We start from the raw sequence: 144,179 nt of genomic DNA on the forward strand, positions 1-144,179 counted from the left end.
TCTGTGAATAAAATGTGAGTTAACATTTCACACTCATCAGCTCCCACTCTCCAAAAAAATGAGAGATTAAAAAGCTATAGAAAAAGCTAAACATTTTCCTTCCATTTCATTCAGTGAGCCTATGCCCCAGAGTGAGAATAAGATGAGAGAGGTGAATATGTGCCCTCCCTAGCTGATGTCACTTCTCATACAGCTCTCACAGTGTGAGCATCTAGCTGTAGAAAGTATGATTATAATGTCTAAAGACATTGGTAAAATAAGGACTATGAATGTAGTCTATATACTTTAGCTGGTACTAACCTAGGGAAAGTTTCAATGACAGAGCAAAAACTGGTTGTATTAGACTTCCTAAGAGAGGATGTGTCCATCTCCAATGTGGGAATTTCCAAGAAATTGTCTTTTTTTTAAAAAAAAATATTTATTCATCAGAGACACAGAGACATAGGCAGAGACATAGGCAGAGGGAGAAGCAGGCTTCCTACAGGAAGCCTGATGCAGGACTTGATCCCAGAACTCCAGGATCATGATGGAAGCCAAAGGCAGACACTCAACCACTGAGCCACCCAGGTGCTCCTCCAAGAAATTTTCAAGGTGAATTTGACTCTATGTAGTTTTGGTTATCAATGAAGTGAGAAGGAAGAGCATCAGCCAAAAGTGAGAAGGAGAAAGGGCTTTGACATTTCGAGTGGAGAGGAGGGAAAAATGTGAAATGGGAGAGAAAGAGAGTACATAAATTAGGGATATGTTATAGGGTTGTCCAGCAATGGTAAAAATCTGCTATGCATTTGTGGTTTTGACTTTATAGTGTGACAAATTAGTCTATGGCCATACCACCTGAACGTGCCCAGTCGTGTCTGATTTTGGAACCTTAGCAGGATCTGGCCTGGTTAGTACTAGGATGGGAAACTGCCTGGGAAGACCAGGTGCTGTAGGCTTTAAACCAAATAGTGTGATAAATAAACATGACTATGCTTTTTCTCCCCAGTACATTTAGCTGCTCAAGTACAGAGGAAGAAATAGGTAGAAGGTTGTGACTACTAGGAGAAGGGGTATTACTATGTAAACTCTTCAGAGGGAGTCGAGGAAAGAAAGGAAATGTGAGTATATGCAAGAGGATTATTTTAATGCTAAGCATGGAGTCTGAGCTGGATTAAAAGAAAGTGAGGACATGGATTGGGTGAATGAATAATGCAAAAAGTGGGAGGGTCAATATCTTGAAAGTTCTGATGTAGTCAAATAATCTTGGATTAACCATAAATTTGCTATGCTTGGTCATTCTTTTTTTCTTTCTCTATAAATGGTGCCATCTTCTTCCCATTCTCTGAAACAAGAATCCTAGGCCTAATAATACTCTATTTCCACATATTACTTAACCCCTTCCACCTCATGGTATTCACTCAATAACCAAAAATTGTAGCTTCCATATTCTGATGTTTCATATCTATATTATCTAGAATACTCATAGCTTATCTCTTTGCCTTGTGTAAGCCATTGCTGCCCTATCCCTTTCTACCACCTGCATTATTTCCAGGATGGCTTGGTAACAGGAAAATTATGCCATGGTTTCCAACAGATTTTGGGATTAAGAGAACATAAAGGCCTTCATGATCTGGACTTTGTCTACCACTTCATTGCTATCTCCTCATTCCCTCTCCCAACTATATTGCCACACACCCTTTAGTTGTTCCAGTCATACTTGCAGTTTCCACAATCAGTCCATAATTTGTTCTGTTTCACTTTGGCCTTTTCGATGAAAATACATCTAAACAACTTCAGTCTCCAGTAAATGTCTACTAGGATGAATTCCCTGCACAATACTTTTGAAACTTAATTATTTGTTAATAATCTTCCATTTCAAAAGTTGACAAATGATTTTCTAGTCTCTTAAAATCGATTATAAGGATCCTGAGATAGGGATTGTATATTATATTTAATTTTCCATTCCCTATCGCACCTAATGTGGTTTTAAACACATAGGAGACACTATAAAATGCTTGTTGGAAAAAATATATAAATAATTGAATACATGAATAAATGAAAAAACTTCCTTTGAAGAAAACCTCTACTTTTATGATTTGTTAGTGATTATTTCCCTCTGATGACTGAGTTTAAAAATCTGAATTGTGGCTGAGCAGAAGAGCATTTTAAATATCTTGTGAAAACTGGTCAGAGTGGCTAAAATTAACAAGTCAGAAAACAACAGATGGGGGATCCCTGGGTGGCTCAGTGGTTTGGGGCCCACCTTTGGCCCAGGGTGTGATCCTGTAGTACCAGGATTGAGTACCACATTGGGCTCCCTGCATGGAGCCTGCTTCTCCCTCTGCCTGTGTCTCTGCCTCTCTCTCTCTCTCTCTCTCTCTCTCTCATGAATAAATAAATAAATCTTTAAAAAAAAGAAGAAAAGGAAAGAAAACAACAGATGTTGGCAAGGATGCAGAGAAAGGAGAACCCTCTTAAACTGTTGGTGGAAATGCAAGCTGATGCAGCCACTCTGGAAAACAGTATGGAGGTTCCTCAAAAAGTTGAATATAGAGCTACCCTGGGATCCCTGGGTGGCGCAGCGTTTTGGCGCCTGCCTTTGGCCCAGGGCGCGATCCTGGAGACCCAGGATCGAATCCCACGTCGGGCTCCCGGTGCATGGAGCCTGCTTCTCCCTCTGCCTATGTCTCTGCCTCTCTCTCTCTCTCTTTCTCTGTGTGACTATCATAAATAAATAAATATTAAAAAAAAAAAAGAAAATAGAGCTACCCTATGACCTAGCAATTTCACTACTAGGTATTTACCCCAAAGATACAAGTGTAGTGATCCGAAGGGCCACCTGCATCCCAATGTTTATAGTGGCAATTCCACAATAGCCAAACTGTGGCAAGAGCCCAAATGTCCATCGACAGATGAATAGATAAAGAAGATGTGGTGTACATATATATATATATATATATATATATATATATATATATATATATAATGGAATATGACTCAGCCATTGAAAAAAGAAATCTTGCCATTTGCAATTATGTAGATGGAACTAGAGGGTATTATGCTAAGTGAAATAAGTCAATCAGAGAAAGATAATTATCATATGATCTCACTGATATGTGGAATTGAAGAAACAAAACAGAAGATCATAGGAGAAGGGAGGGAAAAATAAAACAAGATGAAATCAGAAGAGGGAGGAGACAACCATAAGAGACTCTTAATCATAGGAAACAAATAGGCTTGGTGGAGGGGAGAGGGGTAGGGGGATGGGGTAACTGGGTGATGGACACTAAGGAGGGCATGACATATAATGAGCACTGGGTATTATGTAAGATTGATGAATCACTGACCTCTACCTCTGAAACTAATAATACACTATGTGTTAATTAATTTAATTTAAATATTTTAAAAAGTTAAAAAAATATCTTGTGAGAGTGAATGATTTTTCACCATAAATATCCCTGACATAAAGTCTTTTTAAAACACTTGAAAAGCTAGAGATTTAGAAGCTCAGAGTCACTTCAAAAATTTGGTGTTTTTGGATATTATTTCATCAATGCTGGAGAGCATGACTTTGTCAATTCATTCATAAAATGTTATTGAATACTAATAATAGACTAGACACGTGGGAAGTCCTGAAGATCACAATGGTTAGATTACAATGGTTACAACAAACACAGTCCGTGTTCCAATGAAATGTACGATCTTGTGGAGAAGACAAGTTTAATATCTAACTAATCACACAAATAAATGCAAGTTGTAAAAGCTATAACCCTATGAAGGAGGAACATGGTCCTATGATTCATGACCAACTCATGAAAGAGTTGACTTTGGGTGGTTCTAGAGGGAGTGGTTCTTTTTTTTTTTTTTCAATTTTCTTTTTTAATTTATTTATGATAGTCATACAGAGAGAGACAGAGAGGCAGAGACACAGGCAGAGGGAGAAGCAGGCTCCATGCACCGGGAGCCTGATGTGGGATTCGATCCCGGGTCTCCAGGAATGCGCCCTGGGCCAAAGGCAGGCACCAAACCGCTGCGCCACCCAGGGATCCCAGAGGGAGTGGTTCTTGAACAGAGATGCTCTTTGCCTCTCTGAAACCTCAGTTTCTTCATTGCTACAGTGGAAATAAAACTTATGTTTAATTCTATAGATAACTACTGTGAAGTTTCAATAAAATAATACCTAGGAAAGAAAGAGCTCTGCAACTAAACATTATTATTTCCACTGGATTTATACCTCCTCCATATGTCACGTTTTCTTCTCTTCCAAAAAAGCGGAGGGCTATGTCGTAAGCAAAAGTTACAAAGCCTCAGAAAGTTTTTGTTCTGTTCATTGAATTGTTTTATCTTTATTTTTTGAAGCAAAATAAATATATGTCCAATGCTGTGCAAGTATTCAGTTTTTTTTTTTTTAACCACCCACTTCAAGTTTTGCAGAGATCAGTCTCAGGTCATTATTGAATATATTTTGATCAAGTCAATCAGCAGAAATAGATAGCAAATCAATGGATACAATAAATATTGGCATATACTGCCTCATCTTAGATAATGCCTATTTTTGGACAAGGAGATGGTTATGTCGGGCCTCTATGTCAGTGCCACACCTCACAATGGGGGCTTCTTGGGCATCTTGCTCTGTCTCTATGTAGTCTCCCTCAGAGTCTCTCTGACATGGTGGCCTGGCTAGCTTGGCTCTTACATGGCAGCTCAGAGCTGCAAGACTTCATGTCCTGAGAGAAAGAGAAAGCCAGGCAGAAGCTTTTCATAGTCTAGCCTTGAAAGTCATTTAGTGTTCTATTTATCAGAATTTTAAAAAAATTGACTATGCATTCCAATGTTGGTAAATACTATATAAGTATAATTCTTGCTGTTATTTTTTCCTCAACCCAAATTATTTTAGAGTTATTACTAATAGAAGGAACAGCTTGATTTCCTTAATTCTAGCTAGGGGCATATGGATTACAAACAACATTTTCTCCTTAATTATATTTTCACATATAGTATCCTACAAAGAAATAGCAAATTACTTACATTTAACACTATATTTCATAATTTATCTTTTTTGAAAGAACACTTGAAATTTGGATGCTTTAGCTAATCACACCAATAGATTCCACTGCAAATCACAACTACAGGAGGAAGAAAATACTCAAGATATGAGCAGACACAGTTAAATTGATTGAATAGTATAAGAGCCTCAGAATAAATCTTAAAATCTCAAAGTAATTCCTTTCTACCTCTAAGGAAAAATTTTAAAACTTCATGGGAAAATACAAATTGTCTTCCAAAATATTATTTAATGATCAAATGTAGAAAATAGGACTGTTCAGAAGAATTGGGGCATTTTAGTTTGTTATAAGTTCACAAAAACCTAATTGTGATCCCAGAAAATGCCAATAAATGATGAGTTTTGGTGGAAATTAGTATTAGTTATACATAGAAATATCAATTCTTCCCTTTTTACTTAGTGACAGAAACTCCAATTTTAAACTCGAAATAATTTTTACATTTCTTGGACTTGTTTACAGCTAGGCATGGACATGTGACAAAGTAAAACATGCAACTTTAGGGAAACTTGACTAATGGAAGAAGAGGAAATGCTTTTCTTCCTTCTTCTACTCCCAAAGAACACTTAGAATATGGACTTGGTGGGGTGTACGTGAGCAGCCACCCTGGTGCATGTGGCACGATATCACCGTGGGCAGGGCAATATGACTGAATGAATGAGTGTTGTCAAGGGGCACCTGGGTGGCTCAGTGGTTGAGCATCTGCCTTTGGCTCAAGGCATGATCCCGGGGTCCTGGGACTGAGTCTCACATCAGGCTTCCTGCAGGGAGGCTGCTTCTCTCTCTCTGCCTATGTCTCTGCCTCTCTCTATGTGTCTCTCATGAATAAATAAATAAATAATCTTCAAAAAAAGAATTACAGTTGCTGATGGTTGTGATCCTCCCAATACTAGAGCTGTCCTGCCTGCTTAAGCTTTTATATGTGAGAGAAATAAATACTACTTTGTTTAAGCCACTGTTATTTTCATTTTTTTTGGTTATCTTCAGCAAAAACCTAATCCTAAGAATAAAGGGTTTTAAAATATTTTTAAGCACATGTTCTTTCTCTCCTCCCTGCTTCTTAAGTGGACTCTCCTCTCCATCTTTACCTTCACCTTCTTATTGATCTCATCTCTTTTTTCTTTTGCCTATTTTCCTTACTTCCCTTAAATAGCAGTAAGAGTGGTAAATGTACTTTGGTTGTTGTTGAATCATCCCATGACAATAACAGTTAAAAGATACAGGTTTTATGTTTTCTGTCCTTACTATCTATACTTACTATCTATATTACTATATATATATATATATATATATATATATATATACATACACATATACATCCAAATGTGTATATATATATATATTCCGAGGGGAATGTACGACATATATATATAGATATATATAGATATATAGATATATATATAGATATATATATATAAAAGATTTTATTTATGTATTTATTTGAGATATATATATATTTTAAAGATTTTATTTATGTATTTATTTGAGAGAGAAAGTACATGCAAGCAAGGGGAGAGAGGCAGAGAGGAAGACAGAGAATCTCAAGCAGACCCCATGCTGAGAAGGAAGCTGGACGTGGGGCTCTATCTCATGACCCTGAGATCATGACCAGAGCTGAAACCCAGTCGGATGCTCCAACTGACTGATCCACGCAGGCGCCCCTGGATATATAATATTTTATATTTCTTTCTCCTAAAAACAAACACAAAAATACCATCACATAAAATTTTTCTCTTGGCCATGATACGCTACTGAAGGTTTTTACCTTCCAGTGAGTCAATGTTTCAAGATTGACCGATGTTTTCCCATTCTGGCTAAGGTCACACAAAGGCTATATTTAATGCCTTCAAAAGTTTCAACAAATCTATGTTTCCTTAAGTTTATGATTTAAAACTCCCTGCCTCGAGGGTCTGCTCTGGAGTGAGAAGCTCTTAAATGTGAGTCATGGCTTGGGAGTGAAAGTCTGTTAAAAACAAACATAAAACTCTTCACAGCTAGGAGTTGCCCTTTCATTTTTAGAAATTCATTCTTGTTTCCATAATGTAATAAAGACTTAGCCTCTGATCTCTGGTCATATCTCACAGGTTTTTGCTAAGAAGTGGCTGGCATAAAATCCACTCTTTATAATTTCAGTTACATTAAATTGTCATTTTAAGGTATTCAAAATGCAATAAACAGAATGTAATAAACCAGAGTACTTAACATCCATCCCTATTGAACACTTAGCCATTATCCTAGAACTAGCCCAGATTCCTGTTTTGCATCTCTATTAAAACTACTTTAGCCACACAGTCAGGTAATGTACTAAACCTAATTGTACAGGGACCTCTTCATAGAACAGGATTTTATGCTCTCTCAATTTTCTAAAATTTGATTTTTTTCTCTTTCTTCAATAATTAATTTGATGTAAAGTCTCATTTAACATTATTTTGAAGACGTGAATGAAACTCTTGCCATATCTTTAGAGAAGATAAAAGCACTGTATGCTTCACTTTCCTGGGCTTATTTTAAAATGGCTGTGGATTTTAGTTTGTAATGACTCTGGCTATAACTAAGAAATTTGTTTAATTATATAAAAACAGGGGTTCATTCAATGAAATGACTCTGAGATTCTGCTTTCTAATATATATGTGTGTGTGTATATATACACATATATATTTGCAAATATACATACACAAATATATATATATACACATGCATGTTTGCAAAGATATGTGTGTATATATTATATACATATAATATATATATAATATATACACTTTTTTCTTTTGCCTATTTTCTTTTGCCTGTATATATATATATATATATATATATGTTTATTCACTCAATCACTTAATCCTGGAACATAGCTACTATACAAAATTTTATACTAGTTCTTTCCTTATTTTGGGGTGTTGATGGACAAATTAGCTTTAATTGCTGGACCTGTTAAATGGGAGCTTTAAAAAAAGTATATGCTGTTCTGAAAGTTAGATAAAATACAATACACTATGAAATACTGTGTAAGCTCCTGGAAGGCTTATCCCTATCTCCTCCACCTCCAGTGTCCACATGATACCTGAGATATTGGGACATGTCAGATAACTCCACCCCAAATATTTGCTATAGGAAAAGCATAGACGAGTGTGCCCTGTAAATATTGAAAACCCAATATAAATCTATTTTCTTTAGGCTTCCTTTGTATTATTGTGACTCTTTCCTTCTGCTGCCTTTTCTGGTCCTGCAGTCTTTGTTAGTTTTGTTTAAAGACAATGTTAGTGATAATGGGAAAATTAGAATTATGGGTCCTTGGTATTTTTCACTGCTCAGATGAGTAAGAAGTGGAATGCAAAAAAAAAGCAGACAAAAACAAACAAACAAAACAAAACAAAAACAAACTAAAAACACCCATGAGATAAAGTTCTTAGAAGATCACAATCCAGTTGTCAAGCAAATCTCCACTGAATCAATTAACAGAATTTGCATAGCTGGCATCTGGGTGATAAGGAAGTATCACCCACTCAATTACAGCCCCAGGATCTGATGGAGCATGAGTTTCTTCGTAATTTTTCTCTTGGCTTGCTCCTAGGAGCAAAGAGGTAGAAGAAGGAAAAGACACAGGGAAGTATGGAACTCTTGAATTTTCTTTTCTATACTCTCTCTCTAGGTGACAGCATTTATTACCATGGCTTTAAAAGTCGTGTACGTGCCATTGACTCCAAAATGTATATCTTTACTGATCATATTTGAACCTCAGGTTTAGTTATCCAATGAATCACATGGCATCTAAGAGGAGATTGATTGATCGATTGATTGATTGATTGGACAGAGGGCATGTGCAAGCAGGGGGAATGGCAGGCAGAGGGCAAAGCAGACTCCCTACTGAGCAGGGACCCTGGGATCATTATCTGACCTGAAGGCAGACACTTAACCGACTGAGCCACCCCGGTGCCCCTCCTCTTAGATGGTTTATAGACATGCCAATATTAGGATCCCCCCAATAAAACCTATCACCATTTTCCTACTCTATTCCCACAATTCCCTTAATCTTCTGATCAAGTTAAACATCATAATCGCTTAGATGTTTATGTGCCAAAAACCCGAGAACCATATTTAGACACCCTACCTTCTTACCCTATATTCATTCTGCTCCCATGATATATCAATTCTACCTTCAAAATACATCCAGAATCTGGCCCCCCATTTGCCAACTTTCCAGACATCATCTCTGTCTCAGCCATTATTCTTTCTCATGTGGACTGCCGCAACAGTCTCTTATCTGTGTCTTCTGTTGCCCACCTTTCCTTTCTCAACACACACAGTGTTGTCTATACATGGAAGCCAAACTGGTATTTTAAAAATGCAAATTGATTACGCCTCTGCTCTGTTTAAACTCTCCCCATGCCCAGGTCTTCAACTTAATGCTACACTACTTTTACTCTAGCTCATTATATTTCTGCCATCCTAGTCTTTTATAGTCTCCAAAGGCATCAAGTGCTCTCCTACTTTGGGATCTCTATTCTCTGCCTGGAATGTTCTCCATTGCCCACTCTTCACCTGGCTGGCTGACTTTACCCTTCTAGTCTGCTTACATGTTGTTTCTTCAGAGACACTTCTACTAACTATCCTGTTATTTTCTCTCATGGCAGCCTTTACTTTCTTTAAAAGATTTACAAAATTTTAGAGCCAAGATCATGAGCGTTAGATGCGATGTCACCTCATTTGTGAGCTTGCTAATTCCAAGATACCCTTATCTCTTTGCCTCTTCTTTTCTCTGCTGGGACAGAAGTAGGATGTCTTTTACAGTTCTTCCTGTGTCAACCTATGCACCAAGATATCTCTATGAACTTACTTAATTTTATTTGAGAATGTTCTTCAATTAGGTATAAAATCTATTCTGTTGTCTAATGAATGTTTCTTCCCTAGTGATCCTTTTTGAATGCTCCAAGCAAATGCCCTTAGGTACTTGCTTTTTCTAAGACACTACATCTATTTCTCAAGTTTAAGACAAGTGGACACTTTAAAAAAGAAACCAAACTCTTGCATTACTGGAATCAAAGTGGTTGCCTGTGAGACGAGCATTTTGACCCTATTTATTCAAATCTATTTGTCTATCCTCCACATCATTCAATGTAAGATTTTTTAAAAAAGATTTTATTTATTTATTCATGAGAGACACACAGAGAGAGGCAGAGACATAGGCAGAGGGAGAAGCAGGCTCCCTACGGGGAGCCTGATATAGGACTCAATCCCAGGGCCCCGGGATCACGACCTGAGCCTAAGGCAGACACTCAACCACTGAGCCACCCAGGCACCCTCAATGAAAAATTTAAAACAGACTACATCAATAACGAACTCTATAAAATTATAATAAAATAGAAAAAAAAATCATAGGAGTGGGACAGAAAAGACAAATATGCCTATAATAATGACCCAAATATTTTATATAGTTGTATTCCAAGTTGGGCTCTGAGATTTCAGGCAGAAAAGATGAAAGGAGAGACTAGATATGTTACACATTTCTTATGATCAGAGGGAGAAAACCAAAATTATGTGGTTCCTTAGAATAACCAAAGCTTTTCCCTGCACTAATTTCATGTTGTTGTTTCTTATAATGACCTTATTTCTGAGAGAGCAACATAAAATACAAACAACAAAAAACTATAACCATAAAACAACAATAACAACAACAATAACAGAAATAAAACCAATGCAGGGGCATTGATTCTCTATAGAATGCTAAGGTAATAAGTTTTAAAAATATAAACTGCTGAAAATGATTCATTTCTCCAGGTCACACACAAAGACATATTCAAGTATTGCATTCGGTGGTAGTAAACTTTTGACCAACTCTCAGCAATCCATGATGTGTGCAATGGGAGTGCTTAATAAATGCTGAGCGAAGCTTCCAGAGCACCTAGGCTCCTCCTGGATTGTAAGTATCACACTTTAAAGACGGCTTTCTAATAATCTGGTACTTCATTGTGCTTTGTCTGATTCAGTATTGATTATGTTCTCAGTCTTTCTGAGTTCACCACTCTTTTCTGTCAGTTGAAGATGATTGCTTCCATTTCTGTGCCTTTTCCTGGGAAATGTATCCCTTTCAAAGTGCTGCCTGAACCAATTTCTTAGCATTGGAAGGCAGAGCAAAGGTATGCTATAATGAAAAAGGGATCATCTACAACACAATTTCTTTGACTCAAACAAGAACCTGTGGATTTATAGATTTTAGATGGAGAAAAACCAATAAGTGAAATTTGCCATGGAAAAATTATACCTGAAGCCATAAAGAAAATTTAGTTGCTGTTATGATCCATGATCAGAAATGGCATAAATCTCTGTACTCAGCTTCTTGCCTCTTACATTGAAATAGGGAAAAGGACAAAGCAACTACATTATTTTCGTTCTAGTTGGAGGGTCACTGGACTTGAAATTGGTACACTCAGATTTTAGAAGCATCAGTTTCTCTAAACAGCTGTGGGTTCTCATGTAAATACATTCAAGTTTTTCACTGTGAACCTAATTTATGCAAAAAACAACCAGGGATTGGACTAGATCATTGGTTCTCAGTTCTACCCAGGCCAACATCCCCTTTTATAACAAATATTTCTAATGCCCTCTTTGTTATCCTGAAGTGAAATTCATATGTAATATAATCTACCATAGAAAAATTACCACCAAAATAGGTATCACACTCTAACTATACATAAAGATGAACTGAAGTGAAAGTAATTCATAATAAAATAATATGTATATTTCAGAAGGACTTTACAGAAGGACATGTTGAAGTGGTCAGAAAATTATATTCCTTACAAGGAACGTTTGGATTTATTGGATACCAGGTGATCAGAAACCATTCCATAGGAGAAGCATAGGAAAATAAGAGACACAAGAGTGCACATTGAAGTAAGAAAAATAGTGTTAGAGTTAATTAAAAAAAGATCAGACTTACCTGTATATTGTAGGAAAAGGAGAGAAATAATGGTAGCTAAAAACAAGTTAACATGACAATCATTAGAGATGGAGAAGTAGATACAATGAGGGAATATATTATCATTACAAATAAAACACATCCTATTTTTAAGTGTAATATCTAAATAATTACTCTATGACATGGAAAAGGTAGGTGTAGGAAAAAATATGCCCTATCTTGAAATCCTTCTATTGGTCTATAATATCTGAAAGGACCTTAGATCTTATCTTTTGACATGTGATGGGGAATAGAAGGTGGACTGGAAAAGTAAACAGCAATGAAGAGGATGTAGAGAAGATGTGTAATAGATCTCTGAGAACAATATTAGAGTAAGACTGAAGGGCACCTGGGTGGCTCAGTGGGTTAAGCATCTGCCTTCGGCTAAGGTCATGATCCCAGGGTGCTGGGATAGAGCTCCATGTTAGGCTCACTGCTCAGCAGGGAGTCTGCTTCTCCCTCTACCCTCTGCCCCTTCCCTCCCACTTGTATTCTCTCTTTCTATCATGTAAATAAAGAAATCTTAAAAACAAAACAAAACAAAAAAAGAATAAGATTGAAAATCAACTAGCATACTCAACACGAATGATTTCAGTATGTAATTTTTACATCTGTGTGTTATAATAGATTGGCTATTTGACATCTGCGCTGCCCTAGGGTGTTTATAAATATTTTGAAATAACATATTAATGAAATATTGGAGAAATATCTGATTTTCATATCTCTTTACTGTTTTAATATTTAGTTGTAGGTTTTTTAAAAGAAGTTTCAAATCTCTGTTACATATTTAGATGCAAAAGCTATAAATATAGGCAGACAGAGGTAGGTGGTGCTGGTGCTGGCCTGGCATTGATGATGACTAATTCTGGGTGAAAGGACTTTCTGAATTGTTAAATAACTCTTGTTAAAGCCTAAACACAACAAAATTCAAATCTCTTAAATTATATGGTATTATATTACTAAAATATTCAGTGTATATTAAAACCATGCAAAAATAGCTTTTTATATGTAAAGTGGATCTAGTTTTTTGACCCAGAGCTATAAACAGTCTCCCACCTACATGACTACCTATCTAGAGCTATAGGTCTCAAAATGTGGGCCCTGAACCAGAAGCATCAGCATCACCTAGGAACTTGGTAGAAATGCAAATTCGCTGGCCCCATCCTAGGCACAGTGAATCAAAAACTGGGAGTAGGGACCACCTGTCTGTGCTTTAACAAGCCTTCCAGGAGATTCTGAAACAGGCTAAGGTTTGAGAACCACTGATCTTCGAGGGATACTTGCAAATTACCTAGGATGTAAGATAAATCTTCATTGTGGGTAGCTGTCCCACACATTACGGGGCATCTCTGACTCCCACTCGCTAAACACCAGTCAGATCCCCAAAAATTGCAACATCCAAAAATGCACCCACAAATTTCTCAAATGTTTCCTGGAATGTGAGACTATTCCTGTTGAGAACCACCAGGTTAGATAATGGCTGTAGATCTGGTCTTTATTACTTTCATGGAGTCAGCAGGAACTTAAAAGGCAATGAAATTCAGAGCTAGTATGTTTAAAACTCAAAACAGCGAGATTACTATAGGACATCTGTCCATCAGCTGGACTGGTGCTCAGCTGTAGGTATTGCTGAGTCTCATTCTTCAGAGGTTATTTTAAATTGTAACTTAGCAGACAAAAGTAGAAAGGCATAAAATCAAGTGGAAATAAATTCTCCCTCTAAATGTCCTAGGTTATTGGTTCTTCTACTTCAGGCTTTTCCTGAAGGCCCTGGTTCACACTATTGGTTAGTTACAATTGAGTAGACCATCAATTTGCATGATAGGGATTTGGGGGGTTAGGGAAGGAGGATCTGTTAACCCTTATTCCTTTGTCAGTTTTCTGTAACCCCAATCTACAAAATACCTCAATTCTGCCTAATACAAGAACTTCAGAGAGGTTTTTAGTTAGACCATGGCAAGTACTGAAAGACCCAATCAAGATCTGGTAAGCATTCCATTATTAGCAGAAATTTAAGCTAGTGATTATCACAAATAGAGTTTAAAATAGCTAAAAGTACTATATATTGAGAATCAGAACTATGCCCGAGACTATGATTCTTATATTAGTCAGGGTATAGACTTAGAGTCTTGAGGTATAATATTAATGAAAGCCCAATCTGAATTCTTGATAAATAACAGAAATAAATGACATTTGGAGTTTCAATGATTAGTCCATAATTTGTCTCTTTACACAATTTCTTCTTCATTTGAGCTAATTTCCTCCCCTCTGGAAAATTAACAAAGGAAAAACAATTCAAATGAAACACAGTCTTGTGACTTTAATGCTCATCAAACAATTTGCTGGTAAGAGGATTCTAGTTCTAAGATAAATCGCTGGTGTGACAGCTCTCTAATTGATCAGTTGACCTCTTGACAGAATCCAAGGAAGAAATATATCCTCCCTCAAATATACGTTCAGAGTTTCCATGGCATTATCGGAGGATTTCATTTTATGAATGTTCAATAAATTTGTGTGCAAATCCTGAAATCAATGCCAGTTTTCCTTTTCTTTTGTCTCCTCATTTTAGTGTTTATCAATATTGACAATTCCCATTTCAAGTGTAAACTTCTCAATTAACCAAAAATCTTGTTTTGCATATGTGATCTAAAATCAGGGTCCTGTCTATTTTCTATGCCCTAAACAAACAAATTACTAGCTGATTGGGGGTAATCTCAATGGTAGTGGTTGATGATACGAAGATACATAGGACACAGCAAGATTAGAAATAAGACAAGCCACCAGTGTAATGAAATCTAAGTGCAGAGCGTAGATGAAGCACAAAAGAGGATGATTTTGATTCATTTTGGCTGATAATCAGTGAAGAGGGGCCTTTTATATATGGATGAAAAACAAACACACTTTACCCAAACAAGAAAGGAATAAATATACTAAAACTGAAAAAGGAGAACATATTATATGTTTAACTTTCTATATCATTGTCAGATTAATATATACTGAGTGTTTTTTTTCCACTGTTAAATATTTTTTGAAATTCTGACTCTTAGTAACTGACACTAATTCACACTATATCTTCATTTACTTGATTATTCTATATTTAAGTGTTTAAGATATTTCCAATTATCCATTTTAGAAAATCTACTGTATATGGCTTTGTTAAAGTTCTGTTTGCAATTATCTCACCTTGGAAAGTGAGAAAAAGAAAACAGGTCTGTGTAAAGAACTGCATATAGAATATTATGTATTATCTTTACACCTTAGAAAAGAGGTAAAATCATACAGAAAATGTGTTGTTAGAGAATATACAGAGACCAAGTTATTTTCTGTACACTATTAAAGTTTATAGCTGGGTAAGGCTATTTATAAATGTATTTGGCTTATTACAACTAATTTACTTTTTGTTGTATAGAAATGCAATTATGAAGTCCACAGACTTTCGATAACAAAATAGGAAAATTAGATGTCATGTCTATAATTAAATTTAATCTATGTTTTAAGCTACTGTTTAACCTGGTGTCAGAGAAACTTAATTTGGGCAATTCTAGGTAAAACCAGTAAATTCAAGTTTGCTTGAATTGCTTCACTGCAATTCCCTCAAATCGATATTTCCTCCCTTGCACTTCTTCCTGTAATTGCATCTCCGCGCAGGGAGAATGTTGGGTGTAGGGTAAGGTGACCACATGGCGACAAGATAACACAGAAAGTTAATACGGAACACAGACCCACATCCATGAAATGCAGAGTCCTGACTGGCCTTTGGCCATTATCATTCCTTCATGCTGATGTGTTCATGTTTGCATTTGGGAGGAATACTCTGGGGAAAGCTCTAGCATAGGATAAAGGGTCTATGGCTGTCTATTCCCAGTTAATCTCCTTGTTAATCTCAGAGGATGGGAAGAAGTGAGGCCTCCCCGGGGCCATGGGAAATTAGTGGGGCTGCTTCAGCAGTTTAGGTACCTGAAACCCTAGGCAACCAGCTCTACTGCAGTCATCTTATGGTGGCATGGGAAACTCTTGCTATGGTTTACCAGGGTCCCAGCTTTATTATAATTACTGCTTTTTCTTTTTAAAAGATTTTATTTATTTGTTCATGAGAGACACAGAGAGAGAGAGAGGCAGAGACATAGGCAGAGGGAGAAGCAGGCTTCCTGCGGGAAGGAGCCTGATGTGGCACTTCATCCTGGGACCCTGGGATCGCGACCTGAGCCCAAAGGCAGCTGCTCAACCACTGAGCCACCCAGGTGCCCCGGATTACTGCTATTTTTGAGGGAGACTATATAGCTCTCCTCTATTATTGGGTCGCCACACATGTTATGGGTCTCCTACCACCCTCTCTCTTAACGCTATGAGTTCAGAATTCTGTTTTAGAGACTTCCTTCAGTGCCAGCGCTCTGGCTGCTCTTCAGCTCATCCTCTACCCACAGCCCAGAGGAACTCTCATTTTTCAAATTTTCTTCTTTGGTAAGAAATATAGTTCAACAACCACCCTCTCATTTCAGTCTTTACCTTGATCATAGCTACAAAGATTCTATTTCCAAATAGGTTACATTTTGAGGTTATGGGTGTACATTAATTTTATTTTTAGAGAACACTATTCAACCCACCACAGCTGATGTAGAGAAGAGAATTACAATGCATAGAAAAAGGAGATGAAAAAAAAAAAAAGAAAAAGGAGATGAAAAGGAAACTCACTATCACAACTTTCAGAGTCCAAATGTATGTATTATGTATCATATAAAGAAAATATCTTTTCCTAAAAAACATCTGTTGGCTCAATCAAGGTATGGATTTGACTTATTAGATATTATAAACAACCAAAAAACTCATGGAAGGGGAGAGATAGGGCACAGGATGTAAGTGGGATTAGTAGGCATCACATCTATTTTTTAAAAATATTTTATTTATTTATTTTTGAGAGACAGAGAGAGCATGAGCAGGTGGAGGGGGGAGAGAGAGGGAGAAAGAAGCAGGCTCCCCGCAGAGCACAGGGCAAGACATGGGGCTCAATCCCAGGACCCTGAGATCATGACCTGAGCTGAAGTCAGATGCTTAAACAAATGAGCCACCCAAGCACCTCTAGGCATCACATCTTACTTATGTTCATAATATATATGCATCTGCCTTAGATAACTGGCATTTGTACATTTTATTTGTCCCTTTTCATGTTTGTATGCAACTCAAGGGAAAAGACCCCACCTCATTCATCTTTGCCCTAGAATAAAATTTTGCACTCTTGAAGTACTCAGAAAACTATGCCTTTGAAATGTGTACTAACAAGTCCAGAATATACTAGAACACATGCAATAGAGCCTCAAATTTATGTTAAGAGAGAGAAGGTACATACATTGATGATTTCAGCTATAGAGAAATTCACTTCAATCAGCTTAATTAGAAATGCCATCATTATTGTTTTCTTAATTCCCGTTACAGAAAGCAGAGAGGTAGAACAAGCTTTGACATTGAGTGATACAAAGGCTCAATGATTTCATTAAGGGTTTCTGTTCTCTCTGCTCTGTTATCTGCAGGGCAACTGCAACTTAAGGCTGATTACCCTTGTGGTGGGCTGATAACTGCCAGGAGCAATTGATAAAAGTTTCTCAGGAGCTTCCTCAGCCTTTTCTTACAGGTGAGGGAACTTGTCCCCAAAGAAATTAGCTATCTGGCTTAGAGTAACAATGACACAAAGCTGCTCATGGAAAGTAACCATTCTACCCATGATAATTTGGCAGGAAAAACAAGCTTATTCACCACTGAATCATCACATGACTGACCTAAGTCCTCCACCAAACCAAACAAAAACAACCAACAGGTTTTCAGGCAACAAACCTGAAGGAGCAACAAGTTGCTTTGTTGTTTTGTTTGTTTTCACAGCAACCTCTGTTCATCTATGCAAATCTATGGTCCTATATGAGTGCTTCATTTTTTTTTCTTTAATGAAGAAAGTACCATAAAGAAGTGAAGAGAAATAGAACAGAAATCAATCTTTTTTTTTTTTTTTTAAGAGACAAGTTTTAATCTCAGTGAGGCCAACTTCTATGTGTGTGACATTGGGCAAGTAAGGCAGATGTTGAATGTGACCCCATATGTCCCCTGTTTCCTACTTCATTTTTCCTCATGTCACTTTTCCTTTGGTTTACCTTTGAGCCAGCTCACTTGTCTCTCATCCGTTCTTGGAAAGAGTTAACTTCTTTCCCACCGAAAGCCTTCCTAAAGCTTTGCCTAGCCCACTCTTTCTTGTACTTTTTGCCCGGGTGACTCCCAATAATTTCTGTGGTGTCAGCTTCAGTGTCCCTTCTTCAGAGAAGCCTTCCCTGACCTTCCCTTCTAAACTAAACCATCTTGTTATACTCTCTGATCATACCCTTTTATTTTCTTCATAGTTACTAATATAACATATTTAAACCCTGTCTCCTCTACTAGATTTAAGACTCATGGGGTCAGAATCTATGTCCATTTTACTGATAGCTAAACCCTTAATACCTCTCCTATCCAACACCCAGGAAATACTCAATAAGAATTGATAAATAAACTCTCAAGTCTTGATTCCCTCTTCTATAAATCCTGAATAATAATCATAGGATTATTATAATCAATGTGAATTAATATATATTTTGCCAATAGTAAACCAGCATAAAGTATTATTTAAATAAAACTAGTTTCCATTACTAACAAATGAGTGTGCCTCAACATAAACATTTACAGAAGACTTCTTATAAACATGCTTCTTAACCATCATAAATACATTTTAAAAATAGGCTGGACAACGTTTGATTCAAAACTTTGGATTTGAAGGAGCGTGCTAAAATATGCGAATTTCCTGGGGGAATATTATCAGTCTTCCAGTTGTGGTCCTGACTGAGAATGCTGCACTTGGGTTTATAATAACAGGAGAATGTTAGTTGAACTGTGACGGGTGGACTTATCATGTGGGGCAGGAACCAAGGTTATCTGCGTCCAGGAAACAGATGGCGTTCCAATTCAACAATGCAAACCCATGGGCTGCTTATGAAAGAAATGAATTCAGGAGATTATAAAGTCAAACCATTTACTTTTGAGGAGAAATTATTGGCTGAGTTTCCAATAATTTGGCTTGTCATCCCCAACATCTGTTGTCTTTGCTGTTATACCACTTTGCTCCTGATGACAAATTGAACAAGATCAGAGTAGTGCATGATAACTAATAAACATCTTCATGGCTAAAATCAGTCAATATTAAATGCAGGGCAGTGGCATCACAGAATGCAGCTTCCTAGTGGAAGCCTCTCCACTTTTACCATCCTGCATAATTCTTGTACTCTTCAGGGATTCCTCATTTCATCCATGCCTCCTGGAAAAGAACTTACTAGTAATATCTTACTTGTGAAAGTAGCCCTAAAAGTAACACATGTGTATAATTGCAAGAATATCTGATGCATGTCTTCTGATGAAGAATTATCTATCACAGTCCTATCTGTAATGAAACTGAAAAAAAACCTATATTGAAAAGAATATAAAATGATTTTGTTCTGCCTTCTGCTTGGCCCATCTGCTGTTATTTTTTCCCCCTATCGGCAAAATGTTAGACAATATTTCAACTTAACATCTCATAGGCTCATAGGCACTTGCACAACAGAATAGATATACTATATTAATGTTTCATTTATTTTTTAACTCTGTATACTTTTTTGTTTTCCCCTTAGTTAATAGTAAGGCTAAGTAGATCATCATGCTTTATTTGATAGAGATTCTTTTATCTCCTACTACAAATCACATTACATATGTAGCTTTCCTTTGTGCCATATAGTGGATAAATAGTAGTTCACTGATACTACTGCTCCATGGCTGAAAAAAAATACATAGTGTTATAAAAGGCTTGCAGTTGATTCTAGGTGAGGACAAAGGCTCAGGAATCAAACCTACACAATGTGCCAGCCACTGAATTAAGCTTTTAAAATAATGAACTCTTATTGGAAACAGACCTTCAATGACATGAGTTCATCATTTCTTATAAAGGATAGGCCTGGTACTGAAAATAAAACCTGCATTTTGGTAATAGTGAAAAAACTCTGACCTCCATCACATCAAGCACTTATTGTTCACTCATTCATTAAATCTTTTATGTAACCTGAATGACCTTAGACCTTACCAGCTTTGGTTAAGTGTCAGGTTGCATGAACTTTAACACTAAATTTCTCATGACTCCTCATTCTAATCAGGTTGACTGAGGTCAACCCTGAGGTTGATTGCAGAACCTCAGTCTGCTTAATTCTTTGGGAATAAATACAACTATATCTGGGAATCCCCAAAAGGGAGTTTATATGAGCTCGGAATAAATTTTTTCATGTTCTTCTGCTCTGATGTATTTGCCAAAGTTCTAATGCCCAAAAACTTGTGGGAAGGCCCTCTGCCTCTGTATGACCACTGAAGCTTTCTAGAAGAGTGAAACTTTTTGCTGAGTGCCAATAATCTCCCCTATTACTTGGTCATAACAGAGATTTTTTTTCATGGGTCACTGCTCCAAACATTCTCATACTACAGACTGTGATAGGGTAGGGCAATTACTTTGCACCCACTTCTGTGAAATTCTTCCGTTGGGACTCAAAAATAGCACTTCTTTTCTAAAGTTTTACAACATTACATTTTATAATCCCTTCAGCTCCTTCCTGCTGTTGCTCTTTCTATCCAGGTCAGATCTAGCTCTCAGGCTGGATCAGAACAGGCATATTTTGTCTTCCATTTTCTTGTTTTATCTCTCCAAACATTAGAGAAAAAAAAAAAGTAAATGTAAGAAACTATTCTTTCTTTCTCTTTTTTTCTTTTTATCAATATTCCCCAAACAAAATTGAAAATACATACTAGTAAGTTGTTTCCCTGGTGTCACTAATCCACTGTTCAGCAAAGAGCCAAGTCTAAGTCCCAATTTTACTCAGAATGAAAAGCTGAGTCATGAGCCAGGGCTAGATTAAGCACTAGATCAGAAATAGATTAAGCACTAGATAGGAAATAAAATAAGAATGAGACTCAGTTCCTGCCTTCTTCAATGAGCTTGTAGTTTGGGAAATAGCATACGATGATAAGCAAGTAGTAGAAAAGAATGTCATAGATGCCATAATAAAAAACTAGGAATTGTTGGGGACAGACATGGAAATGAATAATTTGGTATGGTACAGCATTTGGAGAAGAGATACCTGGTGGAATGGACAAAGTGAATTTCATATACTTGGTGGGTGTATGAAAAGGCTGACCTGAATTCCACCGGTAAAGAAAAAAAATTAAGGATACTCAGCAATACAACGAGTAAAGTCAAAGCATCTTCAACTGCTCCGAGATCTCACTGGGAAATTACGCAAAGTTCCGTGTGGCTGGGATGTAAGGTATATAAAAGGGGATTGGAAGAAGTTTGCAGTAAGATTTTGAAGGGATTTTGATTGCCAGGTTGAAGTGTATGGACTATCTGGTTAGATGATGAGTGGTTGTGATATAGGAGGGCTAGGTTCTTGTCTCAGGGAATCGAAGAATGAATCCAGAGGACAATGGAGAGTGAGTAAAGGGACAGAAGTTTATTAAGCAAAGATACAGAGAAAGCTCTCAGAAGCTAGACGGGGTCCTGACAGGGTTATGACTGAGGGCTTGTAGAGTTGGTATTTTATTGAGAACCTAACTAGAAAGTTTATGGCCTTGAGATTTTTTGTGCTGTCTTGAGTGAATGACATATGGCTGTTTTTGGGTATGGTGAGTTTCTGTGATTTCTCCATCAGTAGCCACCAAAGGAAGATACTCTCTAACATTTTGGAGCTGGGGGACAGATTTATTTTTTATTTTATTTTCTCTGTTTTTGCTGCCTTATCTCTGTTTCCTTGGCATGGGTAGGAGCCTGACTCTGGGCCTTTCAGTGTCCCTGGGATTTATGGGAGCCTACAGATTTCTGGGACCCTCACTCTGGGTTTTTCCCTTATCTTTCTCTGCCTAGCTCCATCTGTCCCTAACTCAGTTGTGGCCTTAAGAAAAGAGTCTGACACATAATTGTGTGTTAATTATGGAAGAACTTTGCAAAATGGTTGGAGCACAGAGAAATTGTTGCATGAGGTTGAGTTTGGATGCCTTTGAAATAATCCAGGCAAAAAGTTAAAAGAGCCTGAATTAAGAATGCAAATGGGATAGAGAAGGGAAATTTGGGAGATGTTTTAGAGTTTGGATGTGAGAAAGAATGAGAGGGAGGATTTACAACTAGTTTTGAAGTTTCCGCATGGGAGGTCAGGAGAAACATGCTATAGGTAAACATAAAGAGAGGAATGGGGTTTCACTCAGTTTTGAAAATTCCAGATAAAGAAAAATAATTAAGACCTGTTTGGTAGATAGAAAAATGACCCCTCGAAGATGCTCCAATCCTAATCCCTAGAAACTATAAATATGTTACATGGTAAACATGCAACATATTGACTCTGGTGATGTCATTAAATTAAGCATTTTGAGATGAGATTATCCTGGATTACTCAGGTAGGTTCAATGTAATAACAACTGTCCTTATAACAGGGAAGCAACATAACCAAGGTCAGAGAGAGGGAGTGTGATGATGGAAGTAGAGTCAGAATGATGTGCTTTGGAGGTGGAAGAAGAGACGATAAGGACGATAAGATGAGCATGGCAGATGGCCCCTAGAAACTAGGAAAGGTAAGAAGACAGATTATCCCTGAGAGCCTCAGAGGGAATGCAGCTCTACAGATACCTTGATTGTAGGCCAGTGAGACCCATATCTGACTTTTGACTTTTAGAACCATAAGACAAAAAAAAAAAAAAAATAGAACCATAAATTCATTTGTGTTGTTTTAAGCCATAAAGATTATGGACAATCTGATATGTCCAGATGATCTCTGTGCACATTATTGGGAGAACTTCAATATTTTTCCCTAATGAAACAGATAAAACATTTAGCATCATTAATATTTTTATTTATATCTCAGATCCATTGAAAAAGAGATGGAAGTGTTCCAGGTAGAGTAAACCACCTGTGCAAAGGTCCATATTCTAAATGCCCAAGAAGGAATCTCTGCTGAGGGTCCCCCTTACTTGCTTTCTACAAGTAATAAATCTTTTTAAAAAACTCATATCAATTTTAAGATGTTGGTGTTAATGTCACCCTTTCATGCATGATTAACTGATTACCATGATTAACATTATTGGTATTCATCATGTCCATTCACTAGTTCTACCAGAATGATAGATATTAAAGCACCATTGTAGGCAATGGCTGCTGCTTATGTTCCCGTGTCATTTGGTTCTAATTCCTGTATCTTTTCTTTAATTCTTGCTCTAATGGCCCATTCTGGATCCCCTTTTTCTTTTCTTTTTTTAGAAAATATTTTATTTATTTATTTGACAGAGAGAGAGAGAGAGAATGTATAAGTAGAGGGAGGAACATAGGGAGAGGGAGAAGCAGACTCCCTGCTTAGCAGGGAAGCCTGATGTGGGGCTCAATCCCAGAACCCTGGGATCATGACCTGAGCCGAAGGCAGATGCTTAACCGACTGAGTCACTCAAGTGTCCCTAGATCCCCTTTTCCTGAAAGTATACCCTAGCAATATTGATTTTGTTGCTTGCAAGCTGTATGAATTTGATCAGTACATACGTCTTTATACAGTGTCAGAGGGTCAGTTACTTATACATAAAATAGGAGTAATGAGGACAACCTCACTAGGTCAGGATTTGAGATTGCCTTTTGGCTTCTTCTTTTTTTTTTTTTTTTAAGATTTTATTTATTTATTCATGAGAGACACAGGCAGAGGGAGAAACAGGCTCCATGCAGGGAGCCTGATGTGGGACTCGATCCCGGGACTCCAGAATCTCGCCCTGGGTGGAAGGCAGGTGTTAAACTGCTGAGCCACCCAGGGATCCCATATATAAATATATATATATATATATATATATATATGTATGTATATATATATATATATATGCCTTTGGCTTTTTGAAGCAAGGTAGTAATAGGCAAAAAGATACCCAACCTCAGGATACCAAGCTTCTCCTAACCTCCTTGCCAAAGGGATGCAGTGAACAGGGCTTCTTCTCATTATTTGCTCTCCTCACAGGGCTTCACATCTGACTGGAGGATGAGACTCATATTTCTTCCAGATGCATGAGTAGGCGGACAGGACAGTAAGGGGGTGAAGTGAGTTTCCATTACAAAGCTTTGGGTATAGTTGGTGTTTGAAAGACTTCCTAAGGACGGGTTGTATCATCAATCACTGCTAATTACAGGGGCTGAAATAGATAGCACTAGAGTTCAAAGCCTCTATATTTTCTGATGTTTCTATTCACTTGTGGGTGGGTGCAAATTTTCTGAATACACTCTTTTTACCTTCCTGTTTACTTCCTCTTCTTATGTCAACCTCCCCCTCACTTGAAGATCTAAGTAGGTGGATGATGTGGTTTGTACAGAATAAAAGAATTTGTTCTCCCCACTTCAAATTAATGACATACTGGCAATACATAATTAAGGAACATGTTGACATAGAGAAAATAACATCTATTGAGTACTTGATATATGACAGACACTGTGCTATATATAGAGTACTTGATATATTGAGTACTTGATACTATTGAGTACTTGATATATGATAGACACTGTGATATATATATATATATATATTCTTATTTAAAACTCATATCAACTTTAAGGGGCGTGTGGGTGGTACAGTTGACTATCTGACCCTTGGTTTTGGCCCAGGTCATGATCTCAGGGTCTTGAGATCTAGCCTGAGTCAGGCCCTGTACTCAGCTCAGAGTCTGCTTAGGGTTTCACTCTCCCTCTGTCCCTCCCTCTGCTCTCTCAAATAAATAAATCTTAAAAAAAAAAACCTATCAATTTTAAGATTAATCAATATTAATTTTATGGATGATTAGCTGATAATCTGATACTTAAGGAGACTTGTATATTGCCACGGTGCACACAGCTACCAAGTGATAGTGTTGAGTTTAGAATTTAGGTCTATTTAAAATACAGTATGATATCACTAATATGTGGAATCTAAAAAAAAATCAAAAGCAGAACTCGACTTACAAATATAAGAACAAATTGATAATTGCCAGAGGAGGGGGGTAGGGAGATGGTCAAAATGTGTGAAAGGGAGTGGGAGATATAAAATGAGTAAGTCATGGGAATAAAAGGCACAGCATAGAGAATATAATCAATGATATTCTAATAGCGTTGTATGACGACAGATGGTAGCTACACTTGTGATGAGCAGAGCATAAGATAAAGCAAAGTTCAATCACCTGGAACTAAAGTAACACTGTATATCAACTCAAATAAAAATAATTTTTTAAAAAGAATTTGGGTCTCTTTAATTCCAAAGTCAATTTTCTTCTCTTTGCCCCATGCAGAGATTTAATAGCCCTGGGAATTATTTTACGAGGCAGAAATTTTAGAATTAGAAATGGATCTTGATGGACTAGTTATGTGTGGACTAGCTATGTGACTTTGGATGAACTACTTTTTAACCTCTTTGACACTCATTACTACTGGTGGCATCACACATGTGATGGTGAGTGGAGGTAGTGCTTCACTAAAAAACAGGTATTTCCAGTTTGGGTTTCAGCTCTGCAATTAGCTGTGTGGTTTGGAGTATTTCACTTAGCTGATCTAAATTTTAGTTTTCATTTGTTTTGTTTTTTTTTTTGTTGTTGTTGTTTTTCAGTCTCTAAAATGAGAGGGATATGGAAGGCTTATTCCTTTTAAATTTGAAAATTTACTACACTAAGGGTTTCAATTTCAATAATAATAGTCTCACCCAGGCTAGTGGTAGCAATTCTAACAGTTCACTACACACACAAACTTCTTTGAGCAATGAAATACTATCCTGGCCAGTCTGGGCTCCAGCCAGATATATTTGCAGAACATCCCTTAGCTTGAAATAGAAATGTATTGCTCAACCATCTGTTACAATTAAGAAAAGGTTTGAAAATGTTTTCTATGTGTTTGACTAATCATGTTTTAGGGCCCTGAGGGTACTTTACAAATTACATGCCTTCCCTTCTTTTTGGCATCATTAAAAATCTGGAATCTGTTTCCAAAATTTACCAGCTCTCTCTCTCTCTCTCTCTCTTATTATTTTCTCTCTTCTATTTTTTCTAAGAAACTTGTTCAGTCTCAAGTGGAACAAAGTAAGCAAATAGGCTTCAAGATGAAGTTAATCTGTAGCAAAGGGAGTATTCGTAATTTCCATTCATTGGAAAATGACCTGACTGGTATCAGCCATGAGGAGCTAAGCCATAGAGATCCATCTACTAAGTGGAATGTCTGGTTTCCCCCACTAAGAAAATAATACTATAATATGATGCCGTTTGGCCCTTCATTACAGATGACCTACCCACGTGGCCAGTACTCAGGAAGAAAGTACAGCTGACCCTTGAAAAACACAGGTTCGAATAGTGCACGTCTATTTATACATACTGATTTTTTTTCAATAAATATAGTACTGTTAAGTGTGTTTTCTCTTTCTTATGGTTTTAATAACATTTTCTTTTTTCTAGATTACTTTTTCAAAAGAATATGGTATATAAAGCATATAACATACAAAATATGTGTTAATCAACTATTTCTGTTATCAGTAAGGCTTCCAGTCAACAATAAGCTATTAATTGAGCTTTTGGGGAGTCAAAAGTTATACACAGATTTTTTACTGTTGTGGGGGTGGTCATTGTCCCTAAACCCTGGTTGGTTGAATGGTCAACTGTATTGCATGGAGCAGGGGGAAGCTATGGAATCTTCTTGCCTCATCCTATCATTCTACATCTTCTCAGCTGTATCTCTTTGTCTCTTTCATCCCATACTTTCAGGGATGTAAGACGTTGGAATTAATATTTGGACTCTGTTCCATTATACTTCATAATTTGCCCCATTCTCTTTTCTAGTCAAGGGAATGTTCCTTTCTTTCTGTAGTGGGAGAGATGAATTTCTCTCAGCAGGTGCTACTCTTAGAAACATTTTCAATTGCTTCCATCAGATTTATTACAGTGGGATGGTGAGGTTCTTCTTACTTCTATCTCTATGTGCTTATTTCCTGTGTCCACAATTTCTGTACTTGTAACAGGGAAGCTTACATATTTCCTACGAGACAGGCTATCTATTAATAATGATCTGAGGATGGTGGTAGGGGATCCTGCTCACAGACAGCTTATTCTCTGGGTTCCTTCCACTGTGCTTCCTCTCTAGGGCAGCCTTTCTCAATCCTCCTTCCGTGGAGGAACTACTGAGATAATTGTGGGCTCTCAGGGAACCTCTCCATAAAAATTATTACAGCAATAGTTCAGGATGCCTTAGGACTATTGGCACATAGACGAAATGATCTTATAATAATTGGCAATGTCCTTTTGAGTACAGAATGATATTTTCCTGTGGATTTATTTGGCCAAATTATTACTCTATGTTTATAGCTCTCCTGCTCCACACAGGAAATAAACTTTATGGAAGTCAGTAATATTGATAAACAAAAGTTCAAGTGTTCCCTTTCTTAAATTTCTCATTTGAATTTTAAGAATTTTATCCTTTGACCTAAAGGTCTTTGCACATATTTTTATTATTCAAGCTGTTAATCAGGCCTTTCTCCATTTAAACCAAGAATGACTTTATAGCCAAACATGTTGGGGAAAAACAAAACAGAACAACCAGATTGTTAAGCCTAGCTTAGCTTTTTTCTTAACTTCATAAAGATATAAAGACTCACAAGGTAACCATAATAAATTTCTGTTAGATAAGGGCCAACAACCTCTTCCTGTAAAGGACCAGATAATAAGTATTCTAGGCTTTGGAAGTCCTATGGTTTCTGTTGCAATTATTCAATTCAGCTGTTGTAAAGCAAAAGCAGCCATGGAAAATACATAAGGGAATGGACATGGCTGTGTTCCAATAAAACTTTATTAGTGAAAACATGCTTTAATATAGGCCAACTTTGGGCAGCCCTGGTGGCTCAGGGGTTTAGCGCTGCCTTCAGCCCAGGGCCTGGAGACCTGGGATCGAGTCCCTGCCTGGGAGCCTGCTTCTCCCTCTGCCTGTGTCTCTGCCTCTCTCTCTCTCTCTCTCTGTGTCTCGCATGAATAAATAAATAAAATCTTAAAAAAAAAATATATATATAGGCCAACTTTAGCCTATGGGCTATAGTTTGCCTCTGTTAAATAAGTTGCTTAAGTCAAAATAGGATTTAGTTCCTTTAAAGGTAGGCTCAGGAAATTTAATTTAAATAAAGATAATATGTTAATATAAGTAATGTGTGTTACACTAAGATTTGTTGACTATGATGAATATAGTAAATTTACTAAAACCATAAGATAAGATATATATCCTGAAACACATTGCATGCAAGCCTTTAATAATTTCTTTAACTGGGTGACATATGATCGTGTCAACTTTAATCCTAGCTCTATTTTAATTCTAGAAGTTGCAAAATTATTATACACGTGTGTTGGTTTCTTATTCTTGTATAGACCTGTATACACATAAAAGGGTTATTTCTGAAACTTGAAATAAAGAAATCCTTTACCTTTTAATGTAGAATCTATGTTTCATTTTCACTGCACAAATTCTTAATTCTGGATGAAGCTTGAGGTAAGCACACACAGATTTTATGTTCAACAGAAATAGAGTTTCTGTCTTCGCTCTTGATGATTGCTAAATGAATAAGCTTGCTCACACATGTCAAAGTTTGAAAATTTCAGGTCAGTGTTCATTGCTTTCCAATGAATGCAGGGTACTCTATTCACAGAAACCTAGAACTTCTCTAAGGCAAGTGAATAAATATCATCTTGAGTATTAAATCAGTGTGCAGCTCAGAAGATTCTTTTCTTCACTCAAAGTTCTCAGGCAAGGCAGAAGGTACAGAGAAAGCGCCCAGTCATACATAGGTGTTCAAGAGAGAAGAAAAGAAAAACTTTTTTTTTTTTTTTTTTTTTTTTTGCAGTTTTCCTAAGTGGTTTTCAGTATAACTTGATTCCCTCCCCCTATTCTCAAGCTCTGGCAGCAATGGAAACTTAAAAGATTTTCTTTTGCAACATGAAATTTTTCCTCCCAAAATTCTGTTTCCTTTTAAGGCCAAGAATCTTTCCATTTTGTCCAACCAGTTCACGTGAAGAACAATCTCTCTTCAGTAGCTAGTTTCTGTAGCACTCTTCTTCTTCAAACCACTCAGCAAAATCCAGCTACTATTTTTTTTTTTAAATCCTAGTACTCCTATAATATATATTTTAGTTCCAATACCGTATTGAGAACTCTTCTCTGCTAAGCTGCCAGATTTCTGCATTTAGAAGAAATTTATAAGCTCTTTGTTCAGGTTTTTAAACCATTTTCAAGTAAACTGGTCTTTCCTTAATAAAGCTAATTACTTTTGTAGCATCAACAAGAATGTAATTTATTTCATCTTTACCTCTTGCAAAAAAATCAGTGTGTGGATACAATGTTAGAATTTTATTTTTTAACAATTAGAGAGAGAAACCTTCTCACAGAGCCAACCATTGATGGGGCACCATCAGGACAGATGCCAGTGTAATTCCTCTAAGACACGTCTTTATTTTTTTCCAAGTAGAAAGAAAAAAAAACATTAAATATAGCTTTACCTCTGTTCTGGGCAATGTATGACAGCAGTGAAATCTTTCTTAAATTTCTCCATCATTTACAAATCTTACAAATCCTATAACATGACATTATTGGCGACATCTGTTTCTTCATCAACCTGGATAGAAAACCTCATTTTTCAGTTTATTATACAAAATTCCATTGGATATTAAGTGACATGTCATCCCCGTATTGACATTTTTTCACGAGAAATCTTTTCAATTTCTCCTGCTGAGTCTTAATTTACTTACTATACTGGCAGTTTTTTTCACCAATTGTGTAACTTTTTTTCTTCTAGGCAACGTTTTGTTGCTCAGTAACTTGATTTTGAGACTTTTCAATGAGTATGACCTTTTCTTGACAAAAGCTTTACTCTATTTTGAAATTCCAATAGATGCTTAAAATAATCATCATCTTTCTTTGTCAACTGGATGTAATTTGTAGTTAAGTGTCTTTCCAAGATTTCTGGAGGCAGTGCAGCATTTTAACTTGCCTACCACAGGGGTGCCTGGATGATTCAGTCAGTGGAGCATAAGACTCTTGATCTTGGGGTTGTGGGTTCAAGCCCCATGTTGAGTGTAGATATTATTTTTAAAATGTTTTAAAAAATAAAAAAATCTTTAACTTGTCTGCCACAAACAACATGCAACAGGTCAAAACAACTTGGATTACCAGCCCATGTAAAAATCCATGGAAAAATAGCTTCCCTGGTAAGAGAAGAATTTATTCTTTGTCTCGCGTGATACACTAGTGCAATGAAACCACCAAGATTGTAATTCGTTATCACTAACTGTATGGGAATTGTTCATAGGCCTAACTCTAGAATCTTCCTTTTCCATCTCATGTCTGCAAAGATGCTTCATACTGGACCATCTGACTTGCTGAAAAACACAAATATTAATAAAATATAAAACAAAAGGGCATAATAAATAATGAACAAGACAGTTCAAAAATGTCTTCTAACTTACTTGATCAGTGGCTTGCAATATTTCTGAAAACAGCAAAGCAACAGGACATTTAAGTTGTGGCTCATAAAAATTCCCTTTCTATGACAAAAAATTCCCTCTGATTGTCTGTTACATCAGGAGACTTGTTACACACTTGTTGGAGGCACGCATGGTCAACAGTGTATGAAATGATTAAAAGACTCACAGGGGAGTGGACATGCTGGAACAGAAGATCCATCAGAGGCTTAGCGGGAAACTTTAGGAAACACATCACTTACTAAGGCCTTCAAGAATGCACTGGAGAGATGGACACCATCATCGCTGGTCGATGGGCACAAGCTTGGCTTATTAATATAATAATACGGGGGATCCCTGGGTGGCTCAGTGGTTTAGCACCTGCCTTCAGCCCAGAGTATGATCCTAGAGCCTGGGATCGAGTCCCATGTTGGGCTTCCTGCATGGAGCCTGCTTCTCCCTCTGCCTGTGTCTCTGTCCCTGTCTCTCCCTCTCTCTCTCTCTCTCTCTCTCTCTTTCTCTGTGTCTCTCATGAATAAATAAAATATTTTTAAAAAATAATATAATAATACAGATAATGAGGTCCCAAAGTTGCAGGAAGGAGACTGCAATTAATGTAATGACTGACAAGTCAGAGAGGAAGCAGAGGAGGCTTGGAGATTATTAATAGACTACACTATCATGGTAACATAGATAAACAGCCAACAAGAGTGTTGCTTAATATAGGCAATCAAAAGAAGGTAAGCATGAATATTCAAGAGACTGTGGATGGACCACTTCAATTGGAAATTATGATCTTTTGCTGAATTTCTCAACTTGAGTCAGTTTTCAGACCCAGAACCTTATGACTAAACAGGTAATTAGATCCTGAGGAGGGAGGCCCATGCAACACCCTGGCAGATTTAGACTGTGGTGTTCTCAGTCGCCTAGTCATTTACTCAGATCACTGTGTTTCAGGAATAGAATAATATCTAGACTTTTTGAAGGCTACTGGACACAGGGTCTAAGTTGACATTGATACTTGCAGCCTCAAAGTATTATCAAGGATCTTGTTGGAGTGGGAGCCTATAGGAAGCAGGTAACAAATACAGTCCTGCCAAAGGTATATTTACAGCAGAACTACTGGTTCTGTGAGTCTATCCAATATTGCTGGTCCTGTAAAGGGACACCAAGTGATGATGCATCCAGAACTCTTCATTTTGAGTTGGACTCTGTCACACTTACCAGGTCAATAAAGTCAGGTAGGCCCAGTAACATCATCGTAAATGGAAATGGTCACTTAGCAGGTCCTTGACTATATAATTGGAATTGACATATTCAGGGGTTGATGGAAGCCCTACCATAGATCATGGTCCCGTGGAATCAGAGTGATCAGAAGCCTTTTGAAAGTGGTCCCCTCCTCTCCCAAAATATAACTAATTAATACAATATGGTATTCCAGGGGGATGGTGGAGATTAGCTCTATTCTTAAGGATGTAAGGGTGGTAGTCATTATTATATTGCCACTAAATTCTGAAGTCCATCCCTGCAGAAAACACATGTACTCTGGAGAGTGACTTTGTACTACTGCAAACTTACCCAAGTGATAGCCCTGATTGTAGCTGTTGTAGCAGATGTGGTACCTTGGTTGGAGTAGATTACAAGGGCCTAAGGCACATAGTATGCAGCCACTGATTTGTCACATGCATTATTTTCTCTTGCAAATAGTTTGTATTCACACAGAATGGACAACAAAATACATTTACGGTGTTGTTCCACACTAAATTTACTTTCCTGCTCTCTGTCATAATATAACCAGAAGAGATGTGGACTGTTTGGACATACTACAAAATATCACATTGATTCATTTTGTTGATGCCATCATGTCTATCAGGTAAGGTTAGCAAGAGGTGGCTAGCATGCTGGAGGCGTTAGGTAAGATTTATACACTATAGAAAAGGACAGATGAAATTTATAATGATTCAAGGTCCTGCCACTTGAGTAAATTTTTAGATTCAGGTTCTGGTTTTTGTGAAAAGACACATTTCTGCTTTTTTTGCATTCCCTCCTACTGAAAAATAAACACAATGCTCAGTAGACTTCTTTGGTTTCTGGAGGCAACGTATTCCACACTGAGGAATAATGCTTTTGTCCATATTTTAGGTGTCATGGTAGGTTCCTAGCTCTGAATGGGACTAGAGCAGGAGAGGGCTCTATAGCAGGCCTACACTGTGGTGCGAGAAACTCTTTTATTTGAGTCCTATAATCCAGAAGAACCTATGGTAACAAAGGTGTCCCTGAGAGGATTGTAGGCTTTGGCAAGTCCCTGTGGGAGAATCATGACACAGGCCCCTGGGAATCTAGAATAAAAACACACCCCTTTCACCAGAGAATGATACACCTTTTGAGAAACAACTCCTGGCAATGTGGTTTGTCTTGCAGAGATGGGACACTTGACTACGAGCAACCAAGTGACCATGTGTTCAGAACACTACACTGAGTTGGATCCTATCAGACCTACCAGGTCAGTGTAGTCAGGTAGGCTCAACAACGGTCCACAGTAAGACAGAAGTGGTACATTTGTGTTCAAGCTCAACTAGGAGGAGCAAGGCCCTCATGTCACCCAACAGTTTGTCCTTCCCTCAGCTCATAGCTGGGACCATACAGAAGAAGGAGAAAGAAGCTTGAGTGAGAGCCCAGCTTGATTTGTGGGTAGAAGCCCAAAATGGGCAGTAGTTGCCATCAGCCACATTTGGAGTCAGCCTGGTAATACAGTTGTAAGGAAAAATTCCCGATGAGCACAGCAGCCACCCATTCCATATGAAAGGAGAGATGGCCTTAGGTGAGAAGATGTACAGATGTACAGAACTGTGAGCAATAGCAAATGGCCTGGCCAGGTGCCCAGGGACCTGACAGGAAAAGGACAAGAAGATCAAAGCAAGGAGGTTGAGTGGAGATGTAAGTAGACAAGCACATGGAAATAGGCACTAAACATGAAAATTATTTAAACAGTGGGGGTGGGAAAAATACCTGCTGGATAATCTGGATAATCCTGCTTGGGTGCTTTTCAGTAGTCCTTTGACTGTGGCCACGGAGGGGACAATGAAGCAACTCTGGTCTGGGGAGGATATGGTTCCTTTGGGAATGTGGATTCGTCACACTTTCATCTCTGTCACCAACACAAGCAGAGGATGGATATTTGGAATGGACAGTGGAGGATGGATACCAACTACTCTACTTTTGTCCCATTAATCTCCTGCTCCTGAGTTCCTCCACAAAAAGAGAGGTCAGCTGGAACCCTGAGGATCTGTAAGTCGAACATGTATGGAGAAGTGGATTCATGCGGTGCACAAGGTGAAATGTGGCAGGTGTGCAGCTCAGGTTGCCTTTCAAGAGGGAATTTGCTGGTGAGTTGCGAAGATGCTGCACTGCAGTGTTTGAACCGAAGCCATGTTCTTCCCAGGCAGCCCATAATGAATGAAAGATGTGGCTGGGTAACAGGGTCTGCTATTCATGTCCAGTGAGAGATTCCTTTATGGGGCATCTTTGTACACCAGCAACCTGTTGGCTGCCTGACTCTTGCAACAAAGCGCTGTCATCTAAAGATCTTCCAACCTGACTTTCCTTTCTTTCCTTCCCCTTTCACAGATGTCAGATCAGCATTCCAGTCTGGAGGCTTCTCCTATCTGCTTCTGTTCCTTCTCTTTTGTAGGAAATTCCCCAAATACATCTCTTTCTCTTCTAACTCTGTCTTTGAGTCTACACCTGGAGGATCCAGCCAACACAGCTTCAAGGAAGGTTGGTTTTAGAAGGAAGAAGCCTGTCATCGGCTCCTCAATACAAAACCATGCTCATCAGTGATCACCACCATCCTTTATCTCATGTTAGCAAATGAGAATGGAATCAATTAAGTGCACGCAATCCTGCATGCTGCCATTTGGGGCTAAAAGACATCTGAAGAAATCACAAGCAAGGTGGCATGATGACTGTCTACCACTCTAAGTGCTGGCATTCCACAGAGCACAAAGTTCCAAAAACCATGCATAATTTATTTTTCTAAGTCAATCTCTCAAGGAACCCCTAGCAGCATCTAGTGGAATCCTAGGATTCTGGAGAACCCTGCTTAAGAAACTCTGCTCTACACCAGCTGTCATATAAGCCTGATGATGAATCCCTGAACCCTACGTTGGAGACTAATAATATGCTACATACTAATTAATTGAATTTAAATAGAAAAAGAAAAAAAAGGAAAAACAGAAAGAAACTCTGCTCTAGAGGTTTTGCCTTCATCTTCCTACCCTCTTTCCCTCGACCCCTCCATATGAATCTCTCATCTGCTCTTTAAGTTGCCACTTTTCTTCCATGCTGCTGTCTCTCAGTCCTATCCTCACATGGTTTCTCTGAGCGAGGTGGGAGGCGGGTATCAACCTGAGAAGTAAGCCTATGAGCTTTTAATCTTTATTTCTGTTTTGGAGTGTGCTGAAAGAGAGAAAATGACACCTTGTGTTCTATTAAGAAGAGGAGAAACAAACAAAAATACCCCATAATATCAATCAACATTGTGGTATATAATCCTGTCACATGTCATTTTAGCAAAGAACTTTGGAGGCCTAGAAACATTAAGAGAGCCCTCAATTAAAACATCGAATTTTATGAGGCACCTGGTTGGTTCAGTAAGTTAAGAATCTGACTCTTGATTTTGGCTCAGGTCATGAACTCAGGGTCCTGAGAGATCGAGCCCTGCTTTGGGCTTCATGCTGGGCATGGAGTCTGCTTGAGATTCCCTCTCTCCCTCTCCCTCTGCCCCTTCCCACCACTCATGTATACACTTTCTCTCTAAACAAAAACAAAACAAAAAACATTGGATTTTAAAGTAAACGTGTCTGTATGACGCTCCGAGACTTTTAGCAACTTCCTCTCTCTCCAAGTTCACACGAATCTGCCTTATTTTTTCCCTCACAGGTAGGTGATGTTTTATCTTATAGAAAAAGAACCATGACTGTTTATTTGGTTGATTCTTCCACTGCCCTTGATTCCTAGTTTGCTGATTTAATGTAAGTTATAGTTCTAGTCTACAGTGTTTTCCCACTTGTTTTATACCAATAAGATTTAAATTGTTATAAACTATAAAATATCTATCAGTGAGTTGAGAAAAGGCAAAAAGCACACCCGAGCAAACAAACAGATAAATATTTGATGACAGCAATAGATTCTAGGGGAAATGGAGTCTTGTAATTAGAAGACTGTCGGTTCACAATTACTCAACAGGCTCACATATTTCTCAAGAGCTTCAAAATATTTCTATGTCGGAATGGTGACCATGCAGATCTGAGTATCAAAGCCCTGAAGTGAGAGTATTAGAAATCTTCTTTCATTATTCTTGTTCCTATTTAACTGGTATATCACAGAATTAGGTGTTTAGCAAAACTTATCTCCACTAAATGTAATGATCCTTTCCAAAGACAGTTAAAAACTTTTGAATTTATTTTTAGTGGAAATATATCAAAACAGTGGACATATATCAATACACATTTGCTGGCTTTCTCAACTATTTGCACTTGAATGTTTAAACTTTTTGTAAGATGACTTGGGAGTTCTTATCGATTGTGTTAACACCTTATTATCCTACATCATGTTCTCTACACTCAAGTCCCTGAAACACAACTGGGAAGGGAGGTTTCTACTTCAAGTATATCTTTAATTTATGGACAGACGTTTCACTCTGAGTTTCTGGCTTTTTCTACACCGTGGTGGGCTAGGATAAAGAACATAAAAGAATCACCAAATCCTACTTTCTGCCTCTTCTGAAGTCAATTTCTGAGGTCTGCAGAACTGGAAAGCTTTCTTCTGTTTGAACTTTCTCTTTTCTCAGGATGAGATTCCCTAAAGAAATCTCAGTCTCTAGACATTTGCCTCTTCTGAGATTTTCCTAAGGAAATATCCACCCCTCATCTAAACATCTTAGTCCCAACCTTTCAGATCTACAGCCAGGAAGGAATCTGTCTGAATTCCAGGTTGAAATAGCTAGGCTACATACACGATTCTTGACGTAAGTACATTCATAAATAAAAAGCCTCAAAGACATTTGTTTTCACTTACATTCTTTTTCCCCTCATACTATATATGCACTATGCATATGAATAGTTTTCAAAATAAATGGTATGTTCCTTGGGCAGCTAGAACAAAATAACTTGGAGAGCTCATGGCAGCAAGGACAGTCATGTAGATTTTGGGAACACCACAGAGGTATTTCTGCCATATTTGGTCTTTCTTCACCCCAGTTGAGAATCATTGCATGGGCATTGGAAGCATACTTTGTTGCAATACTAGGCTGAATACACCAAGTCTTTCGGAAGACGTGTGGTTCTGCTGCTCATTAGCTTTATGACCAGGGCTAATTATTTTACATTTATTATCCTCAAGTTTCTTACCTGTAAGAGACATTAAGGTTTAACATCCCAATTTTGTTGAAGATTACATGATACCGAAGATTATATGATATAATGTACGTGGAATTTTGATTATTACAGATTGCTATAAAAATTTAAAGTTGTCTTACCAGTATAGAGAAGGGGTATAAAGACTTATAGCAAAGGTGGCTGGAAGAAATACACATGGTCATTTTGTCTAGCTGTCTTTCTAGATAAAAAAGACAGGGGATGGGCAGCCCGGGTGGCTCAGTGGTTTAGCGCTGCCTTCAGCCCAGGGCCTGATCCTGGAGACCTGGGATCGAGTCTCACATCGGGCTCCCTGCATGGAGCCTGCTTATCGCTCTGCCTGCTTTTCTGCCTCTCTCTCTCTCTCTCTCTCTCTCTCTCTGTATCTCTCATGGATAAATAAATAAAATCTTAAAAAAAAAAAAAAAAGACGGGATGCTAACCTGGTAAAAGCCTGAGACATTCACTGGAACTCATTTTACAGGAGTGTGGGGTTATTATATATAAAATACAGAATCTCAATTACTACATATTTTTTTTTTTAATTTCCTGAACTTATTTGGGTAGTGTTCCCAGCAAGGCTTACCACAGCAGGACCAGCTGTCACCTGGTTATCTATCTGTGTTCTGTGACTAACGTAGAAAAAGCGGGTATTATCCTCATACACAATTATAGTCACTTCAGATTCAGAGAAGTGGAGCAAAGGGAGTGCTATACACTCTTCAAGGCCTAATCCTTTCATATCAGCATAGCTTACCAGTGAATCCCTAGATTTAGAAGAATAAAAAATCAACTTGTGTCCAGAAAGCTTATTCTTCAGCACCCATTATGCCATTGCTACTTTTGGATATTCACTCTCATAGTAGAAAATGCCTGAAGGAAGAATGAGTATTTGTATTCCAGCACCAAAACAACATCCCAAACTTCTAACACTAGGTGAGGGGTATATAGTAATGAACTCCAGGAGATCAACTTTTAGCATGGGAGATATACCACATAAATGGTTACAACGTCACTAACATAAAGTGCAAATGGTATTTTCCTGCAACCAGGTCTAGAAAGCTCAGGAAGGATTCCAGGATGGTGTGATGCCTGAGCAAAGTCTTAGAAAATAAGCATCAGCTAGGGGGAGAGAATTAGTTGTTCTAGGTAGAGGGGGACGTGTGAGTAGATAGGGTTGTGAGAGTAAAAAAATCTGTTAGTAGCTTGAAATTGTTGGAGGCAACAGTGCAAAGTAGGAAGTAATAAGAGGCGCGGCTTGAACACAAGGCAGAGGATGCATAATAAAGGCTTTATGCCACCTTAGGAACTGGAATTTTTAGCCTGGCATCAAAATGAAACTACTGAAGAGTTCTTGGTAGGTACTGTGGCATAATTGTATTTGCATTGTTGAAAACAAATTTTGGCAGTCACACACTTCGTAAGTTTGAAGGGAATGTGACTGGAAACCTGTTAAGGAGCTTTTTCAGTAATAATTTGTGTCAAACATTGAGTTTGGGAATTCAGCATTATATACATATAATATACAAAAATGTCCGTAACATATATATTGTATATAAATACAATAATAATTCTTATATATTATCATGGGTATAATAATTATTATATAATCACATATCATACTATATATTTATGTTATACTATAATATGCACTATATTAAATGTATTGTATAATACATAAGATAATATATATCCTGTATGTTTATGATATTGTATTATATATTATAATATATTCTATAATATGAATTCTGTAATATAATTACAGAATATAGTATGTATTTTATATAATATTACATGATTATAGAATATTACATAGTGTATGACATAATACATCATAATATCTAAATATATATATAAATTATATATACATTTTAAAGATTTTATTTATTCATGACAGACACAGAGAGAGAGAGAGAGGCAGAGATACAGGTAGAGGGAGAAGCAGGCTCCATGCAGGGAGCCCGACGTGGGACTTCATCCCAGGTCTCCAGGATCACGTCCCAGGCTGAAGGCGGCACTAAACTGCTGGGCCACTGGGGCTGTCCTATGTATAACTTATATTTATATAATTTTTAAGCAGACTTATTTTCTCCTGTTTTATATATACATTGTGCATATATGGAGTGTTTTCAAAATAGAGGCGTATCTGAGTTCCTTGGAAAGTTGGATCAAGATATCTGGATCAACTAAAAAATGGCTGGAGGGATAGTCATATTCGGGAACACCACACAGGTATTTCTAACATATTTAGCCATTCTGTCACCCACTTGAAAATCATTCATGCACAGGCACTTGAAGTATGCTTGGTTGCAAATTGCTAGGTTGAAAATACCGTAGGAGTTTATACCAAAAATCTATCTCACTGTTATTGACATCTTGGAATATGATGAGTTTTTATTATGATGATAAATAACAGTTTACTTTTCTTCTTCTAGAGAAAATGAATTGAAACCTGCAGGACAGCATTAGCATGAGCTTTGTTTGTAGGTTTCTCTGAAGTGAATTCTTCAATTAAATGATTAATAATTTCAATTGCTAGTCATCTGAGAAACATCATGCTTGACTACACTTTTAGGATAATATAATCATTACTTATGACTAAGGCTTTCTCCTTCACCAAATAAAATTTATGATATTTACTCAGGTGTACTCCAGCATGTAGGTAAAGTCAGAGAAGATGCCAAAGGTAAGTGAGAAAGTAGACGCTGTCTTCGAAGTGTCCCTCTGGGAAACCTGATACATATTCCTTGAGTTGTAACATTTCACATTTTGCTTGTAAGTGGTAACCTCAAGCTGCCTCCATACTTTTCTATATGTCATTGCATCATATTAACTGAAAAAAAAATTGAATAAGATTGTAAAAAGGAAAACACAAGTGTCATATCTTCAGAATAGATGGGTATTAAAAACTAATTCTGGGAATGTTTTACTGGAGAAACATGATGCTATACTGATCTGGAATCAACTCCTGGCTCAACTGCTTCTCTGCGATGTGACCTAGGGCAAGGGTTTAGCCCACAAGCACCTTGATTTTCTCTTACAAACTGTGAGTAATAAAACTTACCTTGGAGAATTATTTATTTTGATAACCAGTTGGAAGTTATTTAAAGTGCCTCACTTGGCAAATAGCAGGCTTTCTATAATTATTACTATATTTTTATTCTTTGCTGTCACTTTCTGATAATTGGTATTTTTTTCCTCTTCACCACTAACTACTCTTCCTCAATTTTCCTTGTCACCTCTCTCTTGCTAACTGTTGGGAGTTCTAGAAGGATGTGATCTGGGATGTCCTTTGTTTTCTTGGGATGTCCTTTGTTTTCTATCTATAGTGCTAGATGGCCTTATGCAGTTCTAGGAACATTCTGTGTGCTCATGGCTCCCAAATCTTTATCTCCAGCCATGACCTTCTCCAGTAGCTTTGGATTGCCTACTTGAAATCACTCTGTAGACGCCTGATAGGCATTGTGCATAGTAAATAAATATCATGTTATTATTACTGTAAATGTTATTACTATAATTATAGATGTTGAAGATACATCAATAGGAAAAATAAATGGGAAAAAAAAGAAAAACAAATGGAATTCCTTCTCCATATGTTTATGCTCTGCAAATGATATTATACTATAATCAAAATAAATAAATTATATGACAGTAATAAGTGCAATGGAGAAAAATAAAGCAGGCAAAATAGATATTTATTACGACTTAACAAATTATCCCAAATGTAGTAGCTTAGAACAATGCATATTTAATATTTCCCAGTTTCTGAAACTCAAGAGTACAGGCATTGTTTAGCTGGGCAGTTCTGGCTTAGGGTCATCTATGAGATTTCAGTGGAGATATTTATCAGGCCTGTAGTCATCCAAAGACTTGTTTCAAAGGACTAGAGGATCTGCTTCCAAGATGGTTTTTTCATGTGGCTACTGACAGAAGATTCTACTCCTAGATATCCTACTCCAAGAAACTGGGAACTTCCAAATCATAATACATACACACGAATGTCCAGAACAACATTCTTCATAATATCCAACTGTTCATCACAGTAAAATGGCGTATTAGTCAGGGTTCTTCAGGGATATGATATGCATATGTGTTATATGTATATGTATGAGAAGATTTATTATAGGAATTGGCTTATGCAATAATGGAGCCTAAGAAGTCCCACCATCTGCCATTGGCAAGCTGGAGAACCAGGAAAGCTGCTAGCATGTTTCAAGTCCAAGTCCAGAGGCCCCAGAATCAGGGACACTGATGTTGAGGACAGAAGATGGATGTCCCAGCTCAAATAAAGAACAAATTCTCCCTTCATCTGCCTTTTTTTTCTAGTCTGCCCCTCAATGGATTGGATGATATCATCCAATCTCACTGCATTGGTGAGAGCAATCTTTACTCAGTCTACCTGTTCAAATGCTAATCACTTCCAAAAGCATCCTTACAGATATACCCAGAAGTAATCTTTTACTTGCTATCTGAGCATCCCTTAGACCAATCAAGTTGACATAAAATTAGCCATCACAAGTGGATAAGTAAATTATGGCATATTCATAAATAGGATTCTTTAAAGAAGTGAAAAATGAGCCAACTATAGCTACGTACAGCAACATAGATGAGTCTCACACTTGGGTTGAAAGAAGCAAAAATGTAAAAATACATACAGTATTGATTTATATTTAGTTCAAAAACAGGCAAACAATCTACATTTTTAGGGCTGCATTCATGGATGATAAAACTTTGAAGAAAAATCAAGGTTATGACTAACCCCAAAATCAGGATGATGATCACCTGGATAATCAGAGGCTACCAGTCGGAGAGTGAGAATTGTAATCAAGAATGAGCACATTTGGGAAGGCCAGTAGTTTTATAACAATCTAGATGATGATCAGACAGGTGTATGCTTAACAATTTTTATTATGCTCTACATGTTTGTCACTTACCTTATGTACTTTATGTTTTACAAAGGGAAAAAAAAGATTGCGTGTTCACAGTAGGCCACTGGAGGTCAGTGACATGCAAAAGAGACATGGAAAAAGGTGTAAAGGAGAGAGTTCTCTTCAAAAAAAGAAAGGAGGAGGGGGAAAAAATGATGCAATGGATTTGTTTGGTACTTTTAAAGGGGAATATTTATCCCATTCTCCTGATGTTTCCTTCTATGTGGAGGGACTTTCATTAGCTGGCAAGTATTTACTCTCCATTATCCTTCCCCCGAGGGGGCAGTTGGAGGGATGGAGTAGGCAATGACATACCTAATTGATGAGTTTTGGAGAAAAACTAGACCTTTAAGAGCTCTGGCGTTTTCCTCTCTCTCTCTCTCTCTCTCTCTCTCTCTCTCTTTTTCTTTCATGAGTGAGTTAATTGCAGAGAATGCATGTGCATTTCTGCTCCTCTAAATATAGGTGAGTGAATCTAACCATAAATGAGTGGATAAACCCATTCGGGAGTTAAGTATGAGGAAGCTTACTTGCTCACAAAAGAAGCTACATTCTCAAATTCTGCCTTGTAAATAGCAATTCTTTAGCCATCTGCTGACTTCTGGCCTTACTCTTTTGATTGATTCAAAACCTAAGTGGCGAAAAAAATCCTTATTTCACTCCCTGTCCCCCTTCTACAGTCTTGGGTAACATAGCCACTGGCCGCTCATTTTGGTGAAGACTCTTTTGAGCTCCTAACTTGCCCTGCACTAGCACTGTGAATGGCATTAGGGCACTCCCTGTGACCTAGAGGTTGAAAAGTTAATTTTATCTTCCTTCCTGCTTTCCAGATCAGTACTAAAATAGAGCTTTCATGATCAACGTACAGTTAAATGGGCACATTTTGGAAGCTGGCCCTCAAGATTTCATGGCAATGAGCCAAGCAAAAGCAAAGCTAACTCAAGGATGTACATGTGGGCAAATAATCTGGGAGTAAGGAATGATAACACACAAAAAAACATGCAACAAAGCCGCATAAACATAAGCTAATGTATAAACTAATAAATGTCTCCCTCTTGATATGCCTTTGCCGCATGAAAATAAGATTAGAACACAGATGTCTTCAATTTCACAAGAGGCATATTGTGTCTATTCTCCAGCTTAGGCTAGGACAAAGAGCATGTACGGTACAATGAAGACTCTAACAGCTCAATAAAATAATTATTGTTTATAATAAAAATATTATTAACAGCAATATTTGTAAGTGCTCTACGAATTGGTAGCTGTTACTGCTTGCTATTAAGAGTACTGTCGGTGTCAGGAATCAAAGTGACAGAGGAGGATTAAGAAAAAAAAAAAAAAACAAAGAAAAGTGTAATATCTATTTGTTTCCATATGTATCTTCCTCATTGCCTCATCCTCCTTCCAGACTGCTTGCCTCCTTCATGTCTGCTCAGCTATGAAAGGAATTTGTGGTCTGCAGGGACAATAAAGACTATTTCCTTACAGTTAGGTCTATGACTGCTCTTTGCTAAAGTGACATTGTAGTAATAACAGATAAATAAAATAGAGAAAGGGGGAGTCTCTCTGCAGCTGTGAAATAAAGCGGTCCCTGAGGTGCAGTGACAACTCTAAGCTCAGATGTTGAGGGATCAACAGCACATTCGAAATTCAAATTGAAGCCTAGCCAGGGTGGGGTTCACGGTGTCACCAGAAAAAGATGACTTAAATGTTCTTCATCAGGCTGTACTAGGTGCCATTATCCTAGTGCATTTGTCAAGGTCCAGGCTACGATCAACAGCTTTGCAGTCTTAGACATTTGTAAGTTTTTTTTTTTTCCAACACAAGTAGAATCACAGTAATTAAGTTCATCAAGCTGATGTATAAAAACAGAATGTTAATATATTAATTTAAAAAAGAGAGTTAAACTTCTACATAAAGTAGCACTCTCCTACTGGCATCTCTAGAATGTGTTTACTAGGTCAGCAGGCAAGTAAGAGTCTGAAGAATGCGTGCTGAGTCCAGAAGCAGAACAAGGCCACCATCATCCCTCACATTTGTGGCTTCAGGGAACTTCAGATCTGATCTGGGTTCATGGATACTCTTCCTCCCTCTATCAGGGAGAAGCTATCGTGGACTTGATTTTTAAAATGCAACACAGTATGGTTTTGTCTCTATATAAAATTCTTCAACTGCTGGCCATCACAGGCAGAAACCCTAAACTCTTTGTACTGCCTGAAAGTCTCTGTATATCATGACCCCAGTTTACCCTCAGAGAATTTAATCAGAGATGCTTAAGTTTTAGAGCAATATTTTCAGATTTCAAAACACAATTACTAAGGGGTGCCCAGGTCGCTTGGTTGGTTAAGCGCCTGACTCGTCAATTTGGCTCAGGTCATGATCTTAGAGTATTGAGATCCAGTTCCATGATGGGCTCCCTGTTGGGCATGGAACCTACTTACTATTCTCTTTCCCTTTTCCTTCCCCCTTCACCACTGCACACTCTTTCTCTATAAATACATATACTACACACACACACACACGATTACTAAAATTCGTGTCAGAAAAAAAATTTTTTTGAAAGATTTATTTATTTGAGAGAAACAAAGAGAGCACAAATGGGAAGAGTGGAGGGAAAGGGAGAGAGAATCTCAAGCAGACCCACACTGAGTGCAGAGCCCAATGCTGGCCTCCATCTCACAACCCTGAGATCACAACCTGAGCCAAAACCAAGAGTCTGATTTACCCTTCCTGCTGCCACCCAGGTGCCCCTCAGAATTTTTATGGTTACTTTGAAACTACATACCTCATATTCCTCTTTTCCTCATAGAGGTTTGTTTTTATAACTTATTTTTAATAATGTAGCATTACATTAAACAAGGAAGCCATGAGACTGATGTGGCTCTAATGCCATGGCTGCCTATGTAAGCAAATCAAAATCTAAGCATGTAAATGCCTCATGGTTATGAAAGCAACCCGCCAAGGCCAACCAATCACCAACAGCCAAGTAGGCTTTAAGTTATAGCCAGTCGGGGTCCCTGGGTGGCTCAGTGGTTGCGAGTCTGCTTTCCGACCGCCCAGGGCGTGATCCTGGAGACCCGGGGTCAAGTCCCACGTCGGGCTCCCTGCATGGAGCCTACTTCTCCCTCTGCCTGTGTCTCTGCCTCTCTCTCTCTTTCTCTCTCTCTGTGTCTCTCATGAAAAAATAAATAAAATCTTTTTTTAAAAAAAATTATAGCCAAATACTTTCCTGTCTTTCCTTCTGCACTTATTTTGTGTAGGTGTTTTCCCAAGGCTCCTGGCAGGGGTGAGGTGGGGCAGCAAGCCCCCAACCACTTCATTTTAGCACTGTCTGATCAGAACTGATAAATTCTCAAATGAACTCTTAAAAATTTTTAAGATGCCTCAGTTTATCTTTTAACAATAGCTTTACTTCTACTGGAACAACTTATTTTGGAAATCAATTGTTACCAAAATAGGCAGGATCTCTATTAGTGATCTATTACAACATCTAATTTTAGGCACAGAGATTTAGAGTCAGAGGACCTTACTTGCTTATTCTTCTATGATTTATTAAGTACCCTCTAAATATCAAGCACTGTCTTAGCCATGGAGCGGAAAGCAATAACAAAACAGATTTCCTGCTTTTTCATGAGGCTTAATATTAGATGGAGGAGGAGGAGTCAGGACAGATCTATCTATCTGTCCCACACACATACACAGACCCAAGATGCATGCAGCAACTTAAAAGAGAATAGAGGGATACAGGGGATACAGAAAGATTATATTGTAAGGATTGGAAGAGAAACCTTAGACAGTATAACTGGGCAAATAGAATCCAAAAGGAGATCTATATATCTATATCTACATCTATATATCTACATATATATATTTAACATTTGAAAAATTCCCTGTGGCTTAGAGGAGGTTAGAGGAGGATTTAATAATTTATATGCAAAAATATTACTAGGAGCAAGGGCTCCATTTATCTAAATGCTGATATGTTACATTTGGATGGGACCTCTGATTTTATATTGCCAGACAGGATTCCAAGTGGACTCCTTTGCATATTGAAAAAAGACTCATAAGGGGGATCAAGCTGGTTCAGATAAGTGTACACATTTTAAGGTGCTTTAAATTATTGAGAACCCTCAAGAATGCTTGAACGTGGTTTATAGGAACAAATACTTGCTGTTAAATACTTCAGTGGATCTGATTATTTTCTTACCAAATGGTTTTGCTACCCCCAGCCAGCTGTTTCACCAGATAAACTTAGGATTGCTAAAAGGCCAAGGCGAGTATTTCTGAGAGTATAGTTAACGTGACGATAACTCTTTTACGAGGATACATTAAAACTTGTACCTGAACTATTAAGAAATGCCAAGCTACTTAGGTGATGAAAGGAGATGTTCAGAAGAGATCATTTCAGTTTAATCTTTTCTGAAATTTGATTTGGGTAGGCCAAGGTGAGCCAGAGCCAACGGAGTGATCATTTCGTAGAAAAATGAAGTATGACAGTAGATACTGACCATGAAAAACATTGTTGAACAGCTTCATTGACCAGTCTTGATTTCCAGAAAATCTATTTGTAATGAGTTTATTTTATCTCTTAAAGCAATTAGAGAGAGAAACCAGCAAGACAAAATTTTCAACATTTAGATGAAGAAAGTAAGAAAGAGGTAGGACTTTGGAAATTTGGTCTGTAATAAAATTTACTTGAGTGTTATATTTGGATAACTTATAAAATAATAGTACCTTTAAAAAGTTCAGAATTAGAAATATCAAATACTGGCAGTGTTTAGATGTCTTCAGATGGCAGAAGGAGTTATTTTTAATGGTTTTGGAAAGGGAATTAGCTATATGATCAAAAAACTATGTTTACATTTTTATTTCTGTATATTTAGTGCCTCTATATCCTTGGTAAGTTATTTTATCACTTTTTTTCTACCTTTCTATCTTTCTCTGTCTCTCTGTGTATATATTATACATATGTATACATACATACACGTACGATAACCTTAGCTAATATATACTGAAATTTACTATGTGCTATCTTATTTCATCTTTATGGTAATAAGCCAATGATACAGATAGTAGCAATATTCACATTTTGCAGACCAGGAAACTGATAATTACAGCAGCTATGAATCTTCCCTTAGGTCATGCATCAACAAATGGAGGAGCCAGTATTTGAAATTAAGAATGTTTATGTAAGGTGGTTTCTGTTTTCTTTGGTTTGTTTGATTTTTCAAAGTAGAGATACCTTAACTGCAAACAGTTAGATGGCTGTCTGACTTCTCTCTATTTTTATGATCTGGCCAAAGGGAAATTAAGTTCACTATTAACATTGTTAGATGTTCTAATATTATGGTGATTATAGGAAAAATTTATTTTTATTAAAGTTGTATACTATTTGTAGGTAAAAGGACACAAAATTCCTCCTGAAAGTTAAAAAAGAGGATACAATAAAAGAAAAACTAACATAGTATCTGTAACTGCTAAAGCTGAGTGATGAATATACGGAAATTCATGATATTGTTCCCTTTATTTTTGTGTATGTGCAGCTCCAAAGTAGAGTTTAAAATTCCAGAGCCCAGGATAAACCTGGGTATGACTTTTAATGTGTTTATGCATTTTCCACATAACTGAGTAGGTTATTTCATGTGTAGTTTCTAGGTATTTTTATTCACTTTTTCTCCAGAAGTTCTTAAATTGTGTCTTGGTTTTGTTCTTGCTATTGATCTTACTGTGTTTTCACAAGGAACACATTTAATTCATAGGTTGGATCTGTAATTCTGCTCAAAATGTTTATTGTATTGTCTTGTATTGATCTCTCTTTTTACCCTTTATTCTTAGAATTTCTCAAGTTTGGGGATCCCTGGGTGGCGCAGCAGTTTGGCGCCTGCCTTTGGCCCAGGGCGTGATCCAGGAGACCCAGGATCGAATCCCACGTCAGGCTCCCGGTGCATGGAGTCTGTTTCTCCCTCTGCCTATGTCTCTGCCTCTCTCTCTCTGTGTGTGTGACTATCATAAATAAAAAAATAATAATAATAATTTCTCAAGTTTATCTGCCATATTATTGATTTTATTTTCTCTAAGTTGAGTGTATTACTTATCATACCCCATTGCAGAATTAAATCTTCTTGATTTTGGAGTTGCTTGTCTTGTTAATTTTAATTAATTTAATGAATTCAACTTGCTTGTTATTCTATACTTCTCTCTATTGACTCTTACCTTCTAGCTCTCCATCCCTCTTTCATGAGGCAACTTTTAAAAGAAGTCAGACAACTTATTGTCTCTTTATTTTAGAAGCTGAAAGAGGTGTGTATGAAATAATCCTTTTCCTTATGCTTCAATAGCTCTTCAGAGGCTTTGTGGGTGCATTGATGTATTATGCATATCCAAGAGGAGGAAATGGTTCCCAAATATTTAACTTTTTTCACCCATTGTGCAGTGATCTCAAAAAATCTCTGGTAACATTATTCTATAGAATCTCAATTTGTAAAATGTTGGCTAAATTTTTTGAAATTGTTCTTTTCTGCCCATAATCAGCAAGAGGAGAGCAAATTCATGCCTTGGATCTTGTACATGTCTTCACCACTACCCAGTTCAGTAGAATATTACTTTACAACTATAAAGGACCGAGCCCTGTGTGGATCTGCAGATATAGAGACAAATATTTCTTCCCACTCAAAGAGGACTCTGGGATAATAAACACATAGACATAGGTGTTCTGGTGACAGAAAGGAAGGTGTATCTAACTCTCACTAATAGCAGTGAACTAAAGGCTACAAAAAAAAAAAATCCATTAACAGAAAGAAGCCTTCCAGGAGTAGTAGTTCAATTACTAAGTGGTTTGTTTTTTAAAAATAAAGGCCATGTATTCTCTTTATAAGCTAAGGGTTTTGGTATTTTGGGTAACCCCGAGGAAAAGGAAAATGAATTCTATTTTGCTAAAATGTTTCAAAATCTTTTATTATGTATTAAGGTGAATGGTTTCTGAGTTTCAAAAAAAAAAAAGAGGTTATTCTGGTTCAATACTAAACCTCTTTAAGATTTACTGAGAGGGTGTTTAATATTAGAACAATTGTTTTGGTTCATTAAATTTTTTAAGAGGTTCTAAACTTTAATCAGTGAGAACTCACTCAAGCTTCTAACTGCAAAAGCAGGCTCTTTTTAAGTCATGGGACAACTTTAAAATTTTACAATTTTAAAGCTCTTTTTGCAGAATTTGACATAGGTGCCCCAGAAGTTTCAGGTTTTGTTAGTGTGATAATGCTCATAAATAGGAGGCTACAAACTCTATAGGGCATAAGGAGACTAATACAAATGAGTTTTCTAAGTCTGAATCTGGTTTATAGTTAGGATTTCAGAGGTTATTTTAAAATGTTACCAAAAAAGCTACTATTTGTTAAGACCTTTATGGCTTAGTGTTTTCTTTTGTTCTGTATTTTTTTAAAGATTTATTTATTTATTTTAGAGAGAGAAAGAGAAAGAGTTGGGGGCAGGGGAGGGCAGAAAGAGAGGAGGAGAAAGAATCTCAAATAGGCTTAGCCCCAAACCTACTAACACAATGTGGAGCTCAATGTGGGGCTCAATCTCATGACCATGAGATCGTGACCTGAGCAGAAATCAAGAGTCAGATACTCAATTGACTGAGCCTCCCACGTGCCCCTCTTCTGTTTTATAATCATTCTTTGGTTAGGATCTCCAACAAAGAAATGATTAGAAAATCTATCATCATGTCAATATCCCTAATATGTAACCCTTACCCATTGGCAAGGAAATGTGAAGTGGTCTTACAGAAAAATGGATACAAGAAATGTAGAGGAAATACACAGACATATAGTACAAATCATTGTAAACAGAGAAGCTCAAGCCTCAGCAGTAGAAACAACAACAAAACATCTATAAAGGAAAAAACAAGAATTAAAGAAAGCATGAAACTGGTGAATCATTTTAGAAATAATGATAACCTTTCTGGTAAGAGAAAACATTAATTCAGGTACTGTGTTACTGAACTGAAAACTGGCACAGCCTTTCTGGGAAGGAGAGAGGTAAAATGTACCCCCAAAAACTTGAAAAGCATTTATCATCTCTGAGTCATCAGCATCATCAATTCTGGGAATTGATTCTCAGGAAAATTGACTCATGGTGCTTGAGCATCATGTCTTTGTATAACCCTTATTATAGTTTGGTTTTATGTCACTCATTATTCCCATATTCCAAGTGGGAAGGCCAAAACTCAGAGAGGATTACACCCAAACTCCCACAATAAGTCAGTGACAGCCTGGATCAGATCTGTTCAATCTCAACTTCATAATTATTGTTCAGGCTAAAAATATTTAGTTCAATTTTGGGGGTACTTTTTCCAGGCTGCATTCAATGTTTGGTTCTGGATGTACAACATAAGATCTATCAAGAATTTACTAAGCACTAAGTTTTTTATATGTGGATCACCTCCTCTTATTCTTGGAACAAACCAAGAATGGTGTCCTGTTTTTTCAGTGAGGAAGCTAACTCCCTAAGGTATCAAATAGTGGACTTGACAAACCAGCCCAAGCAGTATTATCCCGGGTTCTCTCTCTCTTCACTATTACATTGATCTCTCTCCCCAAGATAGACACCACCACCCACAGATCCTGTCCTCAAAGAACTCAGAGTGTAGGTGCAGGAAGACAGATTTGTTATGGTTCAGAACACATGACAAAAATACTATGCGGACAGAAGAAGAGACTAACATAACTATGCTTTGGTCCTCATGGTGCTGATGGTGGTGTGTAGGTGGGTCCTCAATATTAATTGTCATTTGAAGATCAATTTATATTTATATTTGCATCTTGCATATCCACTGAGAAGGCTTTGTAACACGAGATAAATATTTTTACTTATTGATTGATTAAAAATTCTACATGTGTTTTCAATCCTATAGAAAAGAGTAAAATCATGAAAACTCATAGAAAAATAGTGGAATTAAATGTATTAAAACGTTAACAGGGTCTCTCACTAACAAAAGGATTGTTTTATTTTCTTTTTCATATCTCTCTGTAGTTTCTTTGCTTTTATAGTCAGACAAATGCTATACATATAGGTTTTTAATTTATATATGAAATGAATGATATGATATGAGTATCAGTGTTGAATACTTAATTCACAACCTCTTGGGGGGTTATACATATAATACAGCAGATATTTTCTATGGTTGTTCAGAGGCAGAGGGCAGCTCATATGAGCTTTCAGTGATTTTCTAAATTCCAGCCTAGCTTCTAACCTTATGCATTGGGTAAATGTGGGTGCTCTCATACTGGCCTTCCTGGGAAGACTTAAAACTGAAGAGTCTAGGGGCACCTGGTTGGGGCAGTCAGTTAAGTGTCTGAATCTTGGTTTAGGCTCAAGTCATGATCTCTTGGTGGTGGGAGGGAGCCCAGTGTTGGGATGCATGCTCATTGAGGAATCTGCTTGAGTTTCTCTCTCCTTCTCCTTCTATCCTTCCCCACCACATGTGCATGCTCTCTCTCTCTCTCTCTCTCTCTCTCTCTCCCTCTCAAATAAATAAATGAATCTTAAAAAAAAAAAAAGCCCAAAACCAAAAGACCACTTGAGTCCAGTGTTGGGACTGGCCACAGAAACAGCATGGTAGTCATGAAGCTAAAGTGTTGGTTGCCAGACCAAATGAAAAAATGCATACAATTGCATTTGAAAACATGTAACTGTTATATAAATACAAGATATATTTTCAAGGTTTTAAAGTATGAAAATGAGTCTTATTAACAGTAAAACCACCAAAGAAATAATGCTATCCAGAGTGTTCCTGGTGTTGATCCTAGTCACAGTATAAACATGGTCAGCCAGTCATTAGTAGATGTTCTCTTGAAGGTAAATTTTAGATGAAGTAATTTTCAAGCTCTAATACAAAGAGCAATCATTGGCCAAATGTCCTTTATACCAAGTACTTTAAAGCAGTAGTCATTTGAGCCTCACAACAAATTTTTGTCATCACTACAAATGTGGGATCAGGGCAGCCCTGGTGGTGCAGCAGTTTGGTGCCGCCTTCATCCCAGGGCCTGATCCTGGAGACCTCAAATCAAGTCCCATGTTGGGCTTCCTGTGTGGAGCCTGCTTCTCCCTCTGCCTGTGTCTCTGCCTTTCTCTCTCTCTCTCTCTCTCTCTCTCTCTCTCTCTGTGTGTGTGTGTGTGCATGTCTATGAATAAATAAATAAATAAAATCTTTAAAAAAATGTGGGGTCAGTAATTTGTTCAGGGTCACACTTCTGCGAGCTATAAAGCCAGGAATTAAACCCAAGAAGCAACTGGGTCCTTACTTATTAATGGATGATCTATTGCATTGAAGAAATAGAATATTAAATATTGAGAATTTGATAACTACTTGTCCCATGTTTTCTGCATCTACTTCTGCTCACCCTAAAACAACTCCTCCAATAACCTTTATAACACATTTTTAAAATGCCAATTAATATATGTTTTCTAGTTACTTAAATATTACGAGGTAACTTGACAGAATTAAACACATCCATCAGTCCTGAAAAATTAGAATTAAGATTCTCTGGAATGGATAAAAGAGATAGACTAGCAAATAATACATTCTTTTGTCTCCTCTCTGTTATACAGCATTTTGAATAGCCATAAGTGATTTTGCAGTTTTCTCAAATATGTCCCCAAATACAGTGGTTCACAAGTTCTGCTCCCCTCTAGTCTTCCACTTCCAACTCAGAAAATTTGGTAATTCCCACTCCATATTGTCTCTTGAATCTAAATGTGTCTACTACAATTTTAAAGAAAATAATGCTGAACTATTTTGAAAGTGTTCCCTACTCCAGGAGTAGGGTAGGTTGAAGAGAACAAAGCACATTTTATAATTCTGGTTATCCCGCTAATTATTAATATGAGTATGTAATTAAGGCACAGAGTCATGAGGAGAACCTTTGGTAAGTGGTTAGAAAATTTACAGAATAGTACAAAGGTAGAAGAATCTCCTAGAAGTCATGGGTGTCCCTACTGGAAGTACAAGACCAATTTAAAGAAACTAGTGGTGGTGCGCCTGCGTGGCTCAGTCGGTTACACATCTAACTCTTGATTTCCACTCAGGTCATGATTTCAGGGTCCTGAGATTGAGCCCCACCTCTGGCTCTGTGCTCAGCACAGAGACTGCTTGAAGATTCTCTCTCTCCCTCTCTCTCTCTGCCCCCATCTCAAATAAATAAATAAGTCTTTTTAAGAAGAAGAAATAACTGGGTAGAAAGATAAAAAGAGGAATTCAGAGGGAAAACGATGAGCAACATGGAATGGTGGAAATACTGGAGAATTTGTAGTTCAAAGGACAGGTTAAAGGTCCACCCACCTCTGTTGTGTATAAGCTATATAGTACCTTGGGAAATTAAATAAAGTTGGTTTTCTCACCTAATCCCACAGGGATGTTTTAAAGATTAAATGAGTTTGTGCAGAAGGCTAGCACATGCTAGAACACAGTAGGCAGCAAATATATAATAGTTTTTATAGCACTCTTAGATTACTAATTTGGGGATAACGCTATTTACCACACAGGGTGATCACGAGGATTAGATGAGTTTCTCCACAGATGGAGCTTACCTTTCTGTACCAGTCAAGCTCCTGGATGGATCCCTTTGTTCTTGGTTAAGCCTTCGTGGAAACATTAATTCATTTATAAGATCCTGCTTGCAGAATTTATGCCTCCCCATAAGGCGTTCTATCTATCTGCTCCAATGCACTTTCTGTATCATTTGTAATAAACAAGTTTTATTTTTATAATCTGACCCAAATAATAATAAATGTTGCTTGGAGGGAAAAAGAAATCCCACTTCTTGGGAAATTCGGCCACAAGGGGGAAGTAGAAGAATTTGTTCAGGAAATCTAGCAGTTTTTCTTTGTTTAATTTCTCCTCCCTTTCTCCCCTTATTTCCTCAGTTCTGTTTGGCATCTTGTACTTATCTTACAGGCTTCCTGATTCTAAAAATATCTTCAGAGGCCCTATACTTGGAAAGTTTATCAAAGTCAACCACCTTTTGATATCAGAGTGATGTTTGCAGGACGAGCGAGGTAAATGGTGCCTTGCTGGCAATGATGCCTTCGATTCCCGGTCTGTCCTTATGGATTGTAAAGCAATAAGTGCTCACTGCAGCACTGTCCTAGTGCAGTTAATCACTGAGAGGAATTATCTATGGTCACAGTAAGATGGCTGTGTCAGAGCCAGTACAACATCACCTACATGGGAAGAGGTGCTTTGCAGGTCCTGCTCTCTCGGGGAATTACTCATTTAGATTGCCTGCTGTTAGCTTATAGGATTTCTCTGGAATCTACCTGCTTTGTTGCTCTTTCTTTCCAATAACTAGGGGCTCTTTTTTTTTTTTTTAAATGCATTCTCTTTGTCTGTACTTGATTAAAATTCAAGCTTTAGGCTATGCAGATTTAATCAATTGTTTTCAAGGTTACTTATGTTGTTTAATAAGTATGTGTTGTGGCCAGGTATATCACATAGTCTTGAAGGTGCTGGTTATGGCACCGAATAAGGCAAGGGCTCTGCTCCTAAGGAAACTACAGTGTGATAGGTCATTCTTTTCCTGCTAATATTCAAGTTGTATGGATATCTTTATATTCTAAAACCTTTTGGTTCTCATTTCATACAGAATTAAGTCCTAATCTCACACAATGTAAAGCTGTATAGCTTAGATGCCTTGTAGGAAGAGGGTGCAACCACTTACAAATTTACAAGGAATGAATGTGTGTGCGGGAAGGCTAAAGAGAAATTCAAAATTGATGGCAAAACTTAGCTTAGCCTCTGTCCCTGAACTGGGAAAGAGCAGCAGCCTCAGGAGAGGGTCACCCCCATAGAGGATGAGCACTTTGGTAGTTAAATGACTGGGATTCAGCTGCAAAGTGGGGAGCTAAGAAAACAAATGTCCCAATATATGCCTTATAATCTCCCTCTGGGGCATCCACTAGTAAAATTCAAAAGGAAGTCAGATGCTTAGAGAACATGGTACATGTGGACCCCAAAGTTCAGACTCCTGGAACCCAGAACAGGGTGGACTCAGGAGGAAAACACATCAAGAATATCCAGCATGAATGCCCCTCCCAATCTAACCCAAATTAACTTGCCATTTATTATGGTTCTATCCTTACATTTCTATCTGCTACTATCCCAATCCCTATAAATAATAGATAATTTTGGAAATAAAATTCTCTTTAATATAAAGAATTCAACACTAAATTAATAAATATTTTTGGAGGGCATATTATGTACCAGACATATTTCTAGCAGCTAGATGTGGCTTCTACCCTTCAGGAGTTTATATTTGAGTGACATCATCACAAAGAAGGTACAATATAGTGTGTAATCGGAGAAAGACACATTAGGGGTAAGTAACATGTAATTAGGGGGATTCAGGGAGGTTTTCCAAATATAATGATGGCTAAATTTATTTGTGGAAGATGACAAAAGAGAAAAGAGACTGGAAAAGTATGATCCAGACAGAAACTGTGAGCAAGGACCTGGACATAAGAGCAAAACAGCCCATTTTGTGGAACTGCAGACAGTGCATACTGGTAATGTGCTAAAGGGACAGGCGCTGTGTGCAAGGTAAGCAGAGGCAGAGCACAAAGCCCTGGAATACATGCTGGAAATGTTCAGAGTTAGCTGGACAGTTAGGTAGTCAGGGTCAGGGTCCCCAGCAAGAAAATATGGAGTCAGGACAGCTAAGATAAAACAGCACTAATATACTATTTTGCAGCTTAGACAGGACCACACTGGCATTCTGTTTTGCAGCCTTTGCAGAAATGGCTTCTGCAAAACGTCCTAAAATAAGACAATTAACCACAAAGCATTTGTTCCTATCATGGGCAAGGAGCAGTTAAGACATAAGCCCCCAGATGTCAGCCCCAAAAGACCATCCGCATGTTGACATTAACCTAATAGGTAGACAGATACATGACCAAAGCCCTGATTACTTAAGATAGTTCTGCAAAAGACCCCATAAAACCCTCTAAACTTAGAAACTCTGAAGGCAACTCTCTTGGATCCCCTCCCTCTCTGGGAGCTTTGTACTAGGCTCACTCAACTTTGCTGCCTTGCTGCCCACCACTCTTTGTCTGGTCTATCTCTTTATTCTTTGAAGTGGTTTGACCAAGAGCCTTGGGCACTAAAGGAATAAAAATCCTGCAACAGAGAGTCAAGGCTTTTGGGTAATTGGAAAGAACTGAATGTACTCTGCTTTCTGCAAAAATCCTGCCACAAATTATCCGAGAATGTTTCCTAAGAAAGGAGGCTATTGGAGGAAAAACCAAAATTTCTCCAATCTGCCCATGATCTGAAGTCCTCTGATCTATGCTGGCTCACTGGGTGGTTCCATTACCAGTTCACCGGGACTGAAGCAACTGGGATTAAAATTGGTCCAAATGCTATCTTGGTGCTTTTTGCCATTACCAGTAGGTCACTGCTAATTGAGCATCACTGAAATTTAATTCCTGTGCCAAGAAAGACCTCCTCGGTGTATGGCACTGCCTTGGGCAGCAGCTATCAGAGCATCACAGGTGGAGGTGAAGTCTCCTTTCTCCTACCCACCACCTCCTACTGCCCCCTTCCCCTACCCCAGAGCTGAAATCAGACTGCCTACATTTACGTTTGGGCTCTGACTTAAACTAGTTTTACATTTCTTCCAATTTCCTTGAAGCTCATTTCCCTCCACTGTGAAATCTCGAGAATTTTAATTTGTGGATTGAAAATTCACTACCGGTTCTTTAAAGACAAAGCGAGACAATTAAAAAATAAAAAATAAAAAGTTTTATGACTTGTAAGTGCATTGCTGCCTGAAGCTCCTGCGGTCTGACTTCGAAGCAGGTGCCTCTGGTTCTTAGTACAAGGATAGAAAGAGCCTTTCTGGGCTGATGTCCAGAGTATTGGGAGGAGGTTGGGAGGTTGGCAGGGAGGGAAGTAAGACAACTTAAGGTGCTGATTAAGTAGCAGGGGTAAAACCCTGGGGGACCAGCCCTGGGTCAAATGCAGCTGTTGTATTATGCGATGGTTCTACCCCCTTGAGAAACACTGCAACTCCCTGCTTTTTAGTATTGTAGCCGATGGGACTGTCGTGGTTTCCAGGTTATAGGAGAATAGCACCTACATGGGTTGTTTCTCTCATGGATATTGACCCACATCCGGAAGTCCATGCTTCTGTTTCTGCAGAGGAAAGTTGATTAGGTTGCACCCCCTCCTGGGACTCTCAGGAGGTCTAAGCACAGATGCCACTGGGATCCTTGTTTCCCTCTTTGGTGCCGAAGCTGAGAGGGCTGACAGCTAGGTTCAGTGCCAGGATAATATGGCACTTAGCATGATCTTAGACCCCAGACTGATCTTGAATATGCTAAACCTGGTCCTAATGACAGTCTGGGATGCCAGCATCTCCAGAGAAAGTCTGATGACTTTTCTGAGTTGGAAGCAAGAGGATTAATATCAGTTCAGAACTGGGTTTGAGGCTGGGGAAGGGGGTGACAAGAGCAGGTAAATGGGTAGGTGAAGAATGGAAGAACCGGGGCCCTAATGATGCACACGACTGGGAAGCCATGGCCACAGGCAGGCCAAGCAAGCACACGGGAAAGTGGTCCAGGTGAAAGCCAGACTGGAATGCTGTTCCCCTCCCACATACCTTTCATAAGGTCTCTGGGAACCGAAGGCCACGCAGGCTGGCACATTTCACATGACTACAGTCGGGATCCATGCTTGAATCTTGGCTCTGTTGGGTGAGCAAGTAATTTCACTTCTTTAACACTCATTTTCCCGACCAGTAAATACAACAATATCTAAAATGCAGCTGCCTCTAAAGGTTTTATGAAGTTCAAATAGTATCTATCTACTAATAATTTTTATTGAATGTATGATGTTATAAGAATCTAGCACATGTATGTAGAAACTATATATACACCAAATATATGCTTGCCAATTTTAATTTTTAAAGACGATTCATTAACTGAAAAGCGCAATAATAACATTATAAGATAAAGCTTGTTTTGGTCATTTTTTTCCTATTTAAAAAAACCGTAGAATCCACCCAATGTTCACTTGTATCATAATTCCAGATAAGGGAGCCTAAATTTTCCTTTTTCATTTTGTGGTTTTATTATTGCACAGATCTGGTCTCCTTATAATGCATCCTGAAAATGTTCGATTTTCCTTCACCATGTTGAAATCCAAACAGCAGGGGAAGTGAGGCAGTAAAGCTCAGGTCCATGTGAAACATGACAGATTTTTTAAATTCTGGCTGTAGAAAATATAGTTTTTTATTTCTGATTAATTCTGACCGTCTTCTTCATCTGCCAGTGCATAAACCTGAAATTGGTTTCTACAGATATTCCAGAGGCAGGTTTTTGCTCATTCATTCTTTCACTTACTCATTACATAGGAATCTACTAACTTTACCCCTTAGGAATCTACTAACTTTACCCCTTATGAGTGAGGCACTGAGCTGGTTGCTGGTAATACAACAACTACACATGGTTTCTGGACACAAAGAGCCCAGGTTCCAGCAGAAGAGATCTCAACAAGGAAGAAGGAAGTTGTGATGCAGAACGATATCAGAAATGGAAGCTCAGGGCAATCTGAGAGCAGAGTTTCTCACTCTCATTAAATTTTTTTGACAGCAAAACTGTGACAATTTGACTGCATTTGAAAATTTCTCAAAGAACTCCAAAATGTGCCTGATAGAGAAAGAAATGCCTTATATATACAAGGAACTATGTATACAGAAATATAAAAGTCCTTAATATCAGAAGTCAAGACAGAAAAAAAAAAGTCAAGACAGAATTGACAATTTGTTTCAACACCGTACTGCCGATATATTTTCTTGAGTCATAATTAGGGGCTTCGTTTGTTTATTCCTTATTTCCATGAAATTTCTTTCTTCCCACCCCCACCCTTCCCCAGTAATATCTTTGGGGTTTTCATTTTCTGAGTCATTTAGAAATAACATTCACAATTTACTTTTTGGGATGATTTCATAGAAGACAAAATTTGATGTAACCACCGGGACAAAACAGTGTCCTTGGTATTCGTTGTAAAGTGCCTTATAATAACTAATTTGTATATCTAAGAACTTTCTTAAATATACCATTAAATCAGTAATATTTTAGATATTTCCTTTATTAATTTTTCCATTTCATTTATTCATTCATCAAGATTTATTGGCACAGCCACTCTGTGTGAGACTTCTGCTAGGAAAATAAAATATACATACATACATATATATATATACGTCTTCAAGTAATTTATAGTCTTGTGGCATAAACAGACATATTCACTAAAAATAACATTTATAGATTGTTACTGTTGGCCCTGGCATCCTTACTTACAGATATTTTTAAAAAATAACTCCTCATCCAACTATTTTTGAGAATTTTTGGCTTAGACTAGGAGAGGAAACTTTACCTTTGCCGAGTGCTAAATGAACTAAATGGCTCATTAAAAAATAGTAATAATAATGAGAGAAGATCCGGAACTCCAGAAATAAATATTAGTCAAATGAATTTGTCAAAAACTACACTCAGTATATGATAATCAGGTATTACATACGAGCAGGAAATACTTCTGCTTTAGGAAATGGAAGATTAAAAAAACTGTCACCAGGGAAGTTAACTTACAACTTTTCTCTGTCGAGGCACTGATACTCAGGCTTTCCTAGCTTGTAACAGAAATCAAGAAATAAGGTTTTTTTTGTGTGTTTTTTTAAATATATATATATATATATATATATATATATATACACAATATCTCACAGTCTTGTTTCTTTCTGGGTTGTTTGTTTTTTTTTTTTTATTTTTTTTTTATTTTTAAGGTTTTTTATTTATTTATTTACGATAGTCACAGAGAGAGAGAGAGGCAGAGACACAGGCAGAGGGAGAAGCAGGCTCCATGCACCGGGAGCCCGATGTGGGATTCGATCCCGGGTCTCCAGGATCGCGCCCCGGGCCAAAGGCAGGAGCCAAACCGCTGCGCCACCCAGGGATCCCTGGGTTGTTAATTACATAAATTATTTCTTGAAATGGAATTGCCCAAACCCTGAGGTACCACGTTCTTCTAGTTTCAATTTTTTGGTATAGCTTTATAGTTAAGAAAGGGGCTATGTGGCAGATGGCCAAAAAGTCACTGGGGCCTGCAAAGTTCAATTGCTTGAGAGTCCCCTGGCACAGCAGCTTAAAAGAGGAAAATAGGCTTATACTGAAAATAAAAGAAACTGATAGAAATACCACATCCCTAGTGTTCCAAAATAGGTGCCTACCTAACTCCATATCATGTGCAAGTCCTCTGAGACCTGTCAAAGTTGAGCTTCTTCACTTTACTTTAAGACTCCTTAAATATTTCTAAACACTATATAGGTTAAAGCACAGCACCTAAACAAAACAAAACACCCAGATGACCACATATATTTCTCATAATATGTGTTCTGTCCTAAGTCCTGGCTCATATAGCCCTTGGGATTTCCTGTGATAAGAGTAATAAAAGTGTCTTTTATTATGTTAAAAAATGAGTTTTGGAAAGCCCTTCCGTGACTTCTGCATAAGGATGCTCGTTGTCAGGGGAACCAACTACAAGATTAGAGAATCTGACCCTTCAGGAACCTGACCCCCACATCCATTCCCAGTCTCCTCCAGGGAAGAGAGAGAAGTGACTGAGTTAAATTGCCAATGGCCAATGATTTACTCAATCATGCCTTTATAACGAATCCTTCATAGAACCCCCAAATGACAAGGTTTTAGAGAGCTTCCAGGCTGGTGGACAGGTGGAGGTGTGGGTACAGGGGCTCCCTCAGAGATAGCATGGAAGTTTCCTGCTTCCAGTAAACAGATTTTCTGAGCTCTGTCAGCCATTCTGCCAAATCAATTGAGGCAAAGGAAGAGGTCTTGGGAACCTCTGATTTTTAGCCAGTTGGTCTGAAGTATAGGTAACAATTTGGACTGGCAACTGTCATCTGAAGTAGAGAGGTAGGTGAGTCTTATAGGAGTGACCCCTTAAACTGTGGAATCTGACATGACCTCTGGGTAGATGGGATCAGAATTGAGTAGAATTGTAGGACCCCCCATGGGTGTCCAGAGAATTGTTTGGGAGGTGGGGAGAACTTCCCACCCATGAACTGGAATTGGGATCTGGACACTTTTAGAATCCAAATCACTTAATACCTTTTAAGGCATGCACATAAATTATTGTCACTTTTAAGCCTTCCCTCATTAGCTCCCTTCAGAATTAAGTCTTCCTGTAATAACGGACTCCGCATGCTGGGTGTAGCTTACCTCTCCAGTGCAGTGTCTGCTCTGTGTTGCTTGCTGCTATCGAAGCACTAATTGTTGGTATGGTTCCTAAGGGAACAGGTGCATGAGAAAGAAACAGAATTAGTTAGGCTTATGTTACGGTTGTTAAATTATTTAGATCTGTGGGGGTTTTGTGTTTTATTCACTTAATGTCCAGATGTCTTTAAGATGCTTACGATAAGAAGTGGACGACTACAAGGCTAGTTTCCAGACCATGTTGATGACATCAAGTATCCTGGGACAACTCCCAGCTCACAGAAAAGTCACAAATAATATATTCACCCAGGAAATCTCTACACATAATTTAAAACTCATTTTTACTAGAAAACGTACTCCAATTATGGGAAAGGTCTTTATGATAAAAATTACAAATATTTTCCAAATTATAATATTGTTTTCAAGCAGTTGTTAAAAAGAATAGCAGGTTAACATCGGTCTCCTAACGAGCTGTTCTTATGTCTCGAAAACATTAAAATATGTTGGTTGGTGAGATCTCTGTGGGACGTATTTGGTTACCCCTTTTTGATTCAAAAGATTTGGCCATATTTGCAGCATAGCACTTTTCTAAACGTACTTCTAAATATGAGGTTTCTTTCCAAGATGATTTTTGAAAGTGATCTTGAAGACAGTGCCAGACAATTTTTCATTTGCTTGTTTGATTGTTCTTTTTATTGTTTTGCTCCTAGTCAAGACATTTCTCTTTTTAGCTCCGAAACTTCTGATGATTTGCCTTCAGAATTTGCATGATTGGCTTTTAAATGTTGCTGAAAGAGAGTTTCATGTGGTAATTGTTCAGTTTCTTTTTTCACACAACAGATACAGAAATTTAGACTAATTTGCATCTCCCCAATAATAAAGCCCATACTTTAAATAAACATCTAAGTACATCTCATGGCTTTCATATTGTGACTGCTGCTTAGTACTGAGTCACTAACTGTGGCAGAGAAGCGCTGTCATCCTTGTTACTTTGTTTCTTTGGGAAGCCACAGGGACTAGACAAAAGTTCCAAGTTTCCTAATCTGTTGCTGCAAATAGAATGTTCTACTCTGTGAGTTTTCATGATGAAAACATGAGGCTGGCCCCTGACAGCAGTAAGGTGCTGCTGCCTCTGTATATGTGACAGGTATGTTGTGGAACATCCTAAACATATGGAATACAAACTTTAGCCCCAATTCTAAGTAAAATATAAACTTCTTGAAAGTGTACCATGCTTATCCTGCACCTTCACTTATGGTCCAGCACACCACATACTAAGTGGGAGTAGAAGCTGGTTTACTTTCCTACCCCAATCTGGCCCTCACCACAGGGAATTTCTCAAACTGAAATTTAAAGGATTTTTTTTTTCTTAGATATAACTCATATAAGATCATTCTGCTACTTCAAATGCTTACAAGGGGTTCTGGTACCTCTGTTGACCTCCAGAATGTAAGTCAAAACTCTGGAACCTGGTTTCCCAAATTTGGGAGGGCCTATACGAATTGGTTTGCACCTGCCTCTGCAGCCTCAGAAGTTACCATTTATTTCCTCGTGGACGTTCTGCACTTCTCTCAGTTGCCTGAACTTGTCATATTCTTTCCCTTGGATCCTTGTCTGAGTTGTTCCCACCGGATGAATCACTAAACCCATAACTTCACACTCTTCTCCTTTCTTGGTTAATTCTTTACCCTTCATTCCTGGAAAGGTTTACCCAACTTCCCAAATTCAGGTCAGCTTCTCTCAGACATGAATGTACGAACATAAACTCTACTTCCTTGTTATACTACTTATGGTGTCATTTTCATTTTCTGGTTGTCTGTTCCTCCTGTGAGCTTCCAAAGGCAGAGAGATGAACTCTATCTTTTTTTTTTTTTCTGCCTTATTTTTAGGCTTTAACCAAATACCCTGCACATGATTGGGATTCAGTAAGTATTAGTTGAAGTAACTATAATAGGCAACCACCAGTCAAGAATTAGCCAAGAGTCAACTTTAATTTTTTTTAAAGATTTTTATTTATTTATTCATGAGAGGCACAGAGAGAGAGAGAGAGAGAGAGAGAGAGAGAGAGAGACAAAGACGCAGGCAGAGGGAGGAGAAATAGGCTTCACGCAGGGAGCCCTGTGTGGAACTTGATCCTGGGACTCCAGCATCATGCCCTAAGCCAAAGGCAGAAGCCCAATCCCTGAGCCACCCAGGTGTCCCAAGAGTCAACTTTAGAAGTGGAACTGTCAATCTCACCCAAGGCTTTAAATTTAATAGTCTGCTTTTCATTCTATAATCTGTCCCTCTTCCTCTTCTCCCATCCAAGTGGAATGAAAATGTACGTAGCATTAGAGGCTCACAACAGGACACTGATATGTGGTAGATTGGACAGGAGGTATTCATCTTTCCTGATACACATGCACATTCCACAAAGGGCTTATGGTACTCCTTACCCTATATTATAATCATACCTCTCCCCAATAGTCTGTCAGCATTTTAAGGGCAGTAAACTTGTCTAGTTTCTAGTGTTGAGCCCCAATTCTAGCATATATAGTAGTAGAGTCTAGCATCTAGTACATTTAATGAAATGTACTAGAACGAAAAATGAAAAATCAATTTTATTAAATGGGAAGCTGTGTCTCAAAAACAGAGAATAATGAAGCACCCGGGTGGCTTATAGTTAAGTGGCTGCCTTTGGCTCAGCTCATGATCTTGGGGTCCTGGGATGGAGTCCCACATTGGTCTCCATGCTCAGCAGGGAGCTGCTTCTCCTTCTCCCTCTGCCCGTCACCCTGCTCATGCTCTCTCTCTCTCAAATAAATAAAATCTTAAAAAAAAAACAAAGACTAATGTGTTTGAGGTTCACAACTATGAAATTGTCAAGGCGTAAAAGGCTGGGAATCAGAATTTTTGACTCAGAATTTGATTAGAATCAGAATTTTTGGTTTTCAAATCATTTAATGGTAATCTGATTCTCCCTATTTTATTTTTTTTTAAGATTTATTTATTTATTTATGATAGACCTAGAGAGAGAGAGAGAGGCAGAGACACAGGCAGAGGGAGAAGCAGGCTCCATGCCGGGAGCCCAGTATGGGACTCGATCCCGGGACTCTTGGGCCAAAGGCAGGCGCCAAACCGCTGAGCCACCCAGGGATCCCCTGATTCTCCCTATTTTGAAATAGGGAGAGATACACCAGATTGTCAAGAACAATACCATAAATTCCATGATTCCCATTTGATAAAAGACACAACCAGTAGGCATACATGATTACACCCAATTGGCAGAGACTTCTTTAAAGAAAATGGCTCAGGGCAAAGATAATGTGGAAGAGAAACAAGTAGCCAGGTAGTCTCCTTTACTGAGTTTGGACTTTGGGTTTATCTTCACTATCGTGAACACTTTCATTCCATCTCTTTTTCTCTCTTTTAAACTAAATACTGAGGTAAAACATATATAAACAGATAAACACAAAAGTGTATGGTTCAATGAATTACTATAAAATGAACACATCAGTATAATCACTACTCTGGTGAAGAAATTGAAGAATAAGAGTAATAGCACCCAAATGCCTCCCATTGTGCACCTTCTCAATAACCTCCCCTTTCTTCCATCCTATTTTCCAACTTTTTTTTTAGATGTGTTCCTAGGATATAAGGCATATAGGGACAAAAATATCACTGTTTCAGGTAAGAAGACTCAATTCAACAAAAGAGGTGATTTTATTCAAACAGATATGAGACAATGTACTAAGAGGCTAGCACTGTGAGCAAAGTATTATGAAAACTCAAAAAAGGGAAACTCGTTGGTGGAGGTGGGGCAAATAAGTCTTTAGACAGGAGGTGACAATTAAAGGGAGTTCTGAAAATTGGCTTCTTGGGTTCGCAAGGGGAAAAAAAGTAGATGATCCCAGCCAGAGGGAGACAGGATGGTGGTGAGAGAAAAAGGAGTGGCTGCTTGTGAAAAGGCTGGTTAGGGCAACAGGTTTCAAACTTGGCTGTGAATCAGAATCCCTTGTCGTGCTGTTTATGGGCCACACTCTAGGTCTGGAGGATCCTGTGTACCAGAGTTATAGGGATGAGACCTACTTGTGTGAGTTATTTACAAAGCTTCACAGTTATTTTGGTTTGAAGACATGATTGTGAATCAATGGACTGGAGGCTAGAGTACCTTAGAGAATGTGAAGTATTATGTATATGGCGGGTCTGAGCAGATTATGGAGAATTTTGAGCATCAAGCTATGTATTTTGGCTGAAGCCTTTAGTCTAGTGTTTTCTAAATTCCCCTAGATAAGAATTCCAGGCAGCCTAGTAAAAAGTGAACTTTTGTTGACTTGGCTCCAGTGATAACCAACAAAGGAGATGTCCTTGTCCCCCACCCTTCCTTCCTTTTTCTCCTTCCCCCCTTCCCTCCTGTCTTCTTTCCTTCCTTCCTTCCTTCCTTCCTTCCTTCCTTCCTTCCTTCCTTCCTTCCTTCCTTCCTTTCCTTCCTTCTCTGTTTTTCTTTCTTTCCAAAGAATTCAGGTGACTTTAATGATTACACCCAATTGGGAGTCATTTAGATTTTAGTGGAGTCAGACCTGCCATGTACTGGTTGGAGAAAGAGATTTATGTGAGGGAGAGAAGATAGAGGCTCATTCTATCATTTAGGGGCTAGCTTACTAGTAGGGACCTTGGTTAGTGCACTTTTTAAATCTTTTCTGTGAGACTGTCCAACACATAATTGTTACCATGTTACCAATACATGGTAAATGCATGGATGAATTATTAACTTATGAGTTTAGTGAACATGTGTTATTTTCAAGAACATTTTAATAGGTAAAATGAACAGGACTTGGTGAACAAATTGAATGTGGGGCTGGGAGGGAGAACTGAGCATGACTGGGCAGCATTATTATTTCTAGCATGAAATGGTTGATGAGCGATAATGCCACTCACTGAGCAGGATCAAGTGTTATTTTTTAGATTCAAACTTGAGGAAAATATTGTTTCTTTAAAAAAAAACAAAAAAAAAACAAAGTTACCAGCAAATGACTTTATTTGAACATCACAAAATCTCATACATTTCCTTTCCCCTCCTTCTACTTCTATCCAGTCATGGCAACACCCCTAACACCAATCTTACTCACACAAGTGATGCATACTGGCATGGGGTACGGATTATGCATTTAAGGTCCACACCTTAGACTGACAAAGCCAATTTTCACACCTGTCAGAGCCTCTCCCCTTTGCTCCGCTCTCCCTTCTTGCTCAGAGCAACTATTTTTTGCCTCCACAACACTTTAATACATAAGAGAGAGCGAGCGAGCATGCCTGAATGAAATGATGGCTGTCTGATTTTGTTACAATAACTGCTGCAAAATCCTGAGTGAGTGGTGTAACTTGGTGCTAGAGTTTGAAACAGAAGGGCAAAACTCTAATTGAATGTAATCTTCAAATAACCAGAGTCATAAAAGAGAAATAGAGGTGGAACTTCATCGCAGTTCCATTTGAGAACTCGTGTAGCTGCTCAATTGGAGAGCAGCACATAACAATTACCTGTATATTAACAGATCATAGGTGAGTCTTGATTTTTCACCTCAGTGAACAGTTTTCTGGCAATAAAACAAGGAGTACTTTCTTTCCTTATTACGGTAAAACTGCCACTGGGCTTCATTTAATAAGAATTAACTGTGAATAAATTACAGCATCAAATTATGCACCATGACATGACTTGGTGTGAAAAATCTAGGCAGCTGCAAGACTCCTCCAAGTTAATTCAAGCTGAGCTCAGTAGAAAAACCGTTAATTACTTCCTGGAACCTGTGGATCTATTTTCAGTTCCTGGTGCCACTGGGATCACAGTTTAGATGAATTACCAGCAAATTCTAATGAAAGGCAGCAGTGGGAATGGGTCCACTGAAACGGGGGTCAAAATTTTTTATTCTTGGATTTGCCTCTGGCTTTTATTATCAAGTATCTCTACAAATTGGTTTGAGAAATCACAGCTGGATTTAGAAGACTCTACATTTTATATTTGGAAGGAAACATAGAATCATCTAGTTCTACCTCCTACAGAGAACAAACTTCCCTTCCTTGTCATTTCTGAGAGATGGTGAGCCTCTACTTATAATAGCTCTGTGACCAGGGCTCATTGCCTCCCAAAGCAGCATATTCTTCTGATAGAACAAAGTTTTGGAAATTATAGTCAAAATCTAGCTGATCTTAACAGTCTTTCTACATCTAGTTCTGGGAATTGGAACAGTTTCCCAAATTTGCCTGATTAAGATCACATGGCACTTGCTAAACCTACAGATCACCTAGTCTTTTCCCCAGGAAATTCTGAACCCAAAAGTTCGAGTTTGGGTCTAGGGAATCAGCATTTCTATCACACACATCAGATGATTATTACTTTCAGGTAAGATCAAGAAACACTCCTCCAACCACTTATTAGACATGAATGTACATGTAAGAATTACCCGGCACCTTGCTAAAATGCAGATTCTCACTTAATTAATCTGGGATGAGATCTGAGTTTCTGCATTTCTGTTGAGTTCTCAGGTGAGCCAATACTGTTGGTCAGCGAACCACATGTTGAATATCGAGACTCCTATCTCCAGGCTATAAGCCCCTATTACTTAATTTCTCATACAGTATGGATATGCCAAGGTCTCTCTACTCTCTTCATCATCTTGGTTATTTTCTCCTGGCTCCATTTTGTTTTGCTAATGTCTCTCATAAAATGCGATGCATATAATCTAATATGCTTCTCCTACTGTGCTTTGAAATTGGCACTCTAGTGTTCTTCCAGTAATTTAATCCAATTTTCACTAAATTTGTAGGTTCATATTAATTTCGTGATCTGCTGAATCTTTAACTTCCTTGCTTAAACTACTGCTACGTATGGTCTTCTGGAAGCCAACTTGATTTTACTTTGATGGATGAATACTAAATTTTGTTACTGTTGAATTTCCCATTTCTTTTATTCTTTTTGAGAAAAAAATTGAATCTTGATTGTGTTACCTAGGTTAGTAGATATCTCTTCCAACTTTATTTAATCTACTTCCTAGTTCTTCGTGGGTTTTTTTGGAGTGTTGAAAACAAGAGAATTTTCTGACATGTTAATGGAGAGGACTACTATAAAGTGACGAGTTGCTAATCTGTATACTTCTAGTGTGGCTTTTAAACAAGAGGAACTCTACCTAAAGCTACTATCAGCCAGTCATTGTTTTCTAAGAGGGGCTCTATTGGTATTTCAGCTATGATAATTCTGTTGTATGAGATGCTTTACATATCGTTATTCATTTAGCATCCCTTGACACTAGCCTCTAAATGCAAATAATACTTCCTGGACATATTTCCAAATACCCACAGGGTACAGTACTTTCCCTGATGGAGAATTGTCCAGCATGTATTTTACCTTCTTTCCAGAGTATATTGTGAGAGACTTTATTTGATACTTTTCTCTATGTTGAACTGAGACCATTCCTTCTGTAAAAACTAAGACCACTGCTCCCACAGAATTTAACCATAATTAAATTCTAAGGGACTAAGAACTGAGACCACTCATGTCAATATGATTCAATTCTTTTCTCAAGAAATTTTTAACCAAGGAGATAAACCTGACACCCAGTAAATAATTCTTTTTTTTTTTTTTTTCTTTTTTTTTTTTTTTTTTTGCTTGAAGAGATTTTTATAAACCAAACTATCTAGGTGAATGATGTGGACAAAAGTTCATCACCTAGACACAGTTTGCTAATCAGAGCAACAGGTTGATTATCAAGGCTTGCTTTAAGATTCTTGGCCCGATGGTACAGCAATACTAAAGGATACATCATAAATGTCTCCTAGTTCATTTACCATCTAAATACTAAAGGATACATCATAAATGTTTTCCCCAGTTCATTTACTATCTTAAAAGACCTACCTTAAGCCACTTTACCCCAGACTCCAAAATTCAAGACTTTCCAAAACTTTTCCCTTTTGAGACATATTTAAAATTATCAAGATAATGATGTCCTCTGCTTTGGTAAGTTTAATAAACTCAGTTTTGTTGGGTTAACAGGCTTCTCTGGTGATATTTGTTAGGGTGCTGCACTGTTTATTCATAAAGGCTTTAAAATATTTCTAGTGATGAGCTTTTGATATCTTGATTTGCAAGTCCTCAGAAGCTGAGTACCGACTTCAACCTTGTTTAATGATTGATATGTACTTTTGAAGTCTTTCAGGAAAAGAAGAAAAGACATGGAAAAAGAGAAAAGGGGTAATGATGAAGATCAGAGAAAAGAAAGGATCAAGAAAAGGAAGAGTAGGGGGATGGAGAGGAAAATGAAGAAGACAAAAGGAAATAATGGGGAGGGAACACCATGGGAAGTATCTGACAGCAAAGAATAATGAAGAAAAACAAAAAAAGATATGACTATCTTTTCCCTCCTTGTTTTCATCATGGAAAATAGGTTGTGTCTCTTTGTTGTTTTCTGTCAGCATGATTTAAGCTACAAACATGGACAAGGAGAAGAAAGACAATGAGTATAATCAGGCATAGGGGATGATACCAGGACATGAGTGAACACTTCATTCATTCTGCAGACAAAGAACTCTCCTTTCCAGAGATGGCTCCTCCCACCCAAAACGGGTGACTAATGTTCAGGACTTGAGTAGGTTGGGACTCCTAAAATCTGACACATAATGAATTTTACATAATATTTATCGATCTATCCTACAATTAACTGAGATTCATTCTTTATGATTTTTCCTAGCCAACTTCTGTGGGTTTTTTTAGCATTCTTTATGATTTTTTCTAGCCAACTTCTGTGGGTTTTTTAGTTTTTGTTTATTAAACATTTTGTATTTAGATCCACACTACTGAAATCTATTCATGATCTTTTTAATAAATAGAGGTATTTACCTCTTTCTAGATCTTTTATACATTTCCCTATAATAGAAATATTTTAAAAATTATTGCTTGTTTTATTTATTTATTTATTTAAATATTTTATTTATTTATTCATGAGAGATACACACAGAAAGAGGCAGAGACATAGGCAGAGGCAGAAGCAGGCTCCATGCAGGAAGCCTGATGTGGGACTCGATCCTAGAACTCCGGGATCACATTCTGAGCCGAAGGCAGACACCCAACCACTGAGCCATCCAGGCATCCCTGCTTGTTATATTTAAAAAACATTTTCAAATGTCTTAAACTCTGAAAGTGTAAACTGCCTAATTATGTATAAATTGGATGCTTCTAATAATTAAATTTATGCAATAGTGTATGGCCCAACATGTTTTGTTAGGAAGTAGAAATAGCATGAATAGATATAAACAACCTTGAAAATGAATTTTTCTAATGAGCAGTTTAGACTTTTCTATAATTTTCTACAACACAGCATAATATTCCACTTCTGAGTCTTTTATTTTTTTGGATACAGGACAGTCAAACATTCATTCTCCATTGGCTGAGAATATGTTCTCTCATTCTTGCTAAGCCATTGTATTGTAGAGTATAATACTCCCCCTTACAGAATCCAGAGTGAATTCTAATACCTTCTTAAAACTGGTTCTTTTTTTTATTTAAAATGTTTCATTTGTTGAATATGGAACATAGAATGGAGGTGAAGAAATGAGTTTCAGTAGAAAACCAGTTTGTTAATCTAAGCAAACTTGGTTTAACAAGTTCATAAGACCAAAAAGCCACAAATTACACTTCCCCCATTGCATGAATTTTAAACTAAATGAGCCTTTATAAAGCAACCAAGAGTGTCTTAAACTTTAGGTCTGGGCTGCGTTGTTGATATTAGGAACTCTTCCAAGAAGAGAAAGTCAATAACTAAATGAATGTGAACTGGAAGTAGTTTATATGGATTTCAGAGGGCAACCAAGATAGGGTGCAAGCACAAGGCGAGGAAGAAGTAAATGGTGGTGTAAATCCAGGATCATAAACCCCAGGGACACAGGCCAAACTCAAATCCAAGCCAGGCAGACATCTGTTCCAAAAAATTCTATTTTAAATGGGGCAGATATTTTGTGTGACATTACAGATTTGAGAGCAACAGAGGGGACATTGGTAAGAAGTATGAGTAATGACCACAGGCTGAGGCCAGAGACTTAGTATTCCCAGCCCAGCAGAGAAAGTTTAGTCTGTAGTTAGTCAAGCAGAGATATTGCACAGCATTAGTGTAGGTCAAGAAGTTTCAGCATGATGCTCTCACAGGCACCTGGGGTTTTGAACACCTCCAGAAACTCATTCATCAGGCATGGATGGCAGCTGTGAACTATTTTTGAATTTCACTTGCTAAGAAGAAAACTATTAATATATTTTGGTTAGTTTTCATACTGGTTGGGATTTAGCCTGCAGGTGAGCATAGATCATTCCTGGAATGGGGTTAAAGGAGTCATAACTAATATTGAGGTATGTGGGGGGGGGATGTGGGGTCGAGGGTGGCGAGTGATAAAGAGAGGCGAACCTCCTCTTAGGGAATTTCTGGTGGAGAGACCTTCACTCCCTCCTCAGTGTTTAAAATTTTAGGTCAAAAGAGGAATCTGGTAGCAACAGTCAAATATTCTTTGTTGTGATTATTCCCTTGTTATAAACCAGACTGTGATCAGAGCATTCCTTTATGGTGTTTTGTTAAATTATTCCAACACCATGTAAACTAGGTATTATCAGCTTTTATAGATGAAACAAAATAATGAGGTCTGGAGAGGTAAATGCCTTTCCTTTGACCGACTCCAAGCTCTGCGCTCTTCTTCTACACGTCTTCTTTTGGAGACATTATTTTTATCTCTCCCATATCACACAAAGCATCTGCAGAGACTGACTTGAGAAATTACCCTTGCTAACATAGAGTAATCCGCTGTAATTAGGCAAATTAAGCTCAAATAACGGTCCTTCGTTCGTACATATTGATACCCCGAGGAAAGATCATTTCTGAGACTTCTTCCATAAACCTGGCCAATGATTATATATATCATTGCAGAACAGGATAGCAGGGTGCTGTTGTATGATTCCATGCTGATCATAAATAAGTTATAGGAAGTAATTTGTATTTTTATCAGTAAGTGCCATCATCCTAGATGAACAAACAGCAGCAGTCACATTCCCCTCAATCATTATAGCTGCTTGTGGTGTGGTGTTTTTCATAATTCTGACTTTAGGTCTTAATCCAGCGCTAACACTTAGCAGACCAGAGCAATATCTCTTCTGTGCTCTGTTTAATGTCCAAACATTAAAATTTTATGAATGACTGCAAATAGATAACAAGTGCCAAGGCAGGCCCCAGTTGCTATTGTTCAGCAGTGTTTGCTCTGCAGCAGTTTTCGGAGCTCTGCAAACATATCTTCCATCTGGCAGCTGGCTATGTTTTCAATTTTTTCTCTGTATAAAGCCCTTAGGCAATGCCATTTCATGCATTTTGCTACTCAGGCTAAGTGAATAGCCTATCAACACCTTCTGATGAAGTCCCATAATCAGTATTATTGATAAAGTAGAGAAAAATTATAAGAATATATTTGAATATTCTTCACTCATTAACAGAATCCATGGGGGAAAAAAAGCTTCAAATGCAAAAGTGTATGTTTGGTTAACAAATTGATCTTTTTATTTTCCTCCTTGTTAATAATACACAGACATCTCCTGCTCTTCCCAGTCTTACAGTTTAGTTATCTCTGCTTACCCTGCATTGCCAGACTCAACTAAAATCTGAGGTCAAGCTGGTCAAGTCAACTCCTTTTTTCACCATTGACCCAGCCTTGGAATTTGTTTCTTCTTGCAGACTCAGTGTACAGTGTGCTGTGGATGAAATTCTAGTCCATTTGAGCTTTCAGCATTGTAGTATCTCCCATTCCTGGTCCCACACACCAGGCTGACTCATTTCACAGATAGACTTCTGCTTTAGATTACCCATCAATCTATTTGTTTATGATATTTACACCTGACCATCTCATTCCAGATGACGCACCCCCGCCCCGCCCCGCCCGCCCCAGCAAAAGCCCTGTGTGCATATCTACTATAATTAACTCAAGTAGTTTTTTTTTGACAGATAGTCTCTTTCATACAATGAAAGAGAAAGAAAACAGCCTGGCCAGATCAGCTAAATTTAATCACAAGGTAGGGAGGTGGATTGCCCTGAATTCTATGTTAATTAGATGACTCTTTAGGTGTCCTTCAGTTCCAAGTAAGTCAATAATTCACTTGCATTTGTTAGGAAAAGATAGTCAAATAATCAATTGATGTAGTTTATAAATTAGTAACGGACCGGTTTTATAGTCAAACTGGTTTTCATAAAATTAATGCAATCATTAATGTGAAGCATCAAAGGTGTTTTTTGTTGTTTTTACGCAATTCAAATAGCTTCAAAGTTCTTTTTTTTTATTTTATTTTATTTTTTTAAATTTTTTTTTTAATTTTTATTTATTTATGATAGTCACACAGAGAGACAGAGAGAGAGAGAGGCAAAGACATAGGCAGAGGGAGAAGCAGGCTCCATGCACCGGGAGCCTGACGTGGGATTCGATCCCTGGTCTCCAGGATCGCGCCCTGGGCCAAAGGCAGGCGCTAAACCGCTGCGCCACCCAGGGATCCCTAGCTTCAAAGTTCTATTAGAGCATTCAAAATTCCTTAGGAAGAGCAAAGACAATCTACAACTAAGTATCTCCCCCTATTGAATGACTAAAGAAAGCCTCTCTGCTAGGTAGGAAACATTAGTTAGGGTCTCAGATATTGGAAGCATTATAAATAGAGGGATAAACAAAGCACTGGTTTTCTGGGAACAAACAAATTTAAAAAGCAGAAGTTCATAATAAGATTAACACAAATATTTTTCATCTTAAACAGGTTCTTCCTACAATTTTTAAAAGCTAATACAAAAGGATTTTGCACAGAAGTTGAATCAGTCTAGAGTTCACCATGCTACTAACAAAGGTTCACATGCTTATATAAATGGAATTCATCAGAAGGTATTTAAAAAGCCTTACTTTGGCACCTGGGTGGCTCAGCTGGTAAGCATTTGCCTCTTGATTTTGGTTCAGGTCATGATCTCAGGGGCCTGAGACTGAGCCTTGTGCATTCATGTTGGGCTCCACCCTCAGGGGGGCATCTGTTTATCCCTCTGCCCCTTCCTCTGCTCATGCTCTCTATCTCTCAAATAAATAAAATATTAAACAATTTTTTAAATATAAAGCCCCACTTTATTTAGGAGTGTCCAATTTTCCTATGATTAAAGTCTTATTGGTCAAATCTTTTCTAAAAGATGAATTCTTATGTAGAAAATATGGAAAATATTATAATGTATAAAGAAGAAATAATCTCAACCTCAGTGAATATTATTTGGAGATTTTTCTTCTATTATTTTCTTCTATTATTTTATGTAGATGCACATACATATTTTGCAAAATAGTATATTATGGAAATATAGTTTTGAATCAAGGTAGTTTTACTTAACCATATGTTATGAGCATTTTCTATTGCACTAAATATTTAATAAAATTAAAAAGATTAGATTTTATCAGATGAATACATCAAACTTTTTAAACATTTCCCTAAAAGAGATTTTGTTTATCGTAATAGTGCTAACCAACATAGGTTTTTACTCTATATAAGATAGTATGAGATGTATACTATTCAAAATGTTTTACATGTATTAACATGTTTAATTCTCAAAATAAACATGATGTAGGTATTATTTTTTCTTTTTTTATGCCTAAGGGAACTGAGTTGTCAAGAAGTTAATAATTATAGCACCCACCTCACCTTCCTCTTAATAAATACATTAATGACATATCTGCTAGCAGATCCATTGATGATATTTGCTAGTAGAGGAGACTTTATTATGGAATGCTTTTAGCAGGATCTATCCAATCTGTGTATAATTGTTTGTGGTAAACAAACATATTTATAGGGAATAGTTCTTGGAATATGTCATATAGGCTATGTAATGACAATGAAATTGAACTGAATGAGTAGGAAATATCGAAACAGTCCCCTTCTTTGCAAGTGACAGGACTATACACTATTCTTAGAGTATTCATAATGTGACAAGAAAGGAACTGGGGAACTGTCCTAATGGTCTCAAACCTCTCCCTGACATCCTTGAGGCTGGCAACTATTTATAAACTTGAAACTGCTATCTCCATATGGAGTAAAATTTTTTATTCATTTAAATCTTATTTTAGCAATCCTATCCTTTAGATAATATCAGTTATTTTTTTTAACATTTTTGATGTGTAGGGTATATTGGGAGACAATTATCTACATTTTGTAAGCACAATCACTCACTACCTTTGTTCCAAATAATTTTCATAGCTGTTTATGTACTGAACAGTCTTGGAAAATAGAGGTGTTATCTCCCTCCAGAACAATGGGAAAGCAGCTTACTGTCTGGTGTCATTAAGGGTCAAGTTCCTCTCTTCTGTTGCAGTTGATCACATATGGGTATGTCACCTGGACCTCTTCACTTTCCTCTGTGGATGCCTGGGCTTGGGGCACTGGCACAAGAAAATGATACTGCGGCTACAGGAGTCTCACATCCTCCGCCAACCTTCATATAAGTGTTGCAGGCTAGATTTTTAGCTTGCAAGGAAGGTAAAAATCTCTTAACTCTTCACAATCCTTTTCTGGGTTAAATTTCCCTTCACTGGTACCTCATAGCATCAATTAACAATGTCATTAATAGTGGATAGAGTGCCTCTATACTCACTTTTGACAACATAGGCTATTATAAAATAGAGGGAACTTTCTCAACTTTGTTAATTGAGAAGGCATCTCTTTGTTTGGCTATGTACATTTTAATTGTTACTGAAGAAGTTATAATTACCTTTATTTGTTTACTCTTAAAATAGACTCTCAAACTCCATAGCCAGAGACACTGTCTAAAGTAATTTTATTTGGTGTGGTCTAACTCACTGCCCAGCATCTATTAGGTAATGAGAAAATATTTAGAATTGAATGAATAAAAAGGATGCATTGCTTTATGGGCTGCCAAGACCTTTTCTGGTTCTTAATCTTTATTCTCTGAATTAACTATTCCTTTGTTCTAATTTTCTTGAAGTTTCAACTTTTCCCTAAAAATTCACGAGTTTTTTTGAGAGTCATTTTCCATTAGCAATCTGCTCTCTTTCTTCTCAGTAACCTTTCTTTTCTTTGGCTGTCAGTTAAAGTAATCCATTGTTTCTAACTTTACAAAAGAGAAAATTGATCATTTATAAGTCGTTTCACTCTGACAACCCTGCAGAAGGTTCTTATATTTTCCAGTCATCTGTTCCTTAAAGCCTAACAAACGCTAGTCTTCAGTTCAGCACACTCATCTTCTTATCTAGCTTCTGTCTCTTCCATTAGCTTTGATGTTTTTTGTTTACCCTTTTGGACCAATTTACTGCCGTAATCTATGAATGGAGAAATTTTATTTGCTTCAGTGATTTTTATCCTGGTAGAATTGAAAGCTTATTTTCTGTAGGGTGATGTTAGCAGTGATTTCTGAAATTCTCATTCATATATACCAGATTGGCTTGCTTCTTCAAATCTCCTTTCAAAAAATAAATATTACAAATATATTGAACTGATTTAAAATTATGTATCTATATTTATACACATTGATATGTATTATTCTCATATGTATATGTATATTAAATATTGTATTTTGGCACAAACTTTTGGGACAACAAACTGCCCATTTTAATCAAGAATCTTAAAAAATGAAAAATATACCTTTTCTCAAATTATCCTAAGGGTATCATCTGAAGTAGAGTAAAAAATAAAACTTTATGCTTAGAGATGGCCATTGCAACATTACTTCCACAGTCGAAAACTTTCAGAAACCTTAAATATCTAGCATTAAGGACATTAAATAATTAATGGTAATGTTTAGAAGAGTCTTAATTAACACTGAAAAATGATATTTATGTGAAAACGCAGAAGTTTTAAAGAAACCACTTTGAAATGCTATCAATTATATTTGGGAGATGAAACTAGTTTAATCAAATTTTTTATTTAACAGTGTGTTCTCAAAGACTAATTTTGCTTCTCTGTATAATAGGAATAATAAATATAGCCCTCTTAACATTGTGGGGTTTTTTGGCAAGACTTAGAGAGGTAATGGATGCAAATTGCTTATTACAGTGCATTATACATATTAAACATATTATTAGCACCCGTTATTGGGGTGCCTAGGTGACTCAGTTAAAGTGTCTGCCTTTGGCTCAGGTCATGATCCCAGGGTCCTGGGATCAAGTCCCACATAAGGCTCTCTGCTTAGCAGGGAGTCTGTTTCTCCCTTTCCTCCGCTCCTCCCCACCACTCATGTACTCTCTTGTTGTTCCCTCTCTCTCACTCTCTCAAATAAACATATAAAGTCTTAAAATAAAAATGAAAGAAACAGCTGTTATTGCTGCCTGGAATGATTATTCTTGTATTATTATTATTGGTAATAGTATCTATCATTGACTAAAAACCAATATTGTGCTTCCCAGTTGTCTAGCATTATTTTTCAAAGTCAAAAACTGAGATTTGTATATGTTAACCAGTCCAAAGTCAATCTGAAATTGAGAATAGTCAGGCTTCTAACATCTGTCAGAATGTTATCCTTGATAGGCATGCAGCCATTGCTACCATCTGAATGTGTCATCTCAACATGGCAAACTGGGAAAGACTTGGAAAGCAGTGCTCACATATTTGCTGAAAAATGAATCCCATTAGCTTCTCTACTAGACTATAACTTGTATAAAATCTGTGGGGTAGAGTGCTTATTATTACCAATGATTAAACTTAGATATGTGTGGGATTGATTTAGATGTTAAATGGCTTATGACACTCACCAACTAATTTAGATTAGAACTGATAATGTAACCCAGGTCTTCTAACTGTCCCTTTTCTGCATGTGACTATATTACCAGGTAATCACAGTGAATGTATTCTTTCAGAGGTTAATCTGCAGAGCATAGTTTTAGCAAAGGCATGTTCCCGTCTAGCTCAAAATCTTTAAAGTATAGGACTGTTATCCAAAATATACAAAGAGCTCTTAAACTCCACAATAAGAAAATGAACAACCCATTTTAAACAGGAAAACTATAAATAACTCTAGGCCTACATATTCGGTAATCTAGATTAAATCAACCAGTTCCTTGAAAGACACAATCTACCAGAATTCACATAAGAAGGAATACACAATCTGAATAGGCCTATGTCTATAAAAGAAATTGAATCAATAATTATTATCCTTATAAAACAGAAAGCATCAGGCCCAAATGGGTTCACTGGTGAATTCTAATAAACATTTAAGAAAGAAATTAGGCCAATTTTCTATAAACTCTTTCACAAGACAAAAGCAGAAGGAATATTTCCTAACTCATTCCAGGAGGCCAGCATTACCCTAATAATGTTTTGAAACCAAACAAATACATTATAAGAAAAGAAAACTGCAGACCAATCTATCATGAGAAATAGATGCAAAAATTCTCAGTAAAATATTAGCAAACCAAATCCAGCAAAGTATAAAAAGAATTATACACCACTACTCAGTAGGATTTATCCAGGGTATTGAGAGCAATTTCAATATTCAGAAATCAATTTATGTGATCAGTCAAGAAGAAAAATCACATCATCATATCAATAGATGCAGATAAAGAAATTTTATCTGCATAAAGTTCCAACACCAAGTCATGATTTAAAACTCTCAGTAAACCAGGAATACAGGGGGCTTCCTCACCTTGATAAAGAATATCTTCAAAAAACCTGTAACTAACACTGTACTTACTGATGAGAAACTTGAATATTTCACAATCAAATCAGGAACAAAACAAGGATGTCCTCTCTCAACACTGCTCTTCAACATTGTACTGGAAGTCCTAGAAAATCCAATAAGACAAGAGGAGGAAATAAAAGGTAAAAGATCAGGAAGGATGTCATCACTGTCAATATAGAAAATTCCAAAAAATCAGCAAAAGGACAAAATCCTCCTGGAATAATACGCAATGATAGCAAGATTTTTATAAGGTTAACATATGAAAGTCATTTGCTTTAGCTATATATTAGCAATGAACAAATGGAATTTGAAATTACCAACCACTACAATTGACATTACCACTGACATTAGCACTCCAAAAAATTAAGCAATTTAAGTATAAATCTAATAAATATGCCCAAGATCTATATGAGAAAAACTATAAAGCACTGATGAAATAAATCAAAAACTAAAAAAAATGAAAAAAAACTAAAAAAAATGGATATTTAATGTTTATGAATAGGAAGACTCAATATTGTCAAGATGTCAGTTTTTCCTAAATTAACCTACAGATTCAGTGCAATCCCAATCAAAATCCTTGCAAGTTATTTTGTGGACACTGATAAACTGATTCTAAAGTTTATATGGAGAAGCAAAAAACCCAGAATAGCCAACACAATATTGAAGGGGAAGAAGAAAGTTGGAAGACTGACATTACCCACTTTTAAGATATACCAAAAAGGTACAGTAATCAAAAGAATGTGGTATTAGTGAAAGAACAGACAGATCAATGTAAAAAAAAAAAAAAGAGAGAAAGAGAGAGCTCAGAAGTGAACACACATGGGGCACCTAGGTTGCTCAGTGGCTGAGCATCTGACTTTGGCTGAGGTTGTGGTCCCAGGGTCCTGGGGTCCTGGGATTGAGTCTTGCATCAGGCTCTTTGGAGGGACCCTGTTTATCCCTCTGCCTATTCCTCTGCCTCTCACCATCTCTCATGAATAAATAAATGAAATCTTAAAAAAAAAGAAACTCATACAAATATAGTAAACTGATCTCTGATAAAGGAGAAAAAGCAACGGAGCAAAGATAGTCTTTTCAACAACAAATGGTGCTGGGAAAACTGGACACCTAATTGCAAATAATGAATCCAGAAACAGACCTTACATTCTTCACAAAAGTTAATTCAGAATGTGTAGTAGACTTAAAACGCCTATGAAATAAAATAGGAAAAAAATGTAGGCGACCTTGTGCTTAGCAATAAATTTTTAGATACAACAAAGGCATGACCCATGAAAGAAAAAATTGATAAACTGAACTTCATTAAAATTAAACATTTCTGGTGAGAGACACTATCAAGAGAAGTGCTAGAGAATAAGAGAAAATATTTACAAAAGGGGCACCTGATAAAGGACTGCTATCCCAAATACACAAAAACTCTTAAAATCAACAAGAATATGAACAACACAATTAAAAATATGAGCTGAAGACGTTAACAATCACTTCCCCAAAGAAGATATACAGATGGTAAATAAGTATATAAACAAATGTTCCATATAGTAGGCCTTCAGGGAAATACCAATGAAAATAATGAGATACTACACACCTCTTAGAATGGCCAAAGTCCAGAACACTAACAACATCAAATGTTGGTATGATATGGAGCAGCAGGAACTCTTAATTGCTAGTTGTAATGAAAAATTATACAGCCATTACATTAATTAACTATTAAATATCTTGTTTACTTATGAGAAAGTGAGAGAGAGAGAGAGAGAGAGAGAGAGAGAGGGCATAAGTGGGGTGGGGTGGTCAGAGGGAAAGGGAGACACAGGCTCCCCACTGAGCAGGTAGCCTGACATGGGGCTCGATCCTAGCACCCTGGGATCATGACCTGAGCTAAAAGCAGACACTTAACTGACTGAGCCACCCATGCACCCCGATACAGCCATTTTAGAAGACATTGGGGTGGTTTCTTGCAAAAAGAAACATACTTTTTTTTTTTTTTGGTGAAAAAGAAATTTACTCTTACTATGTGATTCAGTAATCACATTCCTTGGTATTTAGAGGAGTTGAAAACTTATGCCCACACAAAAACTTGCACATGGTTGTTTACAGCAGCTTTATTCATAACTGCTGAAATTTAGAAGCAACCAAGATGCCCTTCAGTAGGTAAATGGATAAATAAACTGCTACATCCAGAAAATGGAATATTACTCAGTGCTGAAAAGAAATGAGCTCTCAAGCCTTGAAAAAGGATGGAGGAATCTTAAATGTATATTACTGACTGAAAAAAGCCAATCTGGAATAAGTATGTACAATATGATTTAAACTATATGAGATTTTGGAAAAAAAAAACACAAAACCATGGAGACATTTTTTAAAAATTATGTTTTTTAATTTTTAAAAAAATTTTAAAAGATTTTATTTACTTATTCATGAGAAATACAGAGAGAGTGGCAGAAACATAGGCAGAGGGAGAAGCAGGCTCCCTGCATGGAGCCCCATGTGGGACTCGATCCTGGGACCCTGGGATCATGCCCTGGGCCAAAGGCAGGCGCTCAACCGCTGAGCCACCCAGGGGTCCCTATGGCTTTTTTTTTTTTTTTTTTTTAGTTGTCCTAAGCATCTCTTCCATTTGCCTATTCATGAGTTTTAATCTTTTTAATAAACTGGTAAACCTAAAAATGGAAAAGAAAAGAAAGAAAAAAATATTAAAGGCTGCCAGAGCTTGGGAGCACAGAGGGCTGAAGAAGCAGAGCAGTAAGGATTTGGGGACAGTGAACCTATTTTGTATAATATTATAATGGTGGAAACATTTCATAAATATTTGCCAAAACTTATAAATTATACAGAACTCCCCTGAGGCAATAAAAAAAACCCTCATAAAATGTACAAGATTAAACTCAAACATAAACTATGGACTTTCGGTGATAATGATGTCAAAGCAAGGTCACAGATTATAACCAATGTACCATGTTGGTGGGGGGTGGTGACAATAGGGGAGGCTGTGCATGTTTTTGGGCAGAGGGTATATGAGAACTCTCCACTTTCTGTTCAATTTTGCTATGACCTATAACTGCTTTAAAAAATAGTCTATTTCCAAAACCTTTTAAAAGTGTTCAGCTTTTCTGACTGTGATGTGGCTTTTCACCTTGGATATATTATAGGTGTTTTTATTTTCATTGTCATGCTCACCATTGTTACTACTAATAAAATGCAATGGAAAAAATGAAAAGCAATTACCCATGACTCTTTCTATCCTAATATAGCAGGTATTTTTCATTCTTTGTGTATTACTTCCGTGTGTTATTTGCAAATAGCTTATTTTGCACAGTTGAAGTCGAGTATAAATTACAATTTATGGGTTTTTTTTGCCACTTAAAATTGTATTACAAATACTTGTCTCCCCTTTATCTTCATAATCATCATTTTTCATAGCTGTGTAATATCCCATTATATGAATGTACCATCATTTAACAAGCCTTTCCCTGTTGTTCAACATTTATTCTATTACAGAAAATGCTGCATTGAATATTCTTTAGGCATATACCTTCTTTCTTCTGTTGAATTATTCCCATAGGACAAACTTCCAAATGTGGTATTATCATAGCAAAAGCCATGAAAACCTTTGGTTTTGCTACATATTAACATATTCTTTTCAGAAGTAATCTATACTGAAATGAGTAGCGTACAAATGCACTGATTTAGCTATAACTTTTTTTTTTGCATTAGATACCATCACCTCTAATGATGATTTATTAGTTACTGTGGAAATGTTTTAAACCAATTTAATCATTTTATTAAAAATTTGGCTATAATAATAACAGCTACATAGGAATATCAGTATTACCGTATTTCCTGAAAGTAATCCTGTACTCAACTATGTTTGAACCTCAGTCAAAGCAGGAGAAATAAATATTTGAGACAAGTTGATTAATGATTGCCAATACTTAGGTGCGTAAGTATATGGTTTTGAAAATTTGGAAGTAGCTCTGTATCTGAAGTAATTTAATCACTTACTTTGGTAATTGGGTTAAAATAATTGATCTGTTTAGAAGAGCTTTTTATAAATATCACAAATTAAAAGATAGTCTCTGTGTAATTAGGTACATTACAAATCCAGAAGTTTAAATTTAACATTGCTAAGAGTGATGGATGAGGGCAGTAGCAAACCCTCTGCATTTCTTAATCACGGATTCTACTTTTTCATTGTTTCAATGTAGACATGGCTTTGAGAATGCAGATTGAACAGACTGGCTCAGCAATGCCAGGATAGATTTAGTATTTAAAGTTCAGTCAAATACCAAAAGGCCCAGAGGTTTTCTTCTGCACTAAAATAGCAAATCCCATTAGTTAGAAAAGCAGAAGAGAATAGAGTACCTCACTATCTTACCCACATAATTCCTTGATGTTTTCATGGGTAGCACTCCCCATCAGAGTGGTTTTGCAGATTAGATGAATCCAACATCCATTTTTGACTATACTTGTTAATACTAAGTTGATAAAACTCATTTAGTCAAAGTTAATATATTTCTACCTATTAGGCAATTTCTAAATGCATTTCCAAGTAAACAGTCAGAAACACTGGTCTAGCCTGTACTTTTCTAACAAATGTATAGATTTTGTAATAAATTAAATTGGAATTTCTTTTCACTCTCCAAGATTAACTTGGTGGTTGCCTTAAGGCAACAGCAATTAAAAGTTGTTTTAGATTTTTTTCTTCTGAACTAAGCAGTATTAAATTTCTGAAGAGATGTTGGTAGATGAAACTGACCTTGTGGCATACACAAATAGGAAAATTCAACTATTTTATTTTTCTTAGGCTAACCAATGTCTACAGTGAATGTTTTTGTAAGAAAGTATAAATATGTGAAATTGATGGACATATTTACCCAGAGATATCAGCTGTTTGCTTGGATAATTAATACTTATGGATTCAGAAAACTAATTCAGATAAATCATCAGGGAGATAGACCACTGTGACCCAAGTAATAAGTATATTTTATTAACATATATTTGATGGGCAGCAAGTCTAGAATTAAAGATAAAATTATTAAAACTGAAATGAGTTTTTTAAATTTCAATTTCATGAACAAAATGACATAAAAAAACACAATACCATATGGTATTGCAAATTGGAAACCATTTTGGAGACAAATAGATTATGCCAAAAAATAAGTAATATCCTTTTGTGGAAGAAATTTCCTTTAGTCTTTTAAGTCTTTGATAATACAATTGGACAATTCATTTTAATTTGGCTGAAATACTAGGGCAAAACTGTTTAAATTGTTTGTTAAGTATATATCATATATTTATCTTTTTTAAAAAAATTCCAGTTATTTTATATTTTTCTTGCCAAATTACTGTAGGGCCTCTATAGTGATTTTTCACAGAAGCACTGAATAGAATATTTTGGTCAAACCCATTTATACACACAGGTGCGCACACACACAAATATACACACAATTTTTAAATATTTAAGTAAGAGTGATAATTATTTTGTGATAGGTGTTTGGTAAGAAAGTCATGCTTTTTTACTCTTCCCAATTATTAGCAGAGAAGAAATACCGACATTTAGAAATGTGCTTGTTAAGCCCAGATTCACTATAAGTAGAGTGAGTTATTGATTTTAATGATTTAAAAAGGTTCAACCTCTAGCATAGGGATTTATCTGCCATGTGAAACTTACCCATGTTCATGGTCTTGAACTTTTTGTCATCAGCCACCCCTGTGCTCTGGTAAGTGGATAATTTTGCAGCTTGGGGAAGCACTTGGGCGTAATAAAACACAGTATAGAGATTTCTTTCTCCCTCTCCTGAACTCTGCATTGTGTTAGAAGCAATAAATGTACTTAGGAGAAAAATATCATTTTGGAGATGAATAGAAAATATTCAAGTATGAAACAAAGGATTGAGGTTAAAGCTGAAAATAAATCTTTAAAATGTTTTGAAAATTAGCTCCAGTGATCAAAAGAGTGAAGTATTTTCATGTGATGTTTAACAAAGGAACTAGATCTCAAATATTTTAAAACCAATTCTTAGAGATTATCTAAGGCCATATATTGTGGTTTCTAAATTTTCTTCTCTAGAGCTGAGTTCAAATCTGTCTTCAGACTTTAGATTAACAACTGTTACTTTTCTCTATAGGAGTCACTGAAGTTAAGAGGGAATGGTCAGGCTTTCAAATCAGACGATCCCTGATCAAAGCTATAATCATCTCTGCTGCCCATTAACCGAGTGACTCTGAGCAAATGTGTTATGGAGCACATTATGAAGCCACTGGTTTTCTTTATAGAAAGCAACTCTGAAAGGCCATGGTTTGCAGCATACATGACAAATGTTTTCATCTAAAGTTTTAAGTCTGAGAGAATGATAACTGCTTCCTGGAACTCTGTATTGAGAAGATTTGAAGATAGATTCAGATTCAATACAAGAGTGGGCCATAATCAATTATTCCCAAATATCAGATATTTTTAAAACACCCCAGATGATTGTATAGCCAGTACTGGGCTGACCTGTTCAACCACCTGAATATAGTCATTAATCCATAAGTAGTATAAAAACAAAGAAAATGACACCTAAGAAAATCAAAGACAAACCACAGAAAGGCAAATATAATCACAAAATTTAGAGAGCAGATTTTTCTATTGGGAGGTACAGTAAATAGGACTTCTAATTTCTTGCTAGAAACAATAGTGTTCAGAAGACAGAATTTTATATCCTATGAAATACCTTTCAAGAATGAAGGTAAAATTAAAAAAAAAGAATGAAGGTAAAATAAAGATATTTTTAGATTAAAAAAAGATATTTTTAGATAAAACTAATAGAATATGTCACCAGCAGACCTACATTATAAGAAATATTAAGAAGGTATCTGGGTGGCTCAGTCAGTTAAGCATCTGACTCCTGATTTCAGTTCAGGTCATGATCTCAGGGTTATGAGATCAAGCCCCATTTCAGGCTCTGTCCTTAATGAGGAGTCTGCTTGAGATTCTCTCTCCCTTTCTCTCTCTGCCCCTTCCCCTGCTCAAGAGCTCTCTCTCTCTCTCTCTCTGTCTCTTTCAAATAAATGAAAAAAATCTTTAAAAAAATTTTTTTTTCAGGAATCCCTGGGTGGCTCAGCGATTTAGCGCTGCCTTCAGCCAGGGGTATGAGCGGAGCCCTGGGATCAAGTCCCGCATCGGGGTCCCTGCGTGGAGCCTGCTTCTCCCTCTGCCTGTGTCTCTGCCTCTCTCTATGTCTCTCATGAATAAATAAATAAAATCTTAAAAAAAAAAAGTTTTTTCAGACCATATGGAAATGTTACCACATAGAAATTTGCTCTTTAGGAAGGAATAGTATCAAATAGTTTTTCTATTTATTTATTTAAAATATAAATGATTAGTTAAAACAACATTGTAACATACTGTGTGTTTAGTAACATGTAGATGTAATACACATGGAAACCACAGCACAAGGTGCGTAATTTCAAGGTTCTCACGTTTTACATGAAGAGATATGTGAACTCTAATTATTCTAACTCAAATTACTCTAATTTGGGAGACATTATAGAAAGGAACCTCTAAAAATTAATACCAAGAGGTATAGCAAAGAATCTAAAGATAATTTAAAAGAGAATGATTAAAAAAAAAAAATTCAGGGATGTCTGGGTGACTCAGTGGTTGAGCATCTCTGCCTTTGGCCCAGGGTGTGATCCCGGAGTCCTGAGATCGAGTCCCACATCAGGCTCCCAGCAGGGAGCCTGTTTTTCTCTCTACCTATGTCTCAGCCTCTTTCTCTGTTCTCATGAATAAATAAATAAAATCTTTAAAAAAAATTCAATTAACATGAAGGAAGTTCAGAAGGAGTAACAGAGGAACAAGGAACAGAAATTATAAATAGAAAACAATTAGTAAGGTGGGATAAAGATATCATATTTACAATTACACAAATCTACTCATATATAATTATATAAATGTAAATTGACCAAGTAGTATAATATGCATATATGAGTGAAAAGGAAAAAAAAATCTCAGCAAGACCTAAATATATGCTGTTTAGAAGTGATACACTAAATATAAAGACTCACAGAGGTTGAATTCAAAGGCTGCTAAAAGAATACCAAATAAATAGTAAGGATAATATCAGATGATGAAGACAAAATCTATTACCAGAGATTGAGAGGAATTTCAAAATAACAAATGGATCAATTCTGCAGAAAAATATTTCATTTTTTAAAAATTTTTTATTTATTTTATTTATTTATGATAGGAACACAGTGAGAGAGAGAGGCAGAGACACAGGCAGAGGGAGAAGCAGGCTCCATGCACCGGGAGCCCGACGTGGGATTCGATCCCGGGTCTCCAGGATCATGCCCTGGGCCAAAGGCAAGCGCTAAACCGCTGTGCCACCCAGGGATCCCCCAGAAAAATATTTCAAAAAACAGGTCTGCCTCTAAAAGTAGAGGCTCAAAACACATAAAGTAAAATCTGACAGATATAAAGAGAAAAACAGATAAATGCATAAGCATATTTTGTGATATTAATACCACTTGTTCGGTAACTGATAGAATATCCAGACAAAATATTAGTAAAGACATAGAATATCTTTAACCATCTTGACCAAATTGACATTCATAGAAAACTACATCTAACAATTTGCCAAATGTACATTTTTTAGAAGGGCACAGTATACATCCAATAAGATGGGACATATGCTAAGCCATCAAAACAATCTCAATAAGTTATAAAAGACTGAAATGTGGGAGAGTTTTTTGTTTTTTAAATATATATTTTTTAATTTTTTTATTTATTTATGATAGTCACACAGAGAAAGAGAGAGAGGAAGAGACACAGGCAGAGGGAGAAGCAGGCTCCATGCACCGGGAGCCGGACGCGGGATTCGACCCCGGGTCTCCAGGATCGCGCCCTGGGCCAAAGGCAGGCGCCAAACCGCTGCACCACCCAGGGATCCCTGAAATGTGGGAGAGTTTAACTGTGACCATAGTGGACTTAAAATCAGGAACAATGTTACATCCAGAACAACCCTTTTCTAAACGTTTGGAAATTGAAAAACTTCAAGTAAAGCTACGGTAAAAGGAGAAACGGAAAAGGTAATTTTTTGAATGACAATGAAAATATAACTATTTGTAAGATTCAGCTGAAGCAATGCTTTAAAGAAAATTTTAGCTTTAATAGCTTGTTTTAGAAAAGAAGGAAGATGTTTTAACAAGTGATATAAGGCAGAGTTTGATAAATAAGAGCCAGTGGGCCAAATACTGGTAGGGATATTTTTTATAGCCCATCAAACAGAAATGCCTTTAGATTTTTAAATGGCTATATTTTAATAGTCAGATATGTTTATATAGAATATCTTCAATATGCATACCTATAAAAAATATCTATAGAATATCCTCAATCTGCAAAGCTTAAACTATTTATTCTTTGGCTCTTTACCAAAAAGTTTACTCAACCATGACCTAAAGTTCTATTTTAAGAAGCTAGCAAAGAAGGGGCCAGATGGCTTCATTGATGAATTCTTTGAAAGTTGTCTCCAGTTAATTTTCCTAGCCACTTTACTTCATCATTATGTGCTACGATCTCATTTCATATATGAGCTTCTCTTAGAGACTCATTGCTCCCCTCCCTTGAAATTTCCATTCTGTACCCTGAAAGGAACCCCGGATGTGACTCTATTCCCCTTGCTGTGCTACTCCTTTTTGCTCCCCTTACCCATGTCAACAGAGCAGTCTTCCTACTTCTCTACACTATATATAATAACCTCTTTGTCCCAAGATGGCATGTACCTTGCTGTCTTCATAGAGACCATAAAGGGAGAAGAGGCCAGAAGGAAAACAGATTTGTTTCCATAAGGAAAGAAAAAAAATATTACCCCCCCTCCTTTAAAGTGATTTTCTTTATATTTAGCATTATTCCAGGGATAGTGATAAAATATAGATTACCATGGTAAAAAGCCCATCGGGGTCAGGAGGCAACATAATATGCGTGCATCAAGCTAGATGTAAGATAAAAAAAAAGATGGAGATTCTAGAAGCTGGGGGAATGGTATGCACTTTCTTCATAACAACATTTAAAGTTTGCTCTTTGTTTTTGTCGTTTTAGCATGGCATACTTTGAATTAGTCTGGTTGACCAGTCAGTTGCCTACAATTCAGTCACATTGTCTAAACGTTTGCCATTTTGAATTGTTCCATCTTATTTATAAATATGCACAAATATAAATTTCCGAGAGATGATAAAATGTCCACTGAATCTACATCAGACAAGTCTTAGTGAAGAATCTGAGCAAAAGCACATGTAAAAAGTTAAAGAATGAGTCAGGATGCACACAAAAATACAAAAGACTACCAGAGTATATATTACTAAGCATTTGTTTAACTCTTGACAAGTAATAAAACACACGGCCGTGAGATACATTGTTTCATAATCTTGACAGCAACTCTGAACTAGACAAGGTCATATTTATTAATTTATTTTTATTTTTAAATTTCTTATGAAGAGGATTTAGAAAGACTAAGATTAAGTAAATAAAGCAAAATAAAAATATTTGGGATGCCTGGGTGGCTCAGCTGGTTAACCACCTGATTCTTGGTTTTGGTTGAAGTCATGATCTTAGGGTCCTGGGGCGGAGCCCTTGCACTGGGCTCATGTGAGCATGGGGTCTGCTTGGGATTCTCTCTCTCTGCCCTTCCCCTGTTTGTGTGTGAGCACTCACTCTCTCTAAGATAAACAAAAATCTTTAAAAAATGTACTTAAGCAAGAGATGATACTGTAAGTCTCAGAAATGTAATAGATTTGAAAATGAAATTAGTACCCATGATATACCCCATAAATTTACACACATTTACTAAAGATGGACATTAATTTTGCTCTAAACTAATAAATCACTATTAATCCTGTAACTCATAGTGCACATAAGATAACAACCCTTAGGATGAATGTATTTTTTTAGAAGAAAAACCAAAAATGAATTTCTCTTACGGGTCCTCATAGAAGGCATATGGGTAATTTGATGAAAAGTGTTCTCACAACTGATCAGTACATGCTGTGATGACCATAACAGACTTTTTATGAAGTTCCTTTAATATAAACTATAATACAAATATAAATTTATATATTTATAAATATAAATTGCTCTCACAAAGTAAGAGCAATTTTAGAAGGGGATTGAGAGGAGGCTAGGTATCCCCATTTGGCAAAAGTAGAAATGGGAAGAACAGAATACGCTCTTGCAAAAAGAGGGAACCTGAGTTGAGAATTAAATAATCAGCACATTTAATTGTTAAACATAATCTGCATAAATTCTTCCCAGGTTATCTATTAAAATCCACATTTTCAGCTGATAAAAATTGTTTTAGAGACAACATTGCTTGATCATAACAATATATTTAAATACAGAGAGAGCCAAGATTTAAAGAGGGTCTAACTAGATCCAAAGCACAAATTCTTTACACCATTATACCTTGTCCATTAGGTAGATAAGGAGGTAGATGCAATTAACTGGGTGAAGAATTATGCAACTATTTTATTGTTAAAAAATAACTATGAATTGAATTCTTAAGGATGAATCAATCATGAATTATTTCACTACACAAAACTCTCAACTATAAAGTATTAAAAATAATCCTAAAATTGTTGATTTTCATTTTTACCAGTGACTTTCAGAGTATTTATATCCCTATATATGTATATTCCTATAAATCCTATGTTCAGTGACCACCTCTAGTCAGGAGGAAGATACTGCACTGAAGTTAATTGTTATCTCCCTTACAGAAGTTAATAATGTTGCAGCCTAATGCCAATAAAGATAAAATTTTTGTGATCTTATAGCCTGAGGATATCAGAAGTGATATATGATACGCCAACCTTATTAATTCCTTTTTTTAAAAAAAAATTAGGTTTAAATAAAAAACCAAGCAAAAGGGTTCTGGCGTTTGAAAGTAAGTAGGCTTTTATCTATTATTAATTCACATAAGAAAAACAGCTATGATGGCAAAGGCCAGATACTTATACACAGGCTATAAATATGGATGAATAATTCATTTTTCTATTAATGTTGAATTTATAGTCTAATGATTGAACCCGATTTTTTCTCTTCCTAGAAGGACATGCACCAAGCAAAATACTGCACTGTCAACAGAACATAAAGCAATGCAGTAAACAAAATGAGATTTACTGGTCACATATTTTTCTTATTGGAATGGTCCCCTATTCATAGACTTCATATTATGACTCACTAGAAGGTTCTGGAAAATCATATCTTTCTAGAGATAACCTTAAGTGTGAAGAGGTATTTGCCTCTCTATCAGGCAACATGTGATTTGATAGCTGCCAGAAGGCCCCTCTGCTCCATGTTACTGAGTCTGTAATCCACGGCATTTTCTTCCGAATTTCTTTATTATAATTCAAATATATGTTCCCAGATCTCAACTTCTCACTCCAAGTCAGACAGCAAAACTGATGATCCAAACTTAAAATTTATTTATGGTGCTAGGAAGTCCTTCACCGGACTCTTCTGAGATGATCTCATTTTAAGACTGAGAGGGACTCATTACAATTAAAAGGTTATTCCTAAAACAAATTTTCAGTGACCAGTCACTGTAATCTGGAATGAAAAGTCAATCAATTTGATGCTACCTGCCCTTGTTGCCCACTGGATGCATGCTAAACCAAACACAGAAATGAGTACATCATACACACTCAGTTTGCCTAAGGCAGATAACACATCATCTATGAAGAATTGCCTAACACACACCTACACACACACACATACACACAGAGAAAAACAAAACAAAAAAAAACAGCAATTACCTCTCAACTTCACAGATGCTCCACACGTTTAAATCCATCTTTTCTTCTCTACTCCCATGTACTTCAGGCACTGACTATCATAGGTTATTATTTGTACTGCGGTATCATTCTAATTCTTCATGACACAAACAAGGTAAGTTGGCACAGCGGACAGAGATAATATTTCTGGAATCCATTTTTATACCACACAGCTAGTAATATCCTAACTTTAAGCAGAAGTAGTTCCAAATATCTATATGATATAGTTACATATAATATAGTTACATGTAATTCAGTGGCCCTGAATTACATGTATACTAAAACCCCCAAACTAACTATATCTCTGATTCAAATTCCTTTTAGTCAAACACAAAAATTTTCTGGTTATTCCAGAAAGGTTGGAATGGAGAGAAATGGCACTTAGATTGGAATACTTATCTGTAGGTATAAGTAGGTTAGAGTATCCTGCTTTGCAAACTTTACAAAAAATATGTGACTATATGAACCCAATATTAGGGCCCCTCCAGGGGTACCTTTATTTAAGGGGACCTGAGGTTTAAGCTTCATTAGCCTTATTAGTTTTTTAGTACTTGTGTCCTGTGATAACATTTTGGATAAAGGAGAGTCAGGAAACTTTGATGCCATATCCCTTGGATGAACAATACGGCAAGGACAAAGGCATACCTGCAGTTTTCAAAAAGAATCCCAAACTATTACAAAGGGTGCTAGGTACTAAAAAGCCAATTAGTATGATGGCAGTGATAATGAAACTGTTAATGAAATACATAGAATGGAAAGCTCCATATCTTTTCTCAAAAATATAACTACACTAGAAATCATTAAATTTCTTAAATCAATTTAGTTCATTTAATACTTAATTCATTTTCAGTAAAGTCTCTTTTCAAAAACATAAAGCCTTTCAAGGAATGATTTACACTCTTATTAAATAATATAAGTATCAGCTTAAGCTTTTATATGGCCATCTTTTACATCCTTTTTATAAGGCAGTTTTATCTATGCTTCTTAATCCCTTAAGAGAAAGTAACTTTTAAAATGATTTCAGTTAATTGTTTAATAAGATATGTAAAGTGTGTTTCAAGAATATTATCTTTTCCACAGTTCCACTGTATCAATGAAAATATCTGTAATTTCAATGCTACTGTATATTCATGAGGTTGAATTTGTGTCTAGGAAGAGTGGTAAATAAAGGAATTGGTGAATTCGAGGTTAGGAAGGGACTTGTAAAGTTCATTAACCACACTAGTCTGCCTTTGATCATATTTCACATGATACCAGATAAAATCCATATTAATTTTGACCACCTAAAAAGAAGACTCCATTTCTTTTCCTAATCCTATAGGGCCTTTAACTATGTTCCTGCTGTGTGTAAATACTTCAGCTATCAAAAATGAACAGGACTCTTCTAGGCTATCAAATCATTTAGAGCTGTACCGTGTTTTATTCACTATTGCATTCCTTGAGTCTAGCACAGGGTCTAATAACCAAATACTCATTACATGTGTTGTTGGAGTAAGATACCTACATGGAAGCTGATTTTAGAATAACTAGACAGAAACTTTTGTTTGGTAAAATACCTGGATGGCAATTGTGATAGTAGCATGATAGTTTTAAGGGTATAACCAGGAGGAAGCCAAAGAGCCATATGAATAAACTTTTTTGAAGTGCAGGGTGCTTAAACTAGGGAGGAGAAATAATGAAATCAAGGAAGAAAGGACACTCAACATTCAGGCAGGAGCCTGGACCAAACAGGAAGGGATGACCAGAGGAATTTGTGTGCAGATAGTAGGAATGGTCCAGAGACTCTTAAGAATTAGAATATATATGTGTATATACACACATATATACATACATACACATATATACATATATGCATATATAAATAGATGTGTGTGTGTGTATATATATATGATTTTATTTGTTCATTTGACACAGAGAGAGAAAGTATACAAGCAGGGAGAATGGCAGAGGGAGAAGCAGGCTTCCTGTGAGCAGGGAGCCTGACTCGGGCTCAATTCCAGAAACCCAAGATCACGACATGAGCCAACAGCAGACACTTAACTGACTGAACCACCCAGGCAACTCTAGAAAAAGTGTATTTTTAAGGACAGTGTCTAGTAGGGTATAGTGTTGCAACTGGACAGCATGCACAGAAGGAGAAAGGAAGAAAAGAGAGAATTCAATGGAAGAAGAAAATCAGAACAGGAGGTGCTAAAAAGACAGACACGGTCCTCTCCCTCTCCCCCAAATCCATTGAAGGAGATGCTATCCCTTTTTGTGTAGGGTACAGTTTAAGCCAGTTTAAACTAACAAGAACAAGCAACTCTTTCTGCCCATGGGTTCTGTCCCCTTGCTTTAATTAAACCACCTTTTTGCACACACATACATACATACATACATACATACATACATACAAGTTGATTCCAACAAACTGGAGGATTTGACGATATTCCACATGTTGAAATAGGGGTTAGAAATACTTCGAATTGATCAAACTGAGGACCTCCCTTCTGCCTTGAAAGAGCCTAAAGGCTAATGTTTGAGAGATGCCCACAGGCAATTTGATAAATTCTGCAGCAGGTGTGTGATCAACCTGCAGCGAGAACATGGACAGAACGGGTGTTACACTCTACCTGCTGGGGAGAGATGGTAGGAGGGCAGAGAAGCAGCAACACAAGAGTGGGCTTGGAGGATGTTCCAGAATTTCTTAGGAGGGAAAGTGGGGAAAAGCATTATGGGGATAAGACACAGAGAGTACAAAATCTTGGGAATCTAAAAGGTGCACTGGGGTTGAAAGCAGGGAAAAGACTGAGAAGGAAGCCAGGGTCCTGCCCTGAGAGCACTCGCTGTTCACACCAATCTGAGGAGGCAGAAACTGGTCCCTACATGAGCAAGGGAATCCTATTAGGGTTTTGTTTCTAGTTTTGTTTTGTTTTTACCATGGAAGTGACATATGCATCAATATCTATCCGTTTTATTTCACTAACATGTTTTTAAGACTTCCCTTAGGAAAACAAAACAAAACAAAACATTTAGAATATTGGGTGACATCAAGTAAGAAGGCAAAGACTTTGAAGAGATGACTAATGACAATTGTCTGCACTCGGCTGGAAATATATAATTCCCCTTATTTCCATTTCTTGCTTAGTTTCCTGAAAAGGCACTCGATGTATCTTTTGCAATGCATGTTGTACTCTGACCCAATTTTCATATTTCTTTCCAGGGTTTTGCCTGTTTGGTGTCAATGTTTCATTCACAGAAAGACACAATGACAGATTATTTTCACTTGTCCATCCATTCCTGGAGCTACAGGCAGATCTATATTCCACTTTCTGCTCTAGTAAATGAAATAAAGACGCAGGGAAACAGTATATGAGGAGAATGTTACAGGAAATCTATAATGCTGATAAAACCCACAGGTTTAGCAGAAATCAGACAATTGAGAGTTTTTATTTTGTTATTATTTTCCCTGGCAATGCTTAACTTATTTATTGCAAAACTAGGACAAACCTCAAAGTGAATGAAACGATGCAAGTTTTATTGAATTTTGTCTAGCTAGCCAGGTTTGAAATATACTTTTTTGTGCTTCTAGGAAGCAATTTTGGGGTGCACTGAAAGAGTGTATACATTTTTAACATTTTTTTCAAGTAGGAAATCACAGATTTTATCTGTGAGTATAGAATTAAATCCATTCTTCATGACTCTTCTTCACTACCACCTCTTCTAGGATGCCCTACCTGATTCTGCTCTTCTCCCTGTAGTTCTATATTACATACCAGGTAATCTAGCTTTTATTGACAGGACAGGGATTCTAGGAATTTTTAATAGAAGTTGAAAAGCCTCCTGGGAGGTAAGAGAGAATGACGACACAGAAATTTTGTCTGAGTCATTGGACCTGTTTTGGATGATAGAAAACAGAGTATATGATTCTGAATATGTCATAGCTCGTATAGATTTATAACTGAAACCTAGAGTGAAAGAATTAAAATACCTCAGTGAAAATAAAAAAATCTAACCTTGCACCTGAAGAAGAGGTTAGAGAACAAAAAAACAAACCTAAAAGAAGGAAGGAAAAATAAAGATTAGAGCAGAAATAAATGATATAGAAGCTAAAAAACAATAGAACAGGTCAATGAAACCAGGAGCTGCTCCTTGAAAAAAATCAACAAAATTGATAAACAATCCTAAATTTGTATGGACGTATAAAAGACCCCAAATAACCAAAACAATCTTGAAAAGAAAAAGTAAAGCTGGAGGCATCACAATTCTGGACTTACAGTTATATTACAAAACAGTAGTGTTCCAAACAGTACGGTACTGGCACAAAAATAGAAACACAGATCAATAGAACAGAATAGAAAACACAGAAAGGAATCCACAACTATACAGTCAATTAATCGTTGACAAAGCAGGAAAGAATATCCAATGGGAAAAGGTCTTCCAACAAATAGTGTTGGGAAAACTGGACAGCAACATGCAAAAGAAAATAAAACCTGGGTCACTTTCTTACACCATACACAAAAATAAATTCAAATGAATTAAAGACCTAAATGTGAGACCTGAAAGCATAAAACTCCTAGAGGAGAACACAGGCAGTAACTTCTTTGACATCAGCCATAGAAACTTCTTTCTAGATATGTCTCCTTAGGCGAGGGACACAAAACAAAAGTAAACTTCAGATACATCAAAATAAAAAGCTTTAACACAGTGACGGAAACAACAAACTAAAAGGCAACCTACAGAATAGGAGAAGATATTTGCAAATGACATATCTGATAAAGGGTTAGTATCTAAAATATATATAGAACTTATAAAACTCAACACCAAAAAACAAGTAATCCAATCAAAACATAGGCAGAAGACATGAACATTTTTCCAAAGAAGACATGCAGATGGCCAGCAGACACATGAAAAGACACTCATCATCACTGATCATCAGGGAAATGCAAATCAAAACTTCAATGATATATCACCTCATACCTATCAGAATGGCTAAAATCAACATAAGAAACAACAGAGGTTGGCAAGGATATGGAGAAAAGGGAATGCTTGTGCACTCTTGGTGGGAATGCAAACTGGTGCAGCTACTGTGTAAGTTAAAGTTCCTCAAAAAGTTAAAAATAGAACTACCTTATGATCCAGAAATCACACCACTGGGTACTAACTCAAAGAATACAAGGATTCTAATTTAAAGGGATATATGCACTCCTATGTTTATAGCAGCATTATTTATAGTTGCCAAGATATGGAAGCAGCCCAAATGTCTATCAACTGATGAATGGATAAAAAAGAAGTGGTGTGTGTGTGTGTGTGTGTGTGTGTGTGTGATGGAATATTATTCAGCCATGAAAAAGAATGAAATCTTGCCATTTGCAATGATGTGGCTGGAGCTGGTGAGTATTATGCTAAGTGAAATAAGTGAGTGAGAAAGAGACAAATACCATATGATTTCATTCACATATGGAATTTAAGAAACAAAACAAACAAGCAAAGGGAAAGGAGAGAGAGAGAGAGAGAGAGAGAAACCAAGAAACAGACTCTTAATTTCAGAGAATAAACTGATAGTTACCAGAGGGGAGTGAGTTGAGGGGATGTGTTAAATAGAAAGGGGGATTAAGGAGTGCACTTGTTGTGATGAGCACCAGGTGATGTATGAATGAAAGTGTTGAATCACTATATTGTATACCTGAAACTAATATAACATCGTATGGTAATTAACTGGAATTAAAATAAAAACTTAAAAAACATAAATAAAGTAAAATAAAATACCTGAGTGAGAACATTTAGGGGGAAAAAAGAAGCTGGAAGATGAGAGCCCAGTATTTAACAGGACTGATATCAATTCTTCAATAATACTGCTAATAATAAATTCAGGGGATAAAGCCCATAGTTCAGATATTAGCGTGTCTACATAGCAAGAAGCTCAGGGTTATCCTGTAACTGTAAGAAAGACAGAAGTAAAGCTAGTCATTGGGTACAATACTTCCTAAGGAAGTCTCAATGAGGCCAGAAATCTCTCTAGAGTTCTTCTGTCTTCCCCTTTCTCTATGACAACATTCCCCTCTACTGCAAATTTGTCTTCCACGTGGCAAGCACTCTGCTGTTGAAATCTTCAGGGACTCATCACCTGTTTCTTGGGAAAAGCTGACATTTGCTTAATCTAATATCATGTTATAAAATCCAAGAATAAGGTTGAGTTAGGTACCCAGCACCAAGCCAATCACGTAGATGGGGATGGGGACATGGGGAGATGCGCATGATTTTAAGAGTAATGTAACCTTTCAGAACTCCTGTTTAGTTCTGGAGGAACAGCATTTCTGTGCAGAAGAGAGACAGTGTTTCCAAAAGAAAAATAAAGGATCAATGGGCAGCCATAAAAGAACTGCTAGAGCAAACACATAGCAAGCTGTGGCATCTTTAACATCAACACAGATGCTTTTAACCTCTGTCATTGGCTTCTCGGAACAAACATCTAAAACTTATGTTGGCATCAGCATCAGTGGGTGCCAACAGACATCGATAACAGGGCTCATTCTTTTTGAATCATTATTGACCGGCGTAGCATCACAGTGAGCTGTATCAGAGGAGGAGGAAAACAGTACATGCTATTGTAATAAATAAGAAAATTAAAAGGGACACCCTGAACCACAGGGGGTGTATCTGAGTGTGGATTAGATTCCTATAGAGCAGATAGTGATGAAGCCTGAGAAACAGTTTGGTAAGATGCTCTTATTTATACCTTAAGTAGCTATGGCCTGGGAAATACAGATTTTGTATATTTTTTGGCTATATGATTGTCTCTTCTATCAGGTGCGCATCCACTGTGCTTGGATGCTCAATAAAGGGAATGTTTTGCTGAACTGTGGTGTGGGCTACTTCCACCTCAAAATCGTGTATTTCGTACATAGCCATTTGCTGCACATATCTTAAAAGTAGGTCAATTATTCAGTTTTAGAGTAAAGCCATGGATGGGGTCAATTCAAAACACAAGTGCATAACAGTACAGGAATAGTGACTAGAGGAAGCAGTTAGCTGATTATGGGTATCTGAAGTGTCCTAAAATTCTCAAGGCATAGATCTAGCACCTTTGATGCTGGTGGGATGAAACACTATAGCAAGGGATGATGGTGGAATCAGCCCTTGAGACTTAAGAAGTTGCTGTCCATGAGTCCATACTCCCCATGATGCAATCTGGGCTGCTGGATTAGACAGTACACCAGAAGGGCACATGTCTGCCAGAAGAACATAGAGTCCTAGAGCACGAGGCAATACTTTTTTTTTTTAAATTCTATGGTTTATTTATAAAACAATTACATTCAAGTCTTACCATGGAATAGCAAAGTTTTTAATTCTTTCAGCTTTTTTCCTTTGAAGAAATAATGTAGAGAAACCAACCTCTAATTATACATCAAATCCAAGATATTGTTGGACAATGAGATGCTTTATTAAATTTGATACATTTACTATATAAGATTTCTGTGGAAAAAAAAAGGGGGTATCAAATTACTTTGGATCTAGGTCTCTGCATTATAAAATCTGTCCCCAAAAGATGTCCTTTCACTATATCCAATGGCTATAAACCTACAGAAGACCAAAAAGCAGCAATATCTTTTCCTGACCTGCCTATGGTATTACAAGTTCTCCTAGCAAAAAAATAAAAATAAAAATAAAAAAGCTACTCAGCTTAAAGAAGTTAACTAGAGGGGAGGAAGGGGAGGATGAGAGATTGAGGATGCTGATCTACTTCCACATATGTCGGGGTTAGCCCAGAAACTGCAACTGGAAAGAATTTGCAGGCGAGGGGGGGGGGGGCACCAGCATGCATCTACGGAGAACAAATACAGATGCAAAGAGAAACAAGACAAGATGGACAGGTAACTTTCTGAACTGAGAGGAAGCTGTCGTTTCACGCTTACTCCCCTTCTTAAATGTTTAATCGCTTAACTGAAATGAATTCAGATGTTGTTCAACAACCATTTGGTGTGATAAGATTTTGGAAGATGAACATGATCTAATTCTATGGGGATATATGTACTTGCCATATGGAGAGATGAATTTTGATCTATGAATCTCCTTAACAGAAGATTTGAGTTAGGTTCTAGGAGATCAGAGTTTACTTTCCCCTTAGAGTAACAGGTTGCTGGGTTTGTACTGTGGTGTTGTCCTGGAAGCATGCGACCAGAAACACTTAGAAACATGTGATGGACTTTGTGGGCAGCTCCCCTTGGTACAGTGCAAGCGCTGTATTCAATCAAGCTGTCAGAACAATGACAGCTGTGAGAAGGGGCCCATAAAGCTATTCATCAAGCTCTGAAACAGCTAGCACTTTACTTGTCTGCAGTTATTTACTAGTGGTTGATGATGACACAGTTGAGTGAGGCAGAGGCTTATGAGGCATCTTGGCTCTCTATTTTGGTGAGAAGGTCATCTTGAAAAGGAGAATTTTAAGATCTTTAGTATATCCAAGCCAGGCCTTTTATTATTATAGTAAAAGACCAATAAAACAGAGAAAAACATTTTTAGAAAAGAGTGTGGGCTTTGAGGTCATAAAAACTTAGATTCGGTTTCAATGTTCAATCAGAAAAGCAAAACCACTAGAATATATAAATCATTCTGATGCTATGAGAAAAACCGATAGAAGTACATCTTAAACTCTGCTACTAATTAGATGTGTATCTTTCGGTAAAGCACTGTAAGTCTCTGTCCTGAGTCATCATCTGTGAACACTGAGATTTGATAAGGATTTTTTTTTTCATTTTACTGGCTTTTACCTAACTATATGTGATTCTCTGTGTGTGTTAACTTTATCTTCCCACTAGGGTAGTGAAATCCCTGCAGGTCAGAAACCCTGAACAATTCTTCCAAATCTCCTGTTGAGCACAGACTAGCTATCTGCTAAAAAAAAAAAAAGAGAGAGAGAGAGAGAGGTACTTGAATAGAAATTTCTAGAAAAATAATTGATGGATAAATAAAATCTTAGTTATGTAGACTTTCATAAATAATATTTGATTAAGTACAATGATTTTTAAATGTGTTGTTCTAAATGGCTATAGTATAGGTGTCTTGGAGAACCATGCTTCCATTTTTATGTTTTAAAACAAAAAACCTACATCTGGAAACTTGACTTTCTGTCCAAGGCAGTTTGAATTTTCATTTTTTAAATGAATAAAATCTATGACCCAAGCTTCTAAGAGTTTTAATTAGAAAAAAATCTATCATATCCTTCAAATTTGGTTTCAGCTAGTGAGAATAAAATATTGTGCATTTCTTTTAGCTGATAGCCATCTGCTACAGAAACATTCAAATGTCAGCTCATCAGAATTTAAAAGGACTTCCTGAACAGAAGTTCACTAAAATTTAAGAAACTTTAATGGAACTTCTGTTGCAAAATGATGCTGTCTTGGCTTTAGGCTAATCCCCAAAACACACCTACAAATCCATCTCCCAAAATGTCTGCCACAGAGAAGGAGCTGGATCAGTTTTACAATTTTTATGGCAAAGGTTAAAATAAGTAATTTCCACAACAGCTGTCGACATACAGTCTGTCTTTGGAGGCTGCTTTCCCTGGAGAATTTTATTTCTTCAAATGTCATAATTAGAATTTCATCTCCAGTGACTACTCAAGGAAATCTGGCAGCAGGAGACAGCATGGGTCACGGTTTAATTACGAATGCATCCTTCCCGTCTGAAGGGCCAGGAGCTTGTTGCTAGTCATGTCACAGAAACCCCTATGCACTGTGAATAATTAAGTGCACTTTTCAGCGGATAGCAGTTGTTTCCTTAAAATTCACCAAGATTTATCCGACCATTAGCAGATTTCCCTGTTCCCTATTTCAAAACCCTATGGGGAGCAAAGAAGAAGATTTCCAGGCAATTTACAGCAGAGAGTTTAGTTCACGTACTCACACTACCTATGACGGACGTGTATCAACAGGAGGCCACTTTTAATGCATTCATTTATTCATTTTATTCCATCAAACAAACATTTATTGAATATCTACATTGGTGCTGAGCATTAAACTTACATTGGGGAACAAAGTTGAACAACGCTATCTTTTTCCATAATAGAGACATATCTGAATTTGTTTATAAATCACAATTAAATGAGTGATATAGTGGAGTTATATACATGATGCTTTGGGGACACCAAGAAAGAAGTAATTAATTCTAGTTGTACAGATCAGGAAAGACAAGGCAGGGAAGGTGATATCTCAACTGAGCTATAAAGTATGAACAGGAAGGAACTTGATAGATTGACAATGGAGGGAGAGCAGTTCCTGACAGAGAGAACTGCATCTGTAGGAACAAGGATATTTGGAGACACCTGTAGTTGGTTCAGTGAGGAGTCAGTGCAGAAGGCTTTCGAATAAGTAGTAGAAGATGGGCATACTGTACAAGATCAGGGTATATTTTAATATAGGCAAAAATGTAGATATCATGGACAAGATATTTATCTTTACAAAAGGGTTATAGGAATGACAAATATCAATTCCTCAGCTCTCAGAACAGCCAGATAGGATCTTTGAGTATCTTTGTCCTTTTATCCCAATTGCCCAAAAGATCTATCATTTTCCCTTTTTTAAAAATGAAGTTTAAAAGATTAGTAAAGCCACATGATGAAATACTACTTAATAAAAATAAATGAACTACTGAGACATGCAAGAAAGCTGGATGAATCTCAAAAGATTTGCCAAGTGAAAGAAGCTGGAGAGAAAAACTATATAATGTGTGATTCCATTTATATAAAATTCTGGAGTAGGCAACGCTATAGTAATAGAAAGAAGGCTGGCAGCTTCAAGGAGCCAGGAGTTGGACAGAAGATACTGACAAAAAAAAGGGGGCACAAAGGCACTTTTGGTGGTGATGGAAATGTCTATTTCATGGTTGTGGTGGTGGTTACAAGGCCGTAAACAGTTCTCAGAACTCATCAAATTATACATTGAAAATTCGTGAGTTCTACTGTTTCTAAATTATAGCTCGATAAAGCTGATAGCAAAGTTGAAGTACATCAGAAGCTGGCTTGGCATGACTTAGGTTCAGAGCTGCTACCGCCGTTTAAGTCAGAAGCAATCGTTTTTCCAATAAAAATATCCAGAATGGACAGCCACTGAATGGATAACCAATGAATGGATCTCTTCAAGAATCTGAAGATGGAGAATATGTTAGCTGATGCTAAGCAGAATAAGAAACTGAGGGATATAGGGGTGATTGTTTGACTTCAATGCAATTTTTAAGTTACAAGTAGAGTAGTAAACAATGATTTTCATAAAACACTTATCTGCCAGAAATATTTCTAAAAGCTTTATAGATATCAATTCATTTAATTTTCACAACTCTGCAAGTCTTATCATATTCCCATTTGTCAGAGAAGAAAAACGAAGGCAGAGGGAGTTTGGTGAACTTTCCCAGGATCACAAACCAAGTAAGTGCAAGAACTGACATGTGAAGCCAGGTAATCTGGTTCAGAGTCTGTATACTTAATCACAGAGGCATTATATCTGAATTTAAATTTTCCCAGAAATTTAATAATGAGAGGAGTTTATATATTCAACCTTGGGACCTCTTGATGTTGTATTTTGTTATTAGACTAGGTTAATATTGTTATTTTATATCACTTCAGAGACCTTGATAACCTTTATAGATAATTGGCTGGACGTGATTAGAGAGTGAATTTTCAGCTTCAAAAACAGTGAACATTGGAACAAATTAGTTGAGCACACTGTTCTCATCTATTTCGATGCTTTTGGGGGGGCAAAATTTATACTGACCATCAGAGGTACAAAGGATGTCCACAAAAGAACACTGATTGATACAGGAGGAGTGGCTACATAAAGATGGAAATGAGGCTGTACTTTTCCCTCCCAAGGAAAATCACCACGGTCATATATGACCACAGGTTTCATGAATAAACTCAATGGATTCTATGAAGAGAAATCACTGGAGAGTATTAGAGGGTATTATAATCCACTACACATGTTTTCCATACATTTGAATTTCCACCGAAACAGCTCTTCTGGAATAAACTATTGGATTACTTAGTGACACCAATGGTCCATATTTCTTGAGTAGAGAAAATTCATTAACTCTGGGAACCTGGCCTCTCGTTGACATTCATTCTTTTTGCACTAGTACAAGGAAGAAATCCTCAGTAGTTACGTCTTCCCTGAAAACCAAAGCTGTCTTCAGTTCAAGTGCCTCAAGAGCTGGGCTGGAAAGGTCACAGAGAGCATTAGCAGAACGCTCTCTTTCATAAACTTTAGTCTCACCTTCTAACCAGCTCTTATCAGTAACAACACCCCTCTTTTGATATCCATTTGTCAGAGAGAGATGGCAAAAAGAGGGGTGTTATTAAAGCACCTGAACAATAGTAATGGTGCTGCTGGGCTTTGTTTGGGCTCCCAGCGAAGGCAAAATGAAGGGACTATATTGGGAATAAGGACAATATGAAAATCAGGCAGCATATATGGGAAAGAAAAATAGAGCAAAATTAAAGTCTTTCAAGCTTTCCTATAACCTATCTTCATCCACAGTATATAACTTTCTTCTGCTCTTCCTCCCGCTGTGGCCAACATACACATACATGTCACCCTCCAACCCATCCCACAGCTGCCAAACAACCATGGTGATAACAAGACCTTTTATCCACCAGTAATTTTCCCATAGTTTTTGTTTGTTTCATTAAAGTCTGGTGCCCAAAGACCACCAAGAATACACCTGTAGTCAAACAAATGTAGGTTTATTAACTTGCTGCAGCAAGGAAAACTATATGCTATGAGGAAAATAATCTTAGTGAAATGGAATTAGAATGATAATGTATGGGATTTGGGTTTATATTAGGTGATTTGGGAGTCTGTTTTTTGATTGGATTTTCAGAAAGCAGAGGCCACTTTCTTATACCATACACAAAAATAAACTCAAAATGGATTAAATACCTAAATGTCAGACGTGAAACAGACTCTTTAAAGAAAATGTAGGCAGCTGTCTCATGGGCATCGGCCTTAGCAACATTTTTCTAGATATGTCTCCTCAGGCAAGCAAAAGCAAACATAAACTGTTGGACCACATCAAAATAAAAAGCTTTTTCACAGTGAGGGAAATCATCAGCAAAACAACAAATCAACCTACTGAATGGGAGAAGATATTTGCAAGTGCTATATCCAATAAGGGGTTAATATCCAAAATATATTAGTAACCTATACAACTTAACACCAAAAACCAAATAATCTGATTTAAAAATGGGCAGAGGTTCTGAAAAGACATTTTTCTAAAGGAGACATATAGATGTCCACCAGACACATGACTCACTAATTATTAGGGAAATGCAAATCAAACCACAATGAGATATCACCTTACATCTATCAGAATAGCTAATATCAAACAGACAAGAAATAAAAAGTGTTGATGATGATGATGTGGAACAAAGGGAACCCTCTTGCATTGTTGGTGGAAATGTAAATTGGTGCAGCCACTGTGGAAAAACAGTATGGAGGTTCCTTAAAAAGTTAAAAAATAGAAATATCATACAAACCGGTAATTCCGCTACTTATCCAAAGGAAATAAAAGTACTAATTTGAAAAAATGTCTGTACCTGTATATTATTGTAGCATTATTTACAATAGCCAGGATATTAAAGCAACCTAAGTGTCCACTGATAGATGAACAGATAAAGATGTACAATGGAATACTAAGCTATAAAAAGAATAAGATCTTGACATTCACAACAACATGGATGGACCTAGAAAGTATTATGCTAAGTGAAATATGTCAGAAAAAGACAAATTACACATGATTTCACTTGTATGTAGAATCTAAAAAGCAAAACAAATGAACAAACGACAAAAACCAAGCAGAAACAGAATCATAAATACAGAGAACAAAGTGGTGGTTGCCAAAGCTGGGGGGAGGGTGGATTTGAGGCAAAATAGATGAAGGGGATTAAGTGGTACAAATCTCCAGTTATAAAATAAGTAAGTCATGGGGAATATAAGTCCATAAATTGTAATAATGTAGCATGGTGACAGATGTTAACTGCTCTTATCACTGTGAACCTAGTTTAATATACCGAATTGTTGAATCCACTGTATTGTATACCTAAAATGAATATAAGATTGTACGTCAACTATATTTCAACTTTAGGAAGAAGAAAGAGAATGGAGGCTATTTGGTTACTAAGTACACTAATCATTTTAATTCAGAAGTGGAGAGGGACAAAGCAGGGCTGTCACTGGTAAACGAGTATTAGACACTCACATTGGCTTTGAGAGGAGAATGTGGTTATATCCTGTCCTTATTTTTGTTTCTATCAAGGTCACAAAATAACCTTATCTGACAGTGATATTCCATGAAATGGTTTATGTTCAGGAAGCAACACTACAACCTAGCCATTGGCGGCCAGGCAGCTAACAGTTGTCAGCTGTGAGAGATTGTTTTTTTCCTCTTTTTTTTTTCTTTTCTCAGTTTCTTATATCCATTAGCTCACATCTCTGTTGTTCTGAGATCACTTGCAAGTTTGTTTTCAGAGGAGAAAAAAAGCAATCTGTGTTAGTTGCCATCTCACGAACCAGGACTGAATGTTACAGTAGAAATTCTGAGAGAAAGAAAAAGAAAAAAAAATTTATGATATATTTTATGCAAAAAAAAATGGAAATGTATTGACTGCATATGTGCATGAGACCAATTTATTGGAAGTACAAATACCGTTCATACAAATGTCTATAGCTACGTTATGGTTATAGTCACTAATAAGACCAAATTATTTGAGGTAAGCAAACATTAGGAAAGTTTCATGCATAGTTTGGTTATGTTCAGCTGGCTGCAATTATGCTTTTAAAGACATAAAAAATAATGCAAGGAAAAGGTTATATAAAAGGTACCAGTAGATTGAGGTATTTTAATTTACTTTTTCATAGATGGAATATTAACAGTTGAGGGAAGTGTTATATTTCAAGTATAGTAAAGCTAAGCCTCAAATGAAAATTGCATTAGGTTTATCTTTAATAGCAGATTGGAAGTACTGAAGATTGCTTTCTACGCATAACATGAACCTAATGTAGAATTTTCAGTGATTTACTCATTCTCCTTTAAGAGAATTAAATTTCTTAAAATCTAAACTTCTCATTTGTTTCCTGGTTTGAGGTTTTTATTTATCTGTTTTTAAAGTATATAGTTGTTCCCTTTACCAAATGGTTCCTCCAGAAATAGTTATGGATGTGACCTGCTTCTTAAAAGTAAGCTTTGGCCATTTTCCAGTTTCCTCATTCACTATTTACACATATATTTATATTTATACATATATGCATGCCTATCCATCCATTAGTAGATGTTCCAGGGAAGGAACCAATGGTGAAGAAACTGGCCAATTTTTACTACATTTGATTAGGGCACTTCCTTTCTCCATGCATTTCTCAATCAGAGAGCTTGAACTGCCCGCTCTGAACAATGCTATCCTTATTCCTCACATCACCTCATCTGGAGAAATGAGTTATGGAGATCACTATGGAGGAACTGGTAAAAATAGTGGAGAAAGGAAGGCAATGAGAAGACTAATATTGGAGTCTTTTTCCTTGTTCTATCCACGCACAATTGTGACCAGAAAATAATCTACCGAAATCTACTGAAATACATAGATTGAAGCTTCTGAGCCCTCTTTTCCAGTTCAAATGACCAAAATTGGTGCATTACTAATAACTGAACTCCAGACTTTAGTTGGATTTTACCAGATATTTCATTAATGTCTACTTTATGTTTCAGGATCTAATCTAGGTACCACACCTCATGCATGTTTCCCAGCCTCCTCTGGTCTATAAGTTTGTCTTTCCTTGTTTAAATGACCTTTACAGTGTTGTGGGTTAGTACTGTCCAGTTGAATGTCCCCTAATCTATATTTGTCTGATATTTTTCTCATGATTGGTCTTGGGTTAAGAATTTGTGGAGAAACACCAAAGATATAAGGTATTCTTCTCATCACATGACACCAGAGATTACATATCTACTTGACATCCCTGATTATGTCAATCTTGATGACTTGGTTAAGGTAGTGTCTGCTAGGTTTCTTCAATAGAAAGTTACTTCCTCTTTTCCCTAGTCTTTTCTTTTACAAGAGTCACTAAGTCTAGATCCCCCTTGGGGCCAGGATGGGATTAAGCTCCACTCTTAAATCTAGTTCACCCTTGGGGCCAGGATGGGATTAAGCTCCACTCTTAGAGAAGGGATTATCTATCTATCTATCTATCTATCTATCTATCTATCTATCTATCATCTATCTATCTATCTATCTATCTATCTATCTATCTATCCATCTAAGCTATCTATCTATCATCTATCTATCATCTATCTATCTAATCTTGGAATTATTTTGTAAGGAAGAGTCATCTCTTCTCTATTTACTTATTTATTCAATTGTTTGTAACAATACAGATTCATGGATATTTATTTTATATTTTGTCTTATAATCCAATATTACACTATTTCATTACTCAAATTTTTCCAGTTTTGGTCACTGGGTGCTCTTTTAGGTTGGATCTTGTGCTCATTTAACATGGCTATTCTTTCAATTTTTTTTAGCACTTCTGATACTACTAGATGATTTACATTCATCTTTATCTTCTCTTGCCCTGTACCCAAATCAGCCATTTTTCCAAGCAACCCTGGTTTCTTTTACTGGATGATTGTGTTTAGAAACCAAAATATGGGCACTGAGTATGTTCTTTGCTATTGGCATCACTTCTAGGCCGTCTCAGTGTCAGTTAGCTAATTTATGTTATTCATTTGTTTGTTAAAAATTGGAATTATATGGGCAGCCCAGGTGGCTCAGGGGTTTAGCGCCGTCTTCATCCCGGGGTGTGATCCTGGAGACCCAGGATCGAGTCCCACCTCAGGCTCCCTGCATGGAGACTGCTTCTCCCTCTGCCTGTGTCTGTGCTCTCTCTCTCTCTCTCTCTCTCTCTCTCTCTCTGTGTGTGTGTCTCTCATGAATAAATAAATAAAATCTTTTTTAAAAAATTGGGATTATACTTCACATAATCTTGTGTGAACTTTTTCTGTAGCTAAGTTTTATTTACATATTATTAAATATAATGAATTCATATGGTTTAAAATTTCAATCTCTTTTCTAAGCTGCATATGTCATTTCCCTTAGAGACAACCAATATTATGAATATCTTATATTATTCCCAGTGATATTCTGTGCATACATATATGTATCCTGCTCCTAATTACAATTATATACGAAACCAGAATACTATTATGTATTGTCCTATGCCTTGATTTTTTTTTCACCCAACAATACATCTTAGAGAGTTTTACAGATCAGTATATGAAGAACTTCCTCAATCATTTTAATGGCTGCATTCATTATCATTATATGGATATATGTACCATAATTTATTCAAGTAATCCTCTATTAATAAATATTTATATTGCTTCTATTCTTTTATTATTACAATCAATAATGCAGTATAAAATATTGTACATATGTAATTTCTTACATGGCTGAAAATATCTGTAGAGTAAATTCTTTAGAAACAAAAGTGCTGGGTCAAATGACAGTATTTATCATCGTGATAAATACTATTGTTTTCCACAAATGTTTAACAATTTATATGAGTTCAATGATTTTTGGAGAATTTCCATTCCCCTACACTGTCACTAATATATTAGTGTGTTTTAAAACTTTTTCTATTTTTGCCAGACTAAATAAACTGCATCTCAGTGTAGTTCTTACTTGTATTTTTCTCAATATAATAAATATTTTCATATGTTTAAAATGCATATGTATATTATCTTCCTTTACTTAGCATATCCTTGCTCTTTCTCTTCTAGGTTGTTCATTTTATTGATATGAAATTGTTTACATAATAGAAAAATTATATCATGTCTCTAAAAAAATTTGCAAGTATTTTCACTAGTTTCATTTTTGAAATGCTTATGTTAGGCTTTTCCATGTAACTTTATATTTTATATAGATCATTGAATTTTTATATAATAGATTTAATGCTTCTGAATTTTATGTCATATTTACAAAAGCCTTTCCCTTATAAGATTACTTTAAAAATTTTCCTATGGTTTATATAGTATTTTCATATTTTTCTTATTGATTTCACAAAATATCATTAATAAGTTTTGAAGAAAATAAACATGGAGTGATTGCAAAATTTATTTTTATTTATGTGGCTTTCATTATGGGTTATATTATACTTTGCTTGAAAATCCCTTCTTGGGATGCCTGGGTGGCTCAGGGGTTGAGCATCTGCCTTTGAAGCTCAGAGTGTGATCCTGGGTTCTGGGGATGGAGTCCTACATCGGGCTTCCTGCATGGAGCCTGCTTCTTGCTCTGCCTGTGTCTCTGCTTCTCTCTCTCTATGTCTCTCATGAATAAATATATACTTTAAAAAAAAAAGGAAAATTCCCTCTTGCTGGACATGATTTTTACTTTGATTAGATTTTTGTGATCAACTTTAAAATTATATGGCATCCCTAGCATATCCCCAATGATATTTTCAAGAGGCATGGATACTCTACAAATATCCCACTAGCAGTGTAAACACTAACAAATGTGTATGTAATCCTATTCATTAGAACAAACATATTGAGAGAGTCTTCTATATGCCAGACACTGTGTTGAACTCTAGAAGCGCTATGATAAGAAGTATATTAATACCTTAATTTTTATGTGATATAAAATTAGGTGAAAGTCCATGCCTTTCCACCCTATCCCTCTGACAGTGAATGGCTTATGTTTTGTGAATTTTTAAGAAAACCAAAATAGGTACGTTCTTATACTTGGATCCCACTGCCAGTCAATGAAGGTATTGTTTCTTCAGATAAGATCTACAATGTCCACTAAGCACATGAAAAGGTTCTGACCATAATTATTCACTGGGAAAAAATGCAAATCAAAATCACAATAAGATGTTATCTCACACTAGGATGGCTAAAATTTCTATAAATTAAAAAAGATACAATAACAAGCATTGATGATATGTGGCCAACTGGAACTCTCACATTGCCTGTGGTATTGTAAAACATTCCAATCACTTTGGAGAACAGTTTAGCATTTCCTCAAAATGTTAAACTTGGTACCATATGACTCAGCAATTTCACTCTTTGGTATATACCCAAGAGAACTGAAAATGTATGTCCACAGAAAAACTTGTATGCAAACATTCATAGCAGCAGTATTCATAATAGCCAAAAAGTGGAGACAATTCAAATGCTCATGAGCTGATGAAAAGATTAAAAAAAAAAAAAAACCCATAGAGGCAAAAGTGGATTCATTATTGCCAGATGCTGGAAGAAGGGAGGAATGAGGAATGATTGCTAATGGGTATGGTTTTAGTTTTGGGTCATGAAGATTTGCTCCTTTGCTTCTGCCTAAGAGTTTTAATAATTTTAGTTTTACAAGTTTCTGCTTGAGATGGCTGTTCAAGCTACATCTCCTCCCTCTCCTCAACACATTCAGTGTTGCACCAACAAGAAACTACCTTGATTTTAAGATCTAGTTTCTGATATTAGGTTGTGTCTTACTATTGGTGTGCATGTTTAATTTTGTAAAATTTTTACTTTCTTCAAAAGCCATAATTAAACTATTAAAATCATAATCAAAGACCCCTTAAAATATATACGTATGTTTATACACATATACATACATACATACATAGGCTTGTGCATGCTTATATGTACACACACATACATTGGTCTGTTTTCTAGAACCTTAACTGTTACATTATGTTTTTAGAAAAAAAAAACTTTAAATTATTTTTACAAGGCTATATTCAACCTACTTAAAAGCAGTTGGTTTTCTGAAGTGTGCCTTAACAAATGCAACAACAATTGTTAGCATACATGGAGGTTGTTCCCAGGGAAGATTAGGTGGCCGTCCTCACTTACTCTACAGGATGGCATTAACTTAAAGAAAATACTATGCTCAGGTACTCAGTCTCAGTTCTACCTGTCCAGAAAACTCAGACTTGGAAGTGAAATAGTATAGACAGAATTCAGGAAGAAGAATTCACACTTAAACAACAGCATCTCACTAGGCTTCTATGTAAACCCAGCCAAAAGATTTTAATGGACAGTCACGGTCTCCATCAGTACAATCTTTTTAGACTGAGAAGTCTTCAAAGATGGCCAACTGCAACCCATAATTAGTGAGGAAGAAAAGCAGGTTATGTTATTTATAAAAATACACATAAGTTATATTTAGGAAATTATAAGTGGCTAAGGACTCTATTTCACAGCTATAGATATCCTTCTTTCTCCTCACCCACATTCCTCTCCAGAGCTGATTGAGCACCATCAACCCTTCCCTCTCACAAATGTAATAAGTGTTTACAAGTGCCAACAATCTTTTAAGTACAGTATCATAGTGAAAAACAGAAGTGTCTATTTTAAATGGCACATAATGGGATCCCTGGGTGGCGCAGCGGTTTAGCGCCTGCCTTTGGCCCAGGGCGCGATCCTGGAGACCCAGGATCGAATCCCATGTCAGGCTCCCGGTGCATGGAGCCTGCTTCTCCCTCTGCCTATATCTCTGCCTCTCTCTCTCTGTGTGTGACTATCATAAAAAAAAAAAAAAATTAAAAAAAAAATAAAGGGCACATAATACATAACATGAGAAAACAGATAATGAAAAGTGATACTAAGAAATCAGAATGATATGATGTGGTGACTAGAAGGCATTATTATATTAGCTTTCCTCATTTTGAAAGTCTTAGTTGGGTACAATTCCAACATAGACATACTAACATTGACAATGTCAGTGTCACTGTACTTTCTAGGGAAGGCCTCAAAATTCTTTTGCTAAAACAAAAATGAAAATAGGGACTTGGGATCCCTGGGTGGCGCAGCGGTTTGGCGCCTGCCTTTGGCCCAGGGCGCGATCCTGGAGACCCAGGATCGATTCCCACGTTGGGCTCCCGGTGCATGGAGCCTGCTTCTACCTCTGCCTGTGTCTCTGCCTCTCTCTTCTTTCTCTCTCTGTGACTATCATAAATAAATTAAAAAAAAAAAAACAAAAAACCAAAAAAACAAGGACCCGTAACATGTTTACTAAGTCTAGGATGCCCACAAGATTTGTGTAAAAGAGGTTTACTGGAAGAATCTGGTTACACTTTTTCTTTGCAGCTCTTCATGAAGACAAAGTCTTGTTCTATTTCATTATCTCTTTTTTAGTGGCCTATTTTTAAGTTAAATGAAATATTTCTTGGCTTCCTCTGCAATATAAATTTGATCGATTGTGGTCACCTGTATGTCTGATTTTGAAAGTGAAATAAATTGTCAGCCATGCTGAAAAAATAATCATCAAAATGGAAAGTATATTCATATAAAGATTGGTGAGCTAGGGCTTAAGGATTTTAGCAACTTAGAAATTTGAACAGCTGTTGTTATTTGCACAAGAATGATTTTCTTCAGATAATTCAACATACCCTTTAGTTCTTAATTCTGTAATTATGACAGCAATAATATCTCTAATAACTGGATTTATTATAGTGATTGTCTTTACACAGGATTTATTACTCTAAATGACTATTGCAATTGCATTGTGGAATGCTGCCCATGATGTTTTCATTTTATGATTTTTTTAAGATTCATTTATTTATTTTAGAGAGAGAGAATCCTCAGACTCCCCTTTGAGTGTAGATCCTGATGTGAAGTTCCATCTCACCACCCTAAGATCACAACCTAGCCAAATCAAGAGTCTGATGCTTAACTGACTGAGCCACCCAGGCCCCCCATGATATTTTCATTTTATGTATCCTATTTTACCTCTTCAGGAAGATAATTTATTTCTTGAAACTGGATATGGTTAATGGTAAATGGTAATGTTTGAGATAAACAGCCCCTAGCATAAGCTACTGTGTGAATAGGTGGAAGGTCCAAAATCTACCTTTTGACTTCTATGTTAGGTGATGAAGAGTAGGTCATAGAGCAGAGCTACTAACAGTCAGGGATAACAGAGGGATTTTTTTTAAAGATTTTATTTCTAAGTAATATCTATACTCAAATGTGGGGGTTCAAATGTACAACCCTGAGACCAAGAGTTGCATGCTCTACAGATTGAGCCAGCCAGGTGTCCCTAGCAGAGGGCTTCTTGAGGGGGCAGAGAGACACAATGACAACTGATGGATGGCACTGTTCACCCAGGCAGAGACAGCACTTTAGTAGGAAAAGTAAGTCTTTTTGTTGATATATTCTTTTATACACAAGTATTATTTTCTATTCAGCTATTCAAACATGTTACAAAAGACTGCAGTTTGGCCTAGGAAAGTCTGTTGCCTTTAGTTATTAGTATTCATCCAATAGTGTTTATTTATTACATTGTATTTAGTCATAAAAATGAACTTGCAGGGCAGCCCGCGTGGCTCAGCGGTTTAGCACCGCCTTCAGCCCAGGGCGTGATCCTGGAGTCCCAGGATCGAGTCCCACATCGGGCTCCCTGTAGGGTGCCTGTTTCTCTCTGTGCCTTTCTCTCTCTCTCTCTGTCTCTGTGTCTCTCATGAATACATAAATAAAAACAAAAAAGAAAAAAAAGAAAGGCTCCAAAATGAACTCTCATTGCCATTACCTACGTAATGCAATAACTGTGACCTCAGCACTACCATTTCATAGATTTCTTAAAGCAGGTTATGGAAAAATTCACAGGTAGGTGCATATAGGGGGTAGTGGTAGGGAGTTGGAGACTAAGACAGCATCATGTTCTTTGTTGCTTATTTGTTGTTAGATTTCTGGTATCAATGATGGCAGAGTAAGGAGTGTCCCCATGCTGAGAAAAGGAGGAATTTATTCCTGACAGAGTGTTGTCATGAGATACACAGTATTCTTTTGCATAAGATTAAAAAGTTTTACCAGCACATCAGTTATTTATTTACTTGTATTTATTTTTGCAGTTTTTAATTGAGGGAAAATGAACCTGCATTGAAATGCATAGAATTTAGGTGTATAAATCAGTGAGTTTTGAGAAAGCAACTGGCATAGCCATAAAAATTTAGAACATTTTTTCATTCCGGAAAGATACTTGGTGCCCATTTTAGTCAACTCTCTTCCCCATAGCCAGCCATGTCTGATTTCTATTGCCATATACTAGTCTATCTTGTTCTTGAACTTTATATAAATGGGATCATACAGTATGTACTCTTCTGTGCCTTCTTTCACTCAATGCAATATTTTTGAGATGCACTGATATTGCAGGATGTATCTGTAATTCACTTGTATTTATTGCTAATTATTTTTCCATTATGTGAAAGTAACAAGTTTGATTATCCTTATCCTGATAGGAAATGTCTTGTGATTTTAATTTTTGGACTATTATGAACAAAGCATCTATAAACCATCATGTACAAGTTACTTTCGACATGTGTATTTTTATTTCTCATGTATCTAGAATCTCACCGTATAACACCCCAAATTTCCAGTAAGCAAATTGCAACTTGAATGAGAGAAGATAACCAACAGACAGTAACATCAAGATGAATCAGATATGTAAATTACCTAATATGGATTTTGAAGTAGCCATCATTTAAATGGTTCAAAAATCAGTTAAAATTTGCCTTGTGACAAATGAAAAGCTTGAAAATCTCAGCAATCTATTTAGCAATCTATTTTCTTAAAAAAGAAAGAAATGGAAATTATAGACCTGAAAATTACCATGATGAAAATAAAACCTCCATGGGCTATGGATGGGCTCCATAGAAGAATGGAGATGACCTACAAGAAATCACTCAACCACACTGGTTGAATATAGCCCACATCTTAGGATCTGCATTTTGTTCTTGGCTGATTCTTATAATTGCTTCTCCAGGCACAGCTCCACTTTCTCAAAGGCCACAAGGTGTTAGAATTTAATTATCCTGCATCTCAGCTGCATCTAGTATCCTGAAATTGGCAAAGTGCTGGTCAGAGAACTCTAACTCCAGTTGTTCTTTTTCCCCACTTTTTCCTTGAAGAAGGCTTGTTTCTGACTCAAAATATATGCTTTCTAAAGGATCACTCTCAGAATTTCCTTTAAAGTTCAAAATAAAGTAGTAAGTACAAATCACAGACAGGGATTCCCTCATTTCAACACTCAAGCAGAAAGTTGTGAGGGTGCCTAAGTGGCTCAGTGGGAAATATGCCCACTTTGGATGACTGTATCTGGCATTGGGTAGTGATGAATTTTGATAGGACTTGTCATCACAATGGGATGCTTGCATGCACTCTCTCCATCTCTCCATCTTTCTCCCATGCTCTCTTCTCCCTTTCTTTCTTTTGGAGAATAGATACTAAATTTTAGATGTTGTGTTAAAGACTCATTCCTGAAGCTACCTTCCATGCAAAACTGTTCAATATCTGAAAACTTTTGTTTTGGAATTTTATAACAGAGAATGACCCAAGTTGAGTTTTATTCCCCTAGTGATGGAATTTTTCAGCCAGTGTAGTGTTTTGACTTGATCCAAATTTCTAGCTGATATTTGCCTTAAAAATATTGTATATGTAGTAACGCAATTGAAGTTGCTTTATTTTTCCATATAGCAGTAACTTTACAGTATCTATCTAAATTCCATAAGTTGGGAACTTTGATACTTCTTATGATATATTATTTCCTTTGGAGATTTGAAAAGGAACTGAATTTTGAAAACTAATGTTATGAAGGAGGGAAATGGCAAATTATGTGAGATTGTCCTGATTCTAAAATTTAAATTTTGTTTCTTTATTCTTTTTGTTTGTTTGTTTCTTTATTCTAAAGATTAAATTTTGTTAAATTTTGCCTAAATGATTATTTTTGATATTTTTAAAATTTCGAATGTAATTAAATATGCCAATCTAAGTAAATAGAAATCAGTTGATCGTATGTGTAAAGTATATTTTCTGTTCTTCATTGATATTAATTTCATTGTCTTAATATTAATGTCAATACTTCTGTCTGTTTCTACAGCCTTACAGTAAGTATAGGAATTATATACATTTAGAATTTCCATTTATATTTTAGAATGAAAAAGGACTTGTCGATTTCTTAACAAATGTACTGAAATTCTGTTGGGGGCATTTCATTTTGGAATAATTTATATTTTAATAACATTAAGTCTTTCATTCTATGAGCATGGTACACTTTTTACATTTATGTAAATATATTTATGTCTTTTTAAAGTTCCCTCAGAATTTCTGTAGTTTCAGTGAATAGATATTGAGTATCTTTTGTTAGGGTTATGATGTATTTCATGTTTTTTAGATGCTGTTATAAATGACATTGACTTTTAAAATTTAAATGCTAATTGTTTCAATGTAGAAATACATTTAATTTTAATCAATTACTACTGCATCCATTGACCTCTTAATATTGACTTATTCTAGAAGGATTTTAATGTCTATTCCTTAGGATTTTCTATGTAAATGATCATGACATCTGGTTAAAAGGATAATTTTACTTCTTCCTTCCCAATATTTATGACTTTTATCTCTTTTACTTTTCTTATTAGAATGTCTAGAATATCACTACACTAGAATATATCATAAATATCCTTTTACTGATCATGATCTTTGTAGGAAAACATTCAATATTTTATATTAAGTAAATTATAGATGTCGGTTTTCAGATACTGCACTGTTCTTGAATTTCCATTTGGTCATTTTATAGTGTTTCCATTTCTTTTTAAAAATATTTTATTTATTTATTCATGAGAGACACACAGAGAGAGGCAGAGACATAGACACAGAGGGAAAAGCAGGCTCCCTGTAGGGAGCCTGATGTGGTACTCAATCCCCAGATCCTGAGATCATGCCCTGAGCCAAAGGCAGATGTTCAGTTCAATTGCTGAGCCACCCAGGTGTCCCTAGTGTTTCCATTTCTAATGTGATGTACCCTATCTGTTCACTTATGTTCTTTTTTTCTTTTTAAATATTTGAACATACTTATAAAAGGTAATGCAAAGGTATTTTCTGCTAATTACAGCTTCTGGAATCCTGTTAGGCTTAGTTTCTACTGACTGATGTTTTTCCTGAGAGGAGTTATTATTATTATTATTATTATTATTTTGTTGTTTTGTATGTCTACTAATTGTTTATTACATACCAGGTATTATTACTTTTTAAAAAGAGCTTATTTATTTATTTGAGAGAGAGATAGGGAGCAAGAGGGAGAGAGAGAGCACTAGCAGGGGGTAGAGGGAGAAACAGGATCACCACTGAGCCAGGAGCCCAATGTGGGGCCCAATCCCATGTCCCTGGGAAGGCAGACACTTAACCAACTGAGCCACCCAGGCGCCCCTATACCTGGTATTAGAAATAATACGTTTCTGTAGGTTTAGGTTATGTAGACTTATTTAAATAGGTATTAAATTTTCTGACAGGGAAATAAACTATTAATGGATCCTCTTGATCTGGTATACTTGGATTTATTCCTCATTATAGCAGGTCTATTTCAGTTGTATCCTTAGTCTTAAGGATATTTTTCTAAAACATTTTTTAATAAAATTAAGGACTTATTTTTAAATTGTGGCCTTTCTTCAGTTTCAGCTGAAAGCCTGAGGTTCTCAATGAGGTTATTTCACTATGATTGAATTGTAACTTCAACATCTAATATCTCCAGTTACCCAACAGCCCCACATTTGTGAATCCACAGAGAGTTCTCTGATAGGTCTCATGAAGCCTAATGATGTGCACAGGCAGCCCAGCCATTAGCCAAGGATATTTAGAAGGCATCCATTCAGATTCTTGTCCTCCTTGCAACCACCATATAGGTCCCTCTTCTATAGCTTCATGCTCTACAAATTTCAGCTATTTTAAAAAATATTTTGTCTATTTACTTAGAGAGAGAGAGAGAGAAAGCATAAGCAGGACGAGGGGCAGAGGGAGAGGAAGAGTGAAAATCTAAAACAAAATCCAAACTGAGTGTGAAGTCCATTGCGGGGCTCAATCCCATGACCCTGAGATCATGACCTGAGCTGAAATCAAGAATTGGACACCTAACCAACTGAGCACCCAGGCGCCCCTAAATTTCAGCTTTTTAAATCTCTTTATCTTCAATGAGATACAGGGTTTCACTTGGGTTTGACCGCCTGAATCATTGTTTGGAAAGTTACCTCATACAGAAAAAGAAGATAAACATGGGACTTATTTCATGTTTCCCTTCTCTCAAAGACTACTATCCTACCATACCCTTATCCCATGATTAAAAACCATTGCTTCTCATATATTTTGTTCAATTTCATAGTTGTTTGTGGAAGTAGAGTAACAGCTGCTGGTTACTCCATCATGGCATGAAGCAGAATCCCTTTTGACTCCTCTGCTAACTTATTTGTACAGTTATATAATAAAAAGATGAGAGAATAAAATGTAAAGTATTGAAACTTCATGCATTTAAACAAAAAAAACAATTAATTGTAGTATGAATCACCACAGCATTACATCATTCTTGTATCTTAGTAGACATCATCCACAGGAATGCTCCAGAATTTTTCCATCTCTGAAACGTTCCATCTAAGAATCAATATCTCTGAAAATTCATGAATAACTCTAGAACTAAAGGAAATTAACTAATGAATCTCCTTGAGGAAAGCTCTCAAATGGGCTAAAATATGATATAAATGTTAAAATGATTAAAAAGTTACAAATACACATTTTTCTTCTATACAATTAACGATCCTCTAGCAGGGTTGATGTAAGATGTAGAAAAGGAAAAGACAGCAGAGAGTGTATAAAACACCACAAATTATTAGGTAAGTTTGGGAGTTATTATAAAAAATAGAGATAAAGAAAAGAAAAAGGAAAAAGGAGAGAGGAGAGGAAAATCAGAGGAAGGAGGAGAGAAAGAAGAGATTTTTTAGGCCATATATTTAACAAGGATTTCGACCCTTCATTAAAATAATCCATTCTTATCCACATTATTCCTAAAATTCAGTTACCTGTTATTTCCTATAATTAGCCTGGATTTTTGCCTTTGCTCATCTTAGCTCCATAAGTGAAATCTATTGATTCCATTAACCTGCAACATTGGCTACATTCTGCAAATATGGTGCTTTCAAAAGCCTCCCATCCCGGGAGAACGGGTGACATATCAAAACTGTCCCAAGAGATTTGGATTGCTAGTTTATTTTATAGTGACATTTAGCCATTCTGACAAGTGCTTAATTATTATATGTTCCTCCATAAAGGTTGTCTCTGACAATATGTGTAAATCAAATAAATTAAAGCATTTTAAGCTATTAGTTTTCTATTCTGGTTGACATCTGTGATATTCATTAATAAATAATTTAGTACATTTATAGATGATGATGGAGAGAGCATCATTGCTGCTGGGATTATTTTCTCCCAAAGGATATACTAGACATCTGCTTGCCTCTAATAAAGTTAAATCTAAGGCCATGAATTTACACTTTGTCCTACTATTATAATTGTTTGAATATACCATATTAGTTTATATTATGGACATGCAAATATATTGCTATGCAGTGTTGTACAGAGGAAGGACTATTATTGCCAGAAGGAGTCATATATTTAAGTCCTGAGCTGTCTTAGGTCTTATAAATTCTTTGTCCTATCTGGATCTCAGTTTCCTCATCTATAAAGCCAAAGTTAAATTGAACTAGATAAATTCTAAAGCTCTTTCTAATCCTAAAATTCTGAAATTTTGTGTTCTGTTAAATATTTACTGGGAATCTGATAGGTAGTGAGTTTCTTATCTCATTAGTTCTGAGCCTTGCCTACATCCCCATCTTGTCCTCCATACCTTGAGTATCTGACTCAACTCTATTATTTGTGAAAGCAGATTGTGGCTACTTGAAGTATATGTAATTTTTAGCATAGAAAATAAGGCAAAATCAGGTTGATTCTTACATCAACTAAAAGTGAACTAACATCTTCAAGAAAGCACGAAATGGTGGATACTGCCAGTGCTGCAGAAGGTTGGGAGGGCCTAGAGGGAGAGACCGAGGTGGGAGACCGAGGTGGCTGCCAGGGTGGCTTTGGCACTGGGATCTCAGGTCAGGCTCATGGCCATGGTCAGCAAGGACGTGAAGATCCCTGGAGGAGATCTTTTTTTTTTTTTATAAATTAATTTTTATTGGTGTTCAATTTACCAACATACAGAATAACACCCAGTGCTCATCCCATCAAGTGTCCCCCTCAGTGCCCGTCACCCATTCACCCCCACCCCCCGCCCTCCTCCCCCTCCACCACCCCTAGTTCATTTCCCAGAGTTAGAAGTCTTTATGTTCTGTCTCCCTTTCTGATATTTCTCACACATTTCTTCTCCCTTCCCTTATATTCCCTTTCGCTATTATTCATATTCCCCAAATGAATGAGAACATACACTGTTTGTCCTTCTCCGGTTACTGTGGCCAAGTTCAAAAAGGGTGTTGCCTGAGTTCTTCTCTGGGATTTTGATGGAATCTTGTCTCACATTTAGATCTTTCATCTATTTTGAGTTTATCTTTGTGTATGGTGCAAGAGAGTGGTCCAGTTTCATTCTTCTGCATGTGGATGTCCAATTTTCCCAGCACCATTTATTGAAGAGACTGTCTTTCTTCTAGTGGATCGTCTTTCCTCCTTTATCGTATATTAGTTGAGCATAAAGTTCAGGGTCCACTTCTGGGTTCTCTGTTCTGTTCCATTGATCTATATGTCTGTTTTTGTGCCAGTACCACACTGTCTTGATGAACACAGCTTTGTAGTACAACCTGAAATCTGGCATTGTGATGCCCCCAGATATGGTTTTCTTTTTTTAAAATTCCCCTGGCTGTTTGGGGTCTTTTCTGATTCCACACGAATCTTAAAATAATTTGTTCTAAGTCTCTGAAGAAAGTCCATGGTACTCTGCGCCTTTTGATGGGGTCATTAAGCCCATTCACGTTCAGAGTTACTATTGACAGATATGAGTTTAGTGTCATCATGATATCTATTTAGTCCTTGTTTTTGTGGATTGTTCCACTGACCTTCTTCTTAAAGGGGAGTTTTAAGAGTCCCCCTTAAAATTTCTTGCAGAGCTGGTTTGGAGGTCACATATTCTTTCAGTTCCTGCCTGTCTTGGAAGCTCTTTATCTCTCCTTCCATTTTGAATGAGAGCCTTGCTGGATAAAGTATTCTTGGTTGCATGTTCTTCTCATTTAGGACCCTGAATATATCCTGCCAGCCCTTTCTGGCCTGCCACGTCTCTGTGGAGAGGTCTGCTGTTACCCTAATATTCCTCCCCATGAAAGTCAGGGACTTCTTGTCTCTTGCTGCTTTAAGGATCTTCTCTTTATCTTTGGAATTTGCAAGCTTCACTATTAGATGTCGAGGTGTTGAACGGTTTTTATTGATTTTAGGGGGGGATCTCTCTATTTCCTGGATCTGAATGCCTGTTTCCCTTCCCAGATTGGGAAAGTTTTCAGCTATGATTTGTTCAAATACATATTCTGGCCCTCTGTCCCTTTCGGCGCCCTCGGGAACCCCAATTAAACGTAGGTGTTTCTTCCTTAGAGTGTCATTTATTTGCCTTAATCTGTCTTCGTGGTTCTTTAATTGTTTATCTCTTTTTTCCTCAGTTTCCCTCTTTGCCATTAACTTGTCTTCTATGTCACTCACTCGTTCTTCCACCTCGTTAACCCTCGTCGTTAGGACTTCTAGTTTGGATTGCATCTCATTCAGTTGATTTTTAATTTCTGCCTGATTGGATCTAAATTCTGCAGTCATGAAGTCTCGTGAGGCCTTAATGCTTTTTTCTAGAGCCACCAGTAGCTGTAGAATAGTGCTTCTGAATTGGCTTTCTGACATTGAAGTGTAATCCAGATTTTGTAACTCTGTGGGAGAGAGGGCTGTTTCTGATTCTTTCTTTTGAGGTGAGGTTTTCCTTCCAGTCATTTTGCTCAGTGCAGAGTGGCCAAAAACAAGTTGTATTGGAACACGGGGGAGTATCACTGGTCCGTCCAGCTGGTCTTCTGGGGGAGGGGCCTGCTGTGCTGATTCTCAGGTGTTAGCACTTGGGGGAGCTGCTCTGCCCCTGCCTGCTGCAGGGCTCAGCGGGGGTTGTTTACCCCGCCAGGCCCCAGGAGGAACAGCCGCAGTTGCTATGGCAACTCTGGAAGCCTGGATTCAGCCTCCGCAGGAACTACGGGGCTCGGGGCTCTCGGCTCTCCGTCTGCAGGGCCTGGAGGCTCCGGGGCGGGGCCGCTGATCTGCTCAGCTCGGGGCAGGAGCGTCCTCGCTGTCTCGGGCCCTCCCGGCCTCTGCCTGTCCCGGGGGAGGCCGGATCCTGGGCTGTGTCCCGGCGCCCTGTGCTCCGGGGCCTGCGCTGTGGGATTCGCGCTCCCGCCCCGCAGCCCCCTCCGCGGAGCCGCCGCCCGAGCCCCTCCGAGCTGCTCCGGTCGGTCCCGCCGTGCGCGCTGCAGCCCTTAGGGAGCTCGGCGCACTCTCCCGGGGCGCAGGTGTCTGTTAGTGTCCCCGGGAGCCCGAGGGCATCCCCGCCCTCCTGGGTCCTGCTCCAACTCCCTGCGAGCCCCTTTCCGCCCGCCGGGGAAGGTTGGTGCAGCTCCTGCTCCTCCGGGACGGGGCTCTCCTGTCCTGGGGACACTCGCCCCGGCCTCAGCCCGGCTCCTCGCGGGCCCCTCCCCCTCGGAGGCCTTTTGTTCCTTTATTTCTTTTTCCCCGTCTTCCTACCTTGATGGAAGCGCGGACTCTTCTCACTGTAGCGTTCCAGCTGGTCTCTCTTTACATCTCAGGCCGAATTCGTAGATTTTCAGGATGGTTTGAAGGTTATCTAGGTCATTTGGTGGGGACAGGTGACTTGGGGACCCTGCTCTTCCGCCATCTTGCCCCTCCCCCCCCTGGAGGAGATCTATCTCTTCTTCCTGCACATCAGGGAATCTAAGATCAGTGACTCTTTCTGGGGGACATCCCTCAAGGATGAGGTTTTGAAGATCGTCCCTGTGCAAAAGCAGACCCATGCTGGCCAGCAGAGGCATCTCTGCCATTGGAGATTACAATAGACACCTTGGTCTGGATGTGAAGTACCACCAAGAAGGTAGCCACTGCCATCAGTGGGGCCACCATCCTGGCCAAGCTTTCCCCCACCTCCCTTCCATGATGCTACTGGGGAAATGACATTGGCAAACCCTACACTCTCCCATGTAAGGTGACCAGCTGCTGTGGCACTGTGCCTCATCCCTGATCCCTGTCCCCGAGGCACTGGCATCATCTTATCCCCTGAGCCCAAAAAGTTACTGATGATGGCTGGTATTGGTGACTGCTACACTTTGGCCAGGGGCTGCGCTGACATCCTGGGCAACTTCACCAAGGCCACTTTTTTCTTTCTTTCTTTCTTCTTTCTTTCTTTCTTTCTTTCTTTCTTTCTTTCTTTCTTTCTTTCTTTCTTTCTTTCTTTCTTTTTCTATCGTTTTCTTTCTTTCTTCTTTCTTTCTTTCTTCTTTCTTTCTTTCTTTCTTTTTTCTTTTTTCTTTCTTTCTTTCATTTTTTCATTTTTTTTTTTTTTGTGAGAGGGAGTGTGAGATGAGGAGGGACAGAGAGAGAGTGAAAGAGAGAATCTTAAGCAGGCTCCACAAGGAGCCTGACATGGGCCTGACCCCACTACCCTGAGATCATGAACTAAGCTGAAATCAAGAGTTGGATGCTTAACCCACTGAGCCACCCAAGTACTCCACTGAGGCCACTCATGATGCCATTTCCAAGACCTACAGCTATCTCATCCCGACCTCTGGAAAGAGACTGTCTGTGTTCACCAAGTCTATCAGGAACTCACTCATGATCTTATAAAGAGGCACACCAAAGTCTCTGTGCAGAGGACCCAACTGTGGCTACCATGTAGTTTTATGCAAGAAAAATAAAGTGAATTAAAGACTGAGAAAACAAAACAATAATAAAAATGAACTAAACCTCAGTTTGCTACTTGACTACACTGGTTTTCCTAGGGCCCTCAAATATGATGAGTTAGATAAGTGGGTATGAAGAGAAAAGTGAGGAAGCTGAGTAAAGGCAGAAAAAACTTAATTTTACTCATTTAATGAACATATAGTGAAGACCCCGCAATGTGCTAAGCACTGTGTTTAGGTGCCGTGCCATTAACCGAGGATATAGAGAAGAGTGACAGTCCCTGCTCTGAGAAAGCTCAGAGCCTAGTGGTGGAGACAGAGAGTTAAAACAATTATTTTACTATAATGTGATGTGAGCAGCATTTAACTTTTATGAGCACTTACAATATGCCAGACTCTGCTAAGAGCTTTACAATTATTATCTCATCAATTATCAAAAGAGATCTATAAAGTAGACATATTGTTATCATATCCATTTTTTTTATACAGATGAAGAAATAAATACAAAGAGGTTAGTCCAAACTAGTCTATACTCATGGGCCCTCAGGTCCTCTGCATTGCTTCTGTGCATCTTCCTCAACTTTTCTCCACCTAATAATTCACTAGTTCTATTTCTATTTCATATTCCAGAAAGAGAGAATCTGATTGTACAATTTTAGCAGTATCCTGTATTTTGGAAACAGTCTCGCTCTCGGTCACCTCACCTCACTTATATTTGGATTTTGTCAAACTTTAGATTAGTGACTCTTGATCCAGATGCCTTCTCCCCCGTAGAATCATGTATGACAGGAAGCAGGTATTGTGATATACAGAATGGCTGCTCTCTTGAGCAAGACGAAATTTCCATGGAAGATAGCTGTGTGCAATAGGCTGCATAATTGGCTTACTCAGTTCAAAAGATATGGATGAGTTTTCAAACAATAAAATATATCAATTGTGGAGTAGGCTTTAATATTGATCATAAATAAATGCTATGTAGTACCATTAAAAATGGAAATCTAAAAAAGTAAAGCAATTAACCTGTTTGGGAGATCTAAATGAAAATACTTCCCCAAAGGAATTGTATTTAGTAATGATTTTACCAGAAATATTTCAGGTATAAATTGAATGAATGTTTTGTATTGTGATGTACAGGTTTTTTTTTTATTAGAAATGCTGATACGTTTATTCTTATATTTTTGTTCTATTATATTAGAGCTCTTGCCTTAGAGTTCTGGCTCTAAGGCAAAACTGTGATATGTGAGATACAATCTCATCCTTAATTTGATCATTTGGGGAATAAAGTCCCCAGATACAAGTAAGTACAAATCTTTGGAACTACTGAATATAATTTACATGAAAACCTAGATTTAGCATTTGAGCAACACTTCAGTCCTCTGAGGGTCTGCCTTCAGAGTGGAGATACTCAAGGATAATACGATACCCTCCTCCTTTTCAATTAATTGTTTTTCTACATTACCCTGCATTACCTTCCTTAAGACTCCACAAGAGTATGGCTCTATTTTTCTGGCATATAAGATTTATTTTATTTATTAGTTTGACGTGCAGGTGCTTGAATTTGGGAGACCCGGAGACTTGGAACATTTTATTAATTTTGAGAACTCTGAGAAAATAGAATTGCTGGGAAGATCGAATCATAGAATATCAGAATAGGAAGCATAATGCCATTCCTTAACTCTTTAGGAAATGGAGGTAGGGGAAGCAGATTTGAGAGGAGAGAGTATATATGCTTAATGGCAGAATGGTGTGTTTCAACTTGCTGTGCCACTGTTGGTTGATGCTGAATACAGTTACCAGAAAACTCAATCCACAGGGACGTCCTGGTGGCTCAGCGTTGAGTGTCTACCTTTGTCTCAGGGCGAGATCCCAGAGCATGGGATCGAGTCCCACATCGGGCTTCCCACAGGGAACCTGTTGCTCCCTCTGCCTGTGTCTCTGCTTCTCTCTCTGTGCCTCTCATGAATAAATATAAAACCGTAAAAAAAAGACAACCCTCAATCCACAGTCTCACTTCTGCCCAGTGAATAAACCAAAGTGACAGAGTCTAGGAAAATGACCCTCCTTTAAGTAACGGATATTATGAGGACTAAGAATCAGAACTACTGAGTACATTACATACCTCAGAGTGGGACTATTATAGGAATATATGAACAGAAGAGAAACAGAGTAGAACTGATGATTTGGTATCTCTATTTAGAACATTATAATCGCATCCCCTTCACTATTTCATATCTTTTGCCAATAAATTAAAATATTTCCTAACAAGACACTATGAATTATCCCTCAAACACCTCATATCCCTCCCCATTCCTGCTCCCTTCCCAGAAGAAAATCTGTCCTTGTCCCTCCATATCCATTAGCAGAATAATAGTTTTCTTTGAATGCTTTCACAATCTCTTTAACCAAAATTAGCTTTTAATATGATGGTCTATAGAAAATCTATTATGATTATAAAGAGTGTAAAAGATATTTATTTTCTTTGCTTAGGACATCTATTACAATGAAAGACCACACTACACAAAGTATTTATTATGAGTAATTACTTATGAATTATTGTTTACTATTTTATATTTTCAACAGCCTTAAGTTAGTAGATGGATTAAACTCTAAATTCAGGAGGCCCTGTGTTTGAACACACAATTATGTCAGTTGGCTTTCTCATAAATTATTTACTGGCCCAAAGAAAGATTACTGACCGTGGCTGTCTATTATATTATTATATTAAATAATATACCTGAACTTACGTGGAAATATTATATACCTGAACTTACGTGGAAATATTGCTGGTAATTTACCCTTGTTTATAGGAACCATACAAAAGCCACTAGGATTTCAGATTGGTTCTAAGGCTTTGAAATTAAATAGTTAGCAGCCAAACAGATCATGAAGCTGGCCTTGGGATTGAATGCTGGGTGCTTGCAGACTGGAGGGTACATCCCATCGCAGAGTCAGCCACTCTGCAGATACTCCTAAGAACGGTATCACATCAGGCAGAAATGCTGTTCCAGTGTAGTCAGATCTGATTTTTCAAGAGAAGCCCAAAATTTAGATCTCAGGGGGAAAATTCTATTTTGTAAACATAAGTTCAATTTTTAAAACCAAATGGGTCAAAGACATGTTTTTCAGGTCAAATCGGGCTACTTATAGATGTTCAGTTTAATGACATCAGGCTTGGTATCCAATGCGTCCATCTCATTATTGTAATAGATTTGAATGTTGCTCGAATTATTTGCACAGGAATTTGGGAAAGAATGAAAATGGGAAAGAATGTCAAAGTTTGTCACTATAACTCTTCCTAATTTATGCTTTCAACGAACCATCCAGTCTCCATCACAAACCTTTAAATCTGCTACCAAGTTTAACTGGTTTTTTTTTTTTTTTTTTTTTTTTTGGTGTCATTTCCTTTGAGGTATACTTTGTGTAGTTCTGTTCTGTTTTGATTTTTGTCTTATTCTTATGGGATGACTTTACTTCCATGTTCTTGGAGGATGAAATGGAGAAGATCTTGTCATCAACTACAAGTGCAAGTGCTTTCTGGCAATAAAAGCACTGCAAGAGTCATCCAGTTAATATTAATTGTGTGAAAAACAGAGTTTTCCAATGTATGCACTGTGAGAGTTTCCATCCTCACACTTGAAGGATCATTCCTTCATTGGGCTAATTAGTGAGGATATCATTGCTAATTCGTTCTTCTGAAAAGTATTGGATAAAATTAACACAAGTTTGCAGTCCAGCCACACCACACCTACACATACAACAGACAAGGACTCCATGAGATCTTGAGAGCAAATAGACTTCGATTTTCTGTCTATTTAGAACCACAGAAAAAAGACTAGAACTCTCTCTGCTCCGGATTTGGGATTTTCTCCTAATCACATTATCTCTAATCACCATACTTCATCTTGGGGGCAATAAATTGGATTTTTTTTTAAGGTCCTTATGCTAGGAGGCAATGGGGTTATATTTTCATCCATATGTGTCATAGTGTTTTCCTCCCTTTCCATCTCCTAGCCCCATTCTCCTGGAAAAGTCAGATTTATTCTCTACTCTGCTGAATTATGCCCTCATTGGTTCAAATCTTGGTGATTGATGTATTCACGGGTGTTAGACCCTCTAGCAGTTCTCTATTCTGTGACTCCAAAATTTTCTCCCCTGGGTATTGATTTGCTGATTTCCAATTAAAAGGAAAAAAAAAACCTGCATAGCTCTCAGTCTAAAGCAATTACCTGTGACTTTGTCTCATATGTTTTTGCTCCTCAACGTGTAATGTTTCTGTTATCTTTCCTGGGTTTGATTCATATCTGGTTAGGGAAAACAAGATCCAAAAGCTGACATTTAATATTCTAATTGTGCACTGACTTCTTTACATGTCTCTGAGGGGTCAGTATCCCCTCCCAATTCCATTGTGTACTGAATCCCTTATGTCCATATATGTGCATATGTTAGGATGCTAAGAAAAATAAACTCTACATATCATTCTATTTCCCCCCATAGGGACTTGTAAAATACTGCATATTTCTTATTAAGCTGGTTTTCTATTCATTCAAAAATATTTATTTCATGTGCTTACTGTATGTGGTAGAAAAAGAAAAATAAGATTCATTCTTACCTGTAAGTAGTTTATACTCTAATGGGTGAGGTATTCATATTTATGAGAAACTATAATAAAATTAGACCAAAAAGTGCCCTGAGAGAAGTATGACAAAATGCTACTGGACGCACAGGGATTAATTCTGATTTGGGGGACTGGGAGAAATCTAACAGTTTATTGTGGAAGGAAGTTTTAACATTAACCTTCAAAACTATTTCTGAAGGGAGTTTTCTTCTTGTATAAACCCTAGAAGTCAAGCTTTCCAAAGGTAAACAGGCTGATATTAGAAACAGACAATACCCTCCCTCAATGTTACCATTAACGGTAATGGACAATTCAAAATCCAATTCTTTTACATTGACTCATTACTATTAATGAGACAAAATGAAATGAAATGCCAAATATTCCTCATGGAAATACAGAAAAGGTGAAAATGAGAAATATGATCTGGGATTTTAATTTGTAAGTCTGAACATAATAAAACAGAGTACGTTCTCTATAATTCATGAGAAAACTTAGGTTAGATTTTCTATTGTCTCTTTTTCTTGTGAAATTTAGGCTTCATTCCCCCCCACCCCCCACCCCCACTTACCCTTAAATTCTTCCTCTCAAGGGATTCTGATTAGGTAGCTTTAAGGCTACAGGGCACAATGAGATAAAGACATGATTTTATCTTACTCTATCTTACATTTATTAATTGTGCTGTCAAGTGGCAATATTTTAAAATCAATATAGTCAGAACAATTCTAGAAGACAGTTACATTTTTAGCATATTTATGGTAGAAAACAGTGTATTTGTAATCCATTTGAACTCTACTGAAATTATTTTCCTCCCATTTTCAGGTCTAGATAGTCTTTTTTTTTCCCCTCCATTATTGCTTTCACCTTTTAATTACTAACCTGAATATAATCTAGGGTTTGTTGCTACCAAAATGAGCAAGAGGAAGAATATAACCACCTTGAGCCACATCCTACTGGGGCCATCAAATGTTTTTAGTTTGAAGCCTATGTTCTTTCAATCATTTACATGGGAGGACATTCCTGTATTATCTAAGGTAAGGATACCAGATCATTTACAAGTACCCCCTTCCTACCCAACACAACTGGAAAAATACATACAGGTCAGCTGATGTTCTCTTTAAATCTTTGCAAACATTCTTTTTTTTTAATGATTTTTTTAAAGATTTTATTTATTTATTCACGAGAATACACAGAGAGAAGAGAGAGAAGCAGAGACACAGGCAGAGGGAGAAGTAGGCTCCATGCAGGGAGCCTGATGTGGGACTGAAGGCAGGCGCTAAACCTCTGAGCCACCCAGGCATCCCTGTTTAACCATAAATTTAACTACATCCCACATAATTTACATAATGAGAATACTGCATTATCATGTCTTTACAAATATATTTCAATTGTGATCTCTTCTTTGATATGTGGGATAAGTATATTTCTTAATTTAATGTCAATCTTTGCCCTGTCTTAGCTTCACAGTTTATACACTTAAAAAAAAAAATTATTTGAGAGAGGGATCCCTGGGTGGCGCAGCGGTTTGGCGCCTGCCTTTGGCCCAGGGCGCGATCCTGGAGACCCGGGATCGAATCCCACGTCAGGCTCCAGGTGCATGGAGCCTGCTTCTCCCTCTGCCTATGTCTCTGCCTCTCTCTCTCTCTCTCTCTCTCTCTCTCTCTCTATATATATATATATATATATATATATATATATATATATCATAAATAAATAAAAAAAATTATTTGAGAGAGAGAGAGAACAAGAGGGGGACGGGTCAGAGGGAGAAGCAAACTCTCCGCTGAGCAGGGACCTGGGATCATGACCTGAATGGAAGGAAGACACTTAACCAAGTGAGCCACCCAGGTGCCCCTGATTATATATAAGGTCAGTCTATAGATTACAACATACATCTTCGATTTATCAGTTTTATATTAACTTCTTTTCCTGAACAAGGCCCTCAGACCATTTTAATACTATTTGTCTCTCTTCTGACTTCATGTTATTGTTATATTTTGCCATATATTGTCATACATTTTAGGTATAAACATATATAAACACAAAATTTGTATGACTTTTAAATAATAAATATTTATGTATACTTACCCACATATTTACATTTATTGTTGTTTTGTGTTCTTTCTTGCATTTTCAAACTTGCATCTGAGGATCAGTGTTCTTCTGGCTTTAGAATATCTGTTATCTTCTTTTTAGCTCAAGGCTGGTTGTGACAAATCATTTCTTTTTCTTTGTCTGAAAAGGTCTTATTTTGGTTTTGGTTTTAAAAGGACATGCTACTAAGTTTTTCCCCAAAGTCTGAGAGTGTTGTTCCAAAGAGTTCTAGATTCCACTGGCACTCTGGCTGCTTTCAAGATTTTCTCTTTTACCGTCATAGTTCTCCCGGGAATTGTGGCTTTATGTAGCTAATCAGTTTTAAAAAGTGGTAATTATATCTTTAAATCTTGATTCTCTTACTTTCTCTGTTTTTGGGCTTCCAATTCCACAGTACCATGAGAGCAGTCCACTTCTAAGTCAAAGCCCTTTGATACCTACGTATATTCCTACATATATACATACATACTGAACTCCAATTTTTGTCAACTGAAACTGTCAAACTCTATGTGGTGTCTCCATAGGAATTTATGCAGCAGAATTAGCCTATATATGAACTGGTAGATACAGCTGGGAAAAACCAGTCCCAATTTCTGAGCTCACATCTCTTAGTTTCCTTTTTCTCTTGGATCTTGGCCCCTGAATTCTTCACAGGCTTGTTAGCTCTCTCATACTTCCAAATATGTGTTCTTTTCATATTTTTTCCAGTTTTTCCAGTTATTATCAAAGGGAGGGTTGGAATGAGTTATCTATTTGCCATGAAAGGAAACAGAACTCTCTTTTCAATTGATATATGACATATACTAATCTTGAACGTTAATAACCGTGATTTTTTAACATATATTTATATCTGTCTAGCCACTATCCAGAGAATATACAGAATATTTCTAGCATTCCATTAGATGCCTGTGTCTATACCTCAGACTATATCTCCCATCAGATGACTATAATTCTGACTTTTATAATCGTTGATCTGTTTTATCTGTTTTGAAGTTAGTATAAATGGAATGTCACTGATGATACAATTATGTATCTTGCTTTTTTCACCGAACATAGTATCTATGATATTTACCTATGTTTTTGTATGTAGTTGCCTGATTTCTGTATCTGTGTAGTATTTCATTGTATTAATATACCACAATAAGTCTACTCTCTTGATGGGCATCTAATTTTTAGCTACTTGGAATAAAGCTGCTACGAACATTTTGTATGTTATTGTTTTGGGGTTTTTTGGTATGTTTTTTGATGGCCAGATGTACTCTTTTCTCTTGTGAATATACTAACAGTGGAACTGCTCAGTTGCATGGAAGGCAAATATTCAGCTTTAGCAGACACTAACAGTTTTTTAAATGATTTTATCGTTTTACATTCCCATGAGCAATGCATGAGATTTCTTTCTCATATAGGCTACAAGCTGTTGTTTTTTAAAATAATTCTTCATTTTCTACTCTTCTTCCTTTCCTTTGGTTATGTAGCTTGTTCATTGTCAAACAAAACTGAGAATGTGGAACTTAAACAATGTTTTTGCTGCTCTGTTCAATTTTCCTCCCCTAACAGTAACTTCTGGTCTTTTAGTTCACATTTCCTAAGGCAAGGATCTTTTGGTTCAGTCTAACTCTTCTCCCACTTCACCACTGGGGTTTTCTTTTCTTTTCTCAGGTTTCAACTCTGGCAAATGAGCTCAAGCTAGGGGAGGAAGTTTTGTTCACATGTGTGATTGCTACTTCAAGGAGTTGGGGAGATACTTGATGCCATGTTTATTTTGCCTTTACCCACAACTCATGTTCATTCTTCAAGAAAGGAGAGAACCCAAAATCTCAGGGTAATCTTTTTTAGTCAGTTTACCTCCATTTTCTCTTCCCAATTCCATATTATCTCTAATTATTACTGATGCCAATCTGACTATAATTGTTATGAATAACAATAATAGAGAACATTGTGGATATTCTCGGTGAATTTTAAATTTTGTAATGATACAGAATGAAAGTATTTGTGTGTACTTCAGGTGTTTGTATCAGGTATTTGATGAAGCTGTTTCTCTGTTTGGATACTCCTGCGACTCGTTTTCTAACATTTTCTACAAATCCCCAACAAATGTTGATTGATAACTTTTTGGTGAAGATACATTTCCGGGATTTACAAGAGGGAAGAAAAATCCCACCTCCATGAATCATTGATTTTTACTTTGGCCCATTCATTCCAAATATGTCTACCAAGTACAATGTCAGTTTATGTATTTCAATATTTAATAGTCTTCTGAAGTCTCTGGTGTGTACACACATTCTATTAAAACCCTGTCGACTATTTACTTTCTCCAATCATTCATATGGGCTTTTTCTTGCCAAATGTTAATGTGACATCTGCTGTACCTAATTCCAGTAAATATCAGGAATTTTTATGCATACAAACGGTTTATCATACATACACCATCAATTTGTTCTGAGACATGTCACTGGTGCAAATAGCCTAGAGGTTTTATTTATTAAGATTTATATTAAGTAAAAACTAAACACTTTAATTCAAAGGTCTTGGATTTTCCATCCAGATGTTTATAATCTCTCATGCTATTTACTGACCTTGCCAAATTAAGGTTGTGAATTAATTAGCTGTGTTCATAAATTCACAGTAAAGAGATAGAATTACTATAAAAGGCTGATAATATATGATATTAGATTTTCATAAAATAAGAAGGCAATATAAATTCAATCTGGAAGGAGCAAAACATAATAAAAAAGCAAGATCCTTTTTAAAAATGGTAATGGATATATAGAGTCAACACACTTTCATGCATAGTTTAATGAATTTATGTACTTCGATCACATAAACAAAAAATATCCTGTTACATAAATTTTGGAATTTGATGACAGATTTTTTTAAATTTTTAAATTTGTTTTCTACTTCAAGGGAAAGTGATTTTTTCTTATTTTCATTCAACTATCTATTCAACTGCTTGTCCATCAAGCAAATATTTTTTGATCACTTCCCTAAACCTCTAACCTCCTCAAGTCAACCTCTCCCTCATAGTATTATGTGCCTTTTACTCATAGAAAGTATAACAGTTATAACATTGACATTTATTCGTGTGATGATTTGGTAATTTTGTGATTTCTCATGAGATTTTGAGCTCTAGGTGGGTAGGGTCTTTGTTCCATTTTGCTCACCACTGTTTCTCCAGAGCCTAAAAGAGTGTTTCACAGAGTAAATGATCAATAAATAAATGTAAGAGGTGGTGTATATGAGTTAAAGTTTCAAGGAATTCAAGAGATTATATTTGCCTCAACAAACAATGGGAATCGGGAATACAGAAGGAAGAATTATGCATGGTACAGATTAGGAGAAAACTCTGTTTTTTTCTTTTCTTCTCTTCCTTTCTTTCTTTCTTTCTTTCTTTTTTTTTTTTTTTGAAAACTCTGTTTTATGAGAAATAGGAGAAAGCCACTCAGGAAGGGGGTAGAAGCAGATGGTATTATAAAGCAGATATTAATATTAGCCAAAGTAAAGATTTTTACTTTGTAGGATAAATAAAGCCCAGGAAAATAAAATGTATTGCAGGATGAGGTTAATACCACGGTGAACCTCACAGCTGAGATTAGACACAAACATGTATCTTATGTTCCCTCTATTAATTTTTGCCTAGGTCCAAGGAGCTTATTCTGGTGGTATTCAGTAACTGCCTGTTGCCTAAAATAAAATAGCTTCTTCACATTTTCAATTTGTTAACTGAAAGTCTTGAATTGTTATAGAAGGAGACCACAGGAGCACGAGTTTCGGTTAGCTCTTCTCAACCCTCTCTGTACCTGGTTTCCATAAAATAACTCTTACAGACACCACTTTCCTATTTTTTTTTCTTTTTTTTTAATTTTATAAATTAATTTTATTGGTGTTCAATTTACCAACATACAGAATAACACCCAGTGCTCATCCCGTCAAGTGTACCCCTCAGTGCCCGTCACCCATTCACCCCCACCCCCCGCCCTCCTCCCCCTCCACCACCCCTAGTTCATTTCCCAGAGTTAGAAGTCTTTATGTTCTGTCTCCCTTTCTGATATTTATCACACATTTCTTCTCCCTTCCCTTATATTCCCTTTCACTATTATTCATATTCCCCAAATGAATGAGAACATACACTGTTTGTCCTTCTCCGGTTACTGTGGCCAAGTTCAAAAAGGGTGTTGCCTGAGTTCTCCTCTGGGATTTTGATGGAATCTTGTCTCACATTTAGATCTTTCATCTATTTTGAGTTTATCTTTGTGTATGGTGCAAGAGAGTGGTCCAGTTTCATTCTTCTGCATGTGGATGTCCAATTTTCCCAGCACCATTTATTGAAGAGACTGTCTTTCTTCCAGTGGATCGTCTTTCCTCCTTTATCGTATATTAGTTGACCATAAAGTTCAGGGTCCACTTCTGGGTTCTCTGTTCTGTTCCATTGATCTATATGTCTGTTTTTGTGCCAGTACCACACTGTCTTGATGAACACAGCTTTGTAGTACAACCTGAAATCTGGCATTGTGATGCCCCCAGATATGGTTTTCTTTTTTAAAATTCCCCTGGCTGTGTGGGGTCTTTTCTGATTCCACACAAATCTTAAAATAATTTGTTCTAAGTCTCTGAAGAAAGTCCATGGTATTTTGATAGGGATTGCATTATACGTGTAAATTGCCCTGGGTAACATTGACATTTTCACAATATTAATTCTGCCAATCCATGAGCATGGAATATTTTTCCATCTCTTTGTGTCTTCCTCAATTTCTTTCAGAAGTGTTCTATAGTTTTTAGGGTATATTTTGAGAACCATTTGAATGGTAAATGGTTCTCCAACCTTTTATTTTCAGGTTGTAGGTGTCCTTCTGTCTAAAATGAGTCTCTTGTAGACAGCAAATAGATGGGTCCTGTTTTTTTATCCAGTCTGAAACCCTGCGCCTTTTGATGGGGTCATTAAGCCCGTTCACGTTCAGAGTTACTATTGACAGATATGAGTTTAGTGTCATCATGATATCTATTTAGTCCTTGTTTTGTGGATTGTTCCACTGAACTTCTTCTTAAAGGGGAGTTTTAAGAGTCCCCCTTAAAATTTCTTGCAGAGCTGGTTTGGAGGTCACATATTCTTTCAGTTCCTGCCTGTCTTGGAAGCTCTTTATCTCTCCTTCCATTTTGAATGAGAGCCTTGCTGGATAAAGTATTCTTGGTTGCATGTTCTTCTCATTTAGGACCCTGAATATATCCTGCCAGCCCTTTCTGGCCTGCCACGTCTCTGTGGAGAGGTCTGCTGTTACCCTAATATTCCTCCCCATGAAAGTCAGGGACTTCTTGTCTCTTGCTGCTTTAAGGATCTTCTCTTTATCTTTGGAATTTGCAAGCTTCACTATTAGATGTTGAGGTGTTGAACGGTTTTTATTGATTTTAGGGGGGGATCTCTCTATTTCCTGGATCTGAATGCCTGTTTCCCTTCCCAGATTGGGAAAGTTTTCAGCTAGGATTTGTTCAAATACATATTCTGGCCCTCTGGCCCTTTCGGCGCCCTCGGGAACCCCAATTAAACGTAGGTTTTTCTTCCTTAGAGTGTCATTTATTTGCCTTAATCTGTCTTCATGGTCCCTTAATTGATTGTCTCTTTTTTCCTCAGTTTCCCTCTTTGCCATTAACTTGTCTTCTATGTCACTCACTCGTTCTTCCACCTCGTTAACCCTCGTCGTTAGGACTTCTAGTTTGGATTGCATCTCATTCAATTGATTTTTAATTTCTGCCTGATTGGATCTAAATTCTGCAGTCATGAAGTCTCGTGAGGCCTTAATGCTTTTTTCTAGAGCCACCAGTAGCTGTAGAATAGTGCTTCTGAATTGGCTTTCTGACATTGAAGTGTAATCCAGATTTTGTAACTCTGTGGGAAAGAGGGCTGTTTCTGATTCTTTCTTTTGAGGTGAGGTTTTCCTTCTAGTCATTTTGCTCAGTGCAGAGTGGCCAAAAACAAGTTGTATTGGAACACGGGGGAGTATCACTGGTCCCTCTAGCTGGTCTTCTGGGGGAGGGGCCTGCTGTGCTGATTTTCAGGTGTGAGCACTTGGGGGAGCTGCTCTGCCCCTGCCGGCTGCCGGGCTCCGCGGGGGTTGTTTACCCCGTGGGGCCCCAGGAGGAACAGCCGCAGTTGCTATGGCAACTCTGGAAGCCTGGATTCAGCCTCCGCAGGAACTACGGGGCTCGGGGCTCTCGGTTCTCAGTCCGCAGGGCCTGGAGGCTCCGGGGCGGGGCCGCTGATCTGCTCCCCTTGGGGCAGGAGCGTCCTCGCTGTCCTGGGCCCTCCCGGCCTCTGCCCGGAGCACTCTCCTGTGCTCGCAGGTGTCTGTTAGTGTCCCCGGGAGCCCGAGGGCATCCCCGCCCTCCTGGGTCCTGCTCCAACTCCCTGCGAGCCCCTTTCCGCCCGCCCGGGAAGGTTGGTGCAGCTCCTGCTCCTCCGGGACGGGACGGGGCTCTCCTGTCCTGGGGACACTCGCCCCGGCCTCAGCCCGGCTCCTCGCGGGGCCCCTCCCCCTCGGAGGCCTTTTGTGTCTTTATTTCTTTTTCCCCGTCTTCCTACCTGGATAGAAGCGCGGACTCTCCTCACTGTAGCGTTCCAGCTGGTCTCTCTTTACATCTCAGGCCGAATTCGTAGATTTTCAGGATGGTTTGAAGGTTATCTAGGTCATTTGGTGGGGACAGGTGATTTGGGGACCCTGCTCTTCCGCCATCTTGCCCCTCCCCAGTCCCACTTTCCTATTAATACTTTCTCTTTCTCCATTTCTCTCTCTATATACACATAACTATTTACATAAAATATGCAATACATACGTAAAATGTACTTACATATATGTGTAAATATAGAGAGATGAATACATACATGAGTTTTTTAAAGAATTAACTAGAAGGATGGCTGAACATCTATCTACAGTCATCTCTCTCCTTACTGAGACCCCAGTGCAGTAATAGAAATAAAAGAATGGGAATCATAAACCTACACCTGTGAAGATGATGGATGGAGAACTGCAGGGATTATCTATCATTTAAGGCGCCCCAACATATTGAACTCCTTTTGTAAAGTTTGCTTATTTTCCACATTTAGAAATTTGTCTTCTCAAGGTAAAAGCAGGAATCCTCTCTCTCTAGAATCCCTGTAGCTGTGACCCTCTGGGTAGACCTGCGCCTTTATCTTTTCTCTTCTCGTATTTCCTCCTCCTCACTCTTGTATCACCTTCCTATTTCCAACTCCAATTCTGACTCTATCTCTCCGACTTATGCTTTCTGGACCATTTCCTCAATTCTTCAGCCAGTAGAGAAGGGAAGTTTGGATGAAATTTAGCTTGTTTCTCTTTTTTGAGTTTTTAAAAGTTTTATTGTGCGATGTAAATACATTTACTCTAATTAAATGTTGGAGATTGGCTTTTGGTGGGATTTTTTCTTATTTTTTATGAGAACGAGGCTAGCTCAGATTGAAGCCTGACTGGATGACTGATCCAGTCAGGCTTCAATTTATATAAATTTATAGTTATATAATATATATATTTATTTATATTTATATAAATTTATATTGTCCCATTTACTTACCTTCTGATTTTTTCTGCGTGTGTGTGTGTGTGTGTGTGTGTGTGTGTGTATTACAGAGTCTATTTGAAGGGAATTTTTAAATACTTCTTAATGTTTTTTCTTACTCGCTGAACTTTTCAGATTTTCTCTTTTTTGGGGAAAACTATAGTAATTCATATTTATCTACCATGTTGTCAATTTCATATAGCTTTTCAACATTTGGGGGAAAGAATGTCATATAGTAGCATCATGAAAACAAAAGGTATTATATAATCCTAGAGCTATTTTTGTTTGTTTATTCACACTTTCTTTAACTTATTGATTGGATTTTCCAGAGCAAATCTTCCTTTTTGATTCATCACCCAAAAACAACAAATAAGACTGGATACTTTCTACATAAGATAGAATACCAACTACTGATTACTAAGAATAGTTTTAAGGTTATATACTCTTGCCTCTTTTTTTTTTTCAAGATTTTTATTTATTGACTTGAGAGAGAGAGAGAGTAAGGGAACACAAGCAGGGGGAACAGCAGAGGGAGAGGGAGAAGCCGACTCCCCACAGAGCAGGGAGCCCGATTCCAGGCTTGATCCCAGTACCTCCAGGATCATGACCTGAGCTGAAGGTGGACACTTAATCAACTGAGCTATCCAGGCACTTCTTATTATTAAATGCTACAGAAAAGTTATTTCTTAAGTCATATTATTTAGATATATTCATTTTGTCCACTTTAAGAAGATGTAAAAAAAGTATGTGTTGGTGTAAGATACATTGTTGTTTCATGAGCTTCACAAGCCTTAGATTGCTTGTGCTTCATAGACAATTCTCAATTACCAACCCCCACTTTTCTCTGTGAAATAAAAGTCAGTGACTTTGGGTAGAAGTTATACTGAATATAGACAGTCAAGACAAAGAACATTTATGACAGAGAAATTCAACTACGCATGCTTTTTTACCACTAAGGAAAATAGTTTTCTCTGAAGGAAGAGCTCTCAAACTTCTTGGCTTCTGGGCCCCTAAAATTTTTATTTTATGTGGGATATAATATAAATTACTACTATCAAAATTATACTTTCAGAAATTTAAATAAAGAAAAAAACTTTAAAATACATATGTATCAAGTCATTTGAAAATATCCAAAGTGAACTCATTTCATGTTAGCAAGGAAACGTTTTTATGAAGAAATAATTCTTTTCCAAAGGGAAAAAATAATTATGATTAGAGTGGCATTTTTGCAAATCTCTTAAATCTCTTACCTGATAGAAGACAGATGGGTTCTTAGGTCTGGTTCTGTACCTGGTATTCTGAGATATCACATGTTATACAGCCTCTAGGCACCTCACCTGTACACTCCTGGAAAAGCAAAAGGCAAACATCTTGGTGTTACAATGAAAATAGTTTTGATCTTACAGATCTATTGAGAGAGAATCACTGTTCTCTCTCTATGAAATGTCAGTCTGTTCCAGAACACCAAAGAACACAGTGAAGAACAATATGGGGCTGAATTTTATCTGCCTTAGTTCAGATTACCTGAATTTACAAGTAGGCCACAAAAAAATATTAAAATTTCAGTAACATTTGCTTAAGTCTTGATGGGCTGGTTGCCTTGGTAAGCTAATTGAAGCCTTAACTCATACTATGAAGGTGTTTTTTACCCTCTGTGATATCTGCCTAAATAAAAGTGACTCTGCTTCTTACTAGAATAATCTTCTGTGTTTTATGGCACTCTTATTATGTCTATGATAGTGAAGGATGAAAAAAAAACACAAAAAACTAAGGTTCTTCATTTGTGGAAGAGCTAAGATACTTTACAGTAGTGTTATCTTTTATACATATTTTTAGAAGTTTTATTGTTAATTTGATAAAAATAGGTTACCAAGTGGTTTCTCAGTCACTTGTAATTCTTAATCAGCCAAGTAAAGAAATCTGTGAAAACATTTTTGATTCTTAATTCCCAAAATAACACTCTAAATTTAGAAAAAAATAAAATATTTTTGTAATTTCCCAAAAACTTCTGGAAAAATCACAAATTTGTATTTCCCTTTTTTTCTCCTTCAAAAAAAGAGAAATGTTAGAAATAGGTTTGTCTCTGTGGATATTATATTATAGTGGAAAAGTTTCTGTCTCTTTAAGGAAAAAAACGGAAATCTTTGCCAATCCCTTTCCTTTGTGGTCAGGTTGTTGTTTCAAGGGTTTTGGCATGAATTAGTCTATAATTTTTGCTAATCTATCTGTGCTTTGGTTTAGTTAGGGATAGTTACTCTAAAAGCATGTTTTTCAAACAACTCTATGATTCACAATACATTTTACATTTTGATGTAACATAGACATTCATAAATGCTCACAACAGGAGTAAACATTTAAAAAATACTACTAGCCTATACATTTGAGATGTACTTCTATTCTAGACCATTCTATATGCTATCGATCTGACTCGGATTAAAAAAAAAAAATAAGCAAAAACTGGTTCGGAGCCACTAAATGGATTTCACAATCCACTACTAGGTTGTGAATTTTAATTTGAAAAACATTTCACCAAAGAAACCTTTTATTGATAATCTTACCTTTCCCTGCCATGCAAATTTTCACATCTTGTTTTCTTTTTTAACAATGAAAAGGCGGGGATAGTAGTACATCAGCAACCAGTCAGTGGCATCACATTGTACCTGTGATCTGTCTTTTCTTTTCCCTTACTATGAAGTGATAGAAGCAACCACACGATAAACCATAAGAAAAGTCATCTAAAATCTGGGTTTAATCTGGACCAGCAGATCCAAGGGATTGTTTACTTTTCCTTTTCCTCTGGGCAACTCTGAGTGAAGAGAAAAATCACATGCCAAACTAATTTCAGACACTGTGCACTCTTCTCTGGCAAATGAATCCATTAAAATCTAGGGAGCACCTGCTGACCTGTGCACATTGCTATTCAATGCTGACTCAATATCTTCAGGGAGGGAGTGGAATAAAAAGCTTTTATTTTAATAATATCTACTAATCGTGTATCCTAGCAGCTGTTTTATTTTTGCTGACATAGTAGAGAAAACAGTACCTCATCCCTGGGAAGTATGAGCTTCTGTTGGAGAACTTCTGTTGGAGAACTGTACAATTCGGAGTGTTCCTGAACTTTGTGTGTTTCTCAGAGCAAGCCAAGACCAGCAGGAAGTACTTTCCTTTTCTTTCCCACTACAGAGTTCAGCACCTGAGTCTATGTTCCTTTCTTTATTTGTACCACCACCCACTGTCATGTTACATCCCCCAGAGTGGTGGCCAGAAGATTTTTTTTAAAGATTACTTATTTATCTGTTCATGAGAGACACACAGAGAGAGGGGGGCAGAGACACAGGGAGAGGGAGAGGGAATAGCAGGCTCCATGCAGGGAGCCCGACGTGGGACTCGATCCCGGGTCTCCAGGGTCAGGCCTTGGGTTGAAGCAGTGCTAAACCGCTGAGCCACCTGGGCTCCCCAGAAGATTTTTAATAAAAAGTTATACCAAGAAGACAGACTGAGCATAACACATTAAAAATATAAATAATATAAATATGGCAACATGACAACAATGTAAGGATTTCTAACAGTTCTTGTAGTCATTATTCTAAGTTTCTTAATGGGAATAGGAAATTTACAAATAGCTTTTTGGTTTTCCTTCCTACTTTCAAGGGTGGAATACACCTAACCTTTTCCTCCCTTAGATCCTTGCATTTTTCTGGATTGCTCACTCATATTTTATTTGTTCCTCCTGAAATATCAACTGCAATTAATAGGTTTCATTTTGTATCCATTCAAGTATCCAATTACATCAAGTAAGTAGTTTGTACTACTGGGACCACCCGTGTATTTCCCACGACCGAACCCTATATATATTTTCTATATCCTTATGAAATATCTCATTGCTATCTTTACTCTCAATCATATTTTTATATTACCTTTGTTCTTTTGGTAACCACAAAGGTTAAAACTAATGATTTCCTCGAATGCATTTTTCTTCAAATAAATCTTAAATGGAAAAGCAACATATAAACCCAATAAAAAAGGAGCGTTTCTTTTTGAGATCTCAAAAAGAAGAGTTCTAGAGTCCATTCCTACATAATCAGCTCATCCCCAGTATGTATACCTGTGGAACTCCTAAGACTTTGCAGCTGACATAAAACCCACAAATATATACATATAAGTTTTTTAAGAAGAAGGAAAAATAAGACATACCAGTTTCTGATCAAATATCACTACTACTACTAATCATTACCACTCAACTGAAATCACTACTAAATCACTACTAAATTGAAAGCACATAAATAAAAACTTAATGGACCCACGGGGGACAATGATAATGGGAGAGAGAGCTGCAGATTAAATATGTCTGCAAATCTTTGGAAGACAAAAACTAGATGGAGAAGTGAGAGCTGAGCCTAGAAATCTAAAAAAAAGAAAAATGAAAGAAAAGCTGCAACTTAAGAGCCTGAAGAGGCTTTACCTAAGGATGATAGTAAAAATATTCCATGATCTGTATAGCATGGGCTCTTACCAATGAATTTATATTGTATCTGGACTAAGTGAACAAATACCAATCTTGAGAAGACCAATGACAATAAGCATCTCCAGTAAGTTTTCTTAAGGCAGCACCCACTGCCTTGGGCAGAGAGGTGTGAAATATCGGCCAGAAAACTGGGGAATTAGTTGGAAGTTTGTCTAGAGAGTGGTTACTTAATGTAGCACTCACTATGGCAGGTATATAGCACTCATTATGTGCTAAGCACAATTCTTGGTGCTTTACAGAAAATACAGTTTTGCCTTTATGATAAAACTAAGAGTAAAATATCAAAATTATCCCTTTATAACTAAGGAAACTAAGGCACAGAAAGGTTAACTTGCTCAAGGTCACCCATGTAGTAAGTGGTAGTACTATGATTCAAACCCAGGCAGTCTGTCTCCATTCTCTTAATGACTGATATGTTGCCTCCTACTCCGCCCCACCCCCCAGGGGAATTTGAATGGAAAAGGGTTTTCCTAAGGGAATTTATGCATAGCATTAAGGAGGGTCAAAGGAAGGAGCTGGAAACAAAGGGATTAAATTAATTTCTTTACTCTGAATTGCAGGGCTTTCAAACCTGCTTTGTTCTCAGGATAATAGCATGGACATATCACTTTCTCCTACTTCAATATGAACACACATATGGATAGGAGAGTAGAGGATGTGTGTCCAAAGAAACAAAAGATCTTAAGAGGAAAGATGTCCATGCTGAATTGGGAGTCTCACAGTGAAAAAGTCAAATTAGTATCTGCTTATCATAAAGCCCATCAACTAACAAGCCTTACCTTATCAACTTTTAATGGCTTATTCTTAACTTAAAAAGACCAGAAAAGACTCAGCTAAGAATTTGAGAAATAGTTTCAACATGAAAAAGATACCACCAATCCTATTAATTGTGAGATAGATGAAGCCAAAGACAGCAATTGGTAATAGTCTCAAAGTGACATTCTATCTACAAGATCTGAATTCTGTGACAAAGTTTTGTAAGAAA

General features: G+C 37.1%; 1 pseudogene; it reads left to right on the forward strand.

Moving 5' to 3' along the window:
• The first annotated feature begins 120,475 nt into the window (after nucleotides 1-120,475).
• LOC129494559 (40S ribosomal protein S2-like) lies at nucleotides 120,476-124,418 on the forward strand (annotated as a pseudogene).
• The last annotated feature ends 19,761 nt before the right edge of the window (nucleotides 124,419-144,179 follow it).

Source organism: Nyctereutes procyonoides, unplaced genomic scaffold (genome assembly GCF_905146905.1).
Source record: "Nyctereutes procyonoides isolate TBG_1078 unplaced genomic scaffold, NYPRO_anot_genome, whole genome shotgun sequence".
In the NCBI taxonomy this organism is placed as follows: domain Eukaryota; kingdom Metazoa; phylum Chordata; class Mammalia; order Carnivora; family Canidae; genus Nyctereutes; species Nyctereutes procyonoides.